This window comes from Alternaria conjuncta (genome assembly GCF_024043145.1).
Source record: "Alternaria conjuncta strain BMP 0040 chromosome Unknown scaffold_8, whole genome shotgun sequence".
Lineage (NCBI taxonomy): Eukaryota > Fungi > Ascomycota > Dothideomycetes > Pleosporales > Pleosporaceae > Alternaria > Alternaria conjuncta.
The window spans coordinates 1-112,759 of record NW_026250097.1 but is presented as its reverse complement, the minus strand read 5'-3'; the positions used below and the strand labels follow the sequence as shown (position 1 = coordinate 112,759).

The window sequence follows — 112,759 nt, the reverse complement described above, 5'->3', positions numbered from 1 at the left end:
ACTTACTTTAAAGTAGTAAAGATAAACATAATAATATACTAAATATTATTAGATCTAACTAATAGTAAGACTTTGTAAGTATAGCTACTTATATTTATAATATATTTACTTTAGACACTAGTAAGCCTAAGCTTAGGTATTAAATCTAATAGTAGGCTATTATAGTATCTTCTAGCTTAGGTAAATAGCGCCTAAAATATACTATTTATAGACTTATTTTATTTACTTATAACTATTTACTAATATCTACTACTCTCTAACTATAAGTTTTAGTATATAATAACTATAGTTATACCTATAATCTTTATACTCTACGTATATTATATAATAATAGCTAGGTTATAAAAGATATCTTCTAGGCGTATCTTTAAGCTCTTACTTATACCTTTACTTTTAATAAAAGAGATAGATATCTTACTCTTAATTAGTGTCTACTATGCTAGAATTCTAACTTTAGAGATAATATACTTACTAAATTAATATAGTAGATTAGCTCTTAGTAGTTTATACTTACTAATAGTTACTATAGAGATCGTAAGGTTTGTAGATATCTAATTCTACTTACTATAAATACTATTACTAATTATAATAGACCTAGAATACTATTATTATATTCTATATTAACTTTTAGATTAACTACGCTAGTGTCTTTTCTTACTACTCTTATTTAATCTTTTTTCTTCTAGCTATAGTTTAAGTTATAAGTCTTTTACTAAAATAAAGTAGTACTCTAGAACTTAGCTCTCTTCTTTAATATAGATAGCTTACTTTACTAATATATAACTATTATTATTAAGAATATAGTATCTTTAGCTTGCATAGGTTCTATATTACTAGATTCTCTAATAGGTATTAGAAGTATATATTAAGATAAAGAGCTAGTTCTACGTATATAAAGATAAATAGACCTAGTTATTAATATATATAATTTCTACCTCTATATTATAAATTTGCTTTATATAATTACTAACGCAGCTTCTTTTTTAAATATTAAAGCTAATAAAATAACACTTTTAGACACTATTACATAAGATTATACTATAAATTAAAATTTATTAGCGTTAATCTTCTATATATAGAAGAAACTAGATCTACTTAGTACTATAAGTAATTTAGCTAAGAGCTCTACTTACCTACGTTAACGTATAGTAAAGTGTATTAACTTATATAACTCTAAACTCTTAATAAATAGTTTATAGAAACTTAGAGTATATAAAAATAGAATAACTATAGTAGCGCGTATAACATTTATAAAGAAAGAATTATTATTAGAATACTAATCTATTTACACTATATAAAGCGCGTAAATATATATAAGTATAACTATAGTATTAGATATATATATATTTAACTTTAATTATATACTTAATATTAATACTACTAATACGTATATTAATATCTTATTTTAACTAGTGTATAATACGCTTTTTAAGTACTCTAGAATATACTTAAGTATTACGCTAGATAGTTATAGTAACTATAGTAAGTTTTATATAATAATAGATAAAGAATACTTAATTATTTCTAGTGTAGCTTATTCTATCTTTACTAGAGTCTAGTCTAAAACCTAAGTTATATTTACTAGAATTAAGCTATACTAAGAGAGTATTAAGAGCAAGAGGTTTTAAAGCCTAGAACTAGAAGAAAATAGATAATACATCTCTAGAGTCTAAAAGTATATAATAACTCTTAGCAAAATCTCTTTAGAAGCTATATAATATATTATATTAACTTTAGAAGCGCTTATATACCTTATTAAACATTTTAAGAAAACGCGTATCTAGAAGCTAACTTATAATAATAGGCTATTATCTTATAGTTATATTATCTATATCTTTACTATAAAATATAATAGCTATACACTATCTAGCCTCTTTGTTAGTAACCTTACTAGTAATAAAAGAAAAGATAAGAATAAAGAAACCTCTAATATAGATATTAAAGCTAAAGAATAGACTATTAATAAGAGTTAGTTAGCTATTAATAGATTAATACTAGAGATCTAGAAAGGTTTATAACTATTATATAGAAAGTCTAAGATAGGCTAGTACTATTTCTTTAGAAATTTGCGAGACTAACTACCTCTAGTATATAAGTATTCTTAAGCCTTTCTTTCTAGAATATAGCGTAGTATTAGATATCTAATTAGCTTATATATTAATAAGTTACGCTAGTATATATAGTCTATATCTAGAATAGAGCCTAAAGACATTAGAGGCTAGAGATAAGATTTATAGAAAGAGAAGTAAGAAACTTATAGATCTAGTGTCTTCTAGAGATAAAGACTAACTATATACACAAAAAGTATAGAATCTATAGTAATATTACTAGTATTTATTAGTGCTTAAGTTATTATAAACGTATCTAAAACGCTTATGTTCTAGCTTTACACTAAAAGTTATACTTACCTCTATCTATAGTACTTTAAAACTTCTTATTATCTATCTTATTATACTCTATCTTATTACTATATATATTATTATTATCTATTTTATTACTATTTATCTTTTTATTTTTCTCTAGATTAAGTACTATAATCTAAGTTAAGTTATCTTCTACTTTATTATCTTCTACTTTATTATTTTCTACTTTATTATCTTCTACTTTATTATCTTCTACTTTATTATCTTCTACTTTATTATTTTTTACTTTATTATCTTCTACTTTATTATTTTTACTTTCTATAAAGAGAGCTAAAAGCTACCTAAGAGAGAGAAAGTAAGAACTCTTTCTAATAGCTAAGCTAGTAATATTAGATACGTCTCTCTAGTCTTTACTAATATACTAAAAGCTAGCTATTATTATAGATATATTAAAGACGTCTATTATAAACCTATTAAGTCTAGATATAGAGTAGATAGTCTAGTAATCTAGTAGTAGTAAGTTATAGTAGAGCTAAAGATTTATAAAATATATATTAAGTTTACGTATAAAACTAGTCTTAGTGTTTCTATATTAAGGCTTTTTAAATATTTTCTTTACCTTTTTTAAAATTATTCTCTTCTTTTTACTATATATCTTCTTAACCTAGGCTATATAAATATAAGAATTAAGAACTATAGCTACTAAGTATATAGATTTTATCTTTATATTACTTTATATATTTAACGCTAGTTAAAAGCTTATATAAATATCTTTCTTAGTTATTTCTTACTATCTAGAGTCTAAGCTAGTGTTCTAAAGACTTTAGATAATTTTAGTATACTTTGTAAGAGTAGATAACACTATCTAAATAGGTAATCTAACTATAGTGTCTAAGCTTTCTACTTTCTAGTAAATATAGATAATAGCTTACACTATTACCTAGAGCACTTTCTAGTTATTAGCTAATAAGAAGTTAGATCTAATAACTTTTTTAATCTATAGAGGTAGTAGGTTTTAAGAGCTACCTACTATATCTATAGCTTTTTACTTTTAACTAAGTATAAGTGCTTCTAATTAAAGAAAGAACGTATAAGCCTTAGGTAAGTTTGCAACTAGTGTTAAGATATTATATATTTTAGTTTATCTAGTATAAGAATTAGCTAGATAATAACTTTAAAGTTAAAAGAAACTTACGTAGAATTATTATTCTAACTTATAATTATAGATAGATCTCTATATAACGTAATCTTCTTAGAGTTTATAGACTCTAGAAATATACTAAGCTAAGATTTTAATCTTAATAGCTAATCTATACTACTACTATAAATAAATAGTATTAGTAGCTATACCTAGCTAAATAAACTAAGCCTCTTCTATAAGCTTATAAGTTCTATATAGTCTAAAACTTTAGTAAGATTAGGTAGTCTATTATAATTAGAGCTATACAAGAGCTAATCTATAAAGTTATTAATAGTATAGCTAGAATAGTGTAGATAGTAATCTTTACTATCTAATAGATGTAGTAGATACTTTATTATAATAGTAGATAGAGTAGTTTAAGAGAAAAGATAACTAATATACTAGTTTTTAAAGTTACTAGAAAAGTAGTTTAGAATAGCTAAGTTAACTACTTTAAAGACTTTTAATAGATACTTAGTAGTATTCTTAATAGATAGTATAGCGTAGCTACTATAAATAGAAAGCGTTCTACTAGTATAGTAGTTAAGGTTTATAAAATAACCTATAATAATTAATATATACGCTATATATAGAAATAAATATTCTAGAATTATAAAGTGTATAAGTAATAGAGTTTTATAGAATATATACTATCTAGCGTATTTACTAAGCGCTTTCTTAACTAAAGTAATAGAATTATTAGATTATTAGGTAGATATAATATAAAAAGTAGAAAGAAAATTAGTTCTTCTTAAATATATATTTATATACTATATAGATAAAAAATAGTAAACTATAATTACTTATTAATTAAAATACACTAAGTTTTAATAGATTTTATAACTACTAAGCCTAAACTAGTTACTTTAAAGGTAGACGCTATAATATAGTATAGAGACCTAAGAAGCGTAGTAACTAACTCTCTAATCTTCTATAGTATTATACTACTACTATATTTATATATATACTATCTTCTCTATTTAGGTCTATACTATCTAGATTCTATATTAAGAATATACTATTTAGAAGATAAAAAAGTCTATGTTTTTAGGTACTACGTATCTAAGCCTTTATATACGCGTTTAAAAGCTTCTATATTCTTCTTAGATAGCTTTATTTCTTTTACTTTATATACTTCTTCTATATTAAAAGTTCTTAAACTACTTATACTATTATACTAGAATCTCTAAGCGTATAGCTTACGTAGTTCTAAGTTACTAACTTAATTAATACTAGTTCTTTACTAAGAGGTAAAGAACTTATTTCTCTATAGCTATACCTACTAGCTATATAGATTATATTTACAAAATAAGAATAAACATACTCTATTAGTATAGAAAGAGTAAATAGAATATAGTTATAGTAGATAGTTATAAGTAAGTTATAAGTTACGCTAGGCCTAGTCTAGAGAGTAGAGATAATATTTAGGTAACTTGTTAGCTACGTATAGATAATATATAGTTAACTTATAGTAAGAATTAAGTATTATAGTAAGGCTAGCGTTAAGAGCGTTATAGATACTATAGTAGAGTAAATAGTTAGAGCTAAGTAGTAGTAATCTATTAGATATAGAGTAAACTATTAGTATATATAAGAACTTATATCTAGTTAGACTTTTAAAAGCTTACTTACTATATTACAAAATCTTATTATTTACGCTCTTAGCTCTACTAGACGCTAAGATAGAAAAGAGTACACTAAGGCTATTTTCTTAGTAAAGCTAGTTATAATCTACGTACTAGCACTTTATAAAAGTCTTATATATACTTCTTAGCACTCTCTAAGAGAGTATAGTATTATTAAACTATTTTTTATATTTTAGTAGAATTATATTAGGCGTATTACTATATAGCTAATTTATAGAGTATTTACTAAACTAGCCTTAAAGAATTAGTAGCTCTAGAGTTATTATATAACACTAGGTACCTAATAGTATATAGACACTAAAATATATAATACTATATACTAAGTAGTTTTAAAGCGTTTAAAGAAGTATATACACTACTTATAGAAGTTTCTATACTATACTATAAGATAGCGCCTAAAGAGAAAGAGAAGAGAAGATTAGTAGACTTTACTACTATACTTTATCTAGAGGTAAAGACTAAGCGCGCGTAGCTTAGATAGGCGAGTAGAATAGAAGTTAGTATTATAACTAAGATTAGAGGTATAGTAACTTAGTAGTAGAGTTTATTAATACTAGGTTATTATTTTAGTAGATAATATTATTAAACTTGCCTTTATAAAACTTATAGTAGAGCTCTTTCTAGATTATATTTTTATATAGTATAGCTATTCTACGTAAGAAATTTAGTAGATACTTTAGATATTCTATTAAATAAGTAGAAATATAAACGTAGATAAAGTATAGTGTAGATAAAATAGTTATATATAGCGCTATAAAGGTATTACCTTTAAAGTCTATAAGTTAAGAAAGCTTTTTTATATTCTTTTAAAACTTACTTAAGAATATATAGACACTAGTTAAATAACTTTACTTATAAGTACTATCTAGTGCTAGCTCTTACTATTATACTTATTTCTAGTCTATAGCTTATATATTATATATAGCATAGTGTACCTACTATATAGATACCTAACACTAACCTATATATACCTATTAATAGTAATATCTTTCTTATTCTTATAAATTAAATATTATAATTAAATAGTATTATAGTAATATGTATAATAATCTATAAAGCGCTTATAGCCTCTATTAAGCGTAGAATATAGAATAACTAGCTTACTAAAGAGCTATCTAAGTTCTATCTTATACACTATAAAGCTATAAGCTAGGTCTAAGCTATATAAACTTAGCTACACGCTTAGATTAAAGACTAGAAACTATTTAAAAAAGTAACTATAACTAGTATAGTTTACGCGCGCGCTACTATTAATAAATCTATATTCTCTAAAACTAAATTTATAGCTTATCTATAAGAGCTTAGACTATACTATAGTCTATAAGATAATAAAAGGTATATTACGTTATATAGAGTTACACTTATTATAGTTAATTATATTATAACTCTCTCTAGGCGCGCTTCTAGTATAGTAGAGAAATACACGTAACTCTATAGTACTTTAGATTATATACTATAGGCTACTATACTTATATCTAATATAATAGGTTCTATAGAATAGTTATAAGCCTATATAGATATAAATTCTATATCTTATCTTATATAGAATAAATTAATTACGTAATATAGTACTAAAAATTAGTAAAAGATAATAAGTCTTATTTTAGAAAAGCTAGCTAACTACTTTATATATACCTCTAAAGATTACTACTATATTTATTATATAGAATATTTGCTTAAGTAGAAATACAAAAACTTCTAACTATTTTAGTTAAGCTATTAATATAATATACCTATATAATACACTAATATATTACTTCTTAGTTCTTAAGTTATTAATCTATTACTATAGAAAAGCTTTAAGTTTATTTCTAGCTATACTAGTAGACTACTATAACGTAGCATTATTAGCTATAGTAAGAGTAGAGATAATAGTATTATCTCTAGTGTTTAATACCTTTACTAGTTTAGAGTAATATAGAACAAAGTGCGTTTAGTCTCTCTTTAGAATAAATAAGTATATAGTTTAGAATAAAGCTTTAGTATTAAGATATTACGCGTATTATATATACTAAAATTAAGCTAAATATTATTATATAACACGTGTTACCTTCTACCTCTATAGCTTACTTAACGTCTAGACTACGCGCCTAAAACTTAATAAAGCTAACTATAATAGTATCTCTCTAGAAAATTACTTTACACTATAGATTTTATAACTTATTACTCTTAATATCTAAGATACGTATCTATTCTTATAGGCGTTAGGCGTATATATTATACTACTACTAACACTAGAAATATATAAATCTTCTACTATAGGTATTACTAAGAACTTCTATCTAGAAGATAAGAAGTAGAAGTATATAGTAGTTCTACTATAAACTTTAGAAGGCTTACATTAACTATAGTAATAGAATATACTTATTTTAAGCTATATTAATTAAGAAGCTATTCTATTTAAGACTAATCTTATAGAAATTTATAAAACTCTAAATACACGTATTAGTTATAGATAACTACTACTCTAGAAAGAGAGTAAAAAGTAGCTAGATAGCTACTATAACTTATTAATCTAGTAATATTATCTTACTTTGCGCTCTTTCTAGAAATATAAAACACTAGAAGTATACCTATTAGAAGATATAAACTAGAAGAGTAGAATTATTACTATTAGTATCTTACGTCTTATAGCTAATAGACTTATAAAAACTAGAATAATTAAGACTACCTCTAGTCTATTATAGAAGAATATCTTCTAAGATTATATAGAAAAGAGGTAAAGACTACGTAAGCTATATAATAGATTATTAGCTAAAGCTAATTACTAGCTAGCTTATAATAAATAGGCTACTATAAAAGTAGATAGTTATAAGCTTCTTATAAAGACAAATACTTATAAGCTTTACCTATACTTTTATATACAACTAGTAGGTATCTTACTTCTTATTATTATAGCTATTATAGTAGCTATTACACTATTACTAAGATATTATATAAAGTCTTAGTAGAATTAGATATAAGAATAATACTAAATTAATATATAAGTTAGTGTTTATTTACTAAGTTAATATAGTAAGTATATAAGATACTTATTATATTACTAAGAATAATTATTATAATAGATAGAATATATTTATATTATATAAGTAAAAGCTACACTACCTATAGCTACTTATAAATACTTACTCTAACTTTATAGTACGTACTAGTTATAATAGAGTATACCTCTATTTAGTTCTCTACTAGTCTTTATTATTATTATTAAGTAAATAGTAGAGTATATTACCTAATAGTGCATGTTTCTTTATAATATACTTATAGGTAGAATTATTAAATTATTACTTTCTATTTACAAAGATCTTAGTAATAGGTTCTAGGCTAATAGATTATATATAGGCGTAAAGATAGCAGAAGTCTATAGTAGCGTTTAGTACTATTTAAAATTTAAATTACTTTTGTTATCTAAATATAAACTTAATAGTTCTATTATTAGTATAGTAGGTTTCTATACTATAGCTAGATATATTCTTTAGGCGCTATTTCTAGTTTGTGTTAAGGTAAACGCAGACGTAGTAGTAATAAATATTACTTAAGATAGAAAGGTAAAGATTATAGAAGACTAAGAAGCTAATAGAAAAATATTTATAACTAAGTATAGTAGTTAAGATAATAATAGTAACGCGTTCTCTAGGTTATAAAAAAGAAAGTAGTAGAGTATTTAATAAATATATAAGTAAGCGTAAGGTATATAAGTTATAGAGAAGTATAATAGCCTTTTAAGTATTATTAGATAGTAGAATATAAACTATAAAGAAGTCTTAAATACAGAATAGTGTAAGATCTATAAGTAGTAATTACTAAAGACTAAGAACGCTTTATACTATAAGTGTTAGATAAGCTTTAATAAGATATATCTTAGTTATACACTTCTACTTCTATAGTAGCTTTATTACTAGATAAGAAAGATAGAAATACTGTTAGTAGAACTCTAAGTAATACTTCTACCTTAGAATGTAATAGCTATAGTAGAGCTTACTAGACTTTACTTACTATACTTATAGGCGCTATATAAATAGCCTAATATACTTTAATAATAGTATTATATAGTACTTATAAGCTTCTATAACTATATTAGAAAAGTATTAATACTTTCTCTAAGCTATTACCTATCTATAGTTCTAGTATAGTGTTAAGCTATAGATACCTATTAACTCTTACTAATATCTATCTTAGTTTATACTCTATAATATCTTTAAGAGCTTAGTTCTATAGTAGATATATTTATCTTTTACTTTAGAGAATAATTACTAAGAGTATTAGAGTTCTAAAGATCTAAGCGTTCTTACGTATAGCTACCTAAAAGTAATATATAGATATTATAATATCTAGTAGATTAGTAAGAAAGTCTAATAAAATATACTACGTTTAATAAGGTTAGATAAAGTAGTTATAGTGTTCTTATTTACTCTAGGTATTACGTATATATAGCATCTCTAGATATAATACACTATAATAGTTATAAGTAGCTTATAATATAGGTAGAAAAGAGTATATACTTATATTTCTTCTTTAGTAGCTAATAGCTTACTAGCGTAATTATAGTTTAGAAGATAATAAAAGTAGCTTTAGCTATAGTCTACTATAAGTTTATTAAGAGCTATAATAAGCACTTTATTTTCTAGAAGCTTCTAGTTATTTATAGTATTAGTAGTCTTATTATATATTATTAGAGTAACGTAGTTAGCGTAGACTCTACCTAGTTAGTAGAAGAAATATAAAGAATCTAAAATATTTCTAAGAAAAAGAAGTAGATTTAATATTACTATTACGTTTCTATAATAGCGTAAATAGATATATAGATATACTTTTGTATTAAGATAAAAGTTAGAAATAGGTAGCTACTAACGCACTAACTATAATAGTAATCTCTAGACTTCTCTTAGCGTTTACCTACCTTTTCTATTACCTATAATCTATTTATTCTTTCTAGAATTTACTATTTTATAGCGCGCCTCTATTAAACTCTATCTAGGTACTAATATTCTACTCTACTCTTACTTAACTAGAACTAACTCTAAAGTAGCCTATACGTAATAATACTTTCTCTTCTCTAAGTCTACTAGAAAAGTTAAGCTTACTTTATAGTTAACTAAGAGAAAGTAATTACTCTCTAACTTATAAGGCTCTAGTAACCTACCTTACTAGACTATATTCTAAAGCGTAATAGTAACTAGTAGTTTTTTCTACTAAGGTATACTTTCTTTTAGCCTTAACTCTAATCTTTTAATATATTAGACTTACTATTAGATCTCTAAAAGCTATAACACTTTACTTCTAGATATAGAGTATAACTATAGAAGATATATATTATAGTTTAGAAACTTATAAAAGCTAATTCTCTTACTACTTAAGAATACGTAGATAAGTTTATTACTCTTCTATAAAATAACACTAATATTCTTCTTATAGCGCTTATAATACCTAAATTTAGAATAAGTATACTATATAATAATATTCTTAGATAGAAAGTTTTTTAATATATTAACTATCTACGCCTATATAAAGCTTAATATACCTAGATAAACGTCTTATATATAGAAGAGAGATTAGTTTTATAGAAGTTATACTACTATTAATTATATATACTTACTAAGAGGTCTAAGCACTAATATTAGTATATATAAGAGGTAACGTAAATAATAAGAGTATTATAGTATATTATATATTTATAAATACAAATCTACTCTTTTTTTTAACCTATATTATTACTAGAAACTAGACTTCTATATACTAAGCCTTACTACTCTTCTATATTTTTTAATAGCTATACCTACCTCTTTACTTTCTTCTAGAGCTAAATCTAGAGCTAATTAATATTATTATTATTCTCTAGTTATATTATTACTTTATATAACTTTTTTGCTATTAGATAGTAAAGTATTACTAATATATCTAGGTATATCTATAAACCTAAAATTAGAAAAATAGCTTAGCTAAAGAGTTCTTATAATATAGAGACTAGTGTTAGCTCTAGCTTTATATTACTAGTATAGATAGATACTCTTTAGAGTAGTAGAAAGAAATAGCTATTATTAGGCGTTCTCTATACCTACTATATTTAACTATATATAGACTAATTCTATAAAGAATATAATCTTAGCTTAAGCTATCTAAGAAGACTAGACCTAAAAAACTATAATAGAGTTTATTCTAGAAATATTTCTAGTTCTATTACGTAACTTAATACTTACTAAACCTACTAGAAGTAATTATATTACTAATATAAACTTACTTTAGTTATCTATACGCTTTAAGTAAGTACTAGTGTTATAGACTATATCTGTAGTGTTAATATAATAAAGACTATTAATAAGTCTTTACTATACTTTTAGACTACTATTATACCTAATTATTATCTTAGTCTATACTAATATTAAATCTAGCATTATTTTCTATACCTATTCTTAACGCTAGACACTACGTCTATAGAACTTACAAAACGTAGTATATAATACTTACTAAGAGATATGTTAGAGAAAAAAGAAAAGGTAAGTAGTATAATAATTATATATACTATAGGTATATAGTATCTCTAAAGAACTTTCTAAGCTATTTAATTTTATCTAAAGAAGAAAAGCTACGCTAAAAGAATAAGCCTAAACCTTAAAGTATTAAGTAATAGTAGCTTACTACTCTTACTACTAAGTAAGAGAGTCTACTACTACATAACTAAAGCACTATTAGAAGTTTTTCTTCTAGTATACTAGGCTCTAACCTCTTTTACGTAACCTACTTTATATACTAGAATACTATTATAGAGAGACTTAGAGATATCTATTCTTTAGAGTAGCTTTTTTAGAATTTTAAAACACTTATTAATTATTATAAGACTAATATAACTACTATTACTTTATCTAGACTTCTTACTATATCTCTAAATAACTATACTAACTATAGTTAGTAATTTTATAAGTTTAACTTTCTTCTCTAATTTATCTACTAAAGTATATAGTTAAAGTTACTTAGCTCTAAGTTAAAGAGTACCTAGTTACTAGAGATAGTAGAGCTAAATCTACACTCTTTCTTACTTTTAAGATATAGTTACTATTAGAGAATAATTAGTAAGCTAATACTATACTATTATAATAATTAAAAAGATACTTAGCATAGAAAAGCTATATCTAGCTAAGATAAGTTATAATAGCTACTTAGAATTCTTAACTAATTTTAACTTTAGTTCTAGAATAATATAAATTCTATACACTAAGATTACTTTACATTTATTTAGCTTTAGTAGAAGTACTAGAGGCAGCGTGTCTAAATATCTACGTAACTACCTTTTATAGGCGTATAAAATCTATAATCTTAAGAGTATTAAGTAGCCTAGTAAACTAATTTATCTAAGTAATCTCTAGAATCTACCTAGCTCTTAGTATAATACTAGTGCTAAGCTTCTTATTACTTTTAGATAAGTATTTTATTATTATTCTTTAAGTGTAGAGTAGTATATTCTAGAATAATAGACTATTAAAAAGATATATAAGTTAAGAAAACTCTTAGTAAAGCTTTATAAAAAGTTTTAAAAGCTATTAACTACTTCTAGAGAAAGACGTTATAGCTTAGAAACTAGTAGATCTAAATTATAAGTGTCTTAGAAATAGAGTTAAGAATATAATTATATCTACTCTAGTAGAATAGAAGTCTATTAAGAAGTAGTTAGGTCTCTAGGTAAGATAAATATTAGATTAAACATACTCTTTATTATACTTAGGTAAGATCTAAGAAGTATAGGCTAGTAATTAGATAGTAATAAATTTATATTAACTATAGATATAATAATATAAGTATTCTAACTAATATAATAATAGTAATACATAAGCGCTTAGGTATATAGTTAGTAGTTAGGTTTATAGCTACTTCTTTCTAATATATACTAACCTACTAAAGGTACTTTTTCTCTTCTTAGTCTTATTATTACTCTCTTTCTACTCTTTTATTTCTATAACTATTATTTTATCTTCTTCTAAACTTTTGCTTATATAACTATAAATATTTCTCTTTTCTATAATAATAATGTTTTATAGCTTATATAGAGTTTTCTTTAGTTAAAGTAGTAGATAGTTAGACTACGTCTATTCTCTATTAATAGATGTAATAGTTTTATTTCTTTTATAATTGTCTTATTACTAGACTTTATTAGTAATAGTATTAATAAGTAGACTAAGTATCTTATTCTATATAACCTATTAAATTGTAAGAAATATATACCTAGAAAGATTACTCTTAGTAGGCGTTACCTTCTAAGTATTATCTTTAGCTAGTAGAATATAGTCTTTTCTTCTAATAGTAATAGACACCTTATTAATAACTAAGGCTATAGTTAAACTTATTAGCTTTATAGTTTTAATAATAGTTAACTAGTATTACCTTAGCCTATAATTATTAGAAGGTAGTTTAGATAGCGCCTAGTCTAGTAAATCTACTCTTTTATATAGTTTCTTATATTATACGTAAACGTTAGCTTTCTAGAGCTAGTCTCTAGCTACCTATATCTACTTAAAACTATTCTTAGTGCTAGGCCTTAACTCTAGAATAATATCTTAGAACTATAAAAGATTCTTTCTTTCTATCTAGTAAAGGCTAAGTTTATTAAGAATAGCTTTTAAGAAAAGTTAGTATTCTAAGAACTTTAGAAGCGTTAGCTACTTCTAGCTATCTAAAGTAACTAGAAAGCTTTCTTATTTCTATAGAGAAAGTAGAATAGTAATAGAAAATATAGCTATAGATAGTAACTCTTAGACTTACTAGCTTTTATTAGAGCTTAGAGCTTACTAACTATAACTAGAAGAGAACGTTTAAAATAAGGTATAGAGTAGAGTCTAGTTCTAAATCTATATAGAGATTAGTAAGTTAAAGTAATAGTAGAAAGAATATAGTACTATAGAAGTTTATTTACTAGTATAGTATCTATAGTAAAGACTTCTCTATCTTCTATTCTTCTACTAGTCTTTCTCTAGATCTTTTATAAACTTACATCTATAGAATAGATCTAGATATATCTTTAGTCTATTAGCGTTCTTAGTAGATAATAATAAATTAGTAAGGCTATTATTAGAGAGTTTAAGATTACTATTATATATATATAATAAGTGTACTTAACTTATACTAAGAAGAGATTCTCTAGTAAAACTATAGAGTTTAGAGAGTATTAGTAATATAAGGTAAATAGAGTTACTAGAGTAAATTAAAGAACTAATAAATTCTTATAGATAGAAACACGTGTCTATCTATTATTTATTAGAAAGTTAGAGTTTATAGTAGTAATTAATTAGAACTAATATATTATCTATATATTAGAGTATAATAGATAACTCTATATACCTAGATAAGTAGATAGCCTATTCTTTTACTAGCTAGCTTAATATTACTTACTCTCTCTTATATTAATAATTAGAGCTATAATAAGCTTTTATTATAAGTAGCGTGTTAATACAAAGTTAGTTAAGAATATTAAAAGTTGTCTTCTACTTATTATAGAATAGATAGTAGAGTTTCTTACTTTCTAAAAGCTATATAGTATTCTTATAACTAACCTTAGTAAAAATAGAGTTAATATAGAGCTTATTAGAGGTTTATATACGTTTTTATATCTCTTTATTATAGAAAATACCTTTAAGTAGTTTACTAATAAACTTTATCTAGGTTCTAACTATACTACTATAGATAGTAGATTAATTATTAATCTACTATATAATTTTCTATACAAAGACTTAATATTAGCGCTAAGGTAGACTAAGAAATAGTTAAAATATCTAAAGCTAGAGCTACTTTAGATATACTAATTTAATGTAAAGATAGGTATTATTAATCTAAAGCTAGGTTAATAGGCTTTGTTCTTTATAGTAATAGTCTCTAAATTTCTAAAATATTTCTATATTATTCTACTACGCTGCTAGGTTAATCTTAATATAGTAAACTACTAACGTATAAGAACTAGAGTGCCTTTACTACGTACTAATTAAGAGATTATATTTAATAACCTTTTAGCGCTTTTTACTATATACAAAGATTAGGTCTATAATACTTTTACTCTTATTTTTTATACCTTATAGAGTAAGGTAATTTATATTAACCTAACTAATAGAGTTAAATTCTATAGCTAGTGTATACCTAACTCTAATATAATAATATATAACCTTCTTAAAGTTTATTTAAAATTATAGAATTTATTAAGAAATACTATTAACTAGTTATTAGATTTCTTAGAAAACGTACCTAATATACATATTACCTTTAATTCTATAGAGCTACTAGTGTGTAATATATTTCTTATTAACTAGAAGAAAAATATATTATATAATATAGAGTATAAGTATACTATATAAAGAAGTAATATAAAGTTTAATAAAGAATAGATTAATTCTAAGTTTAACTAGCACTTTCTCTTCTACTAATCTAAAGATAACTTAATTATCTACACTTACTATAATAAAAATAATCTAGACTTAATAGTTATAGACTCTTACACAATTAATATAACTAAATCTAGTAGTAGTTTATAATTTAATAACGCTATAAGAGTAAATAGTTATATAGTAATATTAAGGCTTTATACTAAATAGAATAGTATTACTAACTATAATTCTATAGTACTAAAGAGCTTTAGTAATAAGAGTTCTAGTAACTATACTACTAGCGTCTCTATAGTAGTAACTTAGACTAGTTTCTTATTTTATAATAAAATTAATAAGTAATATTATAAACTAAGCTACTATAGCTATATTATTTTATATAATTACCTATATAGTAACATAATAATAGTTAAATATACCTAGCTTACTAAGAAAGTAGAAAGGTATAAGACTAGTAGTATACTCTCTATATCTTTAGTAGGTAGTACGTAGACTAAAAGATATATTATAATAAGATTTCTCTCTTATTATACGCTAGTAGACTCTAAGTTAGCTAATAAAAAGTTAACGTTATAACTATTTAAGCCTACTATAACTATAAACTAGAATTCTTCTACTTATATAGCCTAAGACTTTATCTACGTTATAATAACTAGATATATTTCTATTTTAGGCAAAATTTCTAGCTTAGACACTACTATTCTTCTTCTATCTACTAAAATAAGTATTTTGCTAGACTTAAGAGATTACAAAAAATATAATATAAGAGATCTACTAAGATAATAGACTTACTCTTAGTCTTAAGTATTTAGTAGAAATCTTTAAGATAGTAACCTCTAGTTATTACTACTTAATTACTCTTTCTTAAAGAATAGCGCGAAGCCTCTAAGTAGGCTCTATAACTTTAATAATAGTTTAGTGTATTAATACTTTTATAATCTCTTTAAGTAGAGTAATTCTAGTATACTTATAACTATTTATAGGCTATTAGGCGTTCTATAGTAGTAATAGAATTATAGAGACTTATAATTAATAAATAACTTCTTTTTTTATTCTATATACTAGTAAGTTATAACTTAAATATTTCTCTCTATCTTTTACTAGAGCGTGTCTAGCTATAATCTAGATATTTTACTAACTTTTACTAGACTACTACAGCGTATTTTAGCTAGCTAGAGTTATTTATATAGACTCTAAATAAGCGCTTTTATTATTAAATACTAGAAAAAATTCTAGAAGAAGTATAATAAGATCTAATTAATAAAAAAAAGCTAGAAATATATTTTTCTTAAATGCCTTACTATATATTATCTTATAAATAAATCTAACTTTAGAATTACGCTATAAGATCTAATTATATTATCTAGTCTTACTATAAGCTTTAAGCTCTATTATAATTACTATCTAAGTAAAGAGAGCTATAGATTTCTTTACTCTAATCTTATATACGTATTATCTAATAAAAACTATAGTTATAGAAAGTACTATAAACGCTAAGTAATAGACGTAAAGTTTATTTCTTATATAATTATACGCTTTCTATATAAACTTATATAAGAACTCTATATATTTACTATATTCTAAGCTTATATTCTATATTATAAGTATTAGAAATCTAAAGAGATATATAATAATAAAATAGAATTATATAATAGATATAAAGAGATATAAACTCTCTATAAAAGAAAAGCTTATACTACCTACTATAAGAATAGAAATAAATAGTTTTACTCTTAGAACTATAACTAGATATATTATAATAATAGCTATACTAATGTTGTTTTCTATTCTAGAAGTAGAAAAGAGTATAACGTATAGTAGGTAGCGTAAAAGGCTATTATTAAAGAGAATGCGCGTATTACTATATACATTAAATATTAGCATAATATAGAAGATTATCTATATACTAATAATTAGGTCTATTCTCTCTATTAGCTATAAATTAATTAGAGTAAAAAAGTAGTATATAAATAGCTAAGATATAATAAGTTTATTATATACTTTTAGAAGAAGTGTACACTTACCTATACTACCTAAGTATTTAACGTAGAAAACTTAGATAGACAGGTCTTTTCTTAACTAAGAAGAGGTAAGTATATAGTTCCTTAGTTCCTATATAATTAGTAGTATTTAAATTTAACTTTTACTTTCTTAACTATTTACACACTTTGTACCGCCACCTTATGGTCTATGGTCTCCGTGGGAGGTCTGATACGCCCCAAGTGATGGTTCACTCATACTACGTTTGTGTATAACGCGCTGATGTGGTACAGCTGAGTTGGGTGATGGGAAGCTTGTGATAAGTTCGCTGCACTGGGTGAGTTAGACGCTGGGCTCTTAACACCGTCAGCGCGCACATACCGTAGCTGTCCGCGGTAAGACCAAGTTTGAAGAGGCCCCCGCACTCATGAGATCAGCTCCGGTTGCGTAGTCATCCTTATGCGCCACCTCATATAATGTTGCTGGTATGTCGAGTTCGCGTGAGTTTCTTGGTGCCATGAGGACGCGGTCCCGATCGCGCGAGGGAGCCAATGGGGAGATAGCAACCGGGGATCCTCCCAGGGCAGTCACAATATGACCTTCGTCTATAGCAGGCGAGATAACACTGGCGCCATCGAGCTCTGGTGTGATTGGCGGGAAATATGAGGGGATAGGTGTAGCTGTTGGCCTGGGAGAACATGCTTCAGATTCCAGATCGCTCGTCCGGCCGTAAGCTTCCATTTGCGCAGTGATCTTCTTCAGCTTTCGAATGTCGCTCTTGTAACCTTTGATGTCGAGCTTGAAGAGAATGATTTCCCTAACGTAGAAGTCGATCTCCTGTCGCAAGCTCTCCATCTGCACATCCGGAGTATCGGCAAGAGCCTTTCCCTTCTGTTTAGATTGCTCCCTCCTCAAGCGCTCGTGGAGCCTATCCATCCACCTATCGATGTCTTCCCGTCTTGCAATGGAGGCAAGCTCCGGCCAGCTGTCTTCCCCTTCCCCAGCCATGTGAAGCTTCATTGCCGCATGCCGTCTGATTTCAGCCTGCAACAAGAGTTTGTGATGCTCCAGCTGCCTTTCCACTGTACAAATGACCCTGTCCTTCTCCTCAATTACGGATTCGCGATTCAGGATTGCGGCTCGAAGTCTTTCCATATGCGTGTCTGGGTGGTGTGTGCCTGAACGACTGGCAGTTGTCTTGTGCTCCTGTTCTAGCTCGCTGTGTGCCCGTCGTAGCTGTTCTCGCTCTTTCTCCAGTTTCGCAATGCGATGATCTTTCTCCCTGACCTGGTCTTGCAGACGCTCAATGTGCGCAACAAAAGAAGCTAGCGTTGCGTTCTCTTGCGAGTCAAGCTCTGAACTGATCGGCGAAGCACTCGAGAAGACCGTACTCATACTCATACGTCCATCGGAAGTTGGGTGGCTCGTGCTAGGTGGTCCTTTTGAGATGAGGTCGAAGGGTGATTTCCCATTCACTAAATTCGAAAGTTGCTCTTCCGCGTCCAGTCGCTCAGTGTTGGCGATCTCGAGACGGCTCTCGAGATGATCAATAGTGTTTTGCAGAGCCTGCGTGGATTTGGCAAGCTTGTCAGCGTGCGCTGCCTTGTCCTCGAACTCAGCACATCTCATCTCGGTCAGTCCTAGTGTTGAACGAAGCTCTCTCTCGCTTTTCTTCGATTCGTTCAACTTCGCCATCAATGATTCAATCTGCTGTTGGAGAGCGACATTGTTTTGTCTGTACTGATTGAGCTCTGGGAGCAGGTTCCGAGTTGTCGTTTCTGGCCGACGTGTGGCGCTGAGCTTCCGCTTCAAGCTCTCCTGACAGTCCAAATTAGCAGTGGGTTTCAGAAGGAGAGCAGGTGTATCATTACCATCTCTGGGCTGCTTTCTGATCGCCGGTGTGAACGCTGTTTGCTTTCAAATTCGATCGGACAGACAAAGTCGGGGTCTTTCGTAATCGGCGGGGTTTCGCGAATCGACGTGTGTGGCGGCTCAGCGCTATCCGAGACAAACGAAGTATTATTCCTCGACGCTAGACACGTTTAGCATGCTGAACTGATAGCTGGTGTCACGGGTGCACAGCTCGAAAAGCCATACTGGTTGATCCAACACGTTGGAAGAGAGCGTCTTCACAAAGCAGTGAAGTGTAGTGGTGGACTGGACAAGGATACTTGGAACGATACTCACCCTGGTGCAGGCCGTGCTTGCTGTTCTGCTCTTGAAGCAACCGAATGTGATCTTTCAGAGATGCAACCTCCGCAGAGTGTGCGTCCACGAGGCTTGCAACTTGTGCTTCGTGCGACGATCTCAAGGCGGCGAACTGAGATTGTAGGACTGAGTTTTTCTGATTCTGTGTGGCAATGATCGCTTTTAGCTCGTCGATCTGGTTGCTACGCGTCGATGAATTGGTTGCAGTAGACGCCTGGGTATAGTTAGTATTTGGATGCAATACATGCTGGGCAACTAAAACGGCCCGAATTGGCCATTACGAGGCAGAGAAAGAGGCATGGCGATGAGACTAGTGGTGACGGTTTGTGTGCAAGTGCCGCCCGCGCAACGTGAGAATGTGAAACCTGACACCACCACTATTCGCCTGCCAGGCCTCCGATCCGCGGATACAACAATACATTGCCAGCGAGCAGCCAGAAGCCATGGCCTGACGGCAGAGAAGTACATCTAACTCAGGCACACATCGTCGCATCAGAGTTGGAGATGGTACACAAAGAAGTTCTGAAACTGTTTCGTTATGCAGTCTTCTTGTTTGTCCAGTAAATACGCCTCTATCAAGAAACAAACAGCACTCACTTCATTTTGACTGTTGCGTCGGCGCTTTTCGGTATCCCGATCACGTACTTTCTTCTCTTGGACCTGCCGCATCTGACTAGAACCATGCCTGCCACTTCTGTTTGTCGAAACCTTTCCGTCCATGGCAGAGAGCGCAGTAATCAGGTCCGGTCTCGAACGTCTCCGCATTCCGGTTTTGTTCAAACACTTGTCATCCAATGCCGCTGGTAGACCGGCTTGGGCCATAACACGTGAATCAAGTGCATCGCCGATAGGAACGTTTCTCATGATGCTATACCGCGAGCTTAGTTCTGGAACGCTTCTCGTATGATTCAATGGTGACGAGACCAAATCCAATGCATTCAAGCATGTACTCCCGTGGCTCAAGCGCTTGTCAAGTGGGTAACTCTCCCTTCGAAAGAGCTGGATTGTGGGTTGGACGGACACTGGAGTCGTACAGGATGGAAACCCTTGATTCTCTAAGAGAAGAGAACCAGGGAGCTCAGCAGGTAGTTCTGCAATCGATGGTACCGAGGCGGACCGTGGGCGACTGGGCAGAGGCTTTTCTATGGAGGCAGATCTCGAGCATGCAATCGTACTGGGCACCGGAGAGCGCAACATGTCGCTAGACGCAGTCTGGAGGGTCGTGACAGTCTTGAACACGGCTGTATCGTACTGGGGTGTGATAGGACTGGATACATGTTGTCTGTCGTCCGATGGAAAGATGACGAGGTTAGTTGAACGTCGTTTTTCAACTTTCAGCGTAGTCTGGAAGAGATGATTAGCGAATGGTAAGGCACCACAAGACAGCTGCAGACACCGACTTCCAGACGGTCGCTGACATTGGTGTACGGGTCGTCTCGTTGTGCATAAGATGTCGTTGTCTTTGGCAGCGCACTGACATGGTTCTGTGCCTGTTATCGTACCTTTGCTTCAACGTCGGTGTTGGACTCGGGCTCAATCGACTCAATCGATAGCAACCCCCCAGTGCGATAGTAGGGCTCTGAACTAGACTGGCGTTTTGACCAGGAAAGGATTCGCTTGGACGGCATTGCGCGATCGTTGCGCACGCCGCACTCAGTGGCAGCAATACAGCGGAGGCATGAAGATAGGATGGAAACTACAGGCGCTCGGGCTACGATATGGTGCGAAGAGAGAGAGATAGGCGGAAAGGCAATCGCCAGAGAGTTTGCGGGCACTGGGACGATGGTTTGGCTACGTTTGCAAGGCGCCCATCTTGGCCGCCTTCATAACGCCCGCTGTCATGTTTCGGGGCTGCAAACCACGCCGTACCTGTCTGGATCCGGCTGAAGACGCTGCTGCAGGGGCCAAATGGGCCGACTGGGTGGGAGAGAAACACAAGCTCCTTGCATATCGTATACATAGGCGCCTTGGAGTGGATAGTGGCGCCGCCGTGTACATGCAGCGAATAGACGAGATGAAGATGAGGCGCGGTAGCGCGACGCCGTGACGAAGTTGCAGGAAGCTTGGGCCTCTGGGGAAGTCGCGACCGACAGCTTCAATCGCTAACCGGCTATTGCGTACTAGTCACATTCCTTTCTGCTTCTTTGCGCAGCCCACTACTAATTACGGTGTAATGGTCTAGCCGGCTACCACCGCAGTGCAGGCGACTTGGCATCGCCCCCAGGAAGCCCGTTGACGTTGGCTGTATCCACCAGCCACTAGAGAAAAAGTTGGGATCGTCATTGCGCCCCCAATCTCGACACCGCGACTGCGCCCCAGTGCTCAGCAATCGGGCCCGATATGGCGAGAGACCTGTCGCCCTACAGCGCGCGACGGCTGCTTACGCAACAGCTAGTCCAAGGCCAGACTGCCTCGCCCCCGGCAGTCGAGGGCAGGAACGGAAGCCCGAGCAGGTTGTCGAGACATGTATCCGAACGCGTTGGGAAGGAGCCTTCGATAGCATCTGGTCGCCGCTCGAGAAGTCGATCGAGAGAGAGGAAGCCCGAGGACGTACCGAACGCCCGTGAGCCAAAGGCCACGACAGTCGAGCCAAGCGCTGTCCGCAGGCGGGAACGGTCGCCGGAACCATACAGGAAGCCACGAGGCTCCTCCAGAGAGAAGAAGAGCGATGGATCAAGAGAGCGGAGGAAGGACCGATCCAGAGACAGGCGACGAGACCGGTCACGCGACAAGAGGCGAGAAAGATCGGGCGACAGAAAGAGAGATCGCTCGAGGGACAGAAGGCGCGATCGCTCCCACGACAAGGACGGAGACAGGAACAGAAAGCGCGATCGCTCTACGGACAGACACGGCCGGCGAGATCGCTCGCGGTCCAGAGAGCGACGCCGCCGCGACAAGTCCAAAGAGGGCAGACGTTCACGCTCGCCCATACCGTACCGTTCTCGCAAACCGCGCACCCGCTCGCCCTCTGCATCCACATCTCCACCGCCCAAACGTCACCGGCGCACACGCTCTCCATCGCCTTCGCGCTCACCGCCGCCCCACAAGCGGGCCAAACAACCGCTACCTTCACAAGAAGTCTCCTTCCGGGGGCTTGACGACTCGGCCCAACCACCCTCCAAGTATGGCGGCGCACCGCCTGACAAGGAGAAGCCCAACTTCAAGCCTACTGGCGCGCTAGCCAAAGCTGCCAACCGCGTAGAAGGCACCAAGATCTCCCTCAAGTACCACGAGCCGCCCGAGGCACGCAAACCGCCCGCTTCACAACCCTGGCGCATCTTCGTGTTCAAGGGCGACGATGTGCTAGAGACCATCGAACTCTGGAACAAGAGCTGCTGGCTACTGGGACGATCTCGGGAAGTCGCCGATTACGTTCTCGACCACCCTAGCTCAAGTGGACAGCACGCAGTCATCCAGTTTCGGTACATACAAAAGACGGTGGAAGACGAATTCGGTGTCAAGAGCCACAAGGGAAAAGTCAAGCCCTACATCATTGACCTGGAAAGCAGTAATGGCACAGAGCTCAACGGAGAGGATCTCGAGGCGAGTCGCTACTTTGAGCTGAGGGACAAGGACATACTCAAATTTGGAGGCAGTGAGAGGGAGTACGTCGTCATGCTGCCACCAGCAGAGTCTAAGTAGGAAGGAATGAACATAGCAGAAGCCACAGACGACCATTGCGCAGTTGCAATAACAATTGCGGGTGTCACATACAAATCTCTCGCTGTCATAGAAGCTGAGTCCAGATGTACATAATAGAGAAAGAAAAAACATGTCAAATCATACGTGGATGAACATCACCAAGGGGGTGGGTTGTGTCGCTATGTATCGAAGATGAAGCTAACATTGCCATTATGTCTCGAATATGCTCCAAACATCATCAGTGGCCTTGGACAGAATGTTTCTGAGGCATGTTGACGTTGAGGTACGCGATCCCCTTGATAAGTTTCGTGTTAAATCAAGGTACGCGCCGAGTAGGTGAATATGATGACCGTACTAAAGCTTCCTCGGGCTAGCTATCGTGCTCCGAACTCAGCATCCTCGGATCGCATTCTATTCTCCGTCGCACTTGTCTTGATGATGCAATGATGGGCGTCCGGACGTGGAGAGCGGCGCGTAATCAGGTACAGGGTCCAGTGTACGACAAGGATGCCGCCTCCCGACTTGGCAGGAACCGCCGTCATCAGCCTCCCCACAGTTCGTAATGCGCAGACATCGTCTTGCGCGTCCGTCTTCTTCCCTTCTTTATACCCCTTTTTACTTAATTCTTGTAATACACCATGGCGCTTTTGCGACGCTATGGGCTATACACCGTCCTCGCCGTGGGCTTCCTGTACATGCTTTGGTCCCTCAGCTTTCCATACGAGCAGCCTGGCGACGCGCCTGTAAACGCCGACAAAGGCCCGGAGAGCCAGCAAAGCCAACAACCAAAGAAAGAGCAAAAGTACAAGTCTTTCGATTGGACAAAGGTCCCCTTCAAAAACCGCATCGAGTCCCTCGTTCCACTACCAGCCGGCGAACCGAAAGCCTTACCACCCATACAATTCAACTTTGGACAAGAAGATGCTACGGCCAAGAACATACGCGAGACGAGGAAGGAAGAGGTTAAGAAACAATTCCTGAAATGCTGGAAGAGTTACAGAAGCCACGCATGGATGCACGACGAAGTCCGACCTATAAGCGGAGAGGCAGCGGATCACTTTGGAGGCTGGGCGGCCACCCTCATCGACGCGCTCGACACACTATACATAATGGGCTTTGAAGAGGAGTTCTCGTCCGCCATCAAGGATATCGAACAAATCGACTTTGGATACACCGATTTGGACCACATCAATGTGTTCGAGACGAACATACGGCATTTGGGTGGTCTTCTGGCAGCTTTCGAGCTTAGCGGGGACCAGAGGTTATTGAACAAGGCGAAGGAGGCGGGCGAGATGCTATACCATGCATTCGACACACCAAACCACCTACCAATCACGCGATGGCAATTCCGTGCAGCGGGCGAGGGCAAACCACAGGTAGCGGACGAGCAGGTCCTCCTTGCGGAGATCGGAAGTCTGACCATGGAGTTCACACGCCTCTCGCAATTGACCGGGGACCCGAAATGGTACGACGCGGTCAACAGGGTAACCAGACTTCTCGAAGAACAGCAGGACAAGACCAAGCTACCGGGCATGTGGCCTCTCATTGTCAACGCTCGAACTGCGGACTTCACTGCTGACAGTGGGTTCACCCTGGGGAGTATGGCTGATTCAACGTACGAGTATATTGGCAAGCAATATGCGCTGCTCGGTGGTCAAGACGCCATCTATCGCAAGATGTACGAGAGAGCGATGGACACGGCATCCAAATATGCCTTGTTCAGGCCATCAACCCCAGAGAACTCCGACATGCTCATGTCAGGATTTGTCCGTGCCGAAGGTGCGACAACGGCGTTGGACCCAGAGATGCAACACTTGGCATGCTACACAGGTGGCATGTTTGCCCTCGGCGGAAAGCTATTCCAGAACGACGAACATGTCACGATCGGTCGGAAGTTGGCAGACACTTGTGTTTGGGCCTACAAGGCATCGCCCGCAGGTATCATGCCGGAAGTATCGCATCTCCTCATGTGCGACAATACGACAACCTGCGTATGGGACGAGAAAGCATGGCTCGATGGTATACTATCCCGGACATCTAATGCTGCGGACGAAAAGGATCCGTTGAAGAACATTGCGAACCTCCGCCTCCCCAGCGGCTTCATCAGTGTCGATGATAGAAGGTACATTCTCAGGCCGGAGGCTATCGAGAGTGTCTTCATCATGCACCGCATCACAGGGGAGCAGCAATGGCAAGCTGCTGCATGGGATATGTGGACGGCTATACAGCGCTCCACAGACACTGACATCGGTAACTCTGCATTGATAGACGTATCTGCCGACTCTCCACCGAGAGCGGACAGCATGGAGGTAAGTCGTCTCTTAGTTCCTTGTCAGAAGACATCGAGCGTGTACTAACACGCCTACAGAGCTTCTGGATGGCGGAAACGCTAAAGTACTTTTACCTGACGTTCAGCGAGCCAAACGTCATCAGCCTGGACGACTGGGTCTTCAACACCGAAGCCCATCCCTTCCGCATCCCGAAACCAAAGGCAGCGTAACACGCATAACGGCCACATTGTTCATACACACGGTCACATACAGCTTTTCTGGCGTGACTTGGGAAAAGATATACCCGTAATTTATACAATGATATTCGTAATTTCATGGAGACGACTGAGTTCTTGCTTGTTTCCTTTCTTTCTTATTCATACACCATCTCCTCATAGACACATGTCTAGTGTGTACCGTAGTTAGGTCCACCGATGCCCTTCTCACCGGGCTTGTTGGCGCTCGGGTCGACGCCGACGTTTGAGTTTCCGCTGTCTGAAGCTACGGGCGCTTCGCCGGGCGCGTGGCCTTCCTTCGCTGCGGGTGCGTTTGAGGCACCGAGACCTTTGCCTGTCATATTTGTTAGCATGACATCCCCGCAGAAGTTAAGGAGAGAATGTAAAACGTACTCTCAGCCTCCTGCTTGTTGAACTTGTCTGAAGCAGCATTGCTCTGGCCAGGTGTCTTGGAGTGAGGCATATTGGTTGTTTGGTGTGTGGTTGCGGGTAAACGTAGAATTTGTGTTATTCGCAATGAGTTGGAGTGAAGTGCAATGTAGATGGAGTTCCTATGCTAGAAGACACGCGACGTTTTCTTTGTTTTTGTCGCTCCCATCAGCCTAGTCGTGGCTGTGATGTCACTTTATTCATGATATCATCAGTATGGTGTTAGGATGCGAAAGGGTCCACTTTAGCGCTAGATGCAGGTACGCGATCGCGATGCGCTACTTATCATCGATACTGTTTCGGCGCCAGCATCGAGCTACCTCAAGTGCGGTATGGAGAAGCATAGGGCAAGCTGTATGTATCAAGTTTTCGATAATAAATGCTCATCGCTGGTTCACACGCTACCCAACCCCTTCCATAGCCAAAGGCCTTCCATAAATACAAAGTCTCATGCAAACCTTGAGAAACGTCCGAAAGGAAACGCTAAACGCCAATCCATGCACATCAAGACAAAATCTGTACCCCGTTCCTCTTCACTCTCAGTAGGTCAACATCTTCTGTCCGCCTTTGCCATCATGGCCCTCACCTGGCTTCGCAAAACTACACCACCGGTCCTTGATGGATACAACCTCGTACGTACCCTCCTCCTGGACTGGAATGCTCATACTCATCTCATGACTGATTTCCGTCTTGATCTCCAGCACTTTGCTCTTCCGTCCCTTGTTTGCATTCGTGCTCCGCGTGTAGGTAAACTCGAAAGGCGGTGTACCCCAGAACTGGAACTCTAGATCCGTACCGCCACCCTCATGAATGTCGATCTCGTGGACTTGACCTCCAGAGAGACGTACAGAGGGGATTGGATGAATGGTCTTGGTAAGGTCGAGCGCTGCAAGGCACTCAGAAGCAGAATCGCGTAGACCAGTGATAGTGAACGATCCTGGAAGCTCAGCGAGACGGCGGAAAGTAGTGCCCGGATTGGAGGCCTTGCGCTCTTGCTTCTCGAAGGTGTAGTATACTGTGAAGGGACTTTGGCCACTAAGAGCGAAGGACAGGCGCTCACCGACACAGAAGTCCTGTCGGTCTTCCAGGGGTGTGGCGGTAGGCGCATCATGAACGCTGATTTGCACACGGGGACCACCTGGCGGAGGCTTGAGGGTACATCCACGCGAGTCGCGAACTTTACGGATGGAAATTGACGAGTGACCGAGGTGCATCTTGCGGTGCTCAATCTTGAGATCATACTTGTTTGTGGGGATGCTCTTGTGGACGCTGATTTCCGGCTTAGGGGTACCTTGATGTTTGATCTCCACTTCCAGGTAGAATGGTGCAACGCCCTCCAGCGTGATGGGGATGACTTCTTCGCCCTCTGACTCTCGCGAACAGTAGCTGTATGTCTTTCCAGGTTTATCGAAACGAGCACCAGGACGTGAATGAACCTGTTGCTGAATCGTGATAGGCGAGAAGTGCTTCTTCGAGTGATCGTATCTGGCGTCTGCCAGTTTCAGGAAAGTGTACTCGTAAGTACCAGCCTTGGAGGTTTCGGATCGAATCGACGCAAGACCACCAACGGTGTGCAAGTCCTTTTCGCTGACAGAGGCTGTCTTTCCCTTCTTATCCTTGTATTCCTGTCGGTAAGAAATGTCGAAAGGAGCATTTCCTACGATGTCGTTAGCATTGGCAATGTGTGGGATACTCGGGATAACTTACCGGTTAAAGACACATCGAATGAATCCTCGTCACCCTCGCAGACGGCGTCCTTAATATATTTGCTGCCTTCCAGCACCGCGCTGCTTTCAGGAACACTGAGCGAGGGACGTGCGACCCAAGATACGTCGAATTGGTCAGCCTTTTCATCGATCAAGCCAGGGCAAACAGAGTCCTTAACGGAGATCAACTGATATGTTCCATCTGTCTTGACGTCAAGCCACGAGTTGGGGTTTTGGAAGCTATCCTTCTTGACCTCCTTGGTCTTCAAGTTTTCGTACTCTAGGAACCAAGGGCCGTTTCCAGTAAAGCGAAGAGGAAGTCCGACTTGTCGACTTTCCAAAGCCAAGACTGATTGTTTGCCTTCAATGTGCCCGAAGTACGCCTTGGGTCGTTCGTGACGAACATTGACTCTAGCTACGGGTTTGAGAACCTCTTTGCATTTAGATTTGTCGGTAACACTCGTCAGAGCTACGACGTACTCGCCACCGCTGCTGAGCTTGTCTGTTCGTATCACGTAGTGCGCGGTCTCGGTCTCGATGGTGCGCTTCGTACGCTTGCCATTGTGGACAATTTCGTATTCGAGCTTCCAGGGTGCCTCACCAGCAAAGCCCACGTCAAACTCAACCACATCGTCGATACAAGCTTGCTTAGGTCTACTGCTTTCAATGAAGTATGCCTGTGCGGATGGCTTGACGTCCTGTTGGAGTTTGATGTTGCTAAGGGGCCTCTCTTTGTAAACCGAGTCGCTGATGGTTTTGAATGAGTATTCGTAATGACCCGCATCTGTCGGCGTAAGATCGATCGTACTGCGGAGACTGGCAATCTGAAGTGGCGGCTGCCTGACCTCTCGGCCGTTGTCTTTCTTCTCGGAGTAGGTGACCACGAAAGGTGGACTTCCAACGAAATCAAGGCCAACGCGGAGACCGATGGGGTTGCCCGCGCATTTGTCTATGATGTCCTCGCTGTCTAGCGTGAGATCCGGCTCAGGTGGGTTGTGTAGTAGGCACGAAGTAGGTTCAAAAACCTCACCCTCGCAGAAGTCGGTCGACACAGACTTGATGGTGTAAAGACCGGCGACCTTGATAGTAGGCTGCTCACCCTTTCGCATGACCTGCTTTTGCAGCACAGCATCAGGACTGTGGTAGCCATCCGAGACGATATTCTCTTGGGGTGTGAAGAGATACTCAACGGTATGCGCAGAGTCAATAGCGTTTTTACCCGTAGACTGGTACTGGACGGGCAGACGAGCGGCTTCACCCTTGGGTACCCGAAGCGGGTTCTGTGGGCTACAGCCTCTGAGGAAAGCTGTAGGGCGCTCGTGGACCTCGAATAGTTGACGAATGCCTGCGACCTTGGGCCTTGGGCGCTCGTCATCGTCGACGTTCAGATAGCTCACGAAGTTGCCCAGTCCATCCTGCACCTCCTCGATTTCGTACTCCCAAGAGCCACTAGTCGTGAGAGATTCGTTCAGAGGTACGAGAACCTTGTGCGGGCGTGCCCAGGAAATGTCTTCGCGTCCGCTCTTGACCAGTGCTTGTGATGTGTGTTTCGACAAGGGCGAGATGGCGTCATCTGGCTGCAGATTCTGGAATTGAGACCCGCCGCGGGGCTTTCCATTCACCGTGAGGCGGTACTTGACGTTCAGAGGCGGCGTTCCCTCGACCTCGAGTGCAACGTTGGATAGATCGCTACGGCAGCGATTGTTGCCAGTAGGCTTCACTCGAGCTTGCGGGCAGGTGGCCACGACGACGTTGGTGGACCGCGGTCGGACCAGAAGCTTCGACTGATCCGTAACCTTCTTGAGCAGGTATACACCTGGCTTCTTGATCGTGTAGGCCAGAGTCAATGGATCGTCAGGGTCGGATGACTTCTGCGTCTTCCTAGCCTTCTTCAACATGGCCTTGAGCTCTCCCTTCTTGACGATGATGGTCTCGTTGACGTTCGTATCGATATCGATGCGCAGGATCTCCATCTCGTGGGGTTCGGTCTGGTTGATCATAATCGGGATTTCCAGTTGGGTGACGGACGAGTTCAGACAGAACGACTGCCTATCTGGGTTCAAGACTGCAGAACCCTCAGGCAAGATGTTGACAATCTGCTTTCCGAGAATAAGGGAGGCGTTGTGTAGGATAGCACCAGGCTTGACGCTCCGTTCGCTGATGGCCAATTCGCTATCCCACAAGAAGCCCACCAGCCCCATAAGCCATGCCTGTACCGGTATGCCAATCCTGAACATGAGCATGACGTCGACGCCCGCATGCAGCACGAACAGCAGGAAGGCGGCGCCGTTGCCCCATTCCAGCCAAGGAATTTCCAGTAGCGGTATGCCGAACATGAATAGCACGTCGAAGAAGCACCATTTCAGGCACAGCACTAACGATTCGTCCTCCTCGACAGCCAGCGTGTAGAAGTCGTATGTTCGGTATGCCCATAGGGCGACGTATAGGGCGAAGACATAGAAGCGTTGTTGGGCGGGATCGAGGATGTCGGCGGGTATTAGGGGCCCTGAGCTTGACTGCGCGGGGGCTTTGGGCAGATCTGGCAAGGGCGACTTGATGTTGGGTCGCGGTGTTGTGCCATTCGGGCTCTGGAGGCCGGGGGAGCGGTTCGTGTTCTGTGGTGTTGATGGGAAGCCGCCCACGCCTCGGCGAACCTGGGGTGTGCCGTTCATCGCACCCAGAAGTTAAGCGTCGGCTATATCGTGATCATGGGTTGGGAGATGCGACGAAGATGCGTGTTCGGCCGGGGGGTGATCGGGCGTGTTGCGCTGGGCGGACTGTCGGTGGACGTGAAACTCAAACAAACATTTACCTAGAGTCTACGCGACGAGCGCGACAAGGATGCGGGCTGAGATGGATCCAGCCAATCAGAACTGGATGACGCCGAGCTCGTCACGTGCTAGCGCCCCAACCTTGGAACCTCGACTACCTGCACGCTGCCACTTGCTTTCACGTTCACTTTATACCGTTATCAGCTCGCTTCCTATTGTATTGTCGAACCCCACAATAAGAAAAGATAGTCGCGCTTCATTCACAGATCGCCTCCCACCATGCTCGTCTGCTTTCCTTTCCTCCAACCTCCAAACGTCCACATACACACTTGAACTCCTTCAACTCCAAACTACAACTCACTCTAAGCCTCTCTCAACTCAAATCAGCTAGTATGGAAAGCCAGACCGTCCACGATGTCCGAGCTGGCTCGGATGTCAAAGCTGGAATCCAAGAGCAAACCCAACAACAAGCCATACCCAGCAAAGACCTGGCAAACCAAGTCGCCGATGCAGTCTCTGCAAGCGCAGTAGAAAGCAATGGCGCCTCTACAGCTCAGTTTGTCAACAACTCTACATCTCCAAGCACAGGATCGAAACCGGCCTCACCCAACACCAAGAAGCGAGGTCCTCCTGAACCCGCTACAGCGTCAGAGCCCAGCAGCAAAAAGGCAAAAGACTCGCCAGGCCCACCGTCGCCTCAGAACGGCGCCTCTACCGATCCGGTTTTCCCTAGTCCACCAGACATGCCTGCAACCAACTTCGACAAAGAGACCTGGCAAGGATTCTGCGAAATCGAAAGTGAACCCGCCTGTTTCTCCGTCATCCTCCGCGAGATGGGCGTCCGCGACGTGACGGTACGCGAAGTATTTAGTATGGATACAGACTTCCTTCTCGACAACTTCCCGCAGCCTGTCTACGGTTTCATTCTGCTTTTCCACTACCGCGAATTTGGCAACGACGGCCAGGCAGCCGAGTGTCCCAAGGACGTCTGGTTCGCCAACCAACTGCCCGCCCAGAACAGTTGTGCGACACTAGCCATGATCAACATCATGATGAACCAGAGCAACGAAGCTGATGTGCATATCGGCGAGCATTTGACCCAGTTTAAAGATTTCACACAAGACTTGTCGCCATACCAGCGCGGTGAGGCTTTTGCGAGTTTCGATTTTGTGAAGAAGATTCACAATTCGTTTGCCAAGAAGATGGATATTCTCGAGGGCGACAAACATCTCAGCTACAAAGTCAAACGCGCCCAGCGCATCAAGGCACAGCTGTTGACTGAGAAGACCAAGCCTACCAAGAAGGGATCCAAGTCGCGACGCGCTGCTTCGACCGACACCGTCGCCAGTCACGATAGTGCAGAGAGCGTCGAGGATAACGCGCATCACTACATCGCTTTCGTACCGGTTGGAAACGAGGTCTGGAAGTTGGACGGTCTGGACAGGCAGCCGACGTGCGTTGGCTCCTTCGATCCGCAGCGCGGCGAGACATGGCTTGAGTCAGTCTCCACCACCATTTCTACGCTCATGGCTGCTGGCGACGACGATTACGGCGTTGTTGCTCTGACGCAGTCTCCATTGCTCTCACTGCGCAAGAACGCTGGTCTGACAATCAACACCCTCTCGCATGTCGACACACGCCTCGATGACATCTCAGCTTCTACGTCTCAGGACTGGAGAGATCTTGTTGACCCCAATGAACAGCCGCCTAGTCCCCGTATGCTAGGCCTCGAAGAGCTTCTTGCAGTCAACCCTATCTCCACTACTGTCAAAGCGACCATCGACAGCGAAGACATGACCCAGCTCCTGGCTCGCCGTAGCGATTTGCTTTCGCAAGCCAATCAACTGGCTGCGAACATCATGATGGAGATGCAGAACGAGGCAGAAGAGGATTCGAAGGCTGCACAGCGGCGATACGACTCTGGTCCGGTCATCAAGAAGTGGCTCGAGATGCTAGCCGAAAATGGCTTCCTGGAGGAGAACTTGGATCGCTTCATGCCAAGCAAGGGAAGAAAGTGAGGATGTGAGATTGTGGTGATTGCTTTGTGGATCTACAGCAATCATCTTGGGAATGTTTCATATTTTTTGCTCCAACTTAGGTCGGAGGCCAACAGACCCGGAATGAGTGGGGATATAACAGCATTTGATGCGACACTCAACTAGAGAACGCAACAAAACGTCATAGCTTTATCTATCTATACTTTTCCAACCACACCTTGCTTTTAGCCCTGCAACTTCTAATCCTCGGGGTATTCGTCTCGCACATTGCTCACGAAACAACGTTGTTCATCGTCCCAGCGCTTGAAATGGCGACCAGCGAGTTTCAGCAACGCCTCGGAGGGGTATGTATCCTCATCCACAGGCTTGATGTTCTCAGCAGCAACGTAGCGAACGGATTTGTCGCAGACACTACTTCAATTAGCATAATATAGTAAAGGCGCTAAGAGATGAACTTACAGTACGTGATAGAAAGCCTGATTCCTACCTTTCGATAGGGAATCTACACGCATGTTCTGAATCCAGTCTTCGTTCGCGTCGCAGACAACGTCCCAGCCTGTGATGACACCTTCATAGCCATAACGCTTGTGTTGGAATAGCTGGCCAACTTTGAAAGCAACATTCTGCGTGCGCGCAGAGCGGTTGGCAACAGGCTTCCGCATTGAATCAACTTGATGCATGCTCTGCACAAACTGAAGCAGGCGACGACCCTCAGGTTGGTTGTAGAACATGGGGATGACGTAGCGTGATAGCAACGTCACGTCCCATGGGTAGTGCATCTGAAAATGCTCGAGCAGGTACGGCAGATATTGGCGACGACGGATCTGGTTGTGTCCAGATGAGATATGGTCGTCATTCGGCCCAAGGAGCAGCATGGCCCAGATAGTTGCGTAGAACGCGTTGTCCATGTCTGGATATGAGTTCATCCAAGACGCCTGGATACTGCCCATTCCAGCTTCAGTTTCGCGAATCGTTTGTACCGAGTTCATGATGTTGCGCGCAGTGCGCATTACCATCTCCTGGGTGTTGGTGTCGCTCAGAAAGCCATGGTGTTCGTCCTTTGGAACACCCATGTCGCGTAGGATCCTCTGTAAATCGCCTTGCCGTACTTCGGAGGAAGAGCGAAACGGATCCAGGTACATGTAATCCAGCTGCGCCGAACTCGTTGGCTTGTACTGGCCATCGAGGTTGTAGTTCTTGGGCGCATAGACGAGAGTATAGACGTGGAAAAGGAACCCACAGGGTCGTGCATCAAGGCCGATGCGCTGTGCTACGGCGCAATAGATGGCGACTGAGATGAGTGGAAGAGACTCGTGCGTCGCCGAACGTATGACAAGACCGATGAAGGAATTCCGAAGTGCGCGATACGACGTGTCTGGAACACCGTTGAAGCCTTCGTCGCGGAGGAAGGACGCCAAAGTCGAGGCTTGTGTTCGTGGACTCCAGCTGCGCAAGTCGGGATATGTTTCCAGTAGCCTGTTGGCTAGTGCAGTGATGTCTTCAGCTACCACGTCAATGTCTACATCTTCGCCCACTCTCGCAAATACATCGTATGCGCCCAGAGCTCTCTCTATCGAAATGTCCTTGCCGTCATGCAGATCCGACCACACCTTGATGGCGACCTCGCGATGTATGCGCTCTAGTACGGCATTGGCGTAGTATCGCCTTGCTAGAACGTCGTGCGCATCGTCGGGGCATGCGCATTCCTTCAACAGCGTTTCCTTCGCATCGTACCCAAACTCAGCGATGTCGTTGATGCATCGTATGCGCCCTTGCTGGCGATTGACAATGCGGTTCAAGAGCTCTTTGGTGCGACGCTCGATTGTGTGCTTCGTCATGTAGAGGGCGCGCCAGTCGACATCAGACAACGGGGCTGCAAACTTGGCGATAATGTTGTGGCGAGCGTCCCATGTCTTGAATTGCGTCTTGCACAGGTGGCGCCATATTATAGGCGCATCGGTCGTGAGCTCCTTGATGAGTTTGTTCGTCTGCGAAACGGATGCGAGGGAGCGCGGGTCGAGATTGAGGAAGACGGCTTCGAGGATCTCGGTCGGCAAGTCAGTGAAGGAGGGGCGTGGCATGGTGGGCCCGGCGTTCAGGTGGTGTATGGGTGGGGTCGTTCGGCGCTTTCGGGAGGTGGCAGGGTCGTGGAGAGAAGTGCAAAGTGCATGGGTAAATGGAGGTTCCGTGTGGCGAGTGAAGGGCGTGCTTGAAGGTTCCGCCGCAGATGTCGTCAACATTGGAACATGGGCGGTCATGGGCGCATGGCTCGCTAAGATTGACTAGCCTCGGCAGCTAAATCGCGATAACGCACCTTCAGTCAACAGGCGTTCTCTCCGTCGTATCGCGGGTCCAGATATACGATCCCGTCTTGACAAGGATGGGACTGAGCTAAATCTATGCCTTGTGTTTCGGCCCAGTTAGAGATGTCTCACTCATGGATGCGGGACCTTTTCTACTCATGCCATTCCAACAGGCTAAAGAGCTACACAGCACTCTTGATAGAGCGAGTCCCTGTCACGCTGCGCACTTGACCAGTCGCTGAGGAAAATCGATCGCGTTATGATAAACATGTTGGACGCTTTTGAGAATACCTCCAAAGATGACTACATTGCTATTGTTGGACTAAGCAGAAGGACGACGTGATAACTCGCCGTAGCAGAAACCCGTACCGCCCGGCTTTCTTTCCTTGATGCTGTCAGCGTATCTGCAAGTTAGGCCGTCATTGTCAGCACGAATTCCTTGGCGAAGCTCCGGCTTGCAGCGGAAATGAATGACGAGGCACTCGAAGCAACTCTGGACTCATCGTGGTCAATGCGGTAGACGCGACTCAAGCACAACAGTCAGTTATGTCCGTGAACAAGCAAGACCCTCATATGGTTTTTCCACGTTTGGTCCGGATAGCGCGCGACCGTTGCCGAAGCTCGCTGTCCGCGAGACCCGATCTGCAGCCACAGTTGATGTCACTGCCGCACCGCCGCATTCATTACCATGAACATGACGCCCTAAAACTGAACGGTCTGGCTCACCACTTTTTATCTTTCCTTTTGGCCTTGTAATCCTACACTCCTACATTCCTATCATATCCCGCCATGGCCGACCTCAGCAGAGTAGAGTCGATGCAGTATCCTGCGGGACATCTCTCCCATCTCACCGAGAACCAAGAAGCCCAGCTTCTCGAGTTCAAGAAAGTGTGCCAGGAAGCAGGCTATTACACGCCTGCAGCCGGGCCGGTGCGAGCCAGTCATGACGACGAGACCATGCTGTACGCGCAAATCGCGAAGTTGTCGATTTTAGCGGGGCACTGACTGCTTACAGGCGCTATCTGCGCGCGCGTCGTTTTGTTCCCCAAGAGGCCTTTAAGCAATTCAAAGACACGGAAGACTGGCGGAAGGAGAACAAACTAAGCGAAATCTTCAACACCATCGAGGTCGAAGAGTATGAGCAAACGCGCCGCTTGGTAGAGAGTCCCGCATACATGTGCTGTCATCCTGTCTGACAGCCTCACGTAGTACCCGCAATGGCTCGGCCGACGCGACAAACGCGGCATTCCTCTCTTCCTTTTCGAGGTCGCACCGCTGAACTCGAAGAACATCTCCACGTACGAGAAGCAACTCGCCAAGTCAAAGACGACTATCCCCAATGTCGCAACCAAGAACCTGCGCCTATTCGCCCTGTATGAGTCGCTCACAAGATTCTACACACCTCTGTGTTCCATGGTCCCTCGTAGCCACCCAGAAACGCCAATCTCGCAAAGCAACAACATCGTGGATATCAGTGGTGTTGGGCTGAAGCAGTTCTGGAACCTGAAGGGCCACATGCAAGATGCTTCGGTCCTGGCCACAGCACATTACCCTGAGACCCTGGATAGGATATTCGTATGTGCACGCGTCTTCTTGAGAGCCATGCAAGTAGAACTGACCAAATCGTAGATCGTTGGAGCGCCTGGCTTCTTTCCCACCGTCTGGGGCTGGGTCAAGCGCTGGTTTGATCCCATCACCGTCTCTAAGATCTTCATCCTCTCCCCGCAGAACGTTTACTCCACACTCTCTCAATACATCGACCATGAAAACATCCCGAAGAAGTACGGTGGCGGTCTCGATTTCGAGTGGGGACAGCTGCCGAACCTTGAGCCAGCTATCGAGGCGCAAATGAAGTGGGAGAACCCAAATACCCAGGACGGCCGCAAAACGTTCCCTATTGGGCCGATAAAGTGGGAGGAAGGCCAGAATGGCGAAATGGAAGCCTGGGGCGTCGGCAGCGAAAGCGGAACACCGCGAAGAAAACTGATTTTCTCCATTCCTAAGCCTGTAGGATACAAGCAGGGAGATCTGATGCCGCCCACACCTGCAACTCAGATTGGCGACCCTCTCACAACCGTAGGCACAGCGACTCATCCCCCTGATACGAACGAGCCTGAAATCCACACCCCACCCTCAGACACCGAGTCGCGCCCGTCCACGACCGCAGTACCAATTACTACAACTCTACCGATTCGCGCTGGCACATCAGAAGCACGGTACGAGCAGCAGAACCAGACACACGCATCCGGGCAGCTCGCAGACGGAACGCCCGAGGCAGCAGTGGTGGACCATGGGCATGGAGACAAGACAGTCACAATGGAGCCCAACACGGTGGGTCAAGCACCGAAAGAGGTACCGCTCCCCGATCGTGAAGAACCCGCCGCCCCGGGCTATTTGGACCAAGCTAAACAAGCCGCTGTATCAGCCTCCGCTGTAGTCACCTCGACTGCTACTTCTGCCGCTGAAGCCGTTGCCGGTGTAGTTGGTGGCAACAAGGGGGAAGAAAACAAGGTTGAAGAGCCTGAGAGGACAAAGAGTCCTCAGGAACAAGAGATGGATCGCCAAATCGATGCGACAAGTGCCAAGGACGTTGAAGCTTTTCTGAGGGCGCAAACGGCTAGTGGGGGACATAAAGCCAGTTGAACTCGTTTGAAGCCCTTGGATATGTTGTACGTGGAGTAGAGATTGTATAGATGACGAACTATTGATACCATACTCTTGACCATGCGTTGAGCTTGGACTGTTCTTGAAGAAACCTAATAGATGCGCAAGGCAAGTCTGCTGCTTTCAGACGCACTCAAGAACGAGAAGTCATTGGTGGGTGCACATTTGGAAAGAAAATGCGTTGGTAAGTTAGTCGCGTGGGCGTTATCATTCAGGTCTCTTATGGAAGTATCTATCCATCTCAAAAGGTGATGAGCACAGCATCGATTTTCATTTTCTTGATCCATTCCCATGACCTCATAAGTACCCCATTCATAGAAAGAAGTGCCAACACACACGTACTGTAGCTCACTGATTCATCATCCTGGAACTGGGTTGTACGAAGGGTGATGCCGAACTCGCATATATTCGCCACCATTGTTACGCGATCAGACACGTACTTGCAATCTCGCGTGTTCATGCCCCTGACTGTTTCCATAATCACGTAGTCTCTGTCCCTGATCTTTTCCGTGGGACTCAACACTCTTTCCTTAACGACAGGTACACTGGGGGCACGCGCATCGCGGTCATGAGAAAGGAAATTGTTGGTTAACAAGCGAGAAAGTTCGAAACTGCGCAAACGCAAACGCCTCCAGCACCATGTATGAATACTCCGAGGAACAGTACTTGGCATGAAGATACTCGTTCGCTCTGGTCCAATAGTAATTCCATCAGATGCCGGATCTGGCGGTACAGGGATCAGATAGCACGAGACCTTGGAACACCGCTGCTCTTGATATGTCCAGGCACGTGTAAAGTACGTATCTTCCGTTACGTTCTCAAAGATCGCCTCCATTACGGAATCTATGGGGCCTCCTTTTTGGTCCTCTATTTGGGGAATGCTTTCTAGATTATTGTTCTTGTGTGACATGGATATCAATGAGGCATTCATGGTATCGGTAAGACTCAAGCAAGTATGCATTGGAGGTTCTTCTTGATCTCCTTGGTGGAAAGTCTTCTCCAGCGTGTCTTTTGCGTCGGCTTCAATGCAGCGCTGCAAGAAGGTCGCATGGCTTGGGTTCATACTCTTCGATAGGACGATAGCTGTGCATTTGGACCGCTCATAAATTTTATGCATGTGCGCGATATGTTCATCGCGATCTATCGCATCGTCTTGGTCGATACACTCTTGGTCTATCCAGAGGCGGCCAGTCTTGGTTCCCTGGATGTCGTATTGCAATGCCCGGTGAAGAACAGATGGAGGGCAACGTGGCGGACGGGCTTCCGTGTCGCTGATCCAGATCATGAACTTCGGCGTATTGAAGTGGGCGGCAAGACCCTCAGGTTGTGCCCAAGTGTATGACACAGCAACATATTCCCAATCCGGATCATATTCCGCTCTCTGGGTAAGACGTAGATGGACCTAAGATCAGGTGCACGCAGTCAGCATTTATCTCACTTGCAGTTTGTATGGCGAGACCACTGACTGTGTTTCCCGGAGACTCAGAAGGCGGCCTGTCGCGCAGAGTGAGAAATCGAAGAGGAATCTGCGTATCAGAGATGGTTTCCTTGTATTTTGTCTCGAGCTCTGTCAAGGCTGTTTGGAGAGCTTCGATGCTAGGGTATAATTCGCCAAATGTCTTGTCAGAATCAAGCTTCATTTGAATGGCTAGAGGACTGGGGAAGTGGAGGGAAGTGAAGATCACTCTGATAGCCATGAACTCGACGATGTGGCTGGCATCCTGGGGACTAGGCATAGCCCCCCAAGGCTGAGCTGAACATGGACGTATAGAGGCAAGCTTGACGGGCAGCGACACCATCACCTGCAGCCTCCCACATCCCGCAAGGCTGTCCACAGAGAAGTTGTTCGTTCGGCATGCGGCATTGTTCATCACGGGCAGTAGCCATGACTTCTTCGCGCAACTTCAGGGATCAGGGCGAATTGACCGGAGCCTCCATAACAATGTTGAAAGGCAAGGTATGGGAGTTGAAGAAGATGCTCGCGCTTGGTGAGCCTGAAGCCCCCACCAAGCTGCGCACAGATGCTACACCACCAGGCAAGAGCGAGCTCCGCCACAGCGCGCCTGTCAGAGGCAAGCCCAACGAAGGATCCAACCATGCAACCGTCCCATTTCTCAACAAACGCGCAAATGTTACGTCGGCTGACACAGATCATCGACGTAAGTTCTCGTCACACTGACAGTGCTCCAACTTCTCATGCGAGCCATTTCCCCAATGCAGCATGCGACCCATCAGCCTCGTACCACCTACTCAAACGATGCCGCAAACACCGCGCCGGTTAATCGAACGCAAGAACACGCGCCTCCGCTGTCAGCCCGTCAGCCTTGTGCTACATAGCGAACACTGGGGTCCATATCTAGAGCCGAGGAGAACAGAACGCAACGGGTTCTTGGACATTGCGCAAACGGACGCTTGATACGTCACATCGTAGTCACAGCTTGTGGTTCGAGTCAAATTCCCAGACTACTGGAAGCACGCATATAGCTGGAGATCTCAAGTGATGAAGCAGCTGCCATAACGTGCACTCTGGATTGAGTCTCGCGTACGCTTTCCAGCGATCACAATGTGGAACGCGGATTGAAACCCAGTAACAGAGGTTCAGGTATGCTATTCCACTAAACATATAACTCCACAGCATTGAGTGCGAAATAGCAAGTCTATGCATTGCAGTAACATCTATTGACATCGGCAGTTCCATATATTGAGTATTCCCTTCTTACACATCGTTCAGACCAGATAACTAGACTGTAGAGGTCTCGTGCTTAGTAGTGAGGTTCTCGAGAGGAATCTCGATATGCTTGTCAGCGAGGTTCATGTCGCCAGCGAAGGTGCTGTGGGGCTTCCAGTTACGGGAGGTGCGAGGGGTGCTCTCCTCCAACATCTTGTCGACTTGCTCAAGCGTAAGACCCTTAGTTTCCGGAACAAAGAAGTAGGCGAAAAGGACTGTTTATGGATTAGCAAAAGGCTCCATGTGGCTGCAAGGAAAATGGAAAACTTACATGAAACGCAGCAGAGCGAGCCCCACAGGAAGAAGACATTTGATCCCATACGAGCGGAATCATCGCGGTCAGCAACAAGGTAAGGCGTGATGATGCCGATAATGCAGTTCCAGAACCAGTTGCTAGCCGTGGACAGACCGACGCCACGAGATCGAATAGTCAAAGGAAAGATTTCGCCGATCACAATCCAGGCGCACGGTCCCCATGTGGTAGCGAAGACGGAGATGTTCAGGCAAATGAATGCGATCATGGCTCTGGTAGCATTCGGGTTGGCAGGATGGTCAGCAGTGTTTCTACCAGCGGTGGCTCCGATAGCTCCGACGATGAACTGCATGATGACCATGCCAGCAGCTCCAAAAACCAGGAGAGGGCGTCTGCCAATCTTCTCGACCATGACGAACGAGGCCGGGGTGGACAGCACGTTGACAAGAGTTGTGACGAGAGAGATGAGGAAAGGGTTGCTGATGGAGCCGAGTTGCTGGAAGAAGACTGGGCCGAAGTAAAAGATGAAGTTGATACCAGTCAGCTGCTGCATAGCCTGCATGAAGATGCCAATCGTAGTGCGACGGGCGTTGGACGAGGGCTGAGAGAGCTTTCCCTTGAAGCAAGCCATCCATGAACCGAGATAGCTACCCTGGGGAACAACGGACATTTCGTATTCGTGATTAGCAAGAATCTCAGCTAGTTCATCCTGGATATATTCGGAGTCAAGAGGTTGGCCACGGACACGGCCAAGTGCGGCGGCAGCCTTATCGAGCTTGCCCTTCTTGACCCAGTAACGAGGGGACTCAGGGAGGAGAGCGAGACCGATGGCGAGAATGATAGCCCACAGGAACTGTACAGCGATTGGAATTCGATAGGAGCCAGTATCGCGTCTGTTCTGAGTGGCATATACAACGCAGTTGGCGAGTAAGATACCGATGGTAATGCAGAACTGGTAGCCTATCAAAGTCAGGATGTATACATGCAGGCCATGTGGATAGTACTTACCAGCGACTACAGCACCGCGGACCTTCTTGGGTGCGATCTCAGACATATAGAGAATGACAATGGATGAGATGAAACCCACACCGAAACCGGCGATAAGTCGACCAGCAACCATGACACCAAGCCCGGTAGAGGCTGTCTCAAGGATACCTCCGACAATGAAGATACCACATCCCATGATGATTGTGAAACGACGTCCGATAAAGTCAGCAATATCACCAGCCATGATGGCGCCGAAGAAGGTACTGTGTTCTGTTAGTATTCACTGGTAACACTATTGGTCTTTTCTCACATACCCGGCAGAGAGGATGGATGTGACGAGCGACTGCTGCCATGGTACGACCACGAATGTAGAGTTGCGATAGTCTTTGATGGTCTGGCTGGTGGAGTCAAGGCCCGGATATACGACGTCGGGGTATTCAGCTCCAGTGTATTGCTTTATGAAGTAGTCCATGTTGAGGACTCCACCCATCCAGCCAGTGTCATATCCAAAGAATATTCCTCCGAACGCAGCGAATGCGACGATCAGATAGGCTCGAACGGTGACAGGAGCCTCGACCCGGTTCAGGTCATGCGTCCCAGTGAGGGTAACACCACCTCCTGGCATTGTCGCTAATTATTCCAAGATTGCTGGAACAAGAGGTAATTATGATGAAAGGCGCTTTGCGCAGCGTTGAGGAAGCAGAAGTTGGAGAAGGCTGCGGGCGCAATCGACAGTGGGATACCCCAGTTTTTAATATCGCATCCTGAACAGCGGTGATGCTGCAGTGTGGTGCGTGTGTGGCTTTCTATGGTAGCATTGCAATTTCTTACACTAGGCCTGACCAGGTGACTACTCCGCACTTGACACTTCTGGAAGGATTGGTACCATTCTTCATGGGCCGTTGGTATGTGCCAACGGCTAGCGAGAATGTGTATGTCCGCATGTACTGTTGGCATGCGACCGTGTGACCTGTCATCGATCAGCCCACGCTATTGCAGAATTTCCACAAAGACAGCTGCGCTTAAGCTCTAGACAACTATCGATCCGATGTAGACGACCGGATATGTCGCTAGTTCAGGCAGTACAACAGTTGACCCCGGATATAGATCGCCTGGTAGAGACGCCAAAACCTGGGGGCCAAGCTCACTCAAGCTCGCTTTGAAGCCCGTCTTGGCGGTCAAGCCCTGCATATTCATCCCAGTAGACGCTGGCTATCACTTACATGGGGAAGGGACAGGGTGCGAAATGCATGTGAATGGCACTAGTGGACGCTTCTTCAGCCAAGAGCTCTCATCGTTCCATCGATCTGGGGTAATGTTTGGTGCCCGATATACCCTGTTGATCTCCACAAACAGTACGAGCGATACACGATTATGTACATCGAATCAACTTGTCCTTGTGATGGCTGTGGTTTGTCGGCGAAGCCATTGCGCGTCGACACCTGATCGTCTCTTTATTCTTTGTCCAACAGGCGGCGATCTACAGTATATCGCTTACGCGACTCCGGGCATGTTAATGTCCATCACAGACGTTTTGGTAAGTATCCGGGCGTAGCAGACGTGTGCCGCTTCAACGGTCAACCCTTGTGCTGGGCCGAGAACATCCTCGAGCATATGTATGAGCATGTTGATTCGTTCGCGTAGACGAAGGAAGGGTAACGATTCGAAGGTCACCAATGAACAGGACGTGCCCGAAAGTTGGTGTGCCTCGTACATATTGCATGCCTGTCTTGTCGCCCATAGGTAGGTCAGCTCTCGGAACATCAAAGGCAACTGAAGGATCACGCTCACTCCCCAAGTGTGTTTATCCAGGAGATTGGGATAATTAGAGATACTAGTGGCGCCTCTCCCTTTGTCATCACCTTACCGTTTTGCTAGCCACACCCGTGCGGCGGATCTGGAGAACCCTGTCGCAGGTAAGCAGCCACAGACTGTAGAGACCGGAGAGGAAATGAGCGAATAAGCAAAGAACGGCCGGTATCCCTCAGGCGTGCTATCGGATACCTTCCTAAATAACATCGCAGTGGCACCCCGCTCTCGAAGGCGTTCATGGATCCCGTGAAGCGATGCTACTTTGCGACGCCTCCTGGTATCACCCAACAACGGATGCCACCAATCGTCCCGCGAGCCACTAGCACCATCAAACGCTTTACGTCTATTCCATGACCAGAGATGACTTGAAAGTTGGGCGATTCGGAGTGGAGACGGGTGGGCAACGGTCCAACGAGAAGCAACGGCGGACGGGCTTCTCGACAACGGCGCGCTGTGCCGGGCAGGTGGTGTGCATAGACTATGCGCATGTCGAGTTGCGAAGGACGGCGTGCATGCGGGCTATGCACGTGGATGTGCTTCTCATATGAATGTACCCGGAAGCAGGTATCCTTGAATCGCTTTTCTGCCTCCGCGGGCACTTCAGTCAAAGGTCGAGCAGCTCCTGCGCGCAACTATTCCTAGCGCCAACTAGCGTGGTGGGCCTGATTCTGCGGGGCGTACCTCGATCCTACTCCTATGTACAAGCCAACAAGCATTGAAGACTCACTGTACGCGGTAACAAGCATCATAACGAGATCAGTAAGAGAGTCATAGAGAGTTTGTCATAACTGCAAATCCCGTTCACCTAGCCGGTCCTCATGTGCCCATGGAAGTGTCGCGTAAACCGCGCCGTACGTGTTGCATGCAGCACTTTGAGAAACATCACGAAACAAACGCCATGCGCGTCCCGGGCCAGCATCTCGACGCTTCACATGGGAGATATCATCGACCGCAGCGCTCGGCAAAGTTTTTCGAACACGGTCTTGTCGTATGCTCCTCTCATTACTCCCCACGGGCTCAGCATGACCGTTGTGCCCAGGTGGAAACCCGCCTACACTCGAGTGCAACGACAACTTCATTAAGAACAGCAGGTACAGTGAACAGCTTGCATCAAACTTATTGTGTTTTACGCGTTTCTACGTATCGATTTACGCATAACCACGGTACAGCACCATTTGGAACTGGAGGGTTGGGAAATTCCACTCTGCGAAGTATGACCTTTGCGATCTCCTCGGGATTAGCACATCAGTGACTATTACAAATGATCGTGTCCTTTGCGTATAGAATCGAGCTATCCTTCAGACTTCTGCCCTCTGTAGACGATAGTAGCGTGCTTAGTCTCCCTATGACTTCTCCAAATACGCAGCAATACCCTTCTCATCTGTGATGTTTCCAATGTTTGCGGAAACGACCTTGTAACGGTCACTTACGGATTTTCCTAGGTCTTTTCGCATATCCTTATGGATCTGGTCGAAATTCTCGAAGATGGTGGACATGGATAATGCTGTCCATAGATCCACGAGTAAACATCTAGCGAGACTGCTCGAGGGTGTGCCGTTGTACACCATGTTGACTGTTTGCACAGTCGGGACTTGCCATTTCCCGTTCCGTCCTGTCAATTTGGTGGTGGCCAGTGCAGCTTCCATCATAGCGTTTTTGGTCGAAAGGTCTTGAAGTTTCTCGCCCAAAACGAAAACGCGGAGAACAGAGTGGTACTGTTTTGTAACAAAATTGCTGAAGTCATCCGCTGTGAGCTTCTTCAGCTCTTCATCAGTCTCGGTTGCAATAGGCAGCTGTCCCGTATAGAGGTGATTCAGATAGAGGGCGAAAGTGTCCGGTTCATCGTCGGGGAAACTGATGATCCTTGTGTCTGCCTCCTGCCAGTTGCCATTCATGGCGCGCCGGAAGAACTCCGAACGGGAAATGAGAAAGGTCTCGTGCGCGGTGAACTCCTCGGTGTCCGGTGCCTTCCCAACGCGTATGGTGACTGTCGAGGTAGACTTGAAGCTACGGTTATGATGTCAGTCTCGCAATCGCTTGCAGAATGCCCCGCCGGTGTTGCCATCTTACCTCATGGTGCTTGACTTCCTGCCTTGAGCAGTCTTCGGGCTCGACATGACGATGCGATCCACGCCAGGTGGTGTTGGTGGTGGTGTGTAGCTTAGGAGTAAGACGTCGAAGATTGGACTGAAAGATCTATAAATCTGTGGTCTGTGCGCGATGCCAAAGTGAAGGTGAAAGTGAGAGCCTAGGTAGGAGAGGGCGGCAGGCAGGCGTCAACGAGCAACCAGTTTCCACGGGCCCAGCATCGACTGCGTGTCTAGGAGACTATGATAGGTCGTGGCTGGGGTGGTACGGTACCCGCTTTGAAGTGTACATATCATCTTATACCACACCCATATCGGAGACTAATTTCACCAGTAGTGTTCCTTTCCGCAGACGATATGTCCTCAAAATCATTTGATGCCTCCGACAAGCGGCCATGCAGCAATATCTTCGTCTCCGCCGAATCCAAAGCCGATAATCTCGCAATGGCAGGTGTGATGTGCTCTTTCTCGATTGCTCAACGCGCGTGCAGGCTACAAACCGCGTTCGTCTAGTTGTAAGAAAGCATGCGTCGACATTTGTAAACCGGTGTAATGGCAGATAAGAGGTACAGAGATGCGCTCCCTTAACGGATTCTAATGGAAGTGATGGCTGGGACAATACGCGTGTTCACTTTTTCCGAGAGCTGGCCTAGTGAATGTCGTGAAGGCGTTCGAAGTAGCTCGTCTTCCTTTCTAAGATGCTCGTAGTAATCTCACCGGTACCCTCGGAAACATGTGAGACACGACCGGAGCTCTTTTGGAGCGGCGCAGGAAGCTGCAAGTCGGCGTTCCTGTAGAATGTGCCCGGTAGCCGGCACCCGGAAGGGATGAGAAGATCGGGCAGAGCCGGTTATCTTATCAGAGACCCACATACCCCTCACATGACTCGCAACATTCACGCGTCAGATCAAAACAACGCGTCACATTCACCAAGTTCAGAGACGCGTAACGTTTGAAGTATGTGTTGATTTCAATTGCTTGAGACGATAGCATCACGTCGTTAGCTAGCCTCCCATAACGCCAGATTGCGACGCTGAAGAGAACAATGACAGTAGAGTAGACATCCATCCGCAGTGACAGACACGCGCCAGAACGCCCGGCCAACATGATATATCCCAGGTAAGAAAATCAGGGACGAACACCGTAGGCCTGCCTCGCCATATCCGCCGGTGGCCGAACCACGCCCACCTGTAAAACCCATAGACTAGTAGTGTGACAAAGGGAATACGTGAAGAAGATGTCGTCTAGCGTACGCTCCGAAGCTAACGCACGGTAGCATGGTAAAATGAAAAAGGTCAACAAGAACAAGGAAGCTTAAGCTGAAACAGCTCATGCCTTGGCCTTTGGTGTTGCCTTCTTGGGCGTCGCCTTCTTCTTGGGTGTGGTCGCCTTCTTCGCTGCGGCGGTCTTCTTTGCTGCTGGTGCCTTCTTGGTTGCCTTGGTTGCGGCGGCGGGAGCCTTGGTCTTGGTGACGCGGCCAGACTTGGTCTTTCCTAGCACGCGCGATACCTCCTCCTCGACGGCGGGGGCTGCGGTGGGGGCAGTCTTGCGGGGTTTGCTGGCGTTGGCCTTGGGCTTAGCGGCAGGGGCAGCTTTGGTAGCAGCAGTTGTGGCAGTGGCCTTCTTCGGGCGACCGACAGCCTTCTTGGGAGCAGCAGCCTTGGTGGTGGTGGCCTTGGCCTTCTGTAGAGGAAGTCAGACATGTAGGCTCATGACAGCAGGCAGATACTTACAGTGGTCGTGGCCTTCTTGGTGGCGGGGGCCTTCTTCTCAGTAGTCTTCTTCTCGACGGTCTTCTTCTCAGTGACCTTCTTCTCGGCCTTGGTCTCAGACTTCTTGGTAGCGGTGGCAGCGGCAGGCTTGGCCTCCTTCTTCGCAAGCTTTACTGGTCCAGATGTGCCTACATGACGCGTCAGTAAGGTTCAGATGGCTCATGACACGTGCGTGTAGGGTACACAGCAGCGACGTGTTGAAGACGTGTTGTCGCGCAGACTTGGTGGAGAGACACTTACCCTTGGGACGCGCAAAGTCACCCTTCTCCTCGCCGGAAGTAATAGCACGGTTGACGTGACTCCTGAAGGCAGCATCGCTAAGGTTGCCGACCTTGTTGTTGGCTTGGATGTACTTCTGGATAGCTTGACGGCTGTTGGCGCAAAGTCAGCGTGAGTTCTGAGGTACGCGCCCTTTCAGACGAAAGCATGCCGCGACACATGAGCGACGGCATGTGGGGATTAATTTTACTAACCTTGATCCATTTCGTTCCTTAAGCTGTAGCATGCATAGAGCTCGTCAGTAATCATGTTCACTTGAGGGAGTAATGTCATGGAGCGTTATTGTGATTTGCGCTGAAGTTGGCGTTGCGAGCTGTCGCAAGCTGTCGCAAACTCATATGCAAGGCAACACGCCTGGGATAGACTCACGTTGATGATAGCATCCTTAACCATGTCTAAAAGAGTCAGCATTGACCGGCGACAAAGACGCGACTATCGGGCAACCGACGCGACCGCGTTGGGCTGAGATATCATAGTACATACCGATGTAGGAGCCATGGGCAGGTGCGGCAGCGGCGGCCTTGGCCTTGGAAGGGGTGGTGTTCTTCTTGGGAGGCATTGCTGCTAGTGGTTTGGATGGGAAGATAGACGCGTTACTGATGCTTCGAACGAGAGGGCGAACGTGAAAATCGATGGAACGATAGTGGTGGTGGGAAGTCTGGAAGTCGCTGAGTTGGGGCAAGCACGCGGCGGGTGGGGTATGCGCCGTTCTTATACTTTTCAGGGATCAGAATCGGCGCCCCCAGATCACCAACTCGAAGGCGCTAATCTTCCAGGCCTGATCAAGATGCGCTTCAGTTTGATCTCATGTTGCAATACTGCCGCCTACGCTGACTAGGCGCCGTGCGGCTGCTGTCCGTTCGATTTGTTGGGGGTCTTTCCTGTCTCCCTGCTGGAAGCGCAGCCCTTCACCCCATCTCCTCTCCTTCGAGTCGCTCTTTTCAACTTGGTGACGCTTGACCATGGCCAACGCATGCCAGGAGCCTTACCACAGGCACCTTTGGCCTCGAGCTTCAGTCGTGCCAGTAGTCTCTGCTTGTTGTTTCGTCTGAGTCATCTCTGTCAATCCACGATAGCTGCAGCTTGCGTCTTGAAGGAATCGATTTTGCGCAAGCTTCCGCTCGAATCCTCGAAGCCTATTGACGAGACGCGTTGCTACATGCTTACTGTTTGCTTTTTCTCTATGCCAGTCTTGTACTCGATGGAATGCTCCATTATTTATGTTGGCTTGATAGGCTCTCGGGACTCGAGTCTAGTCTTGATGGTTGTGGTTTTGGCGATACATGCGTCGCGTCATCTACCTTCCATGGTGTTTCGCTCTGCGCGCCGACACCTCGAACACGACCCGCCTCCACGCGTACAAATTGGCAAAGCAAAAACATCCTCCTTGTTTTTGGGTATTGCGCAACGCATACATAGATTTTCAGAGCATTCCCTCGAGCGTGTCGGCCAGCATGGTGTTGAATTGATGACGTGTTGCAGTGTGTCAGGCGGGGTGATCACGCGTACAATTCTATCGCTACAATCCTCTTCCGCACAACCTCTGTTGTTAAAGCATAATTGAGTGCCTTAAGAACCCAAAGCGCATACCCAAAGGCTCATTTTCTGAGTAGCGGATCCATCCAACCTATATACAATGCGTTGTGGTTGGCATGCGAACGCGGCGTTGTTTCGCGGCTCTTGGCCGGACAGTGTGGGACAGCCCATCACTGATTGCCAGCAGCCAACATACGGAAAGCCGACATTAGCCACTTGTAGGAGATAGCCTAGGGCAGACGTGAACTGATGTTTAGTATAAGCTCATATCTATATATCTGGTCTTCCGAGTATCCTACAATGCGCGGATGTCTTACCTGGGCACGCTGCATGATCCTGCTAGTAGAGAAATTACCTACAATAACTTCTACGACTAGGGCCGGTTCTTGTGCTCCTACAAATTCATCTCTCATATTAAAGGACATAGCTCTCATCCACACTACTCTGTAGTTGTTGGGGAGTTTGGGTTGGTATGGCCATCGGGTTTTTGAGTGTTCTAATGTTGTGTTCGGGTCGTGGGATATTGCAGCACTAAAACCGCCCATGATAGAAATTCAAAAAATCTTAACGCCATCACTTGCGCCATGATAGCCAAAAGATACTTAGAAAACCAAATCACCACAGCGACAGAATAACATTGTCTTTTCCACAGGTTGTAGGAGGCTACCTAAGTAGTTCTGAATATACCAAAAGAGTGGACTTGTGCACACCTTCTTTGGAGATGCCAGCATTATACCTACAACCCCAGCGCAGTCAAACTACACTGACAAGCCTTACACGAAGAAAACGGCAATATGAGAAGGGACATTGGAAGGATAGAGCTTAGTACGCAGAATCATGTACATCACACGACATTCAATACCTAGGTATGTCGGAGCCATCGAGAGGCTAACATTAACCACCATTCCGGGTAGTGATGCATTACTATGTCGGAACACAAGGCTTATAGTCAATTCACGAGAAACACAGTGAAATAGAAGGAGCGTACACAGCAACATCGCGAGGAAGTTCGAGCCGTATTGAAGCGAGCCGTCTGCTTCGATGTTACTTTCGTTACTGTCGGGAAGAGCGAAACGAACAGCCGTTTGCCGCGTACAGCGAGGCCGTGAAGACATAATATAGGGACGTAAGAAGGAGATTCGTCGAGCACAAAAGTCGCGGACGTAAAAGGGTGGTGTGGGACGCGCTCGATATCGTGTTGTTTGGGCTGGTTCGTCTCGGAATCCGCGGGCAGATAGGTTGACGTCTTTGACGCGGAAAGTGATGTGGCAATAGTCTAGATGCGCATCTTGATAAATGAACACGAAGTTCAGTAATTGCCTCATCACTCCGGATTTGTGGGGTACGACCTGTGCTCTTGTTTGAGAGCGATGCTCACCTTTGTGCCCTATGTGCCATCTCAGTATTAGGTACGCTTGTGAGTCTGATGTGCAGCTCTCGCCAAACTCGAACCGATTTTTGAGCTGGCACTGTGATACGGTCTCATTACTTTGAGTACATTGGAATGGCATTTTCCGAAGACGCGTGGACTGTTGTGTTCAGCTTGATGCACAAATCGCCGTCAGTACCGAGGACTGCTTCGTCGCGAACCCCTTTTCGCTACACCGCCATGCAACGATGCAACCCGAGCAGAACACGAGCAACGACGATTGTCGCCCATCCCAATGTTGTTTCGACCGTGAAGGTCGGTCAAGGAGCGTTCGGTCATGCGATCTATTCCTGTGTCTCGCCTGTCGGCCGGCCAATAGGATCACCTCGGGCTGTTAGCCCGGGTTCAAAATTGGCAGCAGCTAGCCAGCCTCCGTTAATTCATTGCTGGCATCGGCCCGTCGACGTGTCCACCGCTGCGTCACTCACCACACATTCCATTCGACGTTTTGCGCACACGCCACGTTTGCTTGCCGGCATTTCGGAGAATAGGCCTCGCACGACCCTGAGTAGCAGAGACCATCGTGGCGCATGCATTATGCGAGACCAAAATATGGCATACGGAAGATTCTATGGGCCAGTGCTCGTGTTCGGATCGAATGTGACCTCATGTCGCTGTATTGTTGGGGCTACTCTCGTACGGCCGCGAGGAGACTGTATACGAGGTCGCTGTGTATATAAGAGCTGGAGGTCTTGCTCTATAGATCATCATCCAACACAAACACATTCAAACATCAAGACTACATCCACCAACCAGCTTACCATCTTCACCCTACACTACTTCCACACCCAACTACAATCAAGATGAAGTTCACCACCGCTGCCATTGCTGCCACCGCCGCCAGCCTCGTCACTGCTCTCCCCACCGACTCCAAGATCAAGGACGGCGATGTCTTCACAATCCAAACCATCCGCTCAGGCAGCGACTTCCAGTACAGCACCTTCCAGGCTGTCCAGAACTCCCTCGTGATCAACGCAGGCCAGCAGAACGCTTCCTGCGGTCCAGAACCCCACAACTACGCTTCATTCCAGCTCAGCAACGGCAGCCTCTATCTCTACACCGCCAACCCCCCTCAGCAATTCTTCGTTGACAGGTCTGGCATGGGTCAGGGTGTCATCCAATACACCACCGGTGCTCAACCCATGGTGAAGAACGGAGAAAGGACTACCTTCGCCATCAACGACGACGGAAACCTTGTCTTCCGTGACCAGACTGGCGAGGACATCGAATTCCAGGCTTGCCAGCCTTCTCTCGGTGGCGGCTACTCCGTCTGGTTGGGCGGTGTTACCCGTCCTGCTGGAGCCGACGAGTGCTACGGCTTCATCGCAAGGGCGATCAAGGAAGAGAACCCCACCAAGTGCCTCTACACCCAGTACCCATAAGGGAACCGCAACGGACACCTTGGCTTCGTCGATCGCGGATCGTAAAGGCTATCTACACTGCAAATATTTGAGCAACATTCTTTTCTTGTAAATACAACACTTAAATAGACAATATCATTCCAACCCAAACAAACCAGATCTTGATGAAAGTGATATTGTCTGCAGTATACATGTTGACCAGCCGCTTCCTGTGGTATGGTGTTGTGGCAGTTTTCCTACAAACCCATCACACAGCTGGATGAGAGAAATGAATCGGTATTGAGGGATAGAGATCCAGCTCATGAACGAAGACTGCGTCATGCTGGGAACTCGTCGCCACATTGGACGAACAGAAACCATCGAAGAAGAAAGAGAGAAGATGACGCCCATATCAAAAGCAAAACGATTCTGGCGTGGACTTGGACGGGAAAGTGGTGAGGTTCGGACTACGCCGAGCGATCCTCTGCAGGCTAGCGCGCCATGCTGATAAGCCGCAGGGTCCGCTCGTCCCTGGGCTAACGCAATCGTCGTCTTATCGCCAGGCACGCGTTACACGTGCACCCGTCACATTCGCCCTGAGACGCCATCTGACTGGTTCCCGAGCAGCAGATCACCATCATGCCCCAAACGCGGCCCTGCGTGACCTCGCCCGGCGTGATGGCTGGTACTGCGCCTTGAGTGGCTATGTCCTCTGTCCCTTTCATCCCCCATAAACACCCATCCCCAGCGCCATCGTCGGGGTGGCCATAGTACACCTACGCACTACCCTACCTCGCCCCGAACCTGTTGCACCAGTCGAATCGTCGAACAGACATCTCGGGCTCTCCGTTGACGCACCTACGGAAAGCAACCCGGCGGCGACAGACTAGACTAGAGGACCGACCTTCCGCATCGAGGAGCAGTGTATTCGCTGCCTGCGAATCAGCGACAGCAACGTGAAGGCGTGTAATCTGAGCTGCCGTTACGGGAGGGATCGATCCGCGAAAGCTTGTGTAGTCTTGTTGCACAGCGCCAAATTATCTCCTCCGTCCTTGCAGTAGTACGAGGCAAGCGGGAACATGCCGGCCATGCTAGACTCCCTGGTGGGAGCCGCGAGGGAGAAGGTACATAACGCCGCGGCTTCCACTGCAGAGATGTTGGCAGCAGAATCAACAGCCATGCCTTCTCTCAAGACCCTCAGCAAGATCGCCCTTGGTGGTGCGCAAGTCATCCTCGGCCATGGAGGACGCGTCATGGGCGACTTTACCCAAAGCTGCCCCAATGCGCAATTGAGCTGCCACAACACCACCGCAGTGGAGAACCTGTGCTGCTTCAATGCGCCGGGCGGACAGATCCTCCAGACGCAGTTCTGGGATGCTTCGCCCGCCACTGGACCAGAGGATAGCTGGACCATCCACGGTCTATGGTAACACTGCCCTTCACCTGCAGCTACCTACTCATGCTAATCATACTGTCCAGGCCCGACCGATGCGACGGCACCTATGACGCCAACTGCGACTCCTCGCGCGCCTACTCCAACATCACTGCCATCCTCAACTCCTTCGGCGCAACCGACCTTCTTTCCTACATGTCCACATACTGGAAAGACTACAAGGGCGACGATGAGTCCTTTTGGTACCACGAGTGGGCTAAGCACGGCACCTGTATCTCGACGCTCGAGCCCGAATGCTACGACGACCACAAAGCCACAGAGGAGGTGGTTGACTTCTTCCAAAAGACTGTCGACCTCTTCAAGACGCTCCCAAGTTACGAGTGGTTGAGCGCAGCGGGCATCACACCCAGCACAAGCAAGACATACACATTCGCTGCCATCCAAAGCGCGATCCAGGCCAAGCGCCCCGGTGTCGAAGTTACCCTAGGCTGCAAGTCCGGCGCACTCAACGAGATCTGGTACCACTACGATGTTCGTGGTAGCGTGCAGACTGGCGAGTTTGTTGCTTCAGACCCCGATGGCACAAAATCGACATGCCCCCAGACGGGCATCAAGTACCTCCCCAAGAACGCTGGATCCTCACCTCCGTCTACCACCACGACTGCTGGTGGACCCGCACCCACATCTGCGCCTGGAACGCCTTTCAGCGGTAAGGGCTACCTCAACGTTGTCGTCAACGGCGCGAAGAAGGGATGTATCATTTCCAAGGGCACCTGGTACACAACCGGCACCTGCGCGACTTTCACCGCTGCCGAGGCAGACAACGGCTTCACTTTGTCGAGCTCCAAGGGCAAGTGCGGCATCGTTGGTGGAGCGCTAGCTTGTGACGGCTCTGCGAGCGTAACCGGTTTCACAAACGCGGACGGTAACTTGGCTGCTGGCGGCAACGCACAATGGAGTGCAGACAAGGTTGCGTCGGGCAGTACGCAGCAAACTGTGTACGCTGGCGGAGATCACTCCGCTACCTTTTCCATTACCTGGCAGTCGGCGTAAATGCGACAGGCCTCAGCATAGACTTCTTAGCATACAATCCATGACATCATCACCTGTGAATATTGTGGCAGCCAAGCTTCAGGAAGTTGTAATTGGAATCGTCTCTCTCGACTCTGGCTGCTTTGAGTGAACAATGTCGTCTTCGATCAACGGCACAGCTGCTGCGCGGATTTTAGAAGTCCACATTTGTGTAGAGCATCATGCCTAAAGTGAATGGTCATTGCACAATCCACAGGGCACAATAGTCCTGAAAGTTCAAGTCATTTGTTTTACATTTGATTATCGAGACACGCTGGTTAAGCAGCGTATCCCATCAAGAGTGCAGGGCACGCTAAGAGCATTTCATCGCGTGGAGTCCTCATCTCCAGGTATCTAGTTTTTGTCGCCCTAATCATGTCATTCCTCGTAAATCCGATGGTGTGAGCTGTTGAATATGCCAGTCCAAATTTGCCTTTTTGTTGAAACACCTTAACCCGCTTGGACAAAGAAACGCCTGTGTACGCCGCCTACTCTGCAAGAAAATTGTGTGTAGACTTAGATGGGAAGAGGGAAGGTAACAGCCCAGGCCGCGATCTCCTTCTTGAGGTCGTTGATCTCCTGTACCTCGCCACTGGCAACCCTGCTCTTGAAGTCCTTGAGCTTGTTGTTCTCCTTGGGGAGCTCGCTCTGGATCTTCTTGCAGAGCTTGATGCACTGGTCGATGTAGTTGGCGATCTTCTTGAAGTCCTCCTCACCCAGACCACGCGATGTCATGGCTGGGGCTCCGATACGGATACCCATGGGTGTGAGAGCTGACTTGTCACCAGGAGTAGTGTTCTTGTTGCAGGCAATGTTGACTTGCTCGAGAACAGCCTCAACACGGGCACCGTCAAGGGCGAAAGGCTTCAGGTCGAGAAGGACCATGTGGTTGTCGGTACCGTCAGTGACAAGCTTGTAGTCCATGCCCTTGAAGGCAACCTCAAGTGCCTTGGCGTTCTTGATGACTTGCTGCTGGTAAAGCTTGAAGTCCTCAGTCTGCGCTTGCTTGAGCGCAACCGCGAGCGCGGTGATGGTGTGGTTGTGGGGGCCACCCTGGTGACCAGGGAAGACGGAGAAGTTGATGGGTCCCTCGAGGTCGTAGAGTGTCTCCTTGCCGGTCTTGGGGTCAGTCTTGCGAACGCCCTTGCGGAAGAAGATCATAGCACCACGGGGTCCACGAAGGGACTTGTGGGTGGTGGTAGTGACAATGTCGCAGTATTGGAAGGGCGACTTGTTGACACCAGCAGCGACCAGACCGGAGATATGAGCCATGTCCATCAGGAGGTAGCAGCCGACCTTGTCAGCGATCTCGCGCATGCGGGCGTAGTCGATCTCGCGGCAGTAAGCGGAGGTACCGGCGACAAGTACCTTGGGGCGGTACATAAGGGCGTTTTGCTCGAGCTGGTCGTAGTCGATGAGGCCGGTGTCGAGGTTTACGCGGTAGGGGAAAGTCTCGAAGTATGTGGAAACAGCAGAGATCCTACTTCTGGTCAGCATGTCGTCCGAATACACATCGCTCGATCTGTACGCACTTCCTCTGGGGTGTTTGGTAGCCGTGGCTCAAATGTCCACCGTGTGGCAGGTCAAGACCCATCAGCCTGTCGTGTGGCCTCATGATGGCCTGGTAGGCCTGGAGGTTTGCCGGGCTACCACTCAAGCACTGTACGTTGACACCCCACTTCTCCGAGTCGAGGCCGAAAGTCTCAAGGGCGCGCTTCTGGCAGAGCAACTCGATCGAGTCGATGTGCTCGTTGCCACCGTAGTAGCGGGCACCAGGGTAACCCTCGGAGTACTTGTTGGACATGGGCGAGCCGAGCGCATCGAAGACAGCGCGAGAAGTGACATTCTCGGAGGCGATGAGGAGGATGGATTCGCGCTGACGCTGGATTTCTTTCTCCTGCGGTGTTTGTTAGTACAAGTATAAAGCAAGCAGGCAATGGCATAGTCATACCATAATCTGTGCGACCTCTTGGTCGGTGTCCACCAGGGACTTTTCCATGAGCTGTGCCGCGTTAGCATTGCACATCTTCTCTTTGACGCGGGGCAACATACGTCCTGGTGGGACTTGGGGAGTGCGTAGCTAGACATGACAGGCAATCAAATGAGGATGTGGTTTGAGGAGAGGGGGATTGAAAGAAAAAGATCGGAAGATGGCAGTAAGACTACAGCGCCTTTAAGCAGTCAGAGCACTAAATGTCCCTCTCATGCCAACCCCACCAATTTTTCTGGACGCGACAAAATGCCCTAGGCTCGCTTAGGTATGGCGCCATCGATAATTGCACTCTGCGGCCGGTCGTCGGAGGGACTCGGGCAGGCTTTGCGAGAGTGTGCAGTCAGACCTGTTCTTACAAGTTGTGTAGATGTAGCACATGAGTGCGCATTTCATGGTAAGACGAACCCTTTCCCGTTTCGGGTCAAAAAGGCAGGTCGACTGGCGGCTCCGCTACTGCATTTCCCCGCGTTATGCGAGAATACCCCGGATGTCCATCGGGAGATATGAGCCATGCCACTGGACAAAAGGAGGCATTGCATTTAACTTCTTTGACTCTCACCCGTCGGGAAAGCATCGCTCAAGTTGGGGCAGAAGTTCTTTGACTTGACGTATCCAATTCTCATTCTTTCATTTACTACATAAATACAGCCCATCCAAGCGTTGCTTTCAGTCGAGTCATTCCTCCTTCGTCTAACCATCGTTGGTGAAAACCAACACTCGCTCATGGATCAAATTGATCTGATGCAAACAGAATCTCCAAACGCCGGGTATGCCAGAAGAATTGTGAGCAGCAAGCTGCCACCGCGTCGCCCAAAATAAAAGGGTATGTAACTGAGCTGAAGAAGTGAAGGCCGAGTAAGCTCGGCACCAAATTACACAATCGCGCCAACAAAATGCTCATCCTTTCGTAATTATGTTTTGAATGTATTCGCAGCCGGTTCGGTCCTCTTAGTCGTTGTCGGTGAGACGGTCGAGAACAATGATGCTGAGAATCATAACGAGCAACCCGATGGTTACTATTATGAGGAGTACGAAGCCGAACCAACCAAGGACCATGGCCGATGTACCGACGCCAGACTTGACGCTGCCGTTACCCAGATCTTGCACGATGGTTGCTGCTGCGACGGATGCTGTGTGTTGCCACAAGACTGACACCAGGACGAAGATGGATGAGATGAAGATGAGCGCAAGGGCGACTTGGGAGACGGGTCGCGACGGGAAGGGCTTGACGTCGACGTCAGATCCGGTTCGCTCGTCTCGCTCCTCGTGCCATCCGGGGAAGGTGGCGAGGAGGATGAAGGTGAAGAAGGCGAGGATGATGGCGACAATGAGCAGGTATGGGAAGACAACCGCGTCCTTGAACGTGGCGGCAACCCAGACAAGGTTGAGGGGGTCCTGGTCGACTGAAACGTTGTCGACGAGCGCAGTGGCGTTGTTGGAGCAAATGAAGCCACCGCCGTCTCTGTTGATGCAGATGCCGAAGTAGCCGACGCGTACACCGAGCTGTGCGTTGCCGACGATGTTGGCAATGGCGGCTGTGACACCGGGGTCGACTTGTTCAGGTGCGTAGGTGGGTGTGAACTTTTCGTACCACATGGAGATGAGGAAGATGCCGGGGATGAGCGGTGATGTGGATGAGCATCCTGCGAGTAGCAATGCTGCGAGAATGTTAGCTGTGTCCGTCTGATGTGGTTTCGTCCCAACTTACATAGCAATATTATCGCAATTGCAATGAGAATCATGAGAACATGGTGAAAGCCGAGAAACGGTATTAGCCCTGGGGATTGTTAGTCGTGATCGTTCTCCTGGCAGCTGCGGTGTACTTACGTTGCATGCTAACCGCGAACCGTAAGTTCGCCATTGTGAATGTGTCTCTCCTTCAACTGCCTCTTATGGGCCTGTGTTCTCCCTGCGCCCCCAGAGGGCCGGGTGAGATGAGCGGGGAAGTGCACTCAGACTGCGGCTGGTGGTTGTCTCTCTCCTGTGAGGGTACGAGAGGGGAAGCGATGGCGTCTTGTCCCAAGTGTACTGCGTCGAATGCGGGATGCGGGTCGATGTTGGTACGCTCGGCTGGATGGCTCTACAGCGGCGGTGGATGCACTGCGACGACGATGGTCAGATGTCTCCTGTGTGGAAGAATATTCAAAGTGTGGGTGGTAGCGTGGAATGTGACTTCTCTCTTTGCCTGCAGCGACGGATAGTTTTGCTGTTGCGAAAATGGTGATGGCTGGTCTGAAGTGGCTGGAGGTGGTTGGCTTAGTCCATCAACAAAGCGGGTTGTCGAGGGGACCGAACACGAGCATCCTGCCCCGGCCGCCCCCAACCGCCAATCGCACGCCGCGCTACTGCTGATCCGAGCGCGTTCCTGCGTTAGAGCCTCCTGGCAATGTCCCCGTCCAGCCTCTGCATTTCCTGCGACGACGTGGCGCCTTGCGTACGGCACCGCCTAGAGCCCTGCCGCGACCGCTCTTTCGCGTGCGCCATCGCTGTCACCGCAGAACGCGTCGTAGCGCGATGCACTGCAAGATACCCGCTTCGACAGCGCATACCGCCATGTACCGTATATAGCAGTCGGTGTGCCGCAGACAGTGCGCGGCCGGAGATTCAACAATAAAAAGCATCACGCACCTCTATGTATCTGAGCATCCTGCCATGCCACTTGTTCAATATGCCGTTCTGCGCACTCCTGTATGTTGAGTCCAGGCACATGAGAAGGCGGTCGTCGATACCATCACGTGACGCTTTCTGGGAATATGTAGGCATGGAGTCAACGCGACAGCTTCAAGGCGACCTCAACTCAGGGCTGAATGCTTCCATGGCTCGGCATCGGGCCCTGAAGTATTATCCGGTGGCCCTGCAGCGACGTCTCCCAAACATGCACACGGCGGAAGCTTGCGCTGCACCCTGTTTACATGGCGGCAGACCACCTCCTTCATAGTCCCTAGACCTGCCCGTCGAGATCGCTGATCAAGTTATAGTGATTGCGCATGCAGAATCTCAACGTACGTCAGTGATCAGCAAAGTCATTTCGTGATCATGACAACGCGAGGCTAGGTGCTGAATAGAGGCAAGCATGGGGCTCCGTTGACCTGGCGATCGGACTTGAAGCTTGATTGTTACACCCTGTGCCCTTGGAAAGACGGGATGATGTCACCGCTACTACACGTGGGGTCGCGCGTCCGGCGCAGGGACGCAGGGACCTGTAGTGCCCTGCCCCACCACCCACCAGGCATCAAACTTCACCCAGCGGTTCACGACACGCATGCTCAACTACACACGACTAATCTTGATGCTCACTTGATCAATAATCGCAACGTGGCAAGCGCGCTCAAGGCGCAGTATAACGACCGCAAACATCAGTTGGCTAGCTCTTGTCAACACGGGTCAGCCACCGTGGAAAGCTTGCTTTCATCGTTGATCCATCCTTCCATCCCTGCTCATTCGCCTCTTATAGTGATATGCAAACAAGCGAACAAGGACGGCCTATCACGAAAGTAGATGAAATCTAGACCTACTCGGATTGCCAACTGAATGACGTCCTCGACGTGCTGGGCATACGCCGTGGTTTGTGGCTGCGCTGTTTCATTCTGGGCACATGTCAGTCAGCACTCATGCTGAGACTGCGAACGGCAGTCACGAACCATGACGTAGCTGCTTGAGGTCCGGGGAGCATATAAGCAGTGCTCACCCTGCACTTAAGATAGACCTCATCAACATCCACACCTGCAACTTCAATCAACTCGAATCATCAACCACCTACATCACACTACCCCAAACTAAACCAAACTACCACCTTCAAGATGACCGACGCATTCCGCAAAGACACCCACACCAAGCTTGGTGAGAAGATGGTACGCCACCTTCACCTTCCATTCTCCACCACCTTCACTAACACTCCCCTCAGCAACCCCAATCTTCCAAGTCCACCGGCACCAAGATCAAGGAGTCTCTCACTGGCACCGGCGACAAGGTTGCCCGCGAGCTCCAGCCCGACTCCTCCAAGACCAACACCCAGTCCACCATGGACAAGGTCGGCCGCAGCAAGGACAACAACGTTCACGGCTCCACCGGTGGTAGCATCGTCGACAAGGCCAAGAACACACTTGGAATGGGTCACCACACCACCGGAACCCACACCACCCACACCCACGGCAGCGGCTTGTAAGCGTTGTGCTTGCCGTTGATGGTGGAGGAAGGAATTAGATACCCAACTAAGGCATTATGAGATACCTTGCCTGCGGGCTAACGAATTAATATCCTATTACATTACGACTTGATGCCTGTGTCTATGTTTGAACATATCGCGTACGCTTGATCTTGGTGACCTCCTGGTGTTATGAAATTGTCACTGTCTATCAGCGCAGCGTAGCCACTGTGCAGCTCCTAGAAATCGAACGTGGTATAAGAACTAGCATGATTGAAATAATCAATGGCGTCAAGCCAAAATGTTTGCGTGATACTAGACCAACTCTCGTACAGCATATGGCTAATCTATAATTTACATAACTTCGTAATAGTTGCGGAAGCTGCGAATGTACGTGCGCAATTGCTCGCTACAGGTATGAACATGGAACTCGCGATCAAGTAGGCATCGCCATCACGCCATTCCACCCGCCTGATGCGCCTGCCCCTCCGCCTCTGCCACCACGCCCAGAAGGCCTTCCTGCCGTTGCGCCTCCCGATGCTCTACTGCTGCTGCCCTTCGATGCCCGCTTCTTGACACCAGCAGAACCCTTACCAAAGCTAGCCCTCTTGCGAAAAGAGCCCTTCTTGTATCCGGACCCAGAGGCTTTCGATCTACCTCTTGCTGCTGGTGCCTTCGTTGCTTTGGATGTAGAAGGGGCTGCGCCGCCACCGAGCTGCGTGTATTTACTGTTGAACTCCGCCACGGCTTGGTTCGGGAATTGGCTGAAGTGATGACTCGTGTGAACTGCATCATCGTCGTCCTCGTCCTCGTCGCCAAACTCACCATAGAAGGATTCTTCTTCAGATTCTTCTGCAATGGGTACCTCCTCTTCGTCCTCACTACACAGGTCCACGACGAGCCGATGGTTTTGGTCGACAACTTCTTCTTCGTCATCATCGTCAATCTCGTGAATGACTCTGGATTGCTGGGGTCGGCAATTGCGAAGCTGTGGATTCCGAGGTACTGGTGTGTCGTCCCCGTAGAAGTTTCTTGTGTTGTCTACCAAGGCCAAAAATTGCCTTCCATATAGATCCACCATTTCCGGCCTGATACCCGGGATAGTCTTCATCTCATCCAGATCCATAGGTAGATCAAGACCCATTTCACGTAATACTGTGTCTGTGAAGATGGCCTCACGATGGTTTTTCTTGTCTTCTATGCCCTTCCTCAACTGCTTGGCTCCGTTCATGAAGTCTCGCAGAACATCGGACTGGAATTCGCTGAGTCCTTCGGTGCGTTGATCTGTAGTAATTGGAGCTCCGACACCCTTTGCTTTCGTGCTTCTTGATGGCTTGGCGACACGTATTGGCGCAAAATCGTCATCAACCACGAAATCGTCCGCCTCGTACCCGCGAGCGGTCTTACTGCGGGCGGGGTGTCGTGGAGCTTCGAATGCATCGTCATCGTCGTCGTCCTCTTCATTATAGGCAAACGATCGGATCTTCTGCTTCGGTGCGCGTACGGGGGAAGGAACATTGGTAGACGGAATCTGAGTTTGGGTTTTCTTTGCCTTCTTGACAGCGGGTGCTTTCGCGCGCGCTTTCTGTGGCGAAGAACGAACTTGAAGCTTGAGCTGCTTTCGTTTGCTCTCGTAGTCGTTGCGTGCCGAAGCAGGCTACAATCATCAGTATGTAGAATACAGTCAGGGCAGTAAATACATACGTGTAAGTAGTTCGTCGCGAAGCCAACTTTGTTCACCTTGCTTCTTTCCTTGAAGGCCCCAGCGTCGAGCAGGTGTTGGAAGATGCGTTCGTTGTCACCGCGTTCCAAGTCCTTGCCGTAGCCCCATCCATACTCTTCTAATCCAGAGCGTTTGATCTTCGCACTGCCCGCGCCACGGAAAGCGTCCACGCACTGGTGCATCGTCACGTTGTCCTCGTGTACCTGGCTCACAAGTTTGATGGCCATGGCAGCGTAGTCCGTAAGGTCTTTAGTAACAAACGTCGCATCTGAGCGACAGTTGTCGCACGTCGAGTTGCACTTAGAGGCATCGAATGCTTCACTAAAGTATCCGAGTACTTGAGCGCGGCGACAGTCTGCTTTGTTTTCGCAGTACTGGATGACAGTTCTCAGCATATCGCTCAGTCGCTGTTTCTGCTCCCAGCTACCTTCGCCTTCCTCGATCATCTTGCGCAATATTCTCGAGTCGGCATATTGATAGTACAGGTAGCACTCTGAACGTTTGCCATCACGGCCAGCTCGACCGGTCTCTTGGTAGTAGCCTTCTAAACTCTTGGGCAGCGAGTGGTGGATCACATATCGTACATCAGGCTTGTCGATTCCCATACCAAAGGCGATGGTAGCCACTATGACATGATATTCGTTCTTCTGCCATTTGCGTTGGACTTCGGATCGGTCTGCGGATTCCATTCCTGCGTGGTAGTGATACGCACGGATGCCCACATCGGATAGCTTCTGGGCCACTTGCTCACAGCTCTTTCGTGACAAGCAGTATATGATGCCGGATTTCCCAACATATCTCTCTTTGATTAGATCAGCGATGCTGTCGATGACACCTTTGGCTTTTGGCACAACCTCGTAAGACAAGTTGGGGCGGTTGAAACTCTGGGAGAATTGACGGCAACCCTGGATACCGAGGTTTGCTACTACGTCAGTGCGGACAAGCTGGGTCGCAGTCGCGGTCAGTGCAATAACGGGTACTCCTGGAAACTGACGAACGACGTCTCCAAGTGCCTTGTAATCTGGCCGGAAGTCGTGGCCCCACTGACTGACACAATGCGCTTCATCGATGACGATGCGGGCAAGATTGCCCCCAGAATGCAATTGCTGGAAAGCACTGATCATTCTCTGGTTCTTGCTGAGCATCTCGGGTGTTAGATAGAGGATCTGTATGAACTGTTGGGGATCCCGCTGACGTAGCCCATCCATGATCATGTTCTTTTGTGCTGCGGTCGATTCTCCGTTGATCAGAAAGGCCTGCATCCCAAAGCGCTGTTTGCAGGCCTCCACTTGATCCTCCATCAAACTCAAGAGCGGAGATACTACGATGGTGACTCCTCTTGTCTTGCCTGAGGTAATTACTGACGGAAGTTGGTAACAAAGAGATTTGCCACCTCCCGTAGGCATGAGCACAAAACAGTGTTCGCCAGACAGCGTCGTGTTTATAGCTTCCAACTGTCCTGGACGGAATCCTCGCAGACCGAAGCGGCGAATGAGGGCGGTCCTTAGATCTTGTGACCAAGGGAAGTTCATACCAGGATGATTCTTAGCAGGCATATCCAGCTGCTGCTTCTTCGGTGAAGCTTGCTGGGCTGGTTTAGGCTTGGCTTTATTGGTAGAAGTTTCGCGGAACACCTCACGAGATTGTGTAGTGACGTGATTCCCAGCCCGCTCGCCCTTCCAATCAAAACCACCTGGTGCCTGATTCTCAATGTTGGTGATCTCGTGAAGGAAGTCATCATCGTCGTCCGGTCCAAATGCCTCACCAAAATCATCGTCGTCATTGATCTCAATGGGTTGGTGAAGTTCGCCCATGTTGTTGCTGAACAGGGTTTCGTTCTCTTCAAAGTCAAGCTCGCCAAACTCATCTGGTGTGTGTTGCGGAGCTACTGGCCTTGATCGCTTTGGAGAACGTCGGCGCTCTGGCGTCTCAGGCACTCTATGGGATCGCTCTTTTGACTTCGCTTTTGGCTTTCCTGCCATGCCATCATTCCCACGGGCACGGGAGCCTAGATTTGGGGGCGGTAGTGGGGACGCAGCTACTTGCTCTTCTGCGAAACGGATATGCCGAGTAGGCGTCCACAGTTCCTGAGCGGGAGCCTCGGGTGGCCTACCGTATTGTGTCTGGGGGATGCGATGTGATCCTGCATCCCTTGATGCTTTTGGGTGTGGGCGGACCGGGCTCGCTTGGGTTGATTGTATGACCACGTTACGGCTGATTTTCGTTTCAGTCTTCACAAGAGGTGTTGACTGCTGCTTGATGGCTGCCGCATCCAGTAGGTAAAACATCTGGATGAGAACATCCTCGTTCATCTTGAAAAGTCTGCTGAGGGTTTCACCGTCCGCTGCATCAAATTGACCGATGTTCAAGTCATCCTCTAGCTTTTGTTTGACTCTCTGCCGCTGCCCGATTAGTTCCTCGTGTTTGGATTTCAAGGTTATCAATTGCTCGACTGCCTCTTTTCGTGAACGAGCGCGTTCCATCCTTTCTTGTTCGCTTGGATCAGGCTTGCCAAACTCGGAAAGATGTGCTACAAACGCAGCCCTAGCATTATCCCATGCCGAGCTTGCAGCGTTGAGGTGTTTCTGCAATCTTTGGCCTTCAGTGCCCAGGAAGGTATCCATGGATTCTCTGATAGCATCTCTCCTTTCCTTTGGAAGTTCGGAAGAGCTTGGTACGCGTTTTGTGGATGCAGGCACTGGTGTGGGTGTAGGCCTTGCAGCCTTCTTTGGAGACTGAGACTTCGCTGGAGTGGGCATAGAGTCCTGTTCCGGCTGATATGGGCTTGGGCTTCTTACGGTCTTCGAAGGCGATCGTATGGGAAGCTGCGTTTGACTGGCACCTCTGGTGAACTCGGTCATCGGTGTTTTCTCGCGCATTTTCTTCCCTGCTGGGGTGGGTGATTTCGTCCGGGATTGGGTATCGATATCCATCTCATCCAGTGCACCAAATTCGTCATCCTCCGAGTCCAAGACCGCATGCCCAACCCTCTTAGTACCAGGTGTGTCCAAACGTCGATCATTTCTAGCCATGGCCCCGGTCTTAGCGAGATCGTTCTTCCGGGGCGAAGGACTACGCGTTTGCTTCCCCATTTTGCGAGCTGGCGCATTCTCCGAGGGTGCGCGGCTCAGTGACTTGCGTTTGCGGGGTTGTGAGGCTATCGCATTCTCTGCATTCGCCATTTGTCTCTCCTCCTCTTCTAATTGCAACATAGCTTCCATGTCGTCGTCTTCTGCTGTCGCGGTGTGCTTTGACTGTTTGCCTACACCGTCTACGATGGTTGAGTATGGTGGAGGAGGGCTGTCGGGGGCCATGACCATATCGTCGATATCGGGGAAGTCATCGTCGTCGACGGGCTCTGGACTGAGCGCATGAGCCTTGCGAACAGGTCTGGGAGACTTGGTGCGACGGAGGTCTGCCTCGTACTCGTCGCTCTTTCGTTTCCGACCCTTAGAGGTGCGCGCTGGAACTGGAGAGGAGCGACCCGCGTCGTCACCAGTGAGATCGATTGAGTCGACATCGACTGGCTCGCGGTACTTCGTTCTCGCGGTAGCATGTTGGGAGGCAGGCGTGCCAGTAGTCGCAGTGATACTCCTCACATTCGCTGATAGATCTTGTATATTGTTCTTGAAACTTCCAACATCACTCGGTTCCTTTCGTTCCCTGCCTGCTGATTTGGAAGAGGATACATGTTCAGGCAACCCCGCTAAGATGAGTCTAGGCTTTCCACTCGCTGGAGTGTGCCTCAATCTTGCCATATCCAAGGTCGCGTCTTCCGTGCCTGGCGGGTTGTGTATATCAATAGTCCGTGTTCGAGCGAGAGCGCGGGGTGGAGCGGGACGTTCGGCCGGTAGTGCTGGTGGGGGTGGTGGCGCGGAGGCAGCTTCAGGCTCATCGTATCCTGCGTGGTCGTCCAAGAAGGAAGAATGCTGTTGAGAAATCGTAGCTGAACTCGTCGGAACTGCGTCGGGATCGTATGCAACGAGCGAAGCCGCGGGCGGAATGAAAGGCTTCTCTGCGATCAACCACTTGAGATGTTTGCTAAGATTGTTCTGAGGCATGAGAGCGTCGCATCGTCGGTGTAAGTCCGCATGAATATTTTACGCGTCGGTCCGTGTAGGCATCGCGGTTTTGCAGGCGTAATGGTGGCGATGTCACCGATAGCATCGTTGAGCGTGTTGTGCTAACTCCGGAACGCGCCGCGCTAGCACCAAGTCACGTGCTGGGTGGATGCCGAAGAACGTCGAGTGGACCTGCCGCTTTGGAGTCAAACGTGCCGCTTACTTCACGAACCCGCTCAAGACAGCCAATCGCGAAAGTGGCCCGCTCGATGGATCAGAATATGGCGCAGGTTGCGAAGGCACATGTCGCTTCCGGCTATCCTAGGCAATCATCGCGAAATCTAGACTCTTCTTAGAGTCAGACGCGTCCCGTCACTCGTACAAGCACTTCTCGCGCCAACATTTATATGCTGCACTTCTTCACGTTCCAACATCCACGTCGGGAACGAGCTGTGACTGTTCCCAGTTCTACTTCTATACGCATCAATTTAATCCATCATGGAGGTCCCAGCTCACGAGCTGTTCCAAAGACTGTCGACGTCGATCTCAAAGCTACACTCAGGCCCACCGCCTGAGAATGTCCTTCCCTCAACGAATACGTTGAGTGCTGCTCGCTCTATGCTTCACTCCCACCTCCAGAGCCAGGGCGTGGGTCTCGAAGAAAGCATACGGCACATACAAGAGGACCTCGCCCCAGCCTTCAACAGTAGTTCCCGCTCTCCTAACTACTACGGCTTTGTAACCGGTGGTGCGACACCTGTAGCACTTCTTGCCGACAACCTGGTCACAGCCTATGACCAAAACGTGCAAGTTCACCTACCAAATGAGACCATCGCCACAGACGTGGAGGATCGAGCTCTTTCTCTGTTGTGCGAGTTGCTCAATTTCGCACCAGAGCAATGGCCACACCGCATATTTACCACAGGTGCGACGGCAGCCAATATCCTGGGGCTGGCGTGTGGACGAGAGTATGTGATTGCTGAAGCCTCAGCACATCGTACAGACGTCGAGATTAGCGTTGGCGAACTTGGTATCACGGAAGCTATGCGGAAAGCTGGTATCGACGAGATCCAAATCTTGACCACGGTACCGCACTCATCGCTGAGCAAGGCGGCAAGCATACTAGGTCTGGGGCGGACGAGCGTCAAGTGTCTAGGAGAGCCAGATGCGCCGCACAAATTCGACATGCAGCTACTCAAGAAGTCTCTTGAGCGACCTGGTGCCGCATCGATCGTGGCTATCTCTGCATCCGAAGTCAACACAGGAGTCTTTGCGACTTCTGGGTTAGAAGAAATGCAGGAGATGCGAAAGCTGTGCGACATGTATGGAGCATGGATACATGTGGATGGTGCGTTTGGGCTCTTCGGCCGCATATTGACCTCACCCGCGTACTCCTCTATCACCCAGGCTTGTGAAGGTCTTGAGCTTGCGGATTCGATCACAGGTGACGCGCACAAGCTGCTCAACGTGCCATACGACTGTGGCTTCTTCTTCTCTCGACACCGCAACATCGCTGAACGCGTATTCCAGAATCCCAACGCAGCATACCTCGCTTCCGGGAACGACGCGAACGCCATCATGTCACCGCTGAACATCGGACTCGAGAACTCACGACGATTCCGAGCGCTGCCGGTTTACGCCAACCTTGTTGCGTATGGCAAAGACGGCTATCGTGCGATGTTGGAACGACAGATTGAACTCTCGCGAGGAATCGCAAGATATATTCTGGAGACTGATGGATATGAGCTCCTCCCTCAGCACGATACCCCTCAGGAAGAAGTCGTAAACAGCATATACATTATCGTACTGTTCCGTGCAACAGATGAAGCACTGAACAAGCAACTGGTCAACAAGATCAAGGCAATGAGGAAAATATATGTGTCAGGTACAGCATGGGACGGGAAGCCAGCTTGTAGATTTGCAGTTTCTAACTGGATGACGGACGCCGAGAGGGATTTGCCCATCATCAAACAGGTGTTGCAAGCCATATTGTCCGACAAAGAGAGTGTACAGTCGTAATAGCGAACTGGATTTACAAGAATGAAACGAGTATGAGCGTACTACATGTCCTCCATCTTGTACACTTCGTACACTGGCTCCTCGTATGGGTGTGCTCTGCTTCCATCAGCGATCTTGATCATCACTGGAGATGGATACTCACTTTTTCAGCGCTTCCACGGCCTTGACAGTTATGTCGCGCCCCATGCACATGGCCTCGACTCTGTACTCGTCAACTTCCTGTAGTTCACCAGCCTTGCCAATCTAAGAGCCGTTGTCAGCCTTCACTGTTCACCACACTGTGGCTCTATGTATGCCTAAGAAACCTACGTGAGGATCGGCAGCGTTGCCCGGTCTAAATTGTCCCGTTCCTCTGCTTGTGAAGCAAACTTCCGTGTAGCCCCCTTGGCCTGGATAACGCCCTGCACCGGCACTCAAGACAGCGGTCTTGCAGGCGCTGAGGGCAGAGGGAGGGACGAAGAATACAATCTTGAACTTTTGCAGACTTGATGCCATGATTACGCAGGTAGGAAGCGATGAGTATGACAGTTATACAAAAGAGATTGGAGTACCCGCAGCCTTTTGGTATCTTTCGTTATATGACTGCAGCTGAGATCCACGATGATGTGGATGTAGCCAATCGCAACGGTGCCTGGGGCGGGGCTACCTTCACGGCAGCTGCACAGCACCGCATATGGTAACCATGAGCAGTTTGGTATGTGTGAGGCAGACTCTACCAGCAAAACGCGAGGCCTAATAATGGGAAGTCTGTCTAAGATCAGAATCAAAGGCGGTCAAGTTTGGTGCAGTCTGACGGTTGAAGGAAAGGTGGCGGCACGTTAGCCCCGCGCCCCGCTACAGGCAGACCGCACGTGTCAGGGTGTTTGTTTACCTGTGCGCACAACACTAGGAAAGTGTCCAGTTGCACAAGGATACTCCGCGCAATTCGCGCCCAACCACGACCAGCCCACAGCCATAGCAATCATGGCTTCCATGTCCCCGAGGAAATCTACGCGCGCCGCTGCGACGCGCCGAAAAGCACCCGTTGTCGACGACTCGGACCATGAGGAGAACAGGACCCCTACGCCCGAAGTCAAGCAGGAGGAGGAGGAAGAATTCACACCGGCGCCCGCGCCACTCAAGACGGGACGGGGACGGGGGAGGCCTCGGAAGGCTGCAGCCCAGAATGAAGAAGCGACACCCAAGCCCGCAGCGAGGCGGCGGACACGCGCCACAGAGTCGGTCGAACCCACGCAGACGCTCACACCCGCGACAGAGAGGACCACCGGGGCGGCTTCACCCTCCAAGGCGGTGCCCAAGAAGCGCGGCAGGAAGCCACGTGCTTCTGTCGCTGCACCTCCGGCTGAGGATACCTCGCACTTGCTCACGCCTGAGCCTTCAATATCGCCCGAGCCCGAGGTTGAGCAGGCGTCCGAAGCCACCGTTACACCAAGCTCGCCGCTCGCCGATAGTACAAACGACACGGCAGACGATGCCACGAATGACATGGTAGACGATCCTACGAGTGACGCTGCGAGCGATGTTACCATGACCGACCGAACACCGGAGCCTGCACCCGCACCTGTGCCAGAACCCGTACCCGAGCCTGTCGCTGAGGTTACCCAGATAGAAGCGAAAGACGAGTCGCCCGTACCGGAACCGAAGGTCGAGGTTGAGCCTTTATCAGAGCCCCAGCCCCCAGCCAAGGTCATGGAGGATCTCGGCACACAACAAACTATGCTTGAGCCTATAGATATTGTGGTCAAGAGGCGAGCGGCAGGTATCCCCGCGTTGCATGAGCCTGTTGCGCCTAAACAGCGGACAGTAATCACCTGGCTTGTCCTCAATAACTTCAAGAGTTACGCTGGCCGACAGGCGGTTGGGCCCTTCCACGCCTCCTTCTCCTCCGTGGTGGGACCGAACGGCTCCGGGAAGTCAAACGTCATCGACTCGCTTCTCTTCGTCTTCGGTTTCCGTGCAAGTAAGATGCGACAGAGCAAGCTTTCCGCCCTCATTCACAATTCGGCGGCGTTCCCGGACCTGGATTACTGCGAGGTCGAAGTCCACTTCCAAGAAGTCAAGGACCTCCCAAACGGCGGCCACGAAGTCATCCCTGACTCAGACCTCGTTGTCTCTCGAAGAGCGTTCAAGAACAATTCGAGCAAATACTACATCAACAGGAAGGAGTCTACATTCACGATTGTCACGACCCTGCTTAAAGACCGCGGCGTGGATCTCGACCATAAGCGTTTCTTGATCCTGCAGGGTGAGGTTGAATCGATCGCGCAGATGAAGCCAAAAGCACAGGGCGAACATGACGATGGTCTGCTAGAGTATCTCGAAGATATCATCGGCACGTCCAAATACAAGACACCCATTGCAGAGTCAGAGGTCGAAGTGGAGACCCTGAATGAAGTCTGTCGTGAGAAGAGCAGCCGTGTACAGCACGTCGAGAAGGAGAAGAGCAGTCTGGAAGAGAAGAAGAACAAGGCGCTCGCCTACATTCGTGACGAGAACGAGCTGGCCTCGAAGCAGTCCACCCTCTACCAAATATATGTGTCCGAGTTCGACGATCACATTCAAGTCACCCAGGAATCTGTCGGACAGCTCCAGTCGCAGCTTGATGAGGAGTTGCAGAAGCACCAGGGTAACGAGGAAGAGATCAAGGGGCTTGAGCGACAATACAAGACTGGCGCGAAAGAGTGTGAGCAGCTCGAAAAGAAGAACCAGGAGTACCAGAAAGAGGTGGCCCGCGTTGACAAGGAGACGGTCAAGTTCGAGGAGAAAAAGAAGTTCCTGGCTAATAAACAGAAGAAGCTGGAGAAGACCAAGGAGACAAGTGGCTATGGTCGATCGGAAGCAGACAGCCTCGCCAAGCAGTACGCTGCGGACGTCGAGCGCTACAACGAAGAGATTGCTGAACTCGAGCAAAGCATGGAGGTCGAAGCGAAGGAGCTCGAGACGATTCGCAAGAGCTTGGCTGGTAAAACACAGGGTCTCTCCGACGAGATCGCCGCAAAGCAGAAATCTTTGGAACCTTGGAGTGCGAAGATCAACGAGAAACAGTCCGCTATTGCAGTTGCCCAGAGCGAGCTCGACATCATGCGTGAGCGTGAGAATGCAGGTGCCAAGGGTATTGCCGAAGTCGAAGCAAAGATCGAGAGCTTGGAGGAAGCCAAACAGGCGAAGGTTGCAGAACTTGATGAGTGCAAAGCCGAGAGGAAGCGTGTCGAGAAGAACGTACAAAAGACACAGGCTAAACTTGAGGAGATAACTCAACAAGAACCGGCGCTGAGGTCGAAGCTATCTGGCGCACGAGCCAAGGCAGATGAGGCCCGGGCAAGTCTCTCTTCCGCTCAGACTCAAGGCAACGTTTTGACGGGTCTGATGCGTCTGAAAGAATCAGGACGTATCGATGGATTCCATGGTCGACTCGGGAACCTAGGCACCATCGATCAGAAGTACGACGTTGCTATCTCTACGGCCTGTCCGCAACTAGACAACATGGTTGTAGACACAGTAGAGTCTGGTCAGCAGTGCATTGAGTACCTACGGAAGAACAACCTCGGTCGCGCCAACTTCATTCTCCTGGATCGCCTCGCCAAGCGTGACATGTCGCCAGTGCAAACACCCGAGAACGTGCCACGTCTTTTCGACCTCGTCAAGCCTAAGCACGAAAAGCTCAAGCCTGCATTCTTCCAGGTTATGACAAACACGCTGGTCGCCGAAGACCTTGACCAAGCTGAGCGTATCGCATATGGCGCGAGGAGATGGCGAGTCGTCACCCTAGACGGCAAGCTTATCGACACTGCGGGTACCATGAGTGGTGGTGGAAGCAGAGTAGTCAAGGGAAAGATGTCTTCCAAGCTCGCGTCTGACGTCTCGAAAGACCAGGTCACAAAGCTCGAGCATGACCGCGATACGCTTGAACAGACCTTTGCTGAGTTCCAACAAGAGCTGCGGGAGCTCGAGACTGCGCTGAGAGACCTCAATCAGCAGATACCCGAACTAGACACCAAGTCACAGAAGCTTGCGCTGGAACTTGAGAGTTTTGATCGCAATATTGCGGATTCTCAGCGCCGCATCAAAGAGCTAGGTAGTGAACAGACATCCACGAAGACCGACAAGGGACGCATCGCATCGCTGGAGAAGAACATCGCCACGATGGAGAAGGAGGTCTCTAAACTTCGTGCAGAGACTGAGGATATTGAAGCGGAGATCAAGGCTCTTCAGGACAAAATCATGGAGATCGGAGGAGTCAAGCTACGAGGTCAGAAGGCCAAAGTCGATGGTCTCAAGGGACAGATCGATACATTGACCGAGCAAGTGTCCAATGCACAGGTCGCGAAATCAAAGGAAGAGAAGCAGTGCGTCAAGCATGAGAAGGCACATAACGATGCCATCAAAGAGCTCGAAAAGCTTGCTCTTGATGCCGAGAAGGTTGAAGATGATATGGCTTCACAACAACGCGACGTTTCCGGGATCCGACAGCAGGCCGAAGAAGCGCAAGAACAGCTCGAGGCCAGGAAAGAAGAACTTCAATTGGTCAAGAAGGAGCTCGATGAGAAGCTGGGCGAGCTCAACGAGACGCGTGCGGTCGAGATTGAGATGCGCAATAAGCTTGAAGAAAGCCAAAAGACTCTGAACGAGTACCAGAAGAAGCAAGCATACTTCCATGACAAGCTAAGCAAGCTCGCATACCAAAATGTCACCGACTTGGGCGAGGAACAAGAAAACGGAGGTGACGGTCTCCCGTCTTACAGCAAAGACGAGCTTCAAGACATGGACAAGGCTACTCTCAAGGACCAAATCGCCCACTTGGAGAAGAAGAACGAGTCCACGCAAGTCGACCTAGCGGTCCTCGCCGAGTACCGCAAACGTGTCGAGGAGCATGCTGCGCGCTCCACAGACCTCGCTTCTGCTGTCAGCGCCCGTGACGCTGCAAAGCACAAGTGCGAAGAGCTTCGACGTCTTCGCAAAGAAGGTTTCAAGGCTGGTTTCGACATCATCACTGCGCGTCTCAAAGAGATGTACCAGATGATTACCATGGGTGGCAACGCCGAGCTCGAATATGAAGATACACTCGACGCCTTTTCCGAGGGCATCCGGTTCTCAGTAATGCCTCCGAAAAAGTCATGGAAGAACATCAGCAACCTTTCCGGTGGTGAGAAGACATTGAGCTCTCTAGCTTTGGTGTTTGCTTTGCATCACTACAAGCCTACACCGTTGTACGTCATGGACGAAATCGACGCGGCGCTAGACTTCCGCAACGTGAGCATCGTGGCGAGTTACATCAAGGAGAGGACGAAGAACGCACAGTTCATTGTTATCTCACTTAGAAACAACATGTTTGAACTTGCATCGCGGCTGGTCGGCGTGTACAAGGTCAACCACATGGTAAGCTCATCTCAAGTGCACACTCAATGGCTTCAGCATCGTTTACTGACTTATTTTAGACGAAAAGTGTTACGATTGAGAACAAAGACTATATCATTAAACAGGCTTGATGATTGGTGGGCAACGAAGACTCTTGCGATTGGTGTTTGGTGTTGGGAGTAAACTCGCGGGCACGTATTCGGTATGAAGCGGAATGGGTTGGGCTAGCTGCGATGATACCATACTGAGATGCATGCGGCCTGGTACTGAACGAATGCAATGTTGAATGTCATTATCATTATATCTATAAAACCTCGCTTTGAGCACTGATATACCTAACTGAGCGTCCAAGGTTGCGCGAATCTACAGTTGCACGGAGCTAGATCAAACTAGCTTTGCTCGCTCTCCTCCCTTAGGCTCTTTAAGTGGCAGCAGTGTAGTCAATTTCACTTCCCGTCCCTTTCATCAGGCATAGCGGCTGCCTGCGCACACAACAAAACTTCTCGACCGAGGCGTTGCTACGGTTTCCAACTCCCACGCAATCGCCCCTCGCCACCTCGGACCTCCACCTCATATACCGCTTACACTTGTCTTAGCTTTGACCATTGCTAACAACCTACTCAAGTACGTCAACACGGGTTACACCAACTTTCGGCCTACACCACATACCCACTTCCTGCCTCTGCCCCTACCTATACCTATACCCGCAACCACTGCACGTTCTCCACCAACACAATAGTGCACTCCTACTTCACCAGCACCTCACAACTTGAGCGCGCGACTACGTCAGCCGCTCACAACACCATGGCCCACGTCACTAACTCCGTTCCCACCCCCTTGAAAGGCCACACAACTCGAGATGTTAGCAGCGCAGAAGAGGCGGCGGCAACTCCTATATCCAAAGCGAAAAAGACCTCTGAGAGCCCTCGAGTCGAAAAGAGCAATGGCCAAACTACGCCTAAGCGAACTCTTCGCAGTACCAAGTCTACCCAGACCACTCTGAGCAAAGACACAACAGTCAAATCTGTCGAAATGACGGCTGTATCAGAAGAATCAGATTTATCTGCATCGGCGACAAGCAGCGATGAAGGGGTTGCTACAAGGTCAACGTCCGGGACTGAGGAGAACTCTCGCGTAGACCGCAAGGCCAAACCATTCGTCACCTCTTCGAAAGACCCTCGCGCCGTTGCTCAGGAAGATTCGTCACACGGCAAGAAGCGCGCGGCAGAAGACAAGAAAGGCGGTCGAGCTAAGCGTCAAGTTCGATCATCCCAGGAGCTGGGTCTGACCTATAACAGCATCAAGGCAATCAACATGCCGCCGCGTGGTCTCGTGGCCGGCCAAGACCCTCCCGCTCCCACACCCGGTGAATCTCCCTACGGTGACACAGAAGATCACCAGAACAGTATGATCATCTACTTGCTAGATGATTTGGAGCACACATACTCGCAGGCGACTATCTTGTACAACAAGGCATTCCCAAACGATACAGTGACGGATGAAGCTGTACGTCGCCGCCATATTCGGTCTCTCGAGCGCTTACAGAAGCGTTACGGTGCAAGGCCTGCTACGCAGATTGGCGTAGTCGGCAGGAACATCTCGAGACGTGGAAGGCCGCGTGCGCCCCGTCTAAGTGGTATTCAGCCCGAGAAGGACTTGGTTGCTCCCTCCGAGGAGCAGACCGAAGGCGAAGGCGAAGGCGAAGTCTCGGCCCTCGAAGAGACTTCGGCGGATACATCGATTGCTTCTTCGAAGGGTGGCTCGGTCAAAGCCATGAAGCAGGCTCAGCGCGAGAAGCGGAACTACAAGAGCCACGAGTTTGACAAGGCCTGCATTGTTGTTTGGCACGATGCTGAAGGCATGTCGTTCAAGGACATCCGCAACAAGCTCGAGGAGCGTGGATGGTCCCTTGGCGTGCCCACGGTCAAGAAGGAGTATGCGAAAGCTCGTGCTCGCATCTGGGGCACGTCACCAGAACCTGCCGCCGACGATACTGAAGAAGGTCATGGAGAAGTGATCGAAGATGATGAAGTCGGAGACGTGAACATGGAGGGGGAGTCATTTGAGCCGGAGCAGACGTGAGTTGGAGACGACGGGGTGGCAGGCGTCACCGTGCGGCGACCCGATAGTACAGGTTGGAGGCGACAAGGACTGGACATATGATTGTAAACGTAGCAGTGCGATCACCTGATACATTGCAATGTTCTATTGAGAATCCCCACATCCGTGCACATTGCGTGAAGTGAATCTTGAACGCGGCGATGCTTGACCGTTCTCTTTGACTAGTTTTAGCTCAGCGCACGGGCCACTCCGCCGCGGCCTTGAACCGCGACTGGATTCCATCACTTGTACACGACACAGAGCCATTTGGCTGTATCGACACCCGCGCCCCCGAACGACCGAGAAGCCCCCCGAAGACGCACGCGAACAACCGACGCAACCACCCGGCCTGTCTCTGTGGCGCCTCGCAGTATTTCGAGCGCGGTGATAGCGTGAATGACGGCGCGCGCACCCCTCAACCGCCCTTCTGCCTCGCGGCGCGCTTTCACTTTTTGCGCCTGAGTCACACGCCTATATTAATACCTCAACTCCCCTCCAACTCCCTGAACACGTCCAGCGACGCTTAGCTCCCATAATACCACACGCGACCATGGCCGACGAACACCCACCCCAGAATGTCGGCGGCGACTCCGCCGCGGACAACGATGAGGAGGACTTCCGCAAGATCATGCAACAGATGTCGCGGGGCGCTGCTGAAGGCGAGGAGGATCTCCTGGGTGGTATCGCGGACCGGCCGCTGGATATTGGCGAGAAGGCCGACGACGCAGTCGATTACGAAGACATCAGCGATGACGACTTGCCGGACGAGGAGTTCGCGTCGGGCGAGGGCGCCGATAGCACCCAGAACTTCAGCGGAACTACTCTACAGGATTCTGGCGGCGCAGGTGACAACGAAGACGTCGACATGGACGACCTCTTCGGCGACAACCACGACGATAACGATGATCTCTTCGGCGACGATCCCAGCCACTCCGACCCGGTGCAAGAGTCCGCGCGACACGAAGACGACCCTCTCACCTCCATCGAAGACCTTGTCCAGGAAGGCTTCAGTAGTGTCGCAGAGGATAAGCCACAGTCTGCCACCCGCAACATCGCCACCAGTGTCGCACAGCAAGAGGTGGAAGAGGAAGACCCCGAGGTGCGAGAGCAGCTGGCTCTGTTCGCACAGTCTTCGCGCAAGAAGGATGAGCCGGCGGCTGCACCCGTAAAGACATCGCGGGAGGAGTTCGAGAAGATCTGGCCCAACTTTGAGGCGGACAAGCCGCCACGCTTCTTCAGTCTGGTACCTCGAAAGCGCGCTTTCTATATCCCCAAAGTTCCGCAAAAGACACCGAGACCATTCCAAACCAACAAGCTTACCTTGGACCTTGCGACGGACCAAGAAAAAAGCTTCCGGTTGCATCCTACGACCACCACTGCCAAGTCAGGCCGGCAGCAAGAAGAGGAGCAGGGTGGTCTCATCCACATTACCAATACCGCCGACGAAGATGGCGATAGCGAAGATCAGTTAGAGTTGGACAACCTCGACACCATCGACGACCGTGAGATGATCGGCAATGTATCCTGGAGCGACCTACGGATTGCCTGTGAGGATTGGGACGTGCCAGATGGTGCAAGCGATTTGACCATGTCCGACGGGAACCAAGCACCAACGCCGCCTGATAGCATGGGGGGCATTGACTTCGAGCAGTTATCGCCGAACAAGAAGCGGAAGCTTGGAAGCCGTGAGCAGCCCATCCAATTCTCCGTATACGATCACATGGACCTACCCACCTGGGACGATCCCGAGCTTGAGACGGCGCGACTGTCCAAGAAGATTCTTCTCGACATGAACGACCCCCATCTCCTACTGGATGTGCAGCAGCCCAGTGCAGAGCCACCGAAACCTCGGACATTGGGTGTAGGCCTCAAGCGCGACAGCCGCGGAAGTCTTGCGAACCCCATGTTCAAGCGCTACAACATCTCCAACGATGAGGCCTACGACGCGCTCAAGGAAAGCAGCCAACAGAAGGTCCGTAGTACGATTGGCCACATGAACGTTGAGCACAGCTTGCCCGCACTGAAGCTGCAATATCCTTTCTACAAGGTTGCGCTGTCCGACCGCGAACTCCGGTCTTTCCACCGTCCTACTGTCACGTTCAAGCCCGGTGAGCGAGCTAGTATCTCAGTCCTCAAATCTGTCAAAAGGAAGCACAAGAAAAACCTCAAGCCATCCGAAGCTTTCGCGTCAGCAGAAGACCTCAACATTGGCGATAATTCTGACCTCCTCCTTGCCGAGTACTCGGAGGAATACCCTACCACGTTGTCCAACTTCGGTATGGGTGTCAAGATTCTCAACTACTACCGTCGGAAGGACATGGAAGATACTGCGCGACCAAAACCGGAAGATGGTATTGGTGAGACCTCGGTGTTGCTACCGCAAGACAAGAGCCCATTCTCGCTGTTCGGTCAGGTTGAGCCCGGCCAGCAAGTGTTGACGCTTCACAATGCCATGTACCGAGCTCCCGTGTTCAAACATAAGCCCGAACAGACCGATTTCCTTGTGAGCAGAAGCTTCACTGGTGTTAATGGCCCCAAGTACTACATGCGAAACATTCCAAATCTCATGGTCGTCGGTCAGCAGTTTCCTTCTGTGGAAGTGCCCGGTACACATGCCCGCAAGGTTACTGAAGCCTCGAAGAAGCGATTGAAGATGCTCGCGTTCCGCTTGTATCGAAAGGGACAGCAGAAGAATGCGCGTCAACCTTGGGTCAGCAACGAGATGATCAAGCAGCATTTGCCTGGTACCGAGATTGCGCAGAATCGCTCTCGAATGCGAGAAATCATGAAGTACCAGAAGGACATTGGAACTTGGGAGCCGGTGCCTGGAGAGACTGTTCCCGAAGAGCCGATTCTACGCACTTGGATCAAGCCAGAAGATGTTTGTCTGATCGACTCGATGCATGCTGGTGATAAACAGCTGCAGGACGCCGGCATCAAGTCGAACGAGATCCGTGACGACGATGAAGAGGCTGACAACGAGAACGCTGATGTCAAACTCGCGCCATGGAACACAACAAAGAACTTCCTCAACGCTTGCGCTGGCAAGGCTATGTTGGAGCTTCATGGTGACGGTGATCCTACCGGTCAAGGTCTGGGTTTCAGTTTCATCAAGGTTTCGATGAAGGGTGGTTTCAGAGATGTTGGTGAGAGTGCAGCTGATCGTCTCGATAACAAGAAGATGAAGGAGCTTGGTGGCCACAGCTACAATGTCCAGCGTCAACAGGTCATGTACGAGAACGCCATCAAGCGCATCTGGAACAAGCAGAAGGAGAGTCTATCTGCTCAGAACCCGCCCTCCGACACCGAAGACGATGTGGACTCTGCTGTAAACCACAACAACACAGGTCGCCAGCGTTCCGAAGTCGGCACCCCGGCCGTACGTCCTGATGATGAGACCATGTCACAAATGTCTCGCAATAGCAATGCGGACAACAGCGGCAAGAAGCTCAAGATCACTCGCACTATCAAGAACAAGTACGATGAGTACGAGGATGTCACAGAGGTCATCACCGACCCCGCCGTTATCCAGCTCTACATCAAGCACAAGCGACAGCAGCGTCTTCTCAACATGCGCATCGAGGACATCAAACCAACTGGCGATCCTGAAGTGGACAGGGCCCAACAGTTGAAGTTGAAGGCAGAGTTAGCACGTCTAGCTCGCAACATTGAACGCCGTGAAGGTCGTGAAAAGGCAAAGGGTATGCACAAGTCGCAGACCGGAGAAGGTGGTGCGACTGGTGGACCAGGCAAAGGCGGAGCAACACCTCGCAAGTGCGCTAACTGCGGCGAGGTGGGTCATATCAAGACCAACAAGAAGTGCGTAGACAATCTTCCCTTTCTTCAACGAATTTACTGACAGATTTTCCACCAGGCTCTGCCCGCTCCTCAACGGCCAACGGAAGCAGAACGACACATTCAGGGACGCAAGTGCTGCATCTCCCGCCACCGTCGTTCCTGCTACTCCATCCTTCGCCGGCTCACCGTCCTAGAACGACAACGTCACTAGCGGCACAGTGACTGGCTCTCCATCCACTGTTCATAATCCCGGGGCACCCCATTAGTAGAGGACATGATCGAGATGCAACAGCTGCTACGTATCATAACTGGTTTTTCAAGTTTGTACAAGGACATTCGTCCTGCACGGACTATCTGACTATTAACGCATCATGTGTGGTGGTATGAGCATGGGGATTTCGAGTCTTTTTCTCTTTCAATGCATAGCATGGCGTTGGGCGGACCAGGTCAAAACGGTACTCGGAACCTGGGCTTACTTCGGTAGCTCTCATGGCGTTTATTCTTTTGTGAGCACAGGTCTTATGTGCTCCGCTCGTTGACACTCGAGCAAAGTAATCTGTATAACATGTTCCCTGCAGAGGGGCGAAATGAGAGTAATCATTCATGAATTGTGCTTGTCCATGTTGGTGATCATGTCACTGTTTGTCGATAGATGATCATGCCAGGTTGGTCGACTTGATCTGGTCATCCACATGTCCTCTATTTCAGTAGAGTAGAGGACCTCACGTACGTTGCGAAGGAATACATGATAATGCATCCACAGTCTCATACATTGACTATACAAGAAGATAAGAAAGAGTTGATACAGACGGCAAGAAAAAATCGCACAAAATCCATGTGAACTCTCTCGCAATGCTACGTTCACTTGAAGCAAAAATGCTTTCCCATGCAAGGTTGGTCTCCAAACACCTCCGCCAATATACACATTCCTATATTCGCCTAAAACCCCACCTTCCATATCCTACACCACCCCATTATTCATCCAGATAACCGATTTTGCAGAATTGGTTCAGACTCCGCACATCCAACTGAGCGGTAAGCAATGCGCCGAGCATGGTCTCTTTCCGAGGTAAGATGTCTGCCTTGACTTTCCACGAGCTACCGTTGAAGTTGAAAATCTCCATGTCGTCGTCTTCATCTTCGTCATAGTCGTCCTCATCATCGTGTTCCATGTGCCCGTTTGTTTGCTGTACGCCCTTGACCAGCGGTTCACCACCCTTTGACTTGTCACCTAGGCGTTTCAGGGTTGATAGCGCGCGATGGACGATGAGCTGGAAACCTTCCCGGTCATGGTCCATGGGCCGTTGGCCGCGGTGATTTGGCGGTTGTGGGGGGTGCGGTATGGCCGCATCGGTAGCGGATAGCGACATGGCGAACTTGAGTAAGCTATGCGCCCAGCCGTCTTCCGACTCGAGCCATGAGCGACAGATACCAGTCTCGGGCCCTGGAGCTAGGCTGGCGAGTATATCTGCCGCCAACATGCCCTGCATCAGGTATGCTTTCCGTGACTCTGCAACACGCGCTTCGAACATGCGCACCTCCTTGGGGCGTGGCTCTTTCATCTGGTACATTTTGTTTTCAATGTAGTTGCGGTCCGGCACAACGGAGATGGCGAGGGCGAAGGAACGCGTTAGGAGGTCGTACGCAGGGATAGATGTTGCCTCGTTGATGAATATTTGCTTGTAGTAGGTCCGGTTGGGATCATCGCGAGCGAGGAGTTTGGCAAGACTATCAACGGCAGAAGGGAGATAGCGGTGGATTTGCGGGTTGAAGGGTGTGAATTTGACAGGCTCAGCGGGTCGCGGAACTGGAGCAAAAGCGCAGAGGAAGTGCAACACGGCGTATGCGTCTTCACGATTTGGCAACACAACCTTCGCGCTTGTGTTAGAGAAGAAGGTGACTACATCCTTCATGAAGTCGAAGGTGTTGATGTGTGATCGTAGCAACAGTACGCGGGTTCCGACAAGCCGTATGAAGTTTGCGAGAAACTTGATTACTGGAGCGCTGACCAAAGAGTCGTGGTTGACTTCGAGGAAAGAAAGGTTTCGGAAGATGGTGGTGATTGCCAGCAGCCGGTCTGCAGTACGGTCGAGCATGTACTCCTTCGTACCAGCCTGTGGGAGTTCTTGTAGTGCCGAGGCTTCCTCGCGACAGTGATGTAGGACGTCCTCGTATGGGGTGAGATCGATGATATCAGTGACTTCGGGATTGTCGTTGCCTAGTATCTCCAGCTGATCTTCGGCGTACTCCACCAGCACTTCTGTCAAGTCGTCGCAGTGCGACAAATTGAACTGGACGGTGTTGTCATACGTTATCCGCGTCAAGGTATCCAGACCCAAGCGCACCTCCGCATGTAGTCCCGACTTGATACTCATGATGATGGCACGAACGTCGATCACACCCATCTCCGGTAATAACGGAACATTTGGTTTGTAGTTTGTGATTGTGTCGATCATGTTCTTGAAGTTGTCGGAGTCGAAGTCGAGACCTCCCCATGTATCTTGCGTTCGGTAGGCGGGCTGATAGACCCTCGTGCCATCATCTTGCTCGATGACTGGTTTGCGTTTCTCGGGCTCCTCAACGGCGGCCGCGGCTGAATCTGCGGCGGCGTTCTCTTCTTGCTTCATTGGTGACGACTGCGATTGGCCAGGCTCTTGTCCCTGAGTAGGTGTCCCTTCCAGCTGTCTGCTGAGGCTTTTCCGCGCGTTTCCGTCCGGCTGTGGTGTGGTGCCGTTGACGCTTGGTAGCGCTGCATTGCTCTGTAAAGGCGTCGACTGGTGTGGATGTGGGGAAGGGTCGAGTTGCTGATGCGGCTGTTGGGCAGGCGGAAGCGACTGCCGTTGCTGCTGTTGCTGCTTCATCGCCTCCTGTGATCTCTGTAGTTGCTGCAGATATTCCTGGTGTCCTGCAGCATTGACTTGTTGTCCCGGCATAGTCGGTCTTGTTGGCGACATCTGCTGACCCACAGAACCCATCTGGTTCATCTGGCCCATTTGACCCATTTGATTCATCTGTCCCATTTGGCCCATCTGTCCCATCTGTCCCTGCGGAGGCATACCCTTCTGTTGCATTTGCTGTTGTCTTTGCAGATATGCGGTCTCGTAAAGGCTTAGGTTCTGTTCGTATATCTGGCGCAGTTCGTTGGGGGCGTTTGGGAACTGTTGTGGATGTATGTTCATCATTTGCGCGATTCTGGGCCAACCGTTTTGTTGCGTCACAAATCGATGGCCCTTGAAGCGCATGACGGCCGCGTAAAGGTTCTGGAGATTTGTCGGCCGACCGGCGCAGAGTGGTTGGTGGTTGAAGGGTCTATTATGCTGGGCCATCAGCGCCTGAACATTCTTAATGAACTGGTTGTATTGCGACTGTTGGTTCTGCGCTTGCCCTTGAGCCTGCATCATGTTCTGTTGCATGCCCGGATGCTGCATTGGGTTTTGCATTGGATTCTGCATTGCGCCTGGCATCTGCGCGCCTGGCTGCTGCCCTTGTCGCGCAGCCATGTTGCTCGCGGCAAGATTACCCAACTGCTGCTGCTGTTGCAGGCGCATTGCGTATTGCCTTTGCGCCTCTTGCTGTCGACTCTGGAGATTTTGTGATAGTTGCACCGACTGTACGGGGAACTGGTTTCCGGAATTAGCATTGAAGGCTTGATTCATAGGTGAAGCCTGGAAGTTCATGGGCGACATCTGCGGCGCGTGGGGATTTTGCGCTGGTGAGGCCGTGTTCATGCGCTGGCCTCCCATCTGGCCGGGCGCGAAGTGCTGGCTCTGCATGGTGGGCGAGGGCGTGTTAGTGAAGCCTTGCTGGTGCTGGAAGCCGAATTGGGCTTGCTGTGAAGGTGTCTGAGAGCGCGATAAAGATAGAGCGGCGCCGGACGAGTCTCGTTTCTGGGGCACCGAGGGCATAGGATTGAACGGGCGCGCGCCATTCATCTGGGGTGTTGCGATTGCGCTCGGGTCGATGAAGCTCGACGGATCGTACATGCCGTTCTGGGGGGATTGGAAGTCCATGATGGTGCGCTACTGCCGCGAGCAGTCAAGAGCGGCGGCGGGCAGGGAGGGGACAGGCGCGTGAAGGCAAGGACGAGGAAGAGAGCGATAGGCGCACGTGAGTGTCTGGGTTGGATATGGCTAGTGGTCCGTCAGCAGGCATGTTGATGTTTAGATGGACGCGCCTCTAGCAGCAGCCCTCCGACGAGACGCAGGCGCAGGACAGGGACGCGGCAGGCGGAGGCAGGATGAGATAATACACACCGGGCGCGACAATAGACCGACGCTAAAAGGATCTTCTCATCAGGGCAGGACGGATAACGAGTGGCTTTGAATGCGGTCGATAACTTGACGCACCGCAGACGCGCTTTGCGGACTATGCGTTGCTGAGAGCGGAGGAAGGAACAGTTTTCTTGGCGGAATCCCAGCCTCTACTTACTCTAGCCTGGTCGGGAGCATCACGAGACCTAGCAGTGTCCGCGACTCCAAAACAGAGCGCACGTCGCCCGCAGAGCAGAAGCAGCCGCAGAGTCTCCAAAACATACACGCAGGCCACAGTCGCATCCGGAGCCGTAGACGCGTTCGCGCGTTGCGACAGACCAGTGGAGTGCCTGCGTTGCCGGCAACTCACAAGCCTAGCCTAACTCAATTTGATTTGATTTCTCCGGGTCTTTGGCCGTCGTGACACGGAAACACACGTCTCTCCACTTATTACATCACTTTGTTCCTGCAGGAAATGGCGCTGTTATCGCACACAGCTGGGCGTCGAGAGTGGGCACACCCAGACCGCTTGACTCTGCGTCGAGAGCCCAGCCGACCGTTGAACCGCCCCAAGCTACTCCCAGAGTCAGCGCACCAGTGTCCTCGTCCGATACTTGACGCAACCCGAACTCTCTGCTCTGCACTTGAATACGATGCAAATTCGCAACAATCCTATACCCGTTGGTGATCGGCGCGTCACACGCCAGCAATCTACCATGGCGACTGGGGGTATACATGTCAGATTCGGCGCTTGTGCCATCGAACACACGCATCGAGGCCCATACTCTATGCTGTTGTCTTCATACTCTATAATTTTCACAAAGCATTCCTCGATCAATACAGGTCAGGTAATTAGTCCCCGGTCGTTGTCGTGAACCGGCGCGGGATTTAAACACTTCAAGGGGGCCAGGTAAAACTAGACTTTAGAGCTGATTCGTACTCCACATCTGTTTCCAGCCAGAAGGAAAGGTCACACCGCGAGTTGAATAACGTCCCTCATACAGGCCCATTGCATAGCTGTCTCGAGCCATGAGCAAGGGTCTTCGACTATCCCTTTAGCATACCATAGAAGCCTGGTTGCAGTCGGGACGGACATTGACGCGCAATACCGATGTGTTACAATCTCATACTGTCCTAGTGTATAGGTCTGCCTGCGTGTAATAAGAGCGTCGTGAATTTACTTTTGCACGTGTCGCAACAGATGGCGTCTGAGCTAGCTGGCTGGAGCCCTGGAGTGATCGTCAAGCTCACGTGACGTCGGCGGCACCGCCTCGCATTGCCCGATCGCGCCTTCCATGAGCTTCATCAACATTGCGACACACAAGCACCGCCTTCACCAACATCCCGCCACAAACAATCACCAATGACGAATACTGTCTCTCGCTGCTGATATCCCCCACCGACTTACAACTATACAAAGTCCATCCAGCTACTATCATCATGGCTGATACCGCCATGGAGAACCCGGCCAACACCGTCCCGCCGCACAAGAAGCAGCTCCCGTCGTCGATACCCAACTTTGATACCCTGGAGGGCTTCTCCACCGAGGGCAGCGATGACTACTCGACCTTCAAGAAGCTGCAACGGCAATTAGAGTTCGTAGCGCTCAGGCACATGGAACCGCAGGTGGCTAACAGTCGCAGGTACATCCATCTACAGGAAGAGTACATCAAAGATGAGCAACGGAGTCTGAAGCGAGAGTTGGTGAGGGCACAGGAGGAGATCAAGCGCATTCAGAGTGTACCGCTGGTGATAGGGCAGTTCATGGAGGCCATCGACCAGAAGTAAGCTTCAACACAGGCACAGCGCTTGCGTCATGACACTAACACGCGCAGCACCGGCATCGTACAATCGTCCACCGGCTCCAACTATGTCGTCCGCATCCTCTCCACTCTCGATCGCGAACTCCTCAAGCCATCGTCATCCGTCGCGCTGCACCGCCACTCAAATGCCCTCGTCGACATCCTGCCACCAGAGGCCGACTCCTCGATTGCCATGCTTGGTCAAGACGAGAAGCCAGACATCACGTACGCCGATGTTGGAGGTCTAGATATGCAGAAGCAGGAGATTCGGGAAGCTGTTGAACTGCCGCTCACACACTTCGACCTCTACAAGCAGATCGGTATCGACCCACCGCGCGGTGTACTGCTATACGGACCTCCGGGTACAGGAAAAACCATGTTGGTGAAGGCTGTAGCAAACAGCACGACCGCGTCCTTCATCCGTGTTGTCGGTTCGGAGTTCGTACAGAAGTACCTGGGTGAAGGCCCACGTATGGTTCGTGACGTGTTCAGAATGGCGCGCGAGAACTCGCCATCCATCATTTTTATCGATGAGATTGATGCTATTGCTACAAAACGTTTCGATGCGCAGACAGGTGCCGACCGAGAAGTTCAGCGTATCCTGCTCGAGCTGCTCAACCAGATGGACGGTTTCGACCAGACGTCCAACGTGAAGGTCATCATGGCGACGAACCGCGCGGATACCCTCGACCCTGCGCTGCTCCGACCCGGTCGTCTCGACAGGAAGATCGAGTTCCCTTCGCTACGCGACCGCCGTGAGCGCCGTCTTATCTTCTCCACCATCGCTAGCAAGATGAGCTTGTCGCCTGAGGTAGACCTTGACAGCTTGATCGTCCGAAACGACCCCCTCTCCGGTGCCATCATCGCAGCTATCATGCAGGAAGCGGGTCTGAGGGCCGTACGCAAGAACAGGTACAACATTATCCAGAGCGATTTGGAGGAGGCATACACCAGCCAGGTCAAGGGTGCGGCAGAGGCCGACAAGTTCGATTTCTACAAGTAAGCGCATCGCTACTTGTAAGGGACTTGAGAAGGGACATGCACCATTGTACTACTAGATAGACTAGGCCCTGGGGTCTCGTATCCTATGAGGCTATATACCGTGGTCGCTTGGGTAATGCATGAAACAACATGAATATCACCTTGACTACGCCTCGATTGCTGTTGTGTGATCTAGACGTTGCGTTTCATCTAGACCAGGGCTTGTGCACTACTAAGCTACATTCTTCACGTTCAGGTAAAAGGAAGTGGAAGAGAATATTCCTATGTTTACCACATCGGGCGAAAACGCCCCATGTTTGCATACTCAGTCCTTTCCTCACTGCGTCTGCCGGATTACACATGTCTTAAAGCATGGCTGTATTATTCTAATTCGGCAAGATATGTCAAGATAGTCATTGATTGTACTACTGCGGTAACAATATATACAAACATCACGCAAATATTATTATTGGTGAGTGATTATAGTTTAAGAATTATATGACGTACCAACGTAGACAATAGACTATGCAGTACATCACAGGGCAGTCCTTGTACACGGGAAAAACTCTATGGATTTCATGAGATTTTGCACTGACTTTGATATTGTATCCAGTATACTACACATTGACATCCATCTTGTGTCGCCATCTATAAGCCATTTTAGTTACATACCATCAAGATCAATGGAGACAAGGTTACTTAATTATATGCATTTATAACTTCTTTCGTCTATCTACCAGATATGCCACCAAACGCTCCTTTCTGTCAGCATACCCGCTTCTCCTTCCCTTTCCCACGCCGTCTCTTCTTGGTATCACCGGCAACTCGCAACCAAAATCCACCAACAACTATTATTGCTGCGTCTTCCTCCTCCATCCACCCGACTAAGAACTATCCTACAAAGACACGCAGCAGCGGCAACCGACTCCACGCACTAGCACCTCAAGCTCGGCAAAGACAGAGGCAAAGGACAACAATTGCACCGCAGGCCATCCGTTCCATTCCGTGATCCAACAATAAGGGAGAAGAGCTACATATCTCCCAGAAAGGAAAGAGAAAAGAAAAAGAGAAAAAATGTGACAAAGGAAAAGCAGGAGCGACTCGACGCCCTATAGTAACGGGCGGCGGCTCATGGTATCATGCATTCGCGACGCAAGGGAGCGACAAAGGAAAGGTCCGGTGGATTGCCAGACGGTATGCAAAAGGCGTTGCATGAGAAGTTATGGTGAAATGACGAGTTCGGTACAGATTCGTTAACCAGTTTAGCCGACCCTGATAGTGGTCTCTAATGGCGTGCGCGGTAGATCTTTGTCCAAAGAGGCTCTGGGTATACCTCCCCTCTTGTCCTCCTTTGGTGGTGTGGGTGGTCCAGAGTGCCTGTTGGGCATGTATTCGGCGTCCTTTGCCGGTGTAGGCGGGCGCCCATCGCTACTCGCGGTGCCAGAGTCCTTCGGCGGTGTAGGCGGCGGCCTTCCCTGTGCATGATCCCTTTCCCTGGATGTAGACCTGGCTCTGGCTTCAAGTCGTGGAGGGCCGAGGTAGGGCGCTCCTGTGGGTGGTGGTAATGATGACTTCTCGCTACTCGTATTGGCAGCATGGCGATCTGAGGCACTCCGGTTGCTGTGCCCGCCAACACTTGAAGATTCACCGGCCTCTTCCACCACAGGCAGAGTGGTCCCAATCTCTCCTCTTTCCGCCGACGGACTACGTACTGCCCTCAAATGTAGATTCGGTACGTTTTCTTCACCATGACCTTGTCGCCGCGAGCGGTCGGCTTGATGCTCGGCCTTCTCCAGGACACGGTCGGTCGACGATCGCTGCGCAGCAGTCGCATTGACACCGTCAAGCGAGAGTTCGTTGAGATCGTTTGGAGCCTCTTCCATCTTCTCACGCTCGGCCGCTTCTCTAGTCTTGGTGACACCGCTGATAAACTTGATGAATCGATCGCCGTATCGCTCGGGAGGTATAGCAGATATTTGAGACTCGGTATTAGCAATGCCTTTAATAAAGTGCTCCATACGTTTGATGAAAGAGTACTGGAGCATAATTAGTATTTGGCGAGCCCTACGCGCTGTACGCTGCAAACTTACGTGTGTCAGACAGTCGATAATGCCGAGGTAGTATATCTCTTCTCCGGGGGTTTCGTCCTCGTGAGTGGCTCGGAAGCCACCATCGTCAGAATAGAAGTAGAAGTTCCGGTTAGGATCTTCCAACTCGTTCGGCATCTTGCTAGACGTCTGACCCATGGGTACTGGTTTCTGTGTCTTGACCATCTGCCTCAGTTCCCTTGCTTTCCGAGCACTCTCCAACTTCGAAGGCGTGCGCATAAGCTGATTCGGTTGGGGCTCTGGTGCTTCCTCTCCACCTGGTGAAAAGACCTTGAGTGTCTTGTCTCGCAGGTTCTCCTCGTTACCCTTTTCCAGGTCGTGGATACCAATGAGGAGCGAGTAGTCCATTATGTGTAAGCGCTGCAGCAACTTGACGTCTCTTTGCATCTGCTCGATGAACATCTTCTTCTTGGACGGCCCTAACTCAAGATGCTGGTTTCTGCGTAACCAATTGAGGTCCTTCAGTGTCGCGCGGGGGTTGGTTGCCAAGTTCTCTTCCTTAAAGTCTCGCCCAATGGTAGAACCCTTGAGGTCGAATGTGCTGTGGATGTCTCGATGCGGGGGAAACAGGTTGTTCATGACGACGAAGTGGATTTTGCGTCCATAGGGTATCTTTACGCGATGCAGGCCGTAAAACTGGGAAAGAAGAGTGTTTGGGTTCTCTTGCACGTGGTTGTAGTAGTCCTTGAGAATCTTGCGGAGGAACTTATGTTCGGCGTGGTGGATGGTTTTGATGATGTACTTGTAGTCGCGGGAGAAATAGAAGAAGCTGCCACTCTTGCCGGGAGAGCCGAGCTCGGAAAGGATGTATTTGCTGGTCAGCGACACGAGATAATCGGCAGGGTCGAGCTTGAAGGTAGTGCGGAGATGGCGGAAGACCCATGGTGCATAGTCCTTGAACTTGAAGTCGTATTTGGCGGAAGGAGTAAGCTCGTTACCAGTTCTGTCAAAGTGTCAGTATTGTGCGAATAAGCAAAGAACAGAGGTCTGCCAGACGAAGTGGAGATGAACTCTAGCAGGTGCTTGATGTTGCAAGGAAAGCCGGCCGGCACGTACATGTCAAACGAGAACTTGTGCTTCGCGTCAAAGTCGGCATCAGTGAGATCTCGGTCCATCTTGGCGTTGGTTCGCGAGACGGTGAAGCGGATACCCGTCAACATGTTGTAGGCTGTCACCCAGTTGACGTGGTTCTGGTCGACCTTGGTGCCTACCACGACGCGGTCTTCGTCTTCGTCCTCCTTGCGCTTCCGCTTGCTTGCTCGCTTCTGGCGGATGTGCTCAGCCCAGCGCGCGGCCTCATCGTCCTGGGGCACCTCGTCGAGATGCATGTCGGAGTTGACGGAGCGTGTGGTCCGACGCACAAGCGACATGGAGCCTCTCCGTTTGTGCGGTGTGGAAGGCGAGAAGCGTCCACTAGCGCTGATGACGTCGTCGGTGTTGTTCTGGGGTTCGCGGGCGCGCGATGTTTGCAGCTTGGGGACCTCGAGGGTATGACGTTGCTGCAGACGATGAGGTTGTTGAGAGGGGCCGGGGTTGTTGTGGTTGAAGGCAGGCGGGGAGGAGACGCGATGCGCTTGGCTCGGTACCTGCAGACTGGCCGTGCCCTCGTCGGGTTGGGGCTGCGGCGACGGCGAGGTGGGAGGATGGGAGACGGAGCCGACGTGCGGAACATAGAAGTCCCTGCTTGCTTCTTTGGTGCCGTCCTGAGCATCGATCTGGCCGAGCTCGACGTGCGTGGTGCTGCCACAGAGGCGGTCCTTGGTCTTGCTGCTGTGTATCGAGGCGAAGTAGCCGTCGTCTCTGCTCGGGCGCTCGCTCGACTGCCTCTGCGTGTCGAGCGACTTGGTGTTGGAGCTGTCGGCGTCCATGTAGTCTCCTCTGCTCCGGGCATGACGTGCGTCGTCCTGGGACAGGCGCTTGTCGATGCTCGCGGGCCTGGGTGGGCGGCCGTTTGCCATGGGCTGCATTCCATTGGCCATCTTCCCGTTCATCGCGGCAGCGGTGCCATTGGGGGGCGAGCGGTCCGAGGGCGAGCGCGCGGGGGGAGGCGGTGATGTTTGAGCATGTGCAAAGGAAGAGCGGTCGGTTGCTTCGGCGCCATACGAGGGCATCATCTGCGACTCATGGATGGTTACGCTCATCAAAGAGGCAGCCTTTCCCGAGCGCTGCGGAGGAGGGGTCGGCGGAGCGTGAGAAGCCAGTGTGTGTGTGCGACGTGTGGCTGGTGAAGGTCGGGTTGGGCGTCGTCCGGGGGATTGCGTAGTGCAGCGCCGGCAGAGACTAGGTACCAGAGCGGAGCAGAGCAGAGCAGCAGAGCAGCACTGGGCGGAGGCAGCGGCGGGGCGGCAGGCGCTGGAGCAATGGGGGTCGTGATAAGAAAAACGGTGGGCGCAAGAATGGGCGTGGGTGTGTCGGCGGCCAGGAGTCGAGTCGAGCTGTGATGCTCGATAGTTGGCCCTTCGCTCAGCCCTTTGCTCGCCGGGCGCGATCCGACTTCCGTCTTGCGCTAGCCTTGGCAGGTGGACAGTGCCTTATTGCGCGCTGCGAAGCCACCAGCAACATGACCACGGGCCCGGCTCCTGCTGCATCACGGCAGTTTCAATGCAGTCGGACATGCTGGGCCCCATTCACCACTGCATTGCGCTGCTTTTCACGCCCCAAAGGCCCCATCGCTGCGATACTTGGACATGTTGTCTGCGTTGCGCGCGCCCGTAGAGGGAGATTGCGCGTCTGGATTAAGAACAGGCGGCATGCATCCCTCAGCCACACCAATAGTCCCAGCAGCCCGGGTGCGGCGTCATGCTGTGGCTCGCAATCACCCTATTCTTAACCATGGCGTGCCAAACTGAAGGTTATTTTCTACACCAAGCTGCACCTTGCTATTGCTATTGCTATGCAGTCCCCATCCATGCAGCCCACGTTGTCGCCCCGAGCACCGGACAACAGAGGAGGCGAGCCGGCCTTGCCCTGCGCCGCACGTCTGTCTTCGGCTCTATTTAGCTCCAGCTCCACTCCCAATCTCCTGGCTAACCCAGCCCTGTTTTCGTCCGCCCATCACAGAATGCGCAACACCTGGGCGACCAAGTAAGGGTCCAGTGCTCCATCAAATACATGTCCTCCCCGCAATGTCCAGGCGTAGACACATCTGACCAGTCTGGAACATCCTCACACTCGACAGTGCATCTCTGTTGAGCAGTGCGCACTCGGGGCCAACATTGAAGATCCGCGCTCTTCACGCTAGCCATCTCTGGCTTGCCTTTATGTGCCCTGCACGCCAACATATATACCCATGCTTGAGCATGCGACTCCAGTAATGGCGAGTTCAAAGTCCTTGTCGCACCTGAGACGACATGGAGACTGCCAAATCTCAAAACACCCTTATCGCGCAGTCGGTGTATGGCTGGGAGGACTTGGTAGATAGGCAGTAACCGCGCTGTCTTCATCCCACAGCAATCCGATGCTTGTCGCCGGCCCTCAGCGAACAGACTTCGGTATTTGGCAGCGTCTTCCTGATGACACCCTCTTCCACCATCTTCTTCACTTCGTCAACCGCGTGCTGTGCAATCTGGGTCAACTTGACGGCCCAGCCCCGATTGTCCTTGTCTGCATCATGGGCAGATATCCAGGCTTTGGCATACAGACTCTTGGCGATCTCTGTGCCACCGGGACTGCCAGCTGATATGTTACCTCCAAGCCACCAAGGGTTCTCAACGCAGTCAAAAGAATGTAGAAGCGCTGTGAGGGGAAGCGCGGATTCCGATACAAGGTAGGAGCTTGCGTAGGGACGAATCACGTCGTACGAAACACCGTGAGGTGAGTAAATGACAGACAAGGTCTTCTCTCGATCGTTGTTTGGTGACGGCACCAACGTACGGGGCGATGAGGCGATTGTCATTGGCGATCCTGGAGAGGGGGGCGGACTCATAGGCAGGTTGATGTAGTGCATTGGGCTTAGCGACGAGAGTACTGTGCAAGGAGGCCGATATGTTATCCCGATCGCGTGATGTACCTTGGAAAGGTCCCGCTTGGCTGGAATCCAAGTCACCGTCACCTCACCACATGTCCCTCGGGGAGACGGCGGCGGTAATACTATACGGTGTATGGACTGGCCATCTCCCTCGACGTACTTCGGCAGAGCGTGCACAAGGCTGGGACGAAAGTGTTTCCATGAGCGAATCTTCTTGGCCGCAGACGGTATGGCTAAAATAGTTGCTTCGCAGTCTGGTGGGAGTTGGCGCAAGGTAGCTTCATGGCAGTGGTCTGGCTTGTCTTGGGATATAAGCACGAGGTCGGGTTCGCGGTCAAGGTCTCTCAGGCTCGCGACGGATGGTTTCGCTCTCTGTACAGAATGCGAGAAGACGGAGTTTAGGATGATGGAGGGCCCTGAAAGCCAGGCTGGTCAGGAAACATTAGCACCCATCTACAAGTCGGCCTCCAGCGGTATCAAGCGCGATCTTCAGAGACTTACGGTCAACCAGAATCGTGAACGATCCTGGGAACAATCCCGGCGACGATAGTGGGGCAGCGGGTGGGTCAAAGGTAAGGAGAAAAGAAGTGTCTCCATTCAGCGACTCGACGGAGAGAGCCATACTAGCGAAGAACAAGTGCAAGACAATGTCGGCCACGCGCACGACGGGGTAACGGCAACGTAAGACATGAAGAAAGGGAGGCGAGGCGACAGGCTACGCGCTGCCGTGTCAGTCTGTGATGCCCATGTCAATGATGATTGCGGGCTTGCGCCATCGCCTTGGAACGCTCAGCAGAAGCAATTGTGCTGGAAGGTTGACGCGAGAGGGTAGTCGCAGACGAGCGTGGACGAGAAACAGCAGGTGCAGACGAGGTGCATGTGACGAGTTTAGAAAGCCATAGGTAGCAACACGCTGCTGCTGTCACTCAACAATTTCCACCCCGGCGCGTCAGAAGCTCGTCTTCTCGTGCGTCTTCTTCACTCTCCGTCCCTCTCTTCTCTGACGTTTCCCACTACCCTTCCACCTCACCCCAAGTCTGTTGCCGAAATGTGGTAGATGCAGCTCCCTGCAACCAAGTGCAGCCTTCCTGGACCTGCCGCCGGCCGAAACTGGCTTTAGCTCGGCATCTGAGGAGCAAAAATCTTCATGGCGCCGCAGCCGATGTCCTGGTGAAGAGTCCGAGCAGTAGATCGCATTGGTCAAAATTCTTTGCATGCACGGGACTTGAGCTGTGAGGAGGCTTCTGCGCCGTCTAGCTGATTATGAGTCGTCTTGGTCCCAGCCATCTCTGATTGGAGCGCGCAAATCCCCATTCAAGCGGTAGGTCATTGGGCAGCACGAAGCTCTCCAAGCTATCAGCTTCTTCGCCTCAGCTCCAGGGCAGCCGTCTGATTGCTCCTCCGCTCGAGCTTGTCGTGGCGATACAGCTCTACCCTCACGGCAGCGGTGCAGTACCATTGCTTCTTCTTCTACATGGTCAATCGTGATTCCTGAACACAGCCTCTACTTGATCACTTTCTCTCGAAGCCCCGCCGCCGTTCGCAGCTGCCCCGCATCCAGTTACGTCTATCCGCAGTAGCAGCAACTTCAGCTCAGAGCTTCTTCCACCCGCCGTAGTCACCACACCCGCTCCTGCCGTCACTGTAGCCTCCCCCCTCAACTGCGCAAGCTCGGACTGAGCTTCCCCGTCCCAGCGCCTCGCTTTCCACGTGCCATTGCTTCGTCGCGAAGCTCCTGCCATTGATGCTCGCAGCCATGCCTCCGTCGCGCGCAGCACCGCTGACGAGCTCCTTCTCCGTCAGCGACGAGAACAATGTCGTAGTATGCCCGCTGCGAAACCACGACAGCTCGGCCTGTCGCAAGCGCTGCACCGGGGTAAGTCTCTCCCGCTGTTGCTTCACGTTACAGCAAGCTCCAAAGCTCCAGAGCTCTGGGGTGCAGACTAACACATGCGTAGGAGAAGCGTTTCCGGTCCATGCAGGAGCACATCCGCCGCGCCCATCCTGAGCACTACATCTCCAAGTTGCCGGCGACTGAGGTAGGCTTGTCCACGGCCAGCGCTGGCCGAATACGCTGCTGACTGTTTCCGCTTGCAGGAGAGCTTCATGCTTATGGTCAACACACCACCGCAAGAAAGACCCCCACCTCCACCTGCGACGACCTCAGCACCGCCCCAGCAGACGTACGACTATGGCGGAAGCGAACACAACTCCTTCTTCGAGACCGACTTCGGGACGAATCATCTTCGCACATCGGACGAAATGCGCCGGCCGTCACTCTTACCCGCCGCGACTGCTGCGGCTGCCCTGGCCTCGTTACACAACCATCGTGCCGAGTACGACTGGGACTCAGATCCGGTATGGACCCGCGTTGCACCTTCCCCGCACAAGACCAGGCTAACAACTGCTGTGAACAGGACGCAGCATCCGATCCCGATTCAAAGAACTACAGGCCTCGCGCACGATTCGCTCCGACCACCATAGAACAACACATCAATGCCGAAGAACCTTACTACACATCTACTTCCATACAGCAAGAGCTGCTCCCCTCCTCCCTCGCACGATCGCCTCCCGGGCGTTCCTCCACTCTCCCTCCTGGCGCTCACTCTCTCAAACCGAACAGACCCCGGAAGTCATCTGTAGGACAGAATGCTCGTAAGGGCAAACACGAGCGGCAGAAGTCCAAGGACTACTCGCGCAGGCTGAGCTACGACAGGAAAGCATACTCGGCTGAGCCGGCAACCGCTGCGGCCATTATGGGTAAACGGTGGGAAGACTTGATTGATGCTGCTGCTTCAGCCACAGAAGAGGATAGCCGAGATCTCACGCCGGTTGGTGTCACACTCTGCTACGCTATTCTATCTAACATGAACAGGTGCCACAGTCGCCAAACCAATCCCCTCACATGATGAACAACAGAACCTCTCTACCTCCCTTCAACTTTGCTTCACAACTTCAGTCATACACGGCATCACCTTTGAATAACGCTCTGACGCCTCCACCTCCGGATATGTCGGACCTTCAGCCTTTCCCTTCCGTCGAGTCTTCCATTGAATCAGCCATGTCCGGCCAAAACTTCCACATGCATTCCCAAGGTCTCTCCGATTCATCTCCTAGCTCTCTTTTCCCTGTCCAGATCTACTGCGCTGCATGTCGGAAACTGTCGATATTGCGCGACAGCTATGCATGCTCAGAATGCATTTGCGGTCTGTGTCAAGAGTGTGTAGATGTACTTGTCAGTGAGCACAACCGCGGTCGTGCGCCGACGTGTCCGCGGTGCAGCACTATTGGAGCCAAGTTCAAACCCTTCCAGCTGGATATAAGATGAAGCAAGGTTCACTATGGCGTTTTGGGTATTACATCATAATCTGGCGTTTGTTTTTGCGTACCCCATACTTTCCCTTGGCCTCGTGCCTGGTTCCGCTTGCTGCCAATCATTGCTAGCTCCACGAGCCACATGGGCGTTCACATGGTCTGTTTTGGGTGGCTTGTTCGGAAAAGACTGCTCGAAAAGCAAGTCGGAGTTTTGATTTGGATGTTACGAGGGACTCGACCGGGCCTCCTTCCCTCACAACGAGATCGCAGAGATAGACTCGCCTGCGAATACAATACTTGGGTGTACCTACACCCCTATCGTTTCACTACTCTATGTTTCCACGACCATAGTCCGCTGTTGCACTAGCAGACTTGCGCAGAGCCTATTGCGCAATTGTTTCCACGTCCATGTTGACGTAGTGCTCAGTCAGCGTCAACAGGGCTTGCTCAGGGATTTACGTGAGCCCGATTTGGAACCACTTCGGCAGTGTAATAATGCGGTGAAGGAACCATGGTTCATGTTCGCCCGGGTGGATGTCGTACGTCAGGTGTCAGCCGCTCGAAAGGGTGGAGCCTCCCGTCATTGCCGGACGCAACACTACTCGGAACGACTGCTTCCCACATGATTCAAGCTCTGAGCGGTCTAGAAGTCCAGAATCCTGGATTACGAAGAACACGAGGGTGGAGATTACGAGCCACCTCAACGTTTGAAAGCGGGAGGTGTTCCATCTGGCGCAGAACGGTATATGTCTATTTTGGCCATTGTCGCTGCAGGGACAAGAGCGATGTGGATAACTGTGTGTGAATGAAAGCGTCGGCCTCGGGAAGCAACGGACGTGGCGCCGTCGTCGCGATGCAAAGGGGTGCCGCGGAGCGGAGCAATGGCCGACTTGTAAGGACGGCCGGGAATGTTTTGTTCTGTATTCCTGCGCTGAGCGCCTTCGATATCCCCCATCATCGATTCTCTCGTTAGACCCGATGTGCGGCGATCCAAAGGGTTGGTGCAAGGAGGGCAGAAGGTTGGCCGGGTGCTGGACTCGTGACGCTCTTTTGGGAGATTGAGTGTGCAGTCATGCGGACGACTGCCTCGACAATGTTTCCTGCTGTCAACTCAACGCCTTTACTGCCAACGTGCTCCAATCACAGCAACCCCAAAGCTTAAAGCCGGCAAAGCACACATGGCGGTGTAGTGCGTCTTCGCCAGCGGAAAAAAGGCCAAGCCCTTCTCCTTTTACCCCGCCGTGCAGCCAATCGCTCTACTTGACCGCATCGACAAAGCGTATCCTGCGACGGTGAGTCTAAAACGCCAACTGCTTCCGGCGACGCATCGGCGCTGGGCATACACCTAGGCAACGTGTGCGATCAGCGTTGAACGGGAAAAGCTTGGTCTCAACAATCAAGGAAATTATGGAAGAAAAGTAGTCCATGCCTCTTTGCCATGATCGCGCAGAACAAATGCGATCGCCCTGCGCTGCGGGTATGACCTTGCAGCCATGTGATCTCCTTGCAAGCTCAGGAACGAGGTTAATGTGGGATCGGCGATGGCTAGCGCAGGGTCTGGCCTTGCATCGTCAACCCGAGTACCCACATTAATCGACAAAGTCCATAGCATGCCGGTCTAGACGCACACTCGTTTTGTGGTTTGCATGGAACCCGCGGTTTGAAACTACTGCGCCTGTTTATTGACAGTTGGGTTGCTGCGGCTGTGGGAGCGGCGCGGATTGGGTATAGCCCTGCGTGGCGCCCGGCCCCTGACGTGGTATGCTGGGGTGCTGTAGGCTGCTTTGGGATGACTGTTATGCGTCGGGTAGAGGTGTGTGTGTGGTGGGGGAAAGGGTATTTAGTGGTCGCGTGCCTCGCGTTGTTGGTGCTCCTCTCGTTGGGATATTACCGTTTGTCGACACATACCTTTTGCTTCTTTTTTGCCTATCGCATTGCAAATAACACCAGTTACTTGTTCAATTCGATACATGCAAATACTCGGGTCCGCATACTACTACCATCTACCAACCACCTGACACCAAACCCCAATCAACGACAATCGCAACCGAAACACTACGACCAATACTTACAGCAACCGCCCAACATGCCCATCTTCCGTACATTGACGACCAAAATCAAAACCTCGCTCTCTCCATCTTCCTCTCCGGAAACATCACCAGATGGATCGCCCACCTCACCGCAAGTGTCTTCCTTCGAGAGGATCAGCGGGCGCAAAGAAGGCGGTGTGAGTGGAGCGGTCAAGCGACCCGAAGTACAGACCAGAGTCGACTCCTACATGACTCAAGGAAGCAATGCCAGCAACGAGAGTGTAGAGGAGAAGAAGCAGCGCAGGCTGAGTCGGTTCAGGGAAGAGCTAGACTTCGAGGCTGAGGATTGAGTAAAGAGACGTGTGTTCTCAAAGGTATGTTGTCATTCATTGTTCCTAAGATGACATTTGCTAACTTCAAGCCAAGTTTATGCTTCTGAGTCTGCTGCACTATCTGCATTGCCGTCACCTTGCACTGGAGTGCCTGTCCTGCTCGCACTCCCACTCTTCGGCGGGCCTCTAGGCGGACCCCCAGCCTTGGGAGGTGGTGGTACCCCAGAGCCTTTCTTGGGCGCATAGTCTTGCTCCAGACTCTTCTGCTCTCCCTCCTTGAAGTAGTCGTCCAAGCCACCGCCACCACCACCCGCAGGGCTAGCGACATGATGTGCTCTGCCCTTCCTCTTTGGCGGCGGCGCCGTGCCCTGAGGTGGTGGTGACTTTGCCGGTAGCGCCATGTTGGCTGGCACGAACAACTCTGTCGGTGCACCCTGCGTTGGCGCAGCGGGGAAATCAACAGAACCAGTCAAAGGGCGTTTCTCATCAAACGACGTGGCCCCGCTAGCATCGCCTGTGGAGAAGAAGGTCTCGCCAGGCGCTGGCGGCGGCTCGTCCAAACCCGCTGGAATTCGATGCAAAGCCCCGAAACCCAACACACACCCTAAGGCTCCCTCACCACCCCAATTGCGCGTCGGCGTGATGGTAACGGGACGAGTCACGTTGTATTCGTGGTTATACACGTACAGCCTCAATGGCCTGTTTAGGAAGTCTTCCACAAGTTCACCCAAGCCAGACTCGCCGCGCACAAGCCCTTCGGGGCTGCCGATGACGTAGTCACCATAGGGTAGCAACCCTGCGGCATCAGCGGGGGAATTGGGAGCCACGTCTAGGATATGCCAGACATCCTCCGCGATGGCCAATGGAGACCACTGCAAGGAGATCCCTAGAGTTGGCTGATCGGCTGGGATTTGCAGATAAACTTCTCGGATCTTTTGGCCCTACAGTGTGTCAGACGTGTATAGATAGTTCAATTGACTGAAGTTAATTGTGACGTTCGTTCTCCCGGACTTCTGTGGTTGTACTTCCTTGCAAACGTGTAATATGAAATGGAACGATGACTCATGATGTCTCGAATGTATTGTGGTATAAGAATGAGTAGTTGGAACCTACCTTTGCGCTGAATACACCTAGGCTGATGGTCGCACCAGCACTGTTCCGTACCTCTGTCGCAAAGAGACTTGGATCTGGATTATCCTGTTCTCAGAGTTAGTAAAAAATCAATACGATGTTCTTGTTTCCAATCCTTTCATCTTGTCTGGGAGCTGACCCCCACTTCGCCATCGTCTACCTTCTCCCGCTCTTGCATCCCTTTGCTAATGTCTTTTAACCGAATGGAAAATACGTACAATAGTTCTTCCATTGATTCCAATGATGAAATCGAACCACGGCTCCAGAGGGACATCTAGGTTAGCGTTCCTCAGCACCTGGAAGCCGTATGCGCCATTCGTAGCGGACTGCTGCTCTTCGTTGAGGGGCGCGGCGTCTAGTCGCGATATGAAGCGGTTCAACGCTCCGAACATGGACATGATGAGAGGCGGTGATTCTGATGGTTCCTTCAAAAAGTTGTCGTATGGTGATGACGACAGAGAAGTCGTGTTGGCCGAGGTGTCGTTGTTGGTGACTTGGAGGTTTTGGAAGGTGGCCATAGCTCGGGATCTGCGGCGCGCTAGCTGGGGCAGGTGCAGTGAGGATGGCAATGTGTGGTTAAAGTTGCATCGGAGGTAGTTGTAGTTCAGGATGCAAAATTCGGAACATTATCACCTGCAGTGACCAAATTACATGTACCGCCACGTATAGGCAGTCGCGTCGGTCGGAACTATTCCTAATAAGGTAAGGCGTATCAGGATTGCTCTCACTCTTCCACAGTATCTGCTCGGTTACTTCATCATCCACACATCTTCTGAAGTCAAAACCCATTACCTGTGGCTTCTCAAATCAGGCTATTCTCACAACTTAGTGCATCACGCTTGCTGGGGATATGAGTGAGACGGCGGGTGAGAAAGGCGTAGACCAATGGTCGCGTGTCGAACAGTTCCCCGAACATTTGAAGAAGTACAGCCCATTTCTACCACTCTCAGAGATTCTTGAATTCTAACAATATCAGATATTGGCATCAGCGGTTCAAGATATGGGAAAAGTATGACCAAGGCATATGGATGACAGAAGACGCCTGGTTCGGCGTGACACCAGAACCCATCGCGAACAAGATCGCAGCTCACATATCTGAGTCAGCGCCCAAAGACAAAACCGTCATCGTCGACGCATTTGCTGGTGTTGGTGGTAATGCCATAGCACTCGCGCGCTCGGGACGCTGGGAACGCGTCTTTGCTATCGAGAAAGATGCCAAAACGTTGAAGTGCGCAAAGCACAATGCCGAAATATATGGTGTGAGCAATAAGATCTTTTGGCTCAACGCAGATTGCTTTGATGCCATGAGCAGGTTCTCGGGTCAAAGCAATGTCGTTGTGTTCGCTAGTCCGCCATGGGGAGGTTTGTCTCTTTTCCACACCATCATTCGAATTAAGCTGATGTGTTTAGGAACTGAGTATGGTGCTGAAGACGTCTTCGACCTCAGTAAGATGGAGCCGTATAACCTCGAAAAGCTTTACAAGAGCTTTACGAGTATCAGCAAAGAGGTTGTTCTGTATTTGCCGAGAACGTCGGATCTTAATCAGATTGCGAGATACGGGCAAGATGGGAAAAAGCTGGAAGTTGCTCACTATACTATGATGGGTGCTAGCAAGGTAAGACACAGAAGATATTGATGCTAACCTCCAAACTGACTTTGCGCAGGCACTCTGCGTGTATTTTGGTAACTTCAATTTCGATATGGAGCAGGACTCATAATGAAGTAGCGGAAACGGAACGCGGTCATCAAACTTCACGCGTGTTCCATCTTAGTCCATCTCCGGTACTACCCTCTCCAAGAAAGCACATAAGTCCCGCAGCTCAGCTCCGGCCATGATATGCCCCATGCCCTCATATTCTTTAATTGTCACCCTGTCCTTCTCGATACCAAATCCAAATAATGCCTCATAACACATACGATGTAACCGCTTCGGTACCAATCTATCCCCTGTTCCTCTTGCCAGAAATATCTCACCGTTGTCCCCCACCTCTTCTGGTAACCCAGCTTGTTCTCTCAGCTTCGGTATTCGATCTGCCAGGGGAAGGTATCCAGACAGTCCGACCAGCGCGCCCAACTTCCCGGCATACTTCGACACCAAACCAGTCAAAAGTGCCATAGCATGGCCCTGTGAGAACCCTCCCAAGACGATCCTCTCCGTTGGAATGCCCTGATCGACCAGATCATCGATCAGTGTTGTGATGTAGGACACGGTAGTCATCATCCCCTCTTCATCTTCGTCGTCTTCGAGCTCAGGTCGCGATGGTGGATAAGGAGAGAGGCGTGTGGGCAGATACCAGGCTGTAGTAGCTAGGTCATGGTTCTCTAAAGCATTGGGTATAGTCCAAGACATGTGTGGCAATTTGTTCGCGGATTGGAATTGGCGAGCAACGCTTTCCAGTCCTTCTGCTTCGTCACCGAGACCGTGGATGAAGATGAAGGCCGCGGACTTGGAAACATCGCTTGGTGGGGTTGTGGGTGGAAGCACAATTGGCGGTTTCCTTTCAGGCGCCATGCTTGGTTGTATGGGCGATGTGCAGTGACCTAGGTAGCTGGGGTTGTTCGGGCAAGTGGTCACAAGTTCGATCTACGGCTTTCCGGGACTATACATATTAAAGATCTACCGAGGATGCAATAGCCTTTTGATGATCACGGCTAACATCCGACAAGATGATGACAAGATCGGAAGTAATCCAGATGGTGTACGTACCCCGCATCGATCATGCAGGTACGCGGCATCTGGACTTTGCGACGCGTCGGCATGTGATCCATAATTTCAACACCTCCGGACTCTCCGCATCATCACCTCCTGCACTCCACACTCCACCATGCCACACGTCGAAGTACTTCCGAACTCCACGGCGACCGTCGCGCCTGGATGGACGTATGTCGTCGACACAGGCTACGACCCCTCAAAAGTCGCCATCAACCCCAAGAACAAGAAGCGCGCCGCCGCAGCAACACCAGGCGGTCAACGGGCGGAAAACGAGCTCTCTGCCCGACAACAGACAGCCATAGCTCGACGAATAGCCGAACTAGAACGCGACAACGACCCCAAGCAGCTCATCACGATCCCCGGGAAGCCGGGCGTGCCAAAGACACAAAATGCAAGGAGGATCATACAATACCAGCGGCAGATCAAGCATTGGCTCGACGATGAAGAGGCGCAATTAGGACAAACGACAACTACGTCCAGGGGAAGCGTTTCTCAGCCCACAGGGGGAAGGGGAGCAGCGCAAGCCTTGCGAAGGCAAAGCACATATGCTTCTGTGCCTGCGACGCCAGTAGAAGCAACGCCAGGGCCTCCAACAGTTGCGCAGACTCCGTCGCGTCTCGAGGACGCAAATGCAGACGACGCGCTGCTCTCGATCGACGATTCCATACCCGCGCCGTTGAACCCCACCGAGCTCGAGGCTCTACTTGCCGCTCCACCACTTTCCTACGCTGCAAGCCACGCCGCACCTCCTCCCGCTGGCGGTCCACCACAGAGACAGTTTTGCGACAATTGCGGATACTGGGGACAAATCAAGTGTCGCAAATGTGGAGCGCGGGTATGTGGATTGGAGTGCAAAGACGCGCACGAAGCAACCAGGTGCTTGAAGTGGGCATGAGGACAGAGAACGACTGAATATAGCATTGCAATGGCGTTGGTATGCTTTACGATACCCAGATAGTGTGATCTATCTATAGAGCAGCCTCTTGTTCAATATACGAATTCCTCTCCTACAAGCCTCTCGCTCAGTTTCCACAGCCTCTCTGGGTCTTCCGGGTTCGTCGCAGTCGGCTGCACTTCTTGCGGCGCCACGTTGGCGTTGTCGAGATACGCGCCGTTGTAGTCGTCCAATCTTGTATCGAAGGCGGCGACAACATGGGTAGCCGCACACTCATCGAGCGACTTCAGGTCAAACTCACGAGCCCAGCCGATCTGTTTGTCCTTGGCCACTGTATGCTTGTCAGAACAGCGATCGTGTCAACTCTCAACAATGACGACTTACCGACACTCTTCATGTCTTCATCGTCGAATTTTTCAGCAAGAGACGTTCCAATCGTCACTCCTGGATGCAAACTGTACGCTCTGAGACCCTTCGGACCCAGTTTCCTTGCCAACGCATAGGAGAATAAGATGTTTGCCGTCTTACTCTGGCCATATGTTTCCCACTGATCGTACACTTTGCCATCTTGGAAATTCGGATCGTCGAAACGTACACCGCTGAAGCGATGACCGTCACTGGATATGTTGACGATTCGGGGTGCCTTGGCAGCAAGGAGCTTGGGCATGATGAGATTGGTGAAGAGGAAATGACCGATGTGGTTGCATCCGAATTGGTTCTCGATACCGTCCGCTGTTGTACGGTAGGGACCCTTCATTATGCCTGCTGAGTTGACGACAACATCGATGTGGGATTCCGGATATGCGAGAACTTCGTTCGCGGCTTCGCGGACTTGCTTTTGCGATGCCAGATCTAGGGTTAAGATGCGCACTTCGACATTGGCGCTCGCTGGGTTGGATTTGATCTTATCGGATGTGGCTTGCACTTTTGATGGCGAGCGACCAGCGAGGATCAGAAGAGCGGGTTTATGCTTTGCGATCTCTTCGACAAACGTTGCTCCTAGGCCGCCTTGCGTTACGCCAGTCGTCAAGACGATCTTGCCAGCTATGTTGGACGCGTTGTCTGCTGCGATGGTTGAGGCAAGCGCGTTCTGGCGATTGTAGGGCAGTGGTGAAGACATGACAGTACGCTGTTTGGAGGAAAGATGAAGAGGATCCTTGTAGTCGTAGACAAATAGATCTATTTAGAGTTATTGATTTTTGACAAATCAGGCCAGGACACCTCTCTATAAATGTCGTTGATCAGGGAGCCGCCTAGATAATGTCATGCCGGTTGACTTAGGCTTAACTCCGTCCGCTGTAAGTCCGCGTCTCCATTGAGAACTGTTCACCGATGAATAATAGAGAGACTAATTACATTTATTAGTTGCAAACCGGCATATCGATATGTAGCTTCAGCGGAATAATTGGCACAGTACAATGTGACGTCACAGATTGTAGACACCGAGAATACATACTGCATGCTCTGCTATGCGAGTTTTGACATCGAGAGCGATACAGTTAATGTGATGATCTAGGTAGTGTCCTTTGTTGTGTTGTTGAAACTGAAAATCTGCCGAAGTGTTGGTCGTAAAGTGTATCTACTGCAACAAGAAGATTGGAATTTGGGTAGCATGAGGCCGATGAGGCTACACATCATGCCACTGTTCAGAGGTCTTACATACCTTACATACGAAGAAGATCTCACAGAAAGAAACCATGGGAAGTATAGAGCGCTTGCCATAATCTGGTGGTGTACACGGTAATGTATATTGGAGGAAGCGATCTAGGGTATAACAACCAGCGCATGCGTCCATGCTCCATTTTCCTGTCGGCTCCTCTTCCTTTTCCCGGCATGATGTAGCCGTGACTATGCAGCGCCTGGCGCTTTTGCCTTTTCCTGGGCTTCGAGCTTTCTCCGTGCTGCCAGAATCATCTCCTCTCGCCGTCTTTGCAAGTTCGCTTGCCTCTCACTCTTGTCTGCACTCCATGATTTCGCCTTCGGCTGCTCCTCCTGTGCCGGCTGCGAGACTTGGCTAAGTTTCGAGGACAGATTGTATCGTGTTATCAGATCGGGATGTGCGGGTCTCGCTGGGGCTGGGGATGCTCGCGCCGGTGTAGCTGCGACTCGCGGTGCCGGTGTTGGTATTTGGAAAGACGCTGGTGCCTGTGCATGTGTTAGCATATGTCGACGGCATGACAGGATTCAAATCGAAAGACTTACCGTGTCTAACCCTCGCCCGCTCAGGGCCCGCTCCGTTGTCGCCGCAACGTTTCCGCCATTCCTCTGCAGATCCCATGCGATGTCGCGTCTGCTCAACTGCGGCAGCATCTCAGCGACTTGGTCTATTTGCGCAGGGCTCACGCGGAGTGCAGCGCGGTTCGCCGCAGCTCGCGTGCCTGGGGCCGCCGCCGTCGGCTTTCTCAAGTACCATCGTACAGCAAGGAACGTGACGACGATGAAAACGATGACTTGGGGAATGTTGATGCTCTGTTCCGCCATGACTCTATCTGCGGTATGAGTCGGAGGCTCGTGAGTCGATGCGCTGTGAATGTGTATGTACCGAGGTGCGGCGTAAAGTGCGTTGGTAGCAGCCGAGACTCGCAAACGGGTACCAAAGTTGTGGTTATCTGAGCAAACGTGATTTCGGATCACCGATTGCTTTCAGATTTCAAACGAGAGCGCGATAGCGGTATGAGCGAATTTACGGACAGTGTATTGAACAGTGTTCTATCAAGTTCAAGTGAGGTCGCCATGTTTCGGACGAGCCTCGGCGAATAGCGAATCACCGAAAGGCCAAGGACCCGCGCTGACCCCTTGATGCCTTTCACTCTCGCGACCCACAAGTTCGCGCCTTCTCCATACTCCACCCTAATCCTTCGTTTCCACCCACGTCGGTCCCAGCCGTCTAGGCATACACTCATTTCCGACGACAATCGCTTCGATATGTTATGACGTTTACATGCTTTGAGATACCCCCAATAGTCTATTCACGTTACACACACGCTACGCGCTTTTGATATATAGTTATGAATGCTCTAGTAATATCACGGAAGCCGCTTCCAGAAGCAGCCCAGGCGCACTTGAAGGCCTCGCCCATTGACACTACTACAATCGGGTCGAAATTGGAAGCACCTTTACCTTCAGATCAACGAACGAAAGATGCCATTAGGGTCACCGCTCCACGTGAGGTGCTCTCACCTGGCGATAGGTCATTTCACAATGGAAGGCGGTATGGCCTCACATGTGGTATCTTTGCTGGTATAAAAACAAGCCCTTTTGCTTCGACACTCTCTCGTCACTACAACAACTTCCTACCACACAAAAGATACTTCAACAACCACATCAACCGCCGTACACTACTCATCATGGTCGGCATCACTTTTGTCTCCCTTCTGGCTCTCATTATCGGTCTCGCAGCAGGCTTGGTTATCCCCTCCAAGTGAGTCTTTGTGCTTTGCCTTCTTCCAATAGCCTCAGCTAACAACACCCATAGCAACAATGCCGTGTCTCCAGCCATCGGACCCCTAGCTCAAGGCCAAATGACGTTCTACAACCCTGGTTTGGGCGCTTGCGGTCATACTCACGGTGACAAGGACGCTGTCATGGCTGTTTCTCACGGACGCTGTAAGTATTGATATTCGTCAACTCATCTACGAGACACACACTAACACCGTGTTTTCATCAGGGGACGAGGTCAAAACTCCCAACCCCAACGACAACCCACTTTGTGGTAAACAGATTCGAGCCCACCGTGTGGACGAGCGCACTGGCAAGGACGCCAGCGTCCTTGTCACCATTGTCGACAAGTGTAAGTACTCCGGATGGCATACTCCGTCTCACGCCACTTCATATTGCTGTTGCTAATGTTTTGCCAGGCGAGGGATGTGCTTACGACGACATCGATGTCAGCCCTTCCGCGTTCGACAAGTTGGCTGATAAAGCCAAGGGCAGAGTCAACGTGGAGTGGTCCTGGGCCTGAGCATTATCACTTGGTTCGCGTCACACAGTCATGACTCAGGGTTGAGTCGACTGTGACACATTACGGCATTTCCTATTACTCACACACTGGTGTGGCATATATATGCTTTCAAATTCTACTGATGATATACTCTTCTTCTACCTTCTGCTTGATACGTGAAACTGTTTACATTGACAGTAACTTTCTACCTTTCGACAATCTACATCACACTGTGCGTAGATATCCATGTTTCTCAACAGAAAACCAAGCAGAAGGAGTTCCTCTAAATCTACGACAAGCATACCACGCCCGAAAATAGGGAAGTCCCAGCTTGTCAACGCAGGTTCGGGACCTGAATACGGGACTGAGGGTCTCGCGCCCCAGGCTCAGGATCCCGAGCCCCAAACTCAGAATTTCGAGCCCCCGAGTCCAAATCTATCGGAGAAAAGCCTACCGAGTCTTCCCACTTTTACTTCCCAAGTTTTCACACCGTTCGCTCAGTCGGAAGATTCGGGATTCAACCAAAGCCGAGATATGGATAACGACCACCTACCAAGACCCAGATACACAGCATACGGAGGCGAATCTCATCGTGCCAGCTCGGTATATCCCCGGGATACGTTTCAGGACTCCGATGACAAAGATCGTAAAGCAGTGAGAGGAGATCCTGTGGTGGGCCGTGCCCTATGGGAACATCTCAATACTAGTCCATATCATACCAACGAGAAACTCGTCATATCTCCACCTTTTGAGCAAGCTGAACCATCAAGGGAAAAACTTAGGAAGCCCCTCAATCAAGATGGTCCATACTATACCGAGGAGAAATATGACGACCTTCCCTTCACTAGTCCAGCTCTTGAGCAAGCTGCACCACCAAGCAGAAAGCTTACGAAGTCCCCGAATCAAGATGGTCCAAAGCAAAAGCCCAAGTGGTACTGGGCGATATCTATCCTGGCAGCTCTCATCGTAATCATAGTTGCAACATTAGCCGGGCTCGGTTCCGGAGGGTATTTTAGCGCGGATAAGCAAGACAAAGCGACGACGGAAAGCGAGACGTTCAGTGCTTCGTCAACGCCGCTTCTGACGGAGTCATCAACCCCTGAGAGAGTCACGAATGCCGCTATACCGTCAGAAAACGTTCCAACGAGCGTCGTGGTTGTTACGTCTTCCATCGAAACGAGCGAGACCCCGTCCTCAACGCCTACGCCTACGCCTACGTCTACGCCTACGCCAACGTCCACTCTTGAGTCCAGCTCAGTACAATCATCGAGTTCCCTCAGCAGCCCGTCCTCCCAATCTTCTAACTTCATGCAAAGTACAGCTGTCCTAGAAGATCTTGTTGGGAGGAGCGGCTATCTAGACCAACGTGCTGATGGTTCTCTCCGCTACGATTCGCTTCTGGACCTAGACCAAGGTGAATACCTTGGTCGAAGAGAGGACCCAGAGGACTGCGAAGATGTTACTATAACAATTACTACCACATTGACAACGACGATCACGAGTACTATTCGGACATCTAGATTGGTAGCTTCCAGTGCTGGCAGCGATTCAGCTTCGCCGCAGCCGCCAGAGCCCGAACCTGCAGAGACCGGTCCGAAGTGCATAACAAATACCATCTTTCATACTGGTGGTCTGCCCGATTCTACAGCTTCCTCGTATGATACCGATATACCCAGCATGGAAGTCTCTTCTGTTGCCGCCGACTCAACGGCTAGTCCAGATACGACACCTTTACCTACCGAAACCTCAGCTACTCTATCTGCAGGTGAAGAGACTGGAGTCATTTCGACATCTTCCGTTGCGCAAGCGGGACGACTAGCAGCACCGAATCTAGGGGAAAGTCTACGATATTTCCGGCGCTTTTTGCCACTGTTCACTGGGGATGTCGAGCAAAATCGGCATTTGCTTCCTTCTCTGACGATCATACCGACTGCGACAACGAAGAATTATGCCGCGGATAACAGCTACAGTGTGAAGGTTCTGAGTATGACCAGCAGCAATGCCGCGGTGCGTCGAGAAGTCCAGCATTGGAATTTCATGGGCAAACCGAATCCCGCAGTACCTTCGAGGATCCTTGAACGCCGTGAAGTGCCCGCCCAACCACCTTCTCCGCCAGGTTTAGAGGTACTGAAAACGTACTGGAAAGCCTCTTGGGAGCTGCGACTACTATTCATGCAATTGTGCTACTCCCTCAAAACAGAAGCACCCCCGACATCTGAGGATCTCAAGATGGGCGAAACGCTTAATACGACCATATGCGATAGCTTCGAGCAGGATTTCCCAGCAATAAGCGAAGGGGCAAAATGCGACTACAAGGACTATTTCCATAGGATACTGGACAAGACTACGGCAATGTGTGCCTTGGCCAAGGAAGGCGAGAAGTATGTTCAAAGTGTGAACTTGCTTTGCAACGTCAAAAACAGCATGGAAGGGAGTATTGAACAATGCGACGGCGATGACGAAGAAATGCCTAGTCAAGGCGGTGGAGGCGGAAGTAGTTTGTTGCCAGCAACCAGCAGACCGCCAATAGTAGATTCGACTGCTGAGTCGCCGACTGACATTGGCATGACTGGATCCGAATCGTCGTCCATCTTGCTCCAGGCCAATGCTGTCACGAACGTAGATTCGATCTCGGGCTTCGCAACTCCTTCAAACATACCAATTAGTAACGCCCCTCTAACGCTGTCCCCAAGTACAGGGACTGGCATCCTTGGCACCACAACAATCATGAGCGCAACGCAAACCCCGCTGTCATCCAACACGATGCCTCAATCTCAGCCGAATTCTTGCCCAGCTGACATTCCAACAATATCTTACCCTTTCAAAGCAGCTTGGAGCACCCCAATCATAACCTCCTTCCCAGACCCACCGACTATATCCACCTGGGGTCCTGTTTCTGCACGCCTAACAGGTCATAGTCTTGGTCTCTCGGTACCAATCCCATGTGGTTACACATCGAGCTTCGTAGACGATTCCACCGTTCCCAATATCGTGGTACCAAAGACATCGCAGATAGGCGAGATCTCATTCTACAACGGAGACGATGCATACAAAAAGCCGCCAACGTGCCAGAATGGGATGATAATGCATGGTGAGGCCATAGCGGCTATTGGTTGGCAACTGTATGACTGGGGCAGAGGAGGGAGCCTAGAGCAAAAGGAGAATGCGTTGTGTGGAAGAAAGATTATTGCTTCGTGTGCAGGGAATGGGGAGGTTGGATTTGACAGGAAAGAAGTCGAACTTTGGGTTAGAGATCGGTGTGCGGCCTGTAGGCCGATGGACCTGGATGTCCTGGACGACGTGTTCAAATTTTGTGCTCATAAGGATGTTGGAAGAGCGGCTGTTACTTGGAGGTGGGCTGAAGACGGTGAAAGCGTGAGCCCAACAGCTGGCTGATGGTAATTGTCGGTTCTGTGTATCGTGGTGTTTGGTATCATTCTGTAGCTCATTATATGGTCCCATTGACTTGTAATTCGCTATGCAGTACTCCAGTGTCTTGAGATGAGGTCCGCTGGCAGAACACCGCCGTTCTTCTTCATTGCATATACCTTCAATGGCCCGCCTTTCTCATCGTAGACTAGCACGGCTGCGCGCTCCTTCGTACCTGCGACGACCTCCTTTATTTCTGCCAGCAAACTCACCATCTTGCGCAGCCTGTCTTGATTGGCTTCCTCCCATCGGGGGTACTCCTTTTCAGCATGACTGATACTCACCGAGTGCACCGTACCCTTGTCATGGTTGCCGTTCATAAAGTAGGGCGTACGGCCGAACCAAAGCTGCGGTAGTGCTTCTGTAAGACGTGCGGCCTTCTTGGCTTTGATCTCCGCGAGCTTGGACGGGTCGATGAATGTTCCCTTTTCAACGACTACGGTAGGCTTATCGGCGGGAGTCTTTCGAGGTTTAGTTTGAGTTGGTGGCAGGCCTGCAATATTAAGTTGTGCCATAGCAGCGCTCACGGTGCTAACGGGCTCATCCCTAGGCTGTTTAGACTTCGAGTCCAGGACGACACCCGGGTCATCGTAATACGCATCGACTTCAAAACGGACAACGCAGTTCAAAGGGCCGATATGGTACCGAATGACCCTGTGATGACTGCTAGAGTTCCCCATTCCATGATCAGGCATCGTGAAGGTCTTCTCGAAGTTATGTCCGTAGCCCGCGTTCGGTGCACCATGGATCATTTGTTGAGCGTTCCGTTCTTTACGGCTAATAACGAGCGTATTGCCGACCATGTGTAAGCCCATGCAGAAAATGTCCAGTTTCCTCCCAGCCGAAAAATCGAGTAGCTTGCGAAGACTGTTGCGGTTGGCGATGATGTCGACTTGATCTAGCACGACGTCGGGTCCCATCACAGCAAGGGCAGCAAAGGCTGGCTCGAAAGGATACTTGGGTACGCGAGATGCGTTCTGATCGACGAAGTGTCTCCCGGAGTCCTGAGCAAGAGTGGTCGGCAGTGGTGGAGGATTCCATCTCGGGGGTGCACCAGGAACATGGATGGATCCATCATACTGCCAGTTGTAGCTACACAAAGTCTCGAAGCCACGCGCAGACGAGACCTTAGTGGTGTCTGGCTCCAGTGTTGCTGCTTCTATCGTGCGTACGGGCAACCCGGTGGTCTCCCGGAACATCCATGACGTTTTCCAAGAAGGCGCCTGGTGTAGAAGCTGTGCCCGGGGTTGTCCTGCTTTCGCAGATTGAGGCCTCAATCCCTTTGATGGGACTGCGTCTCCTTGAGCTAATATCGAAAGCTTCCCTTTAACGGGTACCTTCACTGTTGCAACTTCTGCTGACGCCAAAGAAGTTGTTACGGGCGGAGATGCTTTCGCTCCATTTCGCCTAGCACGCTCTCTATGTGTGGAGTCAGACTTGAGTGGAAATTGGGGCAAGATGGGCCTACTCACAGTTTTGCAGGACGCGCATTTCGTGCTTTCGGCCGTATAGCATCGTCTTCTTTGGTTACTGCAGTCCCGGCCGTTGTAGGGGGATCGCCGTCATCAAATGCCTCATGGGCTTGTAGCGCATTCGATGCTACTGAACTCTCGAATTCCACTGTTGCTGAATCCTGATTCTTGTGCTGGCTGCGCTTCTGTTAGTTGTCTGTACACTCGTACAGACCAGTGTCAGCGCAATACTTACCGCCTTCTACCACGTTGGCGTTTCTTGATCGGAGCGACCTTTTGACCTGACTTCTGCTCCCCAGTGGCTACTGGGATTCCACCGCCGTCAAGAGCACCTGGTCCCGTAGCGGGAGGCTGAGCCACGGATTGCGACATGTTTAGTGGAGTTGTTGGCTTGTTAAGAGTTCATATGCCAGCGTGACAGAAGTAGCATGCGTCGAGTAGCAACCGTAAGGCAGAACCCGTGTAGCGGGGTAGCTGTTGCGCGCATCAGGATATGCTTGTACAGCCTAAGTTTGAGACTGCCAAGTCTGTGCGCCGTCAGAGTCTGCTGGATTGGCTGAGTGAAGGTGAAGAGAAGTGCGCAGCCTTGGATGCCTATGCATTGGAGAAAGCATCATCGATAATACGCAGGATGAAGCGTGTCCGATATGCCTATCATCCGACCAGTCGACCCTTTACATATGGCAGAGATGTTACTGGAGGCGATGAAGCTGGTGTCGAACAATCTGGGGGGGGGGGGGGGGGGGGTTTTGGGGGGGGGCGG

General features: G+C 48.6%; 37 protein-coding genes across 37 annotated transcripts; 18 read left to right on the top strand and 19 right to left on the bottom strand.

Annotated features, from left to right (window-relative positions):
- Positions 1-17,599: 17,599 nt before the first annotated feature.
- J4E85_005829 (uncharacterized protein) lies at positions 17,600-21,360 on the bottom strand (the record flags this gene model as incomplete). The annotated part of the gene is made up of 8 exons (XM_051470071.1): positions 17,600-17,623; positions 17,816-17,857; positions 17,906-19,275; positions 19,712-19,946; positions 20,330-20,600; positions 20,908-20,933; positions 20,985-20,999; positions 21,235-21,360. 8 exons carry the CDS (start codon positions 21,358-21,360, stop codon positions 17,600-17,602), a joined length of 2,109 nt encoding a protein of 702 aa, XP_051325559.1.
- A 712-nt stretch (positions 21,361-22,072) lies between these two features.
- Positions 22,073-23,374, top strand: J4E85_005828 (uncharacterized protein; the record flags this gene model as incomplete). The annotated part of the gene is made up of 1 exon (XM_051470070.1): positions 22,073-23,374. One exon carries the CDS (start codon positions 22,073-22,075, stop codon positions 23,372-23,374), a length of 1,302 nt encoding a protein of 433 aa, XP_051325558.1.
- A 638-nt stretch (positions 23,375-24,012) lies between these two features.
- Positions 24,013-25,874, top strand: J4E85_005827 (uncharacterized protein; the record flags this gene model as incomplete). Its single annotated transcript, XM_051470069.1, has 2 exons — positions 24,013-25,683; positions 25,743-25,874. The coding sequence occupies 2 exons, from the start codon at positions 24,013-24,015 to the stop codon at positions 25,872-25,874; spliced, it is 1,803 nt and encodes a 600-aa protein (XP_051325557.1).
- A 176-nt stretch (positions 25,875-26,050) lies between these two features.
- Positions 26,051-26,343, bottom strand: J4E85_005826 (uncharacterized protein; the record flags this gene model as incomplete). The annotated part of the gene is made up of 2 exons (XM_051470068.1): positions 26,051-26,214; positions 26,274-26,343. 2 exons carry the CDS (start codon positions 26,341-26,343, stop codon positions 26,051-26,053), a joined length of 234 nt encoding a protein of 77 aa, XP_051325556.1.
- Positions 26,344-26,848: 505 nt separating this feature from the next.
- On the bottom strand, positions 26,849-30,687 carry J4E85_005825 (uncharacterized protein; the record flags this gene model as incomplete). Its single annotated transcript, XM_051470067.1, has 2 exons — positions 26,849-27,966; positions 28,017-30,687. The coding sequence occupies 2 exons, from the start codon at positions 30,685-30,687 to the stop codon at positions 26,849-26,851; spliced, it is 3,789 nt and encodes a 1,262-aa protein (XP_051325555.1).
- A 491-nt stretch (positions 30,688-31,178) lies between these two features.
- On the top strand, positions 31,179-32,804 carry J4E85_005824 (uncharacterized protein; the record flags this gene model as incomplete). The annotated part of the gene is made up of 1 exon (XM_051470066.1): positions 31,179-32,804. The coding sequence occupies one exon, from the start codon at positions 31,179-31,181 to the stop codon at positions 32,802-32,804; it is 1,626 nt and encodes a 541-aa protein (XP_051325554.1).
- Positions 32,805-33,022: 218 nt separating this feature from the next.
- Positions 33,023-34,864, bottom strand: J4E85_005823 (uncharacterized protein; the record flags this gene model as incomplete). Its single annotated transcript, XM_051470065.1, has 2 exons — positions 33,023-33,194; positions 33,243-34,864. 2 exons carry the CDS (start codon positions 34,862-34,864, stop codon positions 33,023-33,025), a joined length of 1,794 nt encoding a protein of 597 aa, XP_051325553.1.
- A 1,011-nt stretch (positions 34,865-35,875) lies between these two features.
- Positions 35,876-37,729, top strand: J4E85_005822 (uncharacterized protein; the record flags this gene model as incomplete). Its single annotated transcript, XM_051470064.1, has 4 exons — positions 35,876-36,048; positions 36,102-36,243; positions 36,296-36,661; positions 36,716-37,729. The coding sequence occupies 4 exons, from the start codon at positions 35,876-35,878 to the stop codon at positions 37,727-37,729; spliced, it is 1,695 nt and encodes a 564-aa protein (XP_051325552.1).
- Positions 37,730-39,635: 1,906 nt separating this feature from the next.
- On the top strand, positions 39,636-40,166 carry J4E85_005821 (uncharacterized protein; the record flags this gene model as incomplete). Its single annotated transcript, XM_051470063.1, has 2 exons — positions 39,636-39,886; positions 39,971-40,166. The coding sequence occupies 2 exons, from the start codon at positions 39,636-39,638 to the stop codon at positions 40,164-40,166; spliced, it is 447 nt and encodes a 148-aa protein (XP_051325551.1).
- Positions 40,167-40,490: 324 nt separating this feature from the next.
- Positions 40,491-42,343, bottom strand: J4E85_005820 (uncharacterized protein; the record flags this gene model as incomplete). The annotated part of the gene is made up of 4 exons (XM_051470062.1): positions 40,491-40,693; positions 40,750-41,691; positions 41,740-41,981; positions 42,033-42,343. The coding sequence occupies 4 exons, from the start codon at positions 42,341-42,343 to the stop codon at positions 40,491-40,493; spliced, it is 1,698 nt and encodes a 565-aa protein (XP_051325550.1).
- Positions 42,344-44,873: 2,530 nt separating this feature from the next.
- J4E85_005819 (uncharacterized protein) lies at positions 44,874-45,647 on the bottom strand (the record flags this gene model as incomplete). The annotated part of the gene is made up of 2 exons (XM_051470061.1): positions 44,874-45,537; positions 45,601-45,647. The coding sequence occupies 2 exons, from the start codon at positions 45,645-45,647 to the stop codon at positions 44,874-44,876; spliced, it is 711 nt and encodes a 236-aa protein (XP_051325549.1).
- A 1,299-nt stretch (positions 45,648-46,946) lies between these two features.
- J4E85_005818 (uncharacterized protein) lies at positions 46,947-48,227 on the bottom strand (the record flags this gene model as incomplete). The annotated part of the gene is made up of 6 exons (XM_051470060.1): positions 46,947-47,300; positions 47,351-47,517; positions 47,630-47,760; positions 47,863-47,885; positions 48,038-48,063; positions 48,152-48,227. The coding sequence occupies 6 exons, from the start codon at positions 48,225-48,227 to the stop codon at positions 46,947-46,949; spliced, it is 777 nt and encodes a 258-aa protein (XP_051325548.1).
- A 3,209-nt stretch (positions 48,228-51,436) lies between these two features.
- On the top strand, positions 51,437-52,015 carry J4E85_005817 (uncharacterized protein; the record flags this gene model as incomplete). Its single annotated transcript, XM_051470059.1, has 1 exon — positions 51,437-52,015. The coding sequence occupies one exon, from the start codon at positions 51,437-51,439 to the stop codon at positions 52,013-52,015; it is 579 nt and encodes a 192-aa protein (XP_051325547.1).
- Positions 52,016-53,127: 1,112 nt separating this feature from the next.
- Positions 53,128-54,419, top strand: J4E85_005816 (uncharacterized protein; the record flags this gene model as incomplete). The annotated part of the gene is made up of 2 exons (XM_051470058.1): positions 53,128-53,399; positions 53,453-54,419. The coding sequence occupies 2 exons, from the start codon at positions 53,128-53,130 to the stop codon at positions 54,417-54,419; spliced, it is 1,239 nt and encodes a 412-aa protein (XP_051325546.1).
- Positions 54,420-54,953: 534 nt separating this feature from the next.
- Positions 54,954-56,525, bottom strand: J4E85_005815 (uncharacterized protein; the record flags this gene model as incomplete). Its single annotated transcript, XM_051470057.1, has 4 exons — positions 54,954-55,917; positions 55,970-56,334; positions 56,389-56,439; positions 56,490-56,525. 4 exons carry the CDS (start codon positions 56,523-56,525, stop codon positions 54,954-54,956), a joined length of 1,416 nt encoding a protein of 471 aa, XP_051325545.1.
- Positions 56,526-57,378: 853 nt separating this feature from the next.
- J4E85_005814 (uncharacterized protein) lies at positions 57,379-58,291 on the bottom strand (the record flags this gene model as incomplete). The annotated part of the gene is made up of 3 exons (XM_051470056.1): positions 57,379-58,088; positions 58,139-58,207; positions 58,258-58,291. The coding sequence occupies 3 exons, from the start codon at positions 58,289-58,291 to the stop codon at positions 57,379-57,381; spliced, it is 813 nt and encodes a 270-aa protein (XP_051325544.1).
- Positions 58,292-60,230: 1,939 nt separating this feature from the next.
- On the top strand, positions 60,231-60,595 carry J4E85_005813 (uncharacterized protein; the record flags this gene model as incomplete). Its single annotated transcript, XM_051470055.1, has 2 exons — positions 60,231-60,281; positions 60,335-60,595. 2 exons carry the CDS (start codon positions 60,231-60,233, stop codon positions 60,593-60,595), a joined length of 312 nt encoding a protein of 103 aa, XP_051325543.1.
- A 6,261-nt stretch (positions 60,596-66,856) lies between these two features.
- J4E85_005812 (uncharacterized protein) lies at positions 66,857-68,377 on the top strand (the record flags this gene model as incomplete). Its single annotated transcript, XM_051470054.1, has 1 exon — positions 66,857-68,377. The coding sequence occupies one exon, from the start codon at positions 66,857-66,859 to the stop codon at positions 68,375-68,377; it is 1,521 nt and encodes a 506-aa protein (XP_051325542.1).
- Positions 68,378-68,515: 138 nt separating this feature from the next.
- Positions 68,516-68,872, bottom strand: J4E85_005811 (uncharacterized protein; the record flags this gene model as incomplete). Its single annotated transcript, XM_051470053.1, has 2 exons — positions 68,516-68,620; positions 68,687-68,872. The coding sequence occupies 2 exons, from the start codon at positions 68,870-68,872 to the stop codon at positions 68,516-68,518; spliced, it is 291 nt and encodes a 96-aa protein (XP_051325541.1).
- Positions 68,873-69,340: 468 nt separating this feature from the next.
- J4E85_005810 (uncharacterized protein) lies at positions 69,341-73,863 on the top strand (the record flags this gene model as incomplete). Its single annotated transcript, XM_051470052.1, has 2 exons — positions 69,341-73,753; positions 73,813-73,863. The coding sequence occupies 2 exons, from the start codon at positions 69,341-69,343 to the stop codon at positions 73,861-73,863; spliced, it is 4,464 nt and encodes a 1,487-aa protein (XP_051325540.1).
- Positions 73,864-74,536: 673 nt separating this feature from the next.
- Positions 74,537-75,814, top strand: J4E85_005809 (uncharacterized protein; the record flags this gene model as incomplete). The annotated part of the gene is made up of 1 exon (XM_051470051.1): positions 74,537-75,814. One exon carries the CDS (start codon positions 74,537-74,539, stop codon positions 75,812-75,814), a length of 1,278 nt encoding a protein of 425 aa, XP_051325539.1.
- A 568-nt stretch (positions 75,815-76,382) lies between these two features.
- Positions 76,383-79,824, top strand: J4E85_005808 (uncharacterized protein; the record flags this gene model as incomplete). Its single annotated transcript, XM_051470050.1, has 2 exons — positions 76,383-79,651; positions 79,707-79,824. The coding sequence occupies 2 exons, from the start codon at positions 76,383-76,385 to the stop codon at positions 79,822-79,824; spliced, it is 3,387 nt and encodes a 1,128-aa protein (XP_051325538.1).
- Positions 79,825-80,604: 780 nt separating this feature from the next.
- J4E85_005807 (uncharacterized protein) lies at positions 80,605-83,640 on the bottom strand (the record flags this gene model as incomplete). The annotated part of the gene is made up of 1 exon (XM_051470049.1): positions 80,605-83,640. The coding sequence occupies one exon, from the start codon at positions 83,638-83,640 to the stop codon at positions 80,605-80,607; it is 3,036 nt and encodes a 1,011-aa protein (XP_051325537.1).
- A 1,680-nt stretch (positions 83,641-85,320) lies between these two features.
- J4E85_005806 (uncharacterized protein) lies at positions 85,321-86,685 on the top strand (the record flags this gene model as incomplete). Its single annotated transcript, XM_051470048.1, has 3 exons — positions 85,321-85,475; positions 85,524-85,664; positions 85,716-86,685. The coding sequence occupies 3 exons, from the start codon at positions 85,321-85,323 to the stop codon at positions 86,683-86,685; spliced, it is 1,266 nt and encodes a 421-aa protein (XP_051325536.1).
- A 1,240-nt stretch (positions 86,686-87,925) lies between these two features.
- Positions 87,926-90,885, bottom strand: J4E85_005805 (uncharacterized protein; the record flags this gene model as incomplete). Its single annotated transcript, XM_051470047.1, has 3 exons — positions 87,926-88,699; positions 88,754-89,714; positions 89,768-90,885. The coding sequence occupies 3 exons, from the start codon at positions 90,883-90,885 to the stop codon at positions 87,926-87,928; spliced, it is 2,853 nt and encodes a 950-aa protein (XP_051325535.1).
- Positions 90,886-92,210: 1,325 nt separating this feature from the next.
- Positions 92,211-93,360, bottom strand: J4E85_005804 (uncharacterized protein; the record flags this gene model as incomplete). Its single annotated transcript, XM_051470046.1, has 4 exons — positions 92,211-92,439; positions 92,645-92,674; positions 92,899-93,166; positions 93,240-93,360. The coding sequence occupies 4 exons, from the start codon at positions 93,358-93,360 to the stop codon at positions 92,211-92,213; spliced, it is 648 nt and encodes a 215-aa protein (XP_051325534.1).
- Positions 93,361-94,494: 1,134 nt separating this feature from the next.
- On the top strand, positions 94,495-96,066 carry J4E85_005803 (uncharacterized protein; the record flags this gene model as incomplete). Its single annotated transcript, XM_051470045.1, has 5 exons — positions 94,495-94,614; positions 94,697-94,777; positions 94,836-95,096; positions 95,156-95,569; positions 95,614-96,066. 5 exons carry the CDS (start codon positions 94,495-94,497, stop codon positions 96,064-96,066), a joined length of 1,329 nt encoding a protein of 442 aa, XP_051325533.1.
- Positions 96,067-98,139: 2,073 nt separating this feature from the next.
- On the top strand, positions 98,140-98,433 carry J4E85_005802 (uncharacterized protein; the record flags this gene model as incomplete). The annotated part of the gene is made up of 1 exon (XM_051470044.1): positions 98,140-98,433. One exon carries the CDS (start codon positions 98,140-98,142, stop codon positions 98,431-98,433), a length of 294 nt encoding a protein of 97 aa, XP_051325532.1.
- A 77-nt stretch (positions 98,434-98,510) lies between these two features.
- Positions 98,511-100,064, bottom strand: J4E85_005801 (uncharacterized protein; the record flags this gene model as incomplete). Its single annotated transcript, XM_051470043.1, has 3 exons — positions 98,511-99,356; positions 99,529-99,612; positions 99,765-100,064. 3 exons carry the CDS (start codon positions 100,062-100,064, stop codon positions 98,511-98,513), a joined length of 1,230 nt encoding a protein of 409 aa, XP_051325531.1.
- Positions 100,065-100,396: 332 nt separating this feature from the next.
- On the top strand, positions 100,397-101,265 carry J4E85_005800 (uncharacterized protein; the record flags this gene model as incomplete). The annotated part of the gene is made up of 4 exons (XM_051470042.1): positions 100,397-100,470; positions 100,523-100,908; positions 100,957-101,162; positions 101,212-101,265. The coding sequence occupies 4 exons, from the start codon at positions 100,397-100,399 to the stop codon at positions 101,263-101,265; spliced, it is 720 nt and encodes a 239-aa protein (XP_051325530.1).
- Positions 101,266-101,315: 50 nt separating this feature from the next.
- On the bottom strand, positions 101,316-102,059 carry J4E85_005799 (uncharacterized protein; the record flags this gene model as incomplete). Its single annotated transcript, XM_051470041.1, has 1 exon — positions 101,316-102,059. The coding sequence occupies one exon, from the start codon at positions 102,057-102,059 to the stop codon at positions 101,316-101,318; it is 744 nt and encodes a 247-aa protein (XP_051325529.1).
- A 313-nt stretch (positions 102,060-102,372) lies between these two features.
- J4E85_005798 (uncharacterized protein) lies at positions 102,373-103,155 on the top strand (the record flags this gene model as incomplete). The annotated part of the gene is made up of 1 exon (XM_051470040.1): positions 102,373-103,155. One exon carries the CDS (start codon positions 102,373-102,375, stop codon positions 103,153-103,155), a length of 783 nt encoding a protein of 260 aa, XP_051325528.1.
- A 92-nt stretch (positions 103,156-103,247) lies between these two features.
- J4E85_005797 (uncharacterized protein) lies at positions 103,248-104,275 on the bottom strand (the record flags this gene model as incomplete). Its single annotated transcript, XM_051470039.1, has 2 exons — positions 103,248-103,486; positions 103,540-104,275. The coding sequence occupies 2 exons, from the start codon at positions 104,273-104,275 to the stop codon at positions 103,248-103,250; spliced, it is 975 nt and encodes a 324-aa protein (XP_051325527.1).
- Positions 104,276-105,003: 728 nt separating this feature from the next.
- J4E85_005796 (uncharacterized protein) lies at positions 105,004-105,636 on the bottom strand (the record flags this gene model as incomplete). Its single annotated transcript, XM_051470038.1, has 2 exons — positions 105,004-105,300; positions 105,358-105,636. The coding sequence occupies 2 exons, from the start codon at positions 105,634-105,636 to the stop codon at positions 105,004-105,006; spliced, it is 576 nt and encodes a 191-aa protein (XP_051325526.1).
- Positions 105,637-106,502: 866 nt separating this feature from the next.
- On the top strand, positions 106,503-107,116 carry J4E85_005795 (uncharacterized protein; the record flags this gene model as incomplete). Its single annotated transcript, XM_051470037.1, has 4 exons — positions 106,503-106,576; positions 106,631-106,761; positions 106,823-106,945; positions 107,013-107,116. The coding sequence occupies 4 exons, from the start codon at positions 106,503-106,505 to the stop codon at positions 107,114-107,116; spliced, it is 432 nt and encodes a 143-aa protein (XP_051325525.1).
- A 3,455-nt stretch (positions 107,117-110,571) lies between these two features.
- J4E85_005794 (uncharacterized protein) lies at positions 110,572-111,727 on the bottom strand (the record flags this gene model as incomplete). The annotated part of the gene is given in 2 exon segments (XM_051470036.1): positions 110,572-111,677; positions 111,697-111,727. 2 exon segments carry the CDS (start codon positions 111,725-111,727, stop codon positions 110,572-110,574), a joined length of 1,137 nt encoding a protein of 378 aa, XP_051325524.1.
- A 265-nt stretch (positions 111,728-111,992) lies between these two features.
- On the bottom strand, positions 111,993-112,368 carry J4E85_005793 (uncharacterized protein; the record flags this gene model as incomplete). Its single annotated transcript, XM_051470035.1, has 2 exons — positions 111,993-112,173; positions 112,232-112,368. 2 exons carry the CDS (start codon positions 112,366-112,368, stop codon positions 111,993-111,995), a joined length of 318 nt encoding a protein of 105 aa, XP_051325523.1.
- Between the last annotated feature and the right edge of the window lie 391 nt (positions 112,369-112,759).